Consider the following 121,621-nt stretch of genomic DNA (forward strand, 5'->3'; position numbering starts at 1 on the left):
CCCAAAATTTCAGAGCCAGACCCGGTGGAGCGCTCCGAGGAGGAGGAAGACGACAACCAGAGTTTTTGAGTTGAGAAGAACCAGTAGGGAGGAGGCCCAGAGGAGGAGGCATTGGATGTTGGAGGAGTTCTTCCTCTGCTTCACAATCGCCGGCGTCTCATTGAGGAAAAAGCCTGTGCCACTGGTCGCCAGATGTGACTCTCCAAAGAGGCATTGCAGGCGCAGTTAATTTCAGGAAGTTCGGAAGTGATGAGTGTGAAGGCAGGACTGCGTTGCCAGTTTCCTCTTTCTTCTGGGTGATCATCACGGGACTCTCCACTCGGTCTACAGCCTCTCATTTGGTTTCTTCCACATCTTTACGTGGACCACTATAGTTTGGCGGCGGGCCTCGTTGAAAGGGGCTAAAAATATGAAAGTGTTGACAGCATATTTGGGAAAACATGCCAGATCCCACTCAGTTTGGCATCCATGGAGATGGTTGGGAGACGGAGAATGTTGGAGGCAGCGGAACATCTCAGCTCGTCGGCGTGGCAGAGATGGGTCAGGGCTCAGTTGGAACAGCAGGAGCGCAGACCTGATGGCTGGAGTGCTGAACATACAGCCCAAAGAAAGGAGGAAAAGCACGCGGCAGAGCCTAGGTTTGGTGGGGATGTGTCTGAGGTGGTGGTAGGGACGCTCCAGCTCTAATTGCCAGTTGCCGTCAAGCAGTAAGAAAGGCCAGGTCAAAGTAATGATGATCCATGAATTGATGTTTAAATCAAATTGGAATGAATATGGCTCCATTACCTAAATCACGTCCCTGCTTAACTAATAGACCACTACAACATCTAGTATAGACCATTTTGCACCCAAGCATTGTTATTATAAACAGTTACAACCTGTAAAAGTAATTGATGGTCAAAACAATGCGTCTTTGTTTTACAAGGCTGGCTGCGAAAGAAGAGGGATCCGCGGAAATTGGAGACTACAAATCTGATTTTCAGAGCGGAAAGCGAGAGTGAGTGTGTTCATTTGGTTCATTGTTTCACTCCTCAGTGGTGGAGTTGATTAGTTAATTCTTTATCATTTAGACATTTTCTTGATGGCACTGAGGCATATCATCAAGTGTTTTTTTGCTGTCTTGCAAATAACCAGTGTCAGAAAATTTAAGTATGAAAAGAATGTCAGTAAGTAGGAGTGACTCTCTAAACTAACTAAATTCTATACCTTTTTTAACTTCTGCAGTTTTAATCTATCATATGTTCACACGGTATGTAAGTGTGTCGTGTTGTGTGAGGTGTGCCGTTCTGGCCATGGTGTCTGTGTCTGTTGTATCTACGACCTTGCAAGTGGTAGTATAAGTGTAGCAATCACGTAATTTGTCCACTAAAGATATACAATTTATTGTTGCAGTGTTTCAGGAAAGGACGGTGAGTAAGAAGGCAGCGACCACGACAACGCTGGCCCAAAGACGAAGCACCCCTCCAGAGCACGCGCGCGCGGTAGATGAGGACAACCAGGAAAAAAGCCACCGAAAGAAGAAAGAAGAGGACTCCATGGCAGAAGAGAAAGAGGAACCGCCAGAGTGCCTGTTTCATGCGCCAGCTTCTTCGTCCCCGGGCCTGGAAAGGTCTACAACCAAGACTAAAAGATTTGTCTGGTCAGATATTTAGTATCTTGATTGTCTATTAGCTTAAGCAATGTTAGAGAGCATAAATAAAGTTGCGTATATTACTGGTACAACTTCTATATTTCACAGGAACGTACTGGCCAGAACTTTACAACCTCGCTTTCTGGCACTTTTCTTGCCTTTTTGCCAAGCAACTTTTCTTCTGCTCTTCTACAAGGTAAGCTTCTTGTAGTAATACTCCTGTTATATAATGATACAGATTGTTGTAGGTGGCCTTTTTGATGACCACGTTGATGACCTGTCTTTCAGCGTAATCCTGCCGGATTATTACGTCGGGACGATGAAGACCACTGAATGGTCGAGGCGGTTAGAGGCTGGGCGGCAGAGAAGATGAAGGGAGCGCTGTGAGTACTTCGTCCTGCCAGTCGAGGAGGGGTGAGACACAGGCTACATGGCGCCCAACGCTTCGCTAGATTAATTGGGCGATATACACACTATTCATATCTTTCCTGTGGTGTAGTGGGATGACTATTTTACCTGAAGGTGCAGTAACACCCCTACTGACAAATAAAACATCAAGTTCGTCTGCTTTTTTTTAAATTTAGTATTGCAGCGCAAAAAAAAAATTAGGAATGTGTAAATTTACTTGTTTTGATCCTGTTTTCAAGATTTTTTATTTTTTTATTTTTTATTTTTTGAAACATCTCAAAATGCGTATATTAGCACTTAGGTTTATTTTTAACAAGTTACAGTTCTGTATTGTGATCAAATACATACCACATCCTGTACTATATGCAGCATATTGTGATACAACTGTACAAATTATATCCTTCACTGCCGAATTCGTGTGTGTCAAAGGTTGCCACCTGGTGGTGTTTAAACGGTGAGAAGGAGATAGCGAGGAAGTTAGAGTTTGCCGCGTCTCTAACATCACTGCAGCAGCCATCTGGATTGGATACATCAAAGCGGACATGGACAGACTGTAGTCTATCCCGAATACCCCGCTGAGTCACCTACAGGTGCAGTTATTATTTCTGAGTCATAATCTTGGGATTATAAACAAAAGGTTTAATGATCATTGTTTTTGTTTTTTTAAATCAGTCTTTCCCAAAACAACTACTGGATAAATTTGTCAAACGGCAAGGTAAGTGGCTTTTAATTAATTTTTTGTGTAATCTGTTATGCACATCAAAGCATACACAAATCTGGTGATATTCACTAGATGTTAGTTACACTGTCATCCTCTCCTCTGTTTCTGTTTCTGCTGCTGTTTTGTAGTGTGATCAAAAAAATATGGGAGAACCTGTATGAGCGGACGAGGATAGCGGGAGCTGCTGGGCCTGGGATAAGAGTTGCCCTGGATTTTTCAACCCTACAAGAGGAAAAACTGTCGCCAGGCAGGCTTCATGGTGTCATGTGTGAGAGATTGGACCTGATAAAGCGCAGACAGCCGGAAATCGCCTTGCTAATGATAGGTGCCTTGAAGCAAAAATAGACGGTCGGATAGAAAATATGGAACCTCTCTTTATCAACCTGTCTTCTGTTGCCAGCGTTGGAGCTCAATCGATACAACAGTACCACGTCTGGGGGAAAATTGGAGGTGAGTGTTTAACAGACAATGTAAGTTTTGAACACAAGCGCGGGTGATTAATCGCTCTATTTTGTGGTTTTAAGGATGGCTAGGGTGCAGGATTTGATGGGATGGATGGTCGCACCGAGCTGAGTGATGATGTTATGACTGCGAACAGATGGATTTCTGATAACATTCCCATGCTGTTTCTTACCAGTCTTTCCTGTACCTAGAATTGCGTACACCACCATGTCCATTCTGGGCCACTACAACAACTTCTTCTTCGCCGCCCTATTCTGCTGGGACATCGCCATGGGCTTCAAGACCCCTACACCGCACCATCCCTCTCCTCTTCTGTTCACACACAAACGCAAACAGACGGTGGGCAGGATGAGGAGAGAGAGCTGCAGGGTCTTCTTCTTGGCAGCAGGGTCACTGGTGCAGAGGTTAGTGGTTGACGGTGGGCTGTAACCACCGCCTCTATTTCCCCTGATAAAGGAATGTGCAAACCACAAGCCAGTTTTACCACAGCACCCACATGTTTCCGACCCCTACTGATTTGGATCTTCGGGTAATACTTAGTGACCACCAAGGCCTTTGAAGATAGCTTTTAGCTTTACCCTTTTACGAGTTAGTTATTAGAATAACATTTAGCAAACTGTCACCTCACTTTACACCAATTGGCGGCCAGATACAGAACGAGATTCACATCCTATATTGGATATGTGCATGTGCACCAATCCTTGGGAAAACTCTGTGTGGCTCCGCTGTCTCTACACTGTTGGCAGGTATCATTTACAACTGGCTTTGTGTGTGACCGTTCTGTGCAACATGCAAATGGATAATGGATGGTTAAAAGAATGCGTGGTTGTCATTCTTTAGTAAATGTTACTGCATGTGCTGCGCTCGCCATCCCCGCTGTCTTTGCCAAGTGGAGAGCATAGTGAAGGAAATCATCGACGATCGCGTTACAGGTGAAAAAAGCGGAACTTGTTAGACTTCACTCAGTATTCTTTTGACATTTGGAGGCTTCAAATTTGGTTTTTCAATATGCTTCATTTAAATTCCCACTGGTCAGTTCTTGCAGCCGATTCTCATGTCAATCTACCAGAGGCACAAATCAAAAGTTAATGTCACTGAATCTCCGAGGGTTTCGGAAATACATCCAAATGGGCCGAGGCCGCAAGGGAATCGCCTCCCACACCTCCCCACAAACTCAGCTGCCTGTGGGCAGATCGATGGAAGCTGTCAATCCAAATGCCAGCTTACTGCCTGCTTCCACTGTTGTTTGCTGTTTTAGAGTTCACGGGAGGAAAATCAATGTGGGAGGCTGTTGCAGATATGTAAAAGAAAAGGATACAGCTTTACATTATTTATCTATAAATAACTGAACTTTCCCATCATTCCGCCTCCATCTTTGAACTTTTCCCTTCCTCCCACAACCTGCTCTTCTCTCTCGCCCACCGGCAATCCGGACCGCCCCGTTAGTTGCCTCCATTGAGGGCGAGTTTTGACTGCTTTTTATAGGGGCACAAAGGCTCTTGCCTTCTGCTGTGTCCATGTGTGGTCTCTTCAAATAAAGTTTAAAATGAGGACCTCGACGGACTTGAAAAGTCTTGTGTTTTTTTTTTTCTCCCGAAAATAGTCTGCGTTTTGCTGCTACGGTCGGCCGTTTGCTGGCAAGTCGTGGTCTTATCTCTTTTACACTGTCGGGTGGCCTTCAACTTCTTCAGCCGAAGTTCTACAAACAAGAGCTGAGGATTATGAGATGAGTACCGGGGACAATTGAAGTGTGATGACATTGATGACGCGGTAAATATTAGTCACATCTTCCCAAGTGCTTGTGCTTATATTCATCCTCAAACTGATTTGTGTTTTTTCCTGACCCTCCCTCTGTGTTTGCACCAATGCTACTTATATCCACATGTACGTTGGGGTTGTGAGAGCAGGAGGGGCGGCATCGGGGATGAGATCTGGAGGACCGGCTTGATGGTGACCCGTATGAACTCTACCGCATCCTTTTTGACAGTTAACCTTCATTCTTCTTCTGTCATCGTCATCCTCCTTGGCCATCATTCCAGGGGTTTGAGCCCAGGCACGTTTTTTATGTTGCTGTTTCTACAAAACAAAGCGTCCTTCTCGGGATTACTGATTTTTTTTAAACTTTAAGATATATGAATATTGTAAATCTAATCTCTTTGAATACTCACTCATATTCACAGTAGTAATATCTCTTATTTACACTCCGTGCCATATTCTTAGGAAGTGAGGTGAAAGACTCTTGTGGCTGCATTGATTAACCACAGTTACTGTACATGTAGTATAATATGATACCGCTCACGGCAGTTTCCTTTGTGGTTGCCAGGTTTTTGATCATTTGATGCCTTTGGAGAGCTGAGAGACCAGCAGGAAACAAGTCAAAGAGGACCATGAGGACGGCGTCGAAGCGATAGCTCCCACGGGTTCGACACATAGGCTGAGAGGAGATCTCACATGCCTCACCTATACTTAGCCAACCTATGGTAGTACTGAAGGGGTTACCAGAGGAAGCAGGGGTGTGAAGAGCGGTGGCGGTTTAATGGGGGGTCGGGGTTCTTCTCCTTCTGAAGGAAATATTGTCGTAGTGGTGACCTTTTATGCATAACAACTAAAAAAAGTTACAGCACACACACATTCGTGTTATTTTGCCCAAAGATAATTAAACAAAACTGCCATTCATCTTATACCTATCATATCCACATCTATACAAGTCGATTTGTATATGCCACAGCGTACCGAACCCACATTATGTATATAAATGAGAAAGGAAGAAAAAGAAAATTTTGCTTTACCATAATTTTTTCAGGGGAGGGAATTTAAATTTCAATTTATGGGCCAAGGTTTCTTTTTTTTTCAATTTTTACAGCAAAACATACCTTAACTTTAACCCTTGTTTTGAAAAGTAAATTACCTTTCCTTCCGGGCATCTTGGTTTAGACATGTGATTTACTTTGTTTTGTGGTGCAGCTCTCGAGGCTCTTCTTCAGAGTACTCTTTTAAGCAACAGCCCTTCTAGGGCCAAAGGAAGGTCAGAGTTGGCAGTGTTGTGCCCAGTTTTTTTGATGATTTCAGTGGGACAGTGGGGGAAAAATAAATATTTAGTTTAAAATATTGAAGGTTGAAAGACGGCTTCTAAGTTTTGGAGAAATAAATAAACGAAAAGGGGAATGTAAAGTGATGATGCTCTGGGAAAAACAGGAGAGGAGGCAACGTGTCTGCTCTCCACTTAGCCTTACGGATTAACCCTGATGACATTCTAAAGGCGGTTTGATTTTTTCTCATACATTAGAAAGCTCAGGAGACATTACACACGGTTCACATGCTTGTAATACTGATCATTACTAGTCTTACTGAGCTTTATGTTGTTAAAATTTACAGTGGAGCGGCCCTTTGAAAATGATACAGGACTCTCTGTTGATTATTATATCTCATTACCACTGAAAGATGCCGGAAGGAAAAACAAAAGACTAGCATGTGCTATTAATCATTCTCTTAATTTCTGTCCTCCAGACAAATGTTTCATTGCGGATCTTGCCGGTAATTTGATTACTATCGACACAACCACTCACGGCTTGAAGACCCACACCTTACAAGAGCACAATTTGGCCAAACTACCTGTACAGTATCTCACTTTTTTTAAAATCATTTTACATAACCTTTTAACTACCCAAATATATTAATCCACTGACGGCCATCTTTTCCCCAAACATGTCTTTGCCTCCTCTCTGTAATTTAACCATCTGATCGTATGCTTCAGCACATTACCACAGCATTTTAGGGGCCAAAAGTTACTAATAGCGTTGCAGGTGATCCAAGAACACTACCATCCCTTCCAGGTACTCTTATCCATCTGTCTCAGGAGGTTTCCCCTGCTGTCTCTGCTTATTCAGTGTTTCTCTAAGAATGCCCTGCTGACAATTAGAAAGTTCTCAGTTCTCATTGCGCTCACAATCAGCTGGCCATGAGGATATTGAGAGCGACCTCATTATGTTGCTTCATTACTATTTAATGCCATGAAATTACTGGAAAATAGCGTTTGTGATAGCGCGTGCTTCTCATACAGTATTCATCAAGATTTTGGCATGCTGGGATGCCCACAAGAGAGTTACAGCGGGCCCGTTGCCATTTGCACTTGATGCGGAAACAACAGGCTGATTTTATGATGCAGATGGGGATTGTGTTACTTGGGTTTAGATTCAGAATTTATTGAGGCTCCTTGTATCACAGAATGTGACATTTCCTGTGCATATGGAGTTGTGTTAGAATATTAAGCTTTTCCCTCCATTCTGTGTTTTAACTGTGATAAGATGGAGAGTGTGATAAGACGGTTGAGAATGTGAAAGCTTGCGTGACAATTTTTGTTCTGTCTCCATTGGTCTGCCGCGTTTCGTCTAAAGGTTTTTCTTGATGCTAACCTTATCAACAAGGATGAGGACAGAGCACACTGGCCAGGTACAGTACAATGACCTTTCTCTGAGCCGAATCTTCAACAATCACAAACAATTATTATGCTGTCAGTTTATAACTGACGATATTGTGGTTTAATGTTAAATCTCACAATGTTTTCTTTTAGTTAATCTACAGGTTCTGTATTTGATGGGGTCTGCACAGTGTTAAATTAGGATATGTGAAATAATGCAAGTAACTTGCCTTAGTCCTTGACATTACTATTAATATACAAAGATATTTTCATGACTTTTTAAAAGTGCCGATGGCTATTTATTGATGACAATTGCATAGCTATCGGGAAGAATGACAAACAGCTGGTAAGAACATTTAGCCACAGTTTTTGATGTCACACTGATACATCTGATGTTGAACAGCTTTGCTTGCTAGCTGCACTAGCTAACGTTTTAGCTGGATAGACAGGAACAGGACGAGCTGTCTCAAAGCCCTGAATCCTGAAAGTCTCAATTCAGAGCTTTAAAACAACAATATGAAGTGTTAAAAAGGTTCACCACTACTCACCGTCAATGCTGTGAGGCTACCTGCTAGATACTGGTTTTGAAATCAATGTTAAAAAAAAAAAAAATTATGCCACACTGTGCGACTTATATACAGGAGGCAAAAACACTGCATCAAAAAAATAGGCTCACAAGTAATGTTTCTCTTCTGCTAAACAACATCTTGCTTTTGCACCAACTTTCTTTTTTTTTTGTCCTTGCCACCTCCCAAATTAACATTAATTAACCACAGCTAATTAAACTTGACATAAACTTTGTCTATCATGACAGTTGTCATATATTATCATTACACAGTATTTCCACCAAGCTTAAAACTTTCACATCTGCAAGCTTGTTAAGACACTTTTAATTATGTAAATATAATTAAACTTGGACTTCTTTCAATTTGAAAATTATACACTTTCCAAATTACAATTTGGAACTATAAATTTGTGCAGCCCCGGTCCCTTTCGTTTTGTATGCATGAGTTTATGTCCTAAAGTTTTAATAACTGTTTGCGTTTTTGAAGTAACACTGGTGTTTGTGTGTGTGTGTGTGTGTGTGGTGTGTGTTGTGTGTGTGTGTGTGTGTGTAGTGTGTGTGTGCACACCTGTGTGTGTGTGTGTGTAGTGTGTGTGTGTGTTCCAGGGAGCATATGTGTGGGAAGATGTACCAGGGAAGCGATTGCTGCGGGATTTCTTTCCCAGCTGGAGATTTGCTTCCGCAAAACAGTATGAGATCAGCTTGGACTAGAGCAGATGCATCCTCTTTACCTCTATTGATAATGAAGTGGGCTGCTGGCAATACGTATCCCACGTTGCAGCTGCTGGACATACAACACCACACAGTCATCCACCAATGCTTTGGACTAGCCTGAGGAGGAGACAAAGCAAAACTACTACTTTTGATCCAAAAACATAAGGAAACATCTTCCTACCCAGTCAGAATGTACCTTTTGGTTCACCCGTTGGGTACAGTCTGTACCCGCTTATGTTGAGGAAATTGACCTGTTAACTTCGCCCAGGACATTTTGAGTTTTTTTTTTAGTTTTAGGACTCTTTTTTGACAGCGTGTTTGCCTTTTACTCCACATAACCCCCAAATCATTTGCACAATTGTTTGTCTTTTTGAGAAAACACTTGGCGTTGTGGGGTTAGTGGGACAATGTGCTCGGTCACATTTTACTGCACAAAGGAACCCAACTTCAATATTTGCAAGGAATGTTGAACGGTTGAGACTTTAATGCCAAAGAAAAGCAGAGAAGTTCAGTACGATAAATTGTAGTGTGCAAAAATGTGATTATGGAAAAAGTGTTTTTTTTCAGATGTTGGTAACCTTGCATATTGAGATGAAGTTTTAGAATGAAATTGCAAAAGGTTTATTATGTAGGAGCGATTTAAAAACAATGCCTAAATTTTTTCATTGAAGTGCCCTTACTGTACTGGTATCACATACAATGAAGCTATGCAAAAACTTTTGTTTTTTTCTTTTATTGTATGTAAGTACAGTCATTTTTCCTTGGACAGTAACAAGTAAGCTGTCCAGATATGTAGTTTGGCTGAGAATTTTTCATATTGAAGATGGGAAAACAGCATTGGTTTGATTTATTTTGTTGTGAATGCAGAATAAACTGCAAACGTTTCAAGGTACGAAGTGTATAAATGACACGTCAGAATTTTTAAGCGAAAACACCTTCAAATCAAGAACAAAAAATTAAATTGCTATTGTATGGCCATTTGTATGTAGTAGGCCTTTGCTGAGCTGTGCATTTCTTTTGATGGGAAAAAATAAAGAAATCAATGCAAGAAATGTTAATATTTATGCTGTTCCTTTGGGCATCTGTATTATATTTCCAGAATATACTATAATACTATACAACTGAAATATTTCCTCAACCTGGTTCACTTTTTGATGTAATGTAACATAACAAGGTTAGTCGAAAGTTCTAAAAAAGCACTGAGAAAATGAGTAATTTCAGTCCCTAAATCAGAAAGATGCAACGTTTATCTGTGGCCTCATTTGAAATCTTATTCAAAATAAGATACCTACTGGGTATAAATAGCTTGGGCTTTAGTTTAAGTTTAATTTGACTTACCCAAAACCTCAACGCTTATCCACTTAACTGTGACCTTCCTGCCAGCTTTTTAATTACCAGTGTGGTAATGAAGCAGTGGCTGAAAGATTTTGAACTTCTAGCTGGTCAAAGAGGTGGGACATGGCCACAGCAGGCTGCCATGATGGGAGTTTTAGTCCTATTACGCCATTGGTGCCACCTGTCAGCTCGCATCATGTCACCACACCTCAGCACCACACAGGGGCTGCAGCCTCTGCTGAGAGCAAAACTCTGCCTCCTCAACTCCTCAACTTAACGCCTTGTAGCAGCTCTGGCATGTTGACTTGTTTTTATGGTCCTAGTGAATTAACTTTTTTAAAATGAAAAAGTGACTCATTGTTCATTTATTCCTCCACACAGCTGACTGCATGTGTTAAAAAGCCACATTTATCGATTAATTGCTTTAAAAAAGCTCTGACTGTCATTGTTAGTAAATATTCCGGAAATTATTGTTTGCATGTACTGGCGTAAAGCGAAGGCAATATCAGAGGAAACTTAATTTTTAAAGTTTTCAGGTATAATATTCTTTTCTCTAACAAATGGGCTTCCTGTATTATTTGGCATATATTATTGCTTGGCCACATTATGGCAACAGCAGGAAACAATAATGTTGTGGAAATCACTTGATATTGATCATTCTCAAGTAATTTACATTAATTAAACTTGTGGTACCCGCTCTCAACATGAAATAGCAACAATTAAGCCATCAAATAACTGCCAGGACATACGTATTATTTGCTATTAAATTCAAATTTCTATTGTTAGTTGGTGACAGCCAAAATTGAAAGTTAGCCTTTAATTTTTCATCTCAAATGGCTTGTTGAGGGAATTCATGCTAATGCATAATACCATGATTGGGACATATTAAAATATATATTTGTGGGGGGTCTCTTTTTTGGGGGGGGGGGGGAAAGGGTATTTTCCCCCCATTTGGTTACATTCTATAACAAACCAAATACGCTTAAATTATGCACAAAGAGGCAACACAATAATTTGGTAATGTGAATTTATTCCTGTGTGCGGCACGCTATAGGGGTAACCAAAGGGTAAGTTTTATCCATTTTATCCATTTTGCTTCACCAATTTTGAAAAAATACTGTATGTCTGCTTTTTCTTCAAGGAGAATTAGTTGAGAAAATGGATACAACTTCATGGGTGTCCAATAAATAATCCGCCTAGAGCCAGGAGTTGGTTAGGTGTTGGAAGGGGTTTTTCATTTTTACCTTTGGACAGAAACCAGCTAACGTGTTTCACCCTGTTGCTAACGTTAGCATCAAGGCGTCACCGCGCTCTACATAACTTTGTATATAACAAGTTAGAATTATAAAGGTGGTATCAATTTTCTTCATCTAACTTTTGCCAAATTTTCAAATGTCAACTTATCATGTTTTGTTTATTTATTTTATTTTCATTATCAACAATTTTATTTAACAGTGAAAAAAATGTTTTCCAATCGAATCCAAAAACCTGAACAGAGTATAAACTCCCCAGAGGAACTGGCATGTGTTAAGGTACCTTTAAACAGTTACTCCATTATGTTACCTGTTCAGAGAGAAAACGGGGACAAGGTAAGGAGAAGGTCATTTAGCGGGCAGGTTGTTGCTAAACGGTCTTCACACATCCGCGTACAGTTGTTTCTCAAGTGACTAGAGCTCCAACTAGAAGCCCTGACAAAACAGAGCACATGGCCAGGCTGAATGACACAAAACCCAGGGACATTGTTACACTTTCAAATTCCACCACTGTCCTCTTCAGAGTGGTAAGACTGACAGCTATGACTAAAACTTCAACTAACTATTTTTTGTTTTGGTAAATCATATGGTTTAAAAATGACTATTGGACTGAAATTGGAGGAGGGCTAATTTGTGTGATATTTGGCCCCCTATCTGTTGTTATATTCATGTATCCAATATTTTTTGTGCAATCTCACAACAAATGCCAAATTGATTTCGTTGCTGTAATGTCTGACTCTCTGTTTCCCCCTCATCTCTATGTCCCAGCACAGTGACCGATTGCTGATGCAAATGCTGCCTGAAAGTTGGAATCCGGTCTGTCATCCCGGGCCTGCATGGTGCACTGTGCTGTGAGTTTTGACAGATAAATCTGGAGAAGAAAGAAGAGCAGCTTGGAGTCACAGGTCCGTGCTTATCCCTCAAGCTTGGCGGACCCCCTCAGAGAACTCCACACTGGTGGACAAGACACTTGCATTATGGTTGCCATTGATGCATCTTGTCATGTTTTGAACCAATTTGTGGCAACATCAACACGACAAACAACGCCTTAATTGAGCCGTGTTGTATCGAGAGAAGAGGGGCTAATTAAACGCAGGCTTAATCGCTTCTGCATGGCACCATTAATGGACAACTAAATTTCACTATTGTCCCTGTAGCTTTGTAAAGAAAGCATGCACCTGGCCTTCAACGGGCAGTTTAATTGTCACTGAAATATTGATGACGCTGCTCCTGTGTCATTTTCAGAAATATAGGTGTGTCGTCTGCATGAATTGATGGCATAATGGTTTTCAATTAGCTCTCTGAAAGCATGAAAGAAAATCAGAGCTTGAAAAACATTAGTATTTGTTGACAAAAACATGCCAACTCAAGGGTCACTTGCTCTTTCCAGTGGCTTTCAACCATATGCACACATCAGTAGATATTTTTCTCAGTTGTCATGGAGATGGTTCCGTTGAATATGTGAAGTAGCATTTATAATTTTACGCCGAGATCTTTCTCTGTGTTTGCCGTTGAGGCTTGATTACTATACAGCTGAGGAAAACAAAAAAAAAGGCTTTTGTGTTGCATGTTCTGCAGTTGTTTCAACTCAGTATTTACTGCTTGTGGAGCTGCCTGGCCTGCGAGAAGTAGTAATAAGCACACCACTTACCTAATGTAATGTTTGCTTAGCGTAGATCATGAACTTTTAAGAGACTCAACATGTGTTTTTGTAATAAACCAGACAGCTTCCTTTGCATGCTGTTATTATTGCCACGGTAGGTTTTTTTCTTTCATTTGGTGTATATTTTTTTCAGAGGCTGCAAATTACAAAACAGTTACTGCTCATTTGACAGTGTCTTTTAAGATCCCTTGTGTTTGGAAGCGTACAGATACCTCAAGTAGACAAGTGTTTACTGATTCAGCATTATGCCAGGAAGTACAGTGCACACAGGGGGCTGAATCAGAGCGCATGGAAAGCAGCAACACAAAGCTGCAAAATTTACTTCTAAAGCACGATAAGCACTTGGTGCATTACAGGAAAGCAGTTTTAGCCTCAAATGTTAAAAATTAAGTGACTGTGGCTGTTTGTGTTTGTGTGTGTGTGTGTGTGTGTAGTGTTGTGTTGGCGCACTGGACCCCCAACGGGGGTTTGTGTGGTGTTGTGTGAATGCCAGGAGCGTAAGCAAAACACCTCTGTCCTCCATGTTTCACACACTGCAGTACTTGGCATCCACATCTTGACAGATGGTTCCTCCCTGAAGCACACTCTAACATCAATAACGTTTATTGTGCCGATTTTAAAGTGTTGGGTGTGTGTTGTGTGTGTTGTGTGTGTGTGTGTGCCTTGTGTGTGTGAGACAGAAGAGTACAAGAGTAAAGACGGAATGGAGATTGAGAACAAAGGCAAAAAGTGAAGCTAGCAGTGAGTGATTTAAAAAGAGAGTTAAAGGATTGGAAACCCTTAAAGTTGAATTTGGACCTCTTTTTTAAATTCTCGCAGACTGTCGTGACATCTGCAAAGTGAACTTAAGTTGTAAAGGTATAAATGAAGTGAATTGGCAGCCTCAGGTAGCTTTAAAAGAAGTCAGTGTTTGAATGGGGGTAAATCTTTTACTTGCATCTATTGGTGTCAACTGGACCCTTTTTTGGTGAGTTTGGCACACGGGTCTAATGTGGCCTTTTATTATGTGCAGGACGGTTTATGTGAGGACCACCGTTTCTTTTCAACAGCCCATTTTGAGATGACACACCATTTCTCTTATCTTCAAGCATCTAAGGCGTTCCTCTAGCTGTGAAAACTATTGGACTGATAGATCTGGTTGTTTAAACTGTTCCTGTTTTTTCTAGGACAACGCATGCTGACTGAGGCACTTTGCAGTTGTTTTGGGGGTATTACTTACATGGGAGGAATCCCTTCAACTCTGTTGTCTCAGAGGACAAAGAGCTTCTTCTGTCAAACTCCTATTTTAATTCATCTTCCTAAGACAGATTTAGACATACACCTAACAAGAACTAACATGTGTCTTTATGAGGTGTGCACTCACTTTGAAAGTTGTCTACTGCCAAAAAACAAATGTTCTACAGGAAAATGAAACCTCAAAACCTTGTTGTTTTGTTCTGAAATCCATTTTTTATATTTCCAGCACTCACAAGCACCTGAACATCATATCTGCTTTAAACGGACTGGGATGTCCTTTGATGTGTTGCAGAGAACGCAGGTCTAGGTGTCTTGTCCAGGGGATCTGTTACATGTCCGCAAGGTCAGCACGGTTGGGAGGTAACTGAATGCTGCTGGGCCAGCCAGAGCAGGACAAGACATTGAGCTTGGTGAAGCTGGCTGAGCGAGGTTGAAGTGAGTCTGAACAGGGCCTGGTTCGTACCGCACGGGTGTTCTATTGCGCTGATACGCAAAGGGGACAGGTCCAAGTACAGATCCAGTCTGACACTGGGCCAAAACATACCTGGAGAGGACGAAATGGGAAGTGAGAGAGGTGTGGCCAAAGTGACTTTTAGGCTTGTACAGAATATGATGTCTACAGTCGAACCTTTGATTAAATGAAAAGGTTGATCAATTTGGGAAATTACTTCTTTTTTTTTTTTACACCTATTTTTTGTGAGAGTACAATGAAAACACTGATAGCTCTTTCCATGTCTGTCCATTAACACTAAAATATGAAGCTATAGGCAAGTGGGCTAATCGTTTAGCATGATGATGCCAAATACAGCACCTCTAACTATGTGTTCAGACAGTAATATGAATTTTACTTTACTGGCATACAGAGTTAAATGGAAAGAATGCAATTATTAAATAATATATTACTATATATTGATATTATATATTCATAATAACATTCATTGGGGGCGATGCAATTGACACCCTATGCAAATTTAAAATGAGGGAAAAAAATTTGGGGCACATGGTTGGTGTCCATGTCAGCTAATTTCAGGTTATCCCACCAGAGCCAGGCTAGCTGTCACCCTATTTTCAGTATTTGTGCTGAGCTAAGCTAAACAGCTTGCTGGCCTTAGCTTTCATATCTTAACAGACAAATATGAGTAGGAGATGGTGTGGGAGTTGCATTTCTTCAAAATGTTAAACTATTCCTTTAATATATCTCATATTGAAAACTATACATGTTATACCTCAGATATTCTTGATCCTGATCCTGCACAGTTTTCTGCAGGCCACAAATCCTCTGATTATAGGTGGGCTTAAGCCCTGCAGATGAATTCTGAGAGCAGAGGAGAGGAACTGAGAACATAACACTGGTGGATCAGACACAACATGAGAAAGAATGAACATGTGTGTGAGGCTATGAAAGTGAACAGATGGCCTTAAAGCATGTCATGGGTATCACCACCTCACATTTAATCTCACCTCAACGACCAAACTCCATCGCTCTTTGCACCAAAGAAATCTTCTGCTGCACAGGGAACCATTGAAAAAAAAAAGAAAAAAAGTTTTGTTCCAGTTGAGTTCACAAAGCCTAAAGAAACATGTTGGGAGTTCTCATTCTCCAGCACAGAAACAAATGATGCTCAGATCAAGGTAATCGTGGCAGAGGTTTGAAGTCCGATGAGTGTAACATGTTGCTGTAATTAGCCATTTGCTTTCGATTCACCAGGTCGTCATCAAAGTTGCCGCAAGCTTCCTGAATGATATTTTTCAAAGCAAGGATGCAACCCCTTTACTGAAGATGGAATATAATTATGTTTCATCCACACATGTGATTCACACCTCAGAGAATAAGCAATGAAATACTGGGAGGAAAATTTGCAAAACATAAGCACAAAACGATGATTGATTGATGATGATCAAGAAGTAGAATTGTATTAATTTAATCGTGAATTTGCTCCTCCTATCTGATGAATAATACAATTTATCTACCAATGCAGTGTATTCAATTGTGGTTGACACTGACTGCTGACTATTTGAGTCAAGGAAGGACCAGGGACAGACGTAAGTCTCTCAGAAGCTTTTCAACATCTCCTTCTAAATTCTTTTCAAATTTCACTTTCATGCCCAATTAACTCTTCCATTGATGTTTGCCAGAATCATGCTTTGGTGTCATTTTGGGAGCTGTTGAAACTGGGAATATTGAAGCAGGGGAAAATGGGAAGTCCCAGCGGATGGCTTCTGGTCATAGGATGTAGCCCTGTGCATAGCCAGTGGATAAAAATGTCTGCCCTTTGACTGCTTTCTTTATAATGGTGGCCACAGGTCACAGCAGAAGCAGACAAAGTTGGTAGTTATGGACTAAGCACATAACTAATTTTCACACACACAAGAAAAGGGTCACTCCAGGGTGTTATATGAGGCTGTACTCAAGTGCTAATGTGGAGGGACTTGCTCTTATAGAAGCAGGTGAATACATTATACGTATAGTTCGTAGTGACTCAGCCTGGCCTGACTCCTCCCCAACCAATTCCCCCTAATCAGGGCAGGTCATATGAGGCCCCTGTGGTCTGATGGCTTAACTGCCACAACGTCAAGCCTTTTTACCACTGCATACTTAATGACTGCCTTCTGTTCGGCGGATCTGATTTGTTTGTTGGAGAATATTGTGTGTTGCTCGTCCATTTGTTGTCCTGCCCACCTTTTTCAGTCATCCTGTGTGTTAGGTTCATCTGCTGCTGCTTGCTCCTATGTTCTGTTTACCTAAAGTTTTGGTTTTGGTTGAGTTGTCATTCTTTTGCCTGTGTTGTTATTTGTTGTGAATCTGTCCTCTTTCAGTGAGCAATGTGCATTGCTTGTTGGGGGGCCAGGCACCCATGGTGTAAGGTCTACATTATGCCATGTGTACAAAAGCACTGGGACATGAATGTAGATTGCACCATTTTCTGTTGTATTGCCCCTGAATGGTAGTAAGTGGTAGCACCCCTGGCCACTTCATGCAGTCTGTCTCATCCACAAGAGGTGGAAGGGCTCAGTTTCCACAGTGTTTGAAAAATTGTTTCCAAATTTTTAGTCTCATTTGGATGCATTCACCCCTGTCACTGGGAGTTTAATGCACATTTCATCGACTTTGTCAAAGTCATATCCAAGGGTGTGGGGTTTGGTCTCAAATTTAGTAAGGAACCCAAACAACCCGCCACTGCCCAGAACAAGACAATGGCTTTTTAATGCCATCAAACAATAGGGTTATTACATATAAGCATCTGCATTTACATTCAGGAACTGGCCCATACACAAATGTAATAAAATGTACAGTGTTATATGTAAAATATGTGTAACACAGAAAGTTAATCATATGTTGTGTGTGTATATCATATATCTATATCTATATCTACGTATATCTCATACTATCTATCTATATATATCATATATATATAATTTATAAATAGATATGTTATATTAAATATGTAAATATAAAAAAGAATAGATCATTAGTATAATTTCATAAGAAATTTCATCATATAGAAAATATATAGATTTTTTATAAAGTAGTTGTTTGTTAGAGTTGCCACTTTATATGAGTATTTTCATATGTGTTATAAACTTATATCTTCATATACTCATGAGGATGGGATATGTATGTCATAATAATAAAAGCCTCTTATTGGTGACAACATTTATGGTAACATCATCTTGATATAGGCGAACATATATGTCATATTAATATGATCATAAGTTATAGTATATGAGGCCATAAAAACATCATAGTTATAGTAAGGGCACAAAAAACGTAATAGGTTTTAGTTAAGGCATAAAAAGTCATGAAGAACCATCATAGTGTAGTAAGCATTATAAACGTAAATAGTTTTAGTAAGGCATAAAAAGTCATTAAGAAATCAATTATGTATAAGTATAGTAAGGTTAAAAAATTTGTCATGGAAAACCGACAACTTTCTGACACGATGCTAGCTAGATATAGCCACTGCACAACCCTGTCATTCTGTAAATCAATCATTATAGGCAGGTTCATAAAAACATCATAACTTATAGTGAGGCAGCAAAAACGTCATAGTATAGCAAAGGCAAAAAAAATCATGAAAAACATTCAAACAGTAATTAAGGTAGAAAAGCGTCAGTTGTACAGTGGGGCATAAAAAATCAAAAATATCGAATGGTATAGTAAGGCATAAAAAGTCATAAAAAAAGTCAAAAGTACAGTAAGGCATAAAAATGTCATAGTAGTAAGGCATAAAAAGTCATAAAAATGTTTTTAATATAGTAAAGAAAAAATTCATAAAAACGTCATACTATAGTAAGGTATCAAAATTCCAAAAATGTGAACGTATTGTAAGGCATAAAATGTCATAGTTTAGTAAAGCATAAAACGTGCTGTTTTAAGGCATAAAAACGTCATAGTATAGTGAGCAGTAAAAGTCTTGAAAACGTCACAGTATAGTAAGGCATTAAAAACATCATAGTTAAGTAAGGCATAAATAGTCATAAAAATGTCATAGTATAGTAAGGCATACAAAGAAATAAAAAAAACCTCATAAGATAGTAAGATTAAAAAGTCAAAAATGTAAGAGTATAGAAAGGCATTAACACGTCATAGTATAGTAAGGCAAAAAAATAAATTAAAAAAAACGTCATAGGATGGTAAGGCAAAAAAAATTCATAAAAACATCATAGAGTAAGGCTAAAAAAGCCCATTAAAAAGGTTCATAGTATATACGTAGTATATGAGTAATAAAATAGTCATGTATAGTAAGGCATAAAAAACATCATAGTATAGTAAGGCATAAAAAGTCATAGAAACGTCATAGTATATAAGGCATAAAAAGGCATAAAAATCATAGTATAGTAAGGCATAAAAAAATCATAAAAATTTCATAGTATAGTAAGGCATAAAAAATCAATAAAATTTCATAGTATTAGTAAAGCAATACAAAGAAATAAAAAAAACTCATAGAATACTAAGGCATAAAGAGAAATAAAAAATGTGTCAGGATGGTAAAGCATAAAAAGTCATAAAAACGTCATAGTATAGTGAGGCATAAAAAAGTCTTGAAAACGTCACAGTATAGTAAAGGCATTAAAATGTCATAGTTTAGTAAGGCATAAATAGTCATAAAAATGTCATAGTTATAGTAAGGCATAAAAGTAATAGAAACGTCATAGTATAGTAAGGCATAAAAAAATCATAAAAATCATAGTATAGTAAGGCATAAAAATTCAAAAATTTCATAGTATAGTAAAGCAATACAAAGAAATATAAAAAACTCATAGAATACTAAGGCATAAAGTAAAATAAAAAATGTTGCAGGATGGAAAGCATAAAAAGTCATAAAAACGTCACAGTATAGTACGGCTTTAAAATGTCATAGTTTAGTAAGCATAAATAGTCATAAAAATGTCATAGTATAGTAAGGCATACAAAGAAATAAAAAAAACCTCATAAGATTAGTACGATATAAAAAGTCAAAAATGTAAGAGAATAGAAAGGCTATTAACCACGTCATAGTATGTAAGGCAAAAATAAATAAAAAAAAGTCATAGGATGGTAAGGCAAAAAAATCATAAAAACGTCATAGTATAGTAAGGCTTAAAAAGCCATAAAAAGGTCATAGTATATCGTAGTATATTGAGTAATAAAATAGTCATGTATAGTAAGGCATAAAAACAACATACTATACAAAGGCATAAAAAGTAATTAAAACGTCACAGTATAGTAAGGCATAAAAAGTCATAAAAATGTAATATTGTGGTAAGGCTATAAAGTTCATAAAAATGTTATAATATAGTAAAGAAAAAAATTCATAAAAATGTCATAGTATAGTAAGGTATAAGAAGTTCGAAAATGTAATATTGTGGTAAGGCATAAAAGTCATAAAAATGTTATAACATAGTAAAGAAAAAAATCTTAAAAATGTCATAGATAGTAAGTATAAAAGTTCAAAAATGTGAACGTATTTTAAGGCATAAAAATGTCATTAGTTAGTTTAAAGCATAAAAACGTGCTGGTTTAAGGCATAAAACGTCATAGTATAGTGAGGCATAAAAAGTCTGAAAACGTCACAGTATAGTAAGGCATTAAAACGTCATAGTATAGTATAGGCATAATAGTCATAAAATGTCATAGTATAGTAAGGCATAAAAGAAAATAAAAAAACCTCATAAGATAGTAAGATATAAAAAGTCAAAAATGTAAGGAGTATAGAAAAGCATTAACACGTCATAGTATAGTTAGAGGCATAGAAATAAATAAAAACCGTCATAGGTGTAAGGCAAACAAAATCATAAACATCATAGGATTAGTAAGGCTTAAAAAGCCATAAAAAGGTATAGTATATGTAGTATATTGAGTATAAATAGTCATGTATAGTAAGGCCATAAAAACATCATAGTATAGTAATGCATAAAAAGTCATAGTAACGTCATAGTATAGTAAGGCATAAAAAGTACATAGAAACGTCAAGTACAGTAAGCATAAAAATGTCATAGTATAGTAAGGCATAAAAAGTCATAAAAAATGTTTTAATATAGTAAAGAAAATAAATTTCATAAAAACGTCATACTATAGTAGGTATTAAAAAATTCAAAAATGTGAACGTATTGTAATAGGCATAAAAAATGTCATAGTTATAGTAAAGCACTAAAAAAACGTGCATGGTTTTAAGGCATAAAAATGTCATAGTATAGTTGGGCATAAAAAAGTCTTGAAAACGTCACACAATTAGTAAGGCATTAAAAGTCATAGTTTAGTAAGGATAAATAGTCATAAAAATGTCATAAGTATAGTAAGGCAATACAAAGAAATAAAAAAAACCTTCATAAGATAGTAAGATATTAAAGTCAAAATGAGCACGTATAGAAAGGGCATTAACACGTCCATAGTATAGTAAAGCGCATAAAAATAAATAAAAACAACGTCATAGATGTAAGGCAAAAAAAATTCATAAAAAACATCATAGGTATAGTACGGCTTTAAAAAGCCATAAAAAGGTCATTAGTATATCGTAGTATATTGAGTAATAAAATAGTCATGTATAGTAAGGCATAAAAACACATAGTATAGTAAGACATAAAAAGTCATAGAAACGTCATAAGTTATAGTAGGCATAAATAAGGGCATAGGAAACGTCAAAGGTACAGTAAGGCATAAAATTGTCATAGAAACGTCAATAGTTATAGATAAGGCATAAAAAATCATTAAAATTTCCTAGTATAGTATCAGGCATAAAAATAATCATAAAATTTCATAGTATAGATAAGGCATAAAAAATCTAAAAAATTTATATAGTATAGTAAGGCATAAAAATATTCAAAAATTTCAATAGTATAGTTTAAAAGCAATACAAATGCAATAAAAAAACCAATCATAGAATACTAAGGCATAAAGAGCAGAAATAAAAAAATGTTGCAGGATGCGTTAAGCATTAAAAAGTCATAAAAACGATCATAGTAATAGTGAGGCATTAAAACTATACATGACTATTTTATTACTCAATATACTACGATATACTATGACCTTTTTATGGCTTTTTAAGCCTTACTATACTATGACGTTTTTATGATTTTTTTTGCCTTACCATCCTATGACGTTTTTTTATTTATTTTTATGCCTTACTATACTATGACGTGTTAATGCCTTTCTATTCTCTTACATTTTTGACTTTTTATATCGTACTATCTTATGAGGTTTTTTTTATTTCTTTGTATGCCTTACTATACTATGACATTTTTATGACTATTTATGCCTTACTAAACTATGACGTTTTAATGCCTTACTATACTGTGACGTTTTTATGACTTTTTATGCTTTACCATCCTGCAACATTTTTTTATTTTACTTTATGCCTTAGTATTCTATGAGGTTTTTTTATTTCTTTGTATTGCTTTACTATACTATGAAATTTTTGAATTTTTATGCCTTACTATACTATGAAATTTTTATGATTTTTTTATGCCTTACTATACTATGACGTTTCTATTACTTTTTATGCCTTACTATACTATGACATTTTTATGACTATTTATGCCTTACTAAACTATGACATTTTAATGCCTTACTATACTGTGACGTTTTCAAGACTTTTTATGCCTCACTATACTATGACGTTTTTATGACTTTTTATGCTTTACCATCCTGCAACATTTTTTTATTTCTCTTTATGCCTTAGTATTCTATGAGGTTTTTTTATTTCTTTGTATTGCTTTACTATACTATGAAATTTTTATGATTTTTTTATGCCTTACTATACTATGAAATTTTTATGATTTTTTTATGCCTTACTATACTATGATGTTTTTATGCCTTTTTATGCCTTACTATACTATGACGTTTCTATGACTTTTTATGCCTTACTATACTATGATGTTTTTATGCCTTACTATACATGACTATTTTATTACTCAATATACTACGATATACTATGACCTTTTTATGGCTTTTTAAGCCTTACTATCCTATGATGTTTTTATGATTTTTTTTGCCTTACCATCCTATGACGTTTTTTAATTTATTTTTATGCCTTACTATACTATGACGTGTTAATGCCTTTCTATACTCTTACATTTTTGACTTTTTATATCTTACTATCTTATGAGGTTTTTTTTATTTCTTTGTATGCCTTACTATACTATGACATTTTTATGACTATTTATGCCTTACTAAACTATGATGTTTTAATGCCTTACTATACTGTGACGTTTTCAAGACTTTTTATGCCTCACTATACTATGACGTTTTTATGCCTTAAAACCAGCACGTTTTTATGCTTTACTAAACTATGACATTTTTATGCCTTACAATACGTTCACATTTTTGAATTTTTATACCTTACTATAGTATGACGTTTTTATGAATTTTTTTCTTTACTATATTAAAACATTTTTATGACTTTTATGCCTTACTACTATGACATTTTTATGCCTTACTGTACTTTGACTTTTTTATGACTTTTTATGCCTTACTATACCATGATATTTTTGATTTTTTATGCCTCACTGTACAATGACCTTTTCCTACCTTATTATACTGTGATGTTTTTATGATTTTTTTTGCCTTGCTATACTATGACGTTTTTGTGCCTCACTATATTATGATGTTTTTATGACCTGCCATATAATGATTGATTTACAGAATGACAGGGTTGTGCAGTGGCTATATCTGCTGCATCGTGATCAGAAGGTTGTCGGTTTCCATGACAAATTTTTTAACCTTACTATACTATACTATAATATGATTTCTTATGACTTTTTATGCCTTACTAAACTATTACGTTTTAATGCCTTACTACACTATGATGTTCTTATGACTTTTTATGCCTTACTAAACTATTACGTTTTTGTGCCTTACTATACTATGATGTTTTTATGCCTCACTATACTATAACTTATGACATATATATGACATATATGTCCCTATATCAAGAGTGATGTTACCATATGTGTCACCAATAAGAGGCTTTATTATTATGACATACATATCCATCCTCATGATATATGAAGATATAAGTTTATAACACATATGAAATACTCATAGTAAAGTGCAACTGTAACAAAACAACATACTTATAAAAATTCTATATATTTCTATATGATGAAATTTCTTATGAAATTTATACATACATGTCTATCTTTTATATTTACATATTTAATATTAACATATATATGTATAAATATATATATATATATATATAGATAGATAGATATAGATATACGTAGATATAGATATAGATATAGATATACACACACACATATGATTATACTTCATGTGTACACATATTTTACATATAACACATGTACATTTATTACATTTGTGTATGGGCATTCCTGAATGTAAATTCAGATCTTATATGTAATAAACCCTTTGTTTGATGGCATTAAAAAGCCATTGTCTTTGTTCTGGAGCAGTGGCGGGGTTGTTGGGTCCTTACTAATTTTGAGACCAAACCCACACCCTTGATATGACTTGACAATAGTGATGAATGTGCATTAAACTCCCATGACAGGGGTGATGCATCCAAATGAGACCTAAAAATTTGGGAAAACATTTTCAAAACTGTGGAAACTGAGCTTCCGCCTCTTGTGGAGAGACAGACTGCAATGAAGTGCCCAGGGGTGCTACCACTTACTCACTTCAGGGGCAATACAACAGAAAATGGTGCAATCTACATTCATGTCCCAGTGCTTTTGTACACATGCATAAAGTGTAGGGGACCTAACCATGGGTGCCTGGCCCCCCAACAACAATGCACATTGCTTCACTGAAAGAGGACAGATTCACAAACAAATAAACAACACAGGCAAAAGAATGACAACTCAACCAAAACAAAACTTTAGGCTAAACAGAACAATAAGGAGCAAGCAGCAGCAGATGAACCTAACACACAGGATGACTGAAAAAGGTGGGCAGGACAACAATGGACAGAACAACACACAATATTCTCAACCAACAAATCAGATCAACGCCAGAACAGAAGGCAGTCATTAAGTATGCAGTGTAAAAAGGCTGACTTGTGCATGTTAAGCCATCAGACCACAGGGGCCTCATATGACCTGGCCCTGATTAGGGAATTGGTTGGGGAAGGAGTCAGGCCAGGGGCTGAGTTCACTAGAACTATACGTGATAATGTATTCACCTGCTCTATAAGAGCAGTCCCCTCCACATTAGCACTGAGTACAGCCTCATATAACCCCTGGAGTGACCCCTTTTCTTGTGTGTGTGAATTAGTTATGTGCTTAGTCCATAACTACCAAACTTTGTCTGCTCTCTCTGTGACCTGTGCCACCATTATAAGAAAGCAGTCAAAGGGCAGACATTTTTATCCACTGCTATGCACAGGGCTACATCCTATGACAGAAGATCCGCTGGGACTCCCATTTCCCCTCTTCAATATTCCCAGGTTTCAACGCTCCAAATGACACAAGCTGATTCTGGCAAACATCCAAGGAAGAGTTAATGGGCCATGAAGTGGAAATTGAAAAGAATAGAAGGAGATGTTGAAAAGCTTCTGAGAGACTTACCTCTGTCCTGTGTCCTTCCTTGACTCAAATTAGTCAGCATCAGTGTCAACCACATTGAATACACTGCATTGGTAGAAAATTGTATTATTCATAGATAGGAGGAGCAATTCAAGATTAAATTATACAATCACTGTCTTGATCATCATCATCAATCATCTGTTTTTGCTTATGTTTTGCAAATTTTCCTCCCAGTATTTCATTGCTATTCTCTGAGTGTGAATCACATGGTGTGATGAAACATAATTATATTCATCTTCATAAAGAGGGTTGCATCCTGCTTTGAAAAACTATATTCAGGAAGCTTGCGGCACTTTGATGACGACCTGGTGATCGGAAACAAATGGCTAATTACAGCACATGTTTACACTCATCGACTTCAACCTCCTGCACGATTACCTTGATTGGAGCCATCCATTTGTTTCTGTGCCTGGAAGAATAGAACTCCAACATGTTTCTTTATGCTTTGTGAACTAACTGGAACAAAACTTTTTTTTCTTTTTTTTTTTCATGGTTCCCTGTGCAGCAGAAATTGTCTTTGGTGGCAAAGAGCAGATGGAGTTTGCGTGAGGTGAGATTAAATGTGAGGTGGTGATACCCATGACATGCTTTAAGCCATCTGTCACTTTCTCAGCCTCACACACATGTTCATTCTTTCTCATGTTGTGTCTGATCCACCGTGTTATGTTCTCAGCTTCCTCTCCTCTGCTCTCCAATTCATCTGCAGGCTTAAGCCCACCTATATCAGAGGATTTGTGGCCTGCAGAAAACTGTGGCAGGATCAGGATCAAGATTCTAGAGTATAAATGTATATTTTCAATATGAGATATATTAAAGGAATAGTTTAACATTTTGAGAAATGCACTCTCCACACCACTCTCCCTACTCATATTTGTCTGTTAAATATGAAGCTAAGGCCAGCAGCTGTTTAGCTTAGCTCAGCACAAATACTGGAAATAGGGTGACAGCTAGCCTGGCTCTGGTGGATAACCTGAAATTAGCTGGCAATGGACACCAACCATGTGCCCCAAATTTTTTTCGCTCATTTTAAATTTGCATAGGGTGTCCAATTGCATCGCCCCCAATGAATGTATTATAATATATAATATCATATATATATATATATTATTATAATAATTGCATCTTTCCATTAACTCTGTATGCAGTAAGTAAAATTCATATTCTGTCTGAACACATAGTTAGAGGTGCTGTATTTGGATCATCATGCTAAACCGATTAGCCACTTGCTATAGCTTCATATTTAGTGTTAATGGACAGACATGAAAGAGCTATCAGTGTTTTCATTGTACTCTCAACAAAAAAAGGTGTAAAAAAAAAAAAAAAAGTAAATTTCCCAAATTGACAACCTTTTCATTTAATCAAAAGTTCAGCTGTAGACATCATATTCTGTACAAGCCTGAAAAGTCACTTTTGCACACCTCTCTCACTTCCCATTCGTCCTCTCCAGGTATGTTTGGCCTAGTGTCAGAGCTGGATCTGTACTTGACCTGTCCCCTGCCGTATCAGCGCAATAGAACACCCGTGGAGTACGAACCAGCCTGTTCAGCTCACTTCAACCCTCGCTCAGCAGCGTTCACCTCACATGTCTGTCTGCTCTGCTGGCCCAGCAGCATTCAGTTACTCAACAGTCTGACCTTGGACATGTAACAGATCCCCTGGACAAGAACCTAAGACCTGGTTCTCTGCAACACATCCAAGGACATCCCAGTCCGTTAAAGCAGATATGATGTTCAGGTGCTTGTGAGGTGCTGGAAATATAAATGGATTTCAGAACAACAACAAGGTTTGAGGTTTCATTTTCCTGTAGAACATTGTTTTTGCAGTAGACACTTTCAAAGTGATGTGCACACTCATAAGACACATGTTAGTTCTTGTAGGGTGTATGTCTAAATCTGTCTTAGGAAGATGAATTAAATAGGAGTTGACAGAAGAAGCTCTTTTGTCTCTGAGACAACAGAGTGAAGGGATTCCCTCCCATGAAGTATATACCAAAACACTGCAAAGTGCCTCAGTCCAGCATGCGTGTCCTAGAAAAACAGACAGTTTAAACAACCCAGATCTATCAGTCCAATAGTTTCACAGCTAGAGGAACGCCTTAGATGCTGAAGATAAGAAAATGGTGTGTCATTCAAATGGGCTGTGAAAAGAAACGTGGTCCTCACATAACCGTCCTCACATAATAAAGGCCACATTAGACCCGGTGCCAAACTCACCAAAAAGGGTCAGTGACACCAATAGATGCAGTAAAAGGATTTACCCCATTCACACTGACTTCTTATTAAAGCTACCCTGAGGCTCCAATTCACTTCATTTATACCTTACAACTTAAGTTCACTTGCAGATGTCACGACAGTCTGCGAGAATTAAAAAAGAGGTCACGAAATTCAACTTTAAGGGTTTCATCCTTTAACTCTCTTTTTAAATCCACTCACTGCTAGCTCACTTTTTGCCTTTGTTCTCAATCTCCATCCGTCTTACTCTGTCTCTCTGTCTCACACACACAGGCACACACACACACACACACACACACACACACACACTTAAAATCGCACATAAACGTTATTGATGTAGAGTGTGCTTCAGGGAGGAACACATCTGTCAAAGATGTGGATGCCAGTACTGCAGTGTGTGAACTGAGGACAGAGGGTTTTGCTTTAGCTCCTGCATTCACACACACACACACACACGTGCGCACACACACACACACACACACACACACACACACACAAACAGCCACACACTAATTTTTAACATTTTGAGGTAAAACTGCTTTCCTATTTAATGCACAAGTGCTTATCGTGCTTTAGAGTAAATTTCAGCTTTGTGTTGCTGTTTCCATCGCTCTGATTCAGCCCCCTGTGTGCACTGTACTTCTGGCATAATGCTGAATCAGTAAACACTTGTCTACTTTGAGGTATCTGTACCTTCCAAACACAAGGGATCTTAAAAGACAATGTCCTAAATGAGCAGTAACTGTTTGTAATTTGCAGCCTCTGAAAAAAATCTACACCAAATGAAGAAAAAAACTACCTTGGCAAAATAACAGCATGCAAAGGAAGCTGTCTGGTTTATTACAAAAACACTGTTTGAGTCTCTTAAAAGTCATGATCTACTGCTAGCAACATTAACATTGTAGGTAAAGTGGTGTTGCTTAGTACTCCGCAGCCAGGAGCTCCACAGCAGTAAATACTGAGTTGAACAATGCAGAACATGCAACACAAAGCCTTTTTTTTTGTTTCTCAGCTGTATAGTAATAAGCCTCAACGCAACACAGAGAAGATCTCGGCGTAAAATTATAATGCTACTCACATATCAACGGAACCATCTCCATGACAACTGAGAAAACTATCTACTGATGTGTGATATGGTTGAAAGCACTGGAAAGAGCAAGTTGACCTTGAGTTGGCACTGTTTTGTCACAATACTGTTTTCAAGCTCTGTATTTTCTTTCATGCTTTCTAGAGAGCTAATTGAAACCATTATGCAATCAATTCATGCAGACGACACACTATATTTCTGAAATGACACAGGAGCAGGTCATCAATTTCAGTGACAATTAAACTGCCCGTTGAAGGCAGGTGGCATGCTTTCTTACAAAGCTACAGGACAAAGTGAAATTTAGTTGTCCATTAATGGTGCCATCAGAAGCGATTAAGCCTGCTTTATTAGCCCCTCTTCTCTCGACACACCTGGCTCAGCTATTAAGGCGTTGTTTGTCGTGTGATGTTGCACAAATGGTTCAAACACTGACAAGATGCATCAATGGCACCATATGCAGTGTCTTGTCACCAGTTGGAGATTCTCTGCAGGTCGCCAGCTTGCAGGTGATAGCACGGACTGTGACTCAAGCTGCTCTCTTTCTTCTCCAGATTTATCTGTCACTCCACAGCACAGTGCACCATGCAGGGCCCGGGATGACAGACCGGATCCAACTTTCAGCAGCATTGCATCAGCAATCGGTCATGTGCGGGAGTCATAGAGTGAGGGGAAACAGAGGTCAGACATTACAGCAACGCAAATCATTTGGCATTTGTTGTGAGATTGCACAAAAAATATTGGATACTGAATATAACACAGATAGGGGGCCAATATCACCAAATTAGCCCTCCTCCAATTTCAGTCCAATAGTCATTTTAAACCATATGTTTACCAAAACAAAAAAATAGTTAGTTGAAGTTTTAGTCATAGCTGTCAGGTCTTCCATCTGAAGAGGACAGTGGTGGAATGAAGTGTAAAATGTCCCCTGGGTTTGTGTCATTCACTGGCCATGTGCTCTGTTTTGTCAGGGCTCTATGTTGGAGCTCTAGTCACTTGAGAACACCGGATGTGTGAAGAGCCGTTAGCAACAACCTGCCCGCTAAATGACCCTTCTCCTTACCTTGTCCCGTTTTCTCTCTGAACAGGTAACATAATGGAGTAACTGTTTAAAGGTACCTTAACACATGCCAGTTCTCTGGGGAGTTTATACTCTGTTCAGGTTTTGATCGATTGGAAAACATTTTTTTCACTGTTAAATAAAAGTTGTTGATATGAAAATAAAATAAATAAACAAAAACATATAGTTTGACAATTTGAAAATTTGCAAAGTTAGATGAGAAAATTGATACCACCTTTATATTCGTCTGTTATATACAAAGTTATGTAGAGCCGTGACGCACTGATGCTACGTTAGCAACAGGGTGAAACAGCTAGCCTGGTTCTGTCCAAAGGTAAAAATGAAAAACCTTCCAACACCTAACCACCTCCTGGCTCTAGCGGATTATTTATTGGACACCCATGAAAGTTGTATCCATTTTCTCAACTAATTCTCTTGAAGAAAAAGCAGACATACAGTATTTTTCAAAATTTGTGAGCAAAATGGATAAAATGGATAAAACTTACCTTTGGTTACCCCCTATAGCGTGCCCACACAGGATAAATTCCACATTACCAAATTATGTGTTGCCTCTTTGTGCATAATATTAACGTATTTGGTTTGTTATAGAATGTAACCATGATACTTCAAAGCAAAAAATATATATTTCTAATATTTCCCAAATCATGATTATGCATTAGCATGAATTCCCTCAACAAGCCATTTGAGATGAAAATTAAAGGCCTAACTTCATTTTGCTGTCACCAAACCTAACAATAGAAATTTGAATTTAATAGGCATAATACTGTATGTCTGCAGTTATTTGATGGCTTAATTGTTGCTATTTCATGTTGAGAGCGGGTACCACAAGTTTAATTATGTCAAATTACTGAGAATGATCATATCAGTGATTTCACACATTATTGTTTCCTGCTGTTGCCATAATGGCCACATAATATGCCAAATAATACAGGAGCCCATTTGTTAGAGAAAAGAATATTATACCTGAAACTTTAAATTAAGTTTCCTCTGATATTGCCTTCGCTTTACCCAGTACATGCAAAACAATATTTACGGAATATTTACTTAACAATGACAGTCAGAGCTTTTTAAAGCAATTAATGATAAATGTGGCTTTTTAAACATGCAGTCACTGTGTGGAGGAATAATGACAATGAGTCACTTTTTCATTTTAAAAAAGTAATTTCACTCAGGACCATAAAAACAAGTCAACATGCCAGAGCTGCTACAGGCGTAAGTTGAGGAGTTGAGGAGGCAGAGTTGCTCTCAGCAGCAGGCTGCAGCACTGTGTGGTGCCTGAGGTGTGGTGACATGATGCGAGCTGACAGGTGGCACCATGGGTAATAGGACTAAAACTCCCATCATGCAGCCTGCTGTGGCCATGTCCCACCTCTTTGACCAGCTAGAAGTTCAAATCTCAGCCACTGCTTCTTACCACACTGTAATTAAAAGCTGCAGGAAGGTCACAGTTATGGTATAGCGTTGAGGTTTTGGGTAAGTCAAATTAACTTAAAACTAAAGCCCAAGGCTATTTATACACAGTAGGTATCTTATTTTGAAAAGATTTCAATGAGCCACAGATAAACGTTGCATCTTTCTGATTTAGGGACTGAAATTACTCAATTTCTCAGTGCTTTTAGACTTCGACTACCTTGTTATGTTACATTACAAAAAAGTGAACAGGTTGAGGAAATATTTCAGTGTATAGTATATAGTATATCTGGAATATGAAATACAGATCCCAAGGAACAGCATAAATATTAACATTTCTTGCATTGATTTCTTTATTTTTTCCATCAAAAGAAATGCACAGATCAGCAAAGCTACTACATACAAATGGCCATACAATAGCAATTTAATTTTTGTTCTTGTTTGAAGGTGTTTCGCTAAATTCTGACGTGTCATTTATACACTTCGTACCTTGAACGTTTGCAGTTATTCTGCATTCAGCAAAAAAATAAATCAAACCAATGCTGTTCTTCCATCTTCAAATGAAAAATCTCAGCCACAAACTACATATCTGGACAGCTACTTGTTACTGCTCCAGGAAAATGACTGTACTTACATACAATAAAGAAAAAACAAAAGTTTTGCATAGCTTCATTGTAATGTAGATACAGTACAGTAAGGCACTTCATGAAAAAATTTAGGCATTTTTTTTAATCCTACATAATAAACCTTTTGCCATTTCATTCTAAAACTTCATCTCAATATGCAAGGTTACAACATCTGAAAAAAAAACTTTTCCATATCACATTTTTGCACACTACATTTATCTACTGAACTTCTCTGCTTTTCTTTTGGCATTAAGTCTCAAGTTCAACATTCTCAAAATATTGAAGTTGGGTTCTTGTGCATAATGTGACCGACACATTGTCCCATAACCCCACACAACCCAGTGTTTCTCAAAAAGACAAAAAAAATTGTGCAATGATTTGGGGTTATGTGGAGTAAAAGGCAACACGCTGTCAAAAAACGAGTCCTAAAACTAAAAAAAAAAATCAAAATGTCTGGGCGAGTTACAGGTCATTTCCTCACATACGGGTACAGACTGTACCAACGGTGACAAAGGTACATCTGACATGGGTAGGAGATGTTTCCTTATTTTGGATAAAAAGTAGTAGTTTTGCTTTGTCTCTCCTCAGGCTAGTCCAAAGCATTGGTGGGATGACTGTGTGGTGTTGTAGTCCAGCAGCTGCACGTGGGACTACGTATTCCAGCAGCCCACTTCATATCAATAGAGGTAAAGAGGATGCATCTGCTCTATCCAAGCTGATCTTCATACTGTTTGCGGAAGCAATCTCCAGCTGGGAAGAAATCCCAGCATCGCTCCTGGTACATCTTCCACACATATGACTCCTGGACACACACACACACACACACACACACACACACACACACACACACACACACACACACACACACACACACACACACACACACACACACACAAACACCAGTGTTACTCAAAAAAAGTTATTAAACTTTAGGACATAAACTCATGCATACAAAACGAAGGGACCGGGGCTGCACAAATTTATATCCAAATTGTAATTTGAAAGTGTAATTTTCAAATTGAAAGAGTCCCAAGTTTAATTATAATTTACATAATTAAAAGTGTCTTAACAAGCTGCAGGATGTGAAAGTTTAAGCTGGTGGAAATACTGTGTATGATAATATAATGACAACTGTCATGATAGACAAGTTTATGTCAAGTTTAATTAGCTGTGGTTAATTAATGTTAATTTGGGAGGTGGCAAGACAAAAAAAAAAGAAAGTTGGTCAAAGATGGTTTAGCAGAAGAGGAAACATTACTATGTACCTATTTTTTGATGCAGTGTTTTTGCTCCTGATATAAGTCGAACAGTGTGGCAAGATTTTTTTTTTTTTTAACATTGATTTCAAACATGTATCTAGCAGGTAGCTCAGCAATTGACTGGTGAGTAGTGGTGAACTTTTTAACACTTCATATTGTTGTTTTAAGCTCTGAATTGAGACTTCAGGATTCAGGGCTTTGAGACAGCTCGTCCTGTCAGTCTATCCAGCAAACGTTAGCTAGTGCAGCTACAAAGCAAAGCTGTCAACATCAGATGTCATCAGTGTGACATCAAAACTGTGCTAAATGTGTCTTACCAGCTGTTTGTCATTCTTACCATAGCTATGCAATTGTCATCAATAAATACAATGGCACTTTTAAAAGTCATGAATATATTTGTATATTATAGTAATGTCAAGGACTAAAGAGCAAGTTACTGCATTATTTCACATATCCTATTTAACACTGTGCAGACCCACAAATACAGACCTGTAGATTAACTAAAAGAAAACATTGAAGATTTAAATTAAACCACAATATCGGTCAGTATAACTGACAGCATAATAATTGTTTGTGATTGGTTGAAGATTCCTCAGAGAAAGGTCATTGTACTGTACCTGGCCAGTGTGCTCTGTCTCATCCTTGTTGATAAGGTACATCAAGAAAAACCTTTAGAAGAAACGCAAACCAATGAGACAGAACAAAAATGTCACAGCAAGCTTTCACATTCTCACCGTCTTATCACACTCTCCATCTTATCACAGTTAAAACACAGAATGGAGGGAAAAGCTTTACTGAGGCACATTTTATATCTACAACTCCATATGCACAGGAAATGTCACATTCTGTGATACAAGGAGGCCTCATAAATTCTGAATCTAAACAAAGTAACACCATCCCATCTGCATCATAAAATCACCTGTTGTTTCCGAAATCAAGTGCAAATGGCAACGGGCCGCTGTATCTCTGTGGGCATCCCAGCATGCCAAATCTTGATGAATACTGTATGAGAGCACGCTATCACAAACCTATTTTCCAGTAAAGTTCATGGCATTAAATAGTAATGAAGCAACATAATGAGGTCGCTCTCATATCCTCTGGCCAGCTGACTGTGAGCGCAAATGGACTGAGACTTTCTATTGTCACAGGCATTCTAGAGAAACACTGGATAAGCAGAGACAGCAGGGGAAACTCTGAGACAGATGGAAAGAGTACCTGAAGGGATGTAGTGTTCTGGATCACTGCAGCTATTAGTAACTTTGGCCCTAATGCTGTGGTAATGTGCTGAAGCCATCGATCAGATGGTTAAATTACAGAGAGGAGGCAAGACATGTTTGGGAAAGATGCGTCAGTGATTAATATATTTGTAGTTAAAGGTTATGTAAAATGATTTAAAGTGAGATACTTACAGGTAGTTGGCCAAATTGTGCTCTTGTAAGGTGTGGGTCTCAAAGCCGTGAGGTGTTGTGTCGAAGTAATCATTACCGATCCCGCAAATGAAACATTTGGTCTGGAGGACAGAAAATTAAGAGATGATTATAGCACATGCTATCTTTTGTTTTTCTTCCGGCACTTCAGTGTATGAGATATAATAATCAACAGAGAGTCCTGTATCATTTTCAAAGGGCCGCTCCACTGTATTTTACACATAAAGCTCAGTAAGACTAGTAATGATCAGTATTACTAAGCATGTGAACCGTTGTGTAATGTCTCCTGAGCTTTCTAATGTCTGAGAAAATCACCCTTATGATGTCATCAGGGTTATCTAGGCTAAGTGAGAGCAGCACACTTGCCTCCTCTCCTGTTTTTTTCCCAGGAGCATCATAACTTTACATTCCTTTCGTTTATTTATTTCTCCAAAATTAGACGTCTTTCACTTCATATTTTAAACTAAATATTTATTTTCCCCTGTCACTGAAATCTCAAAAAACTGGCCAACACTGCACTCTGACCTTCATTTGGACTGAAGGGCTGTTGCTTAAAAGACTCTGAAGAGAGCTCGAGAGCTCACAAAACAAAAGTAAATCACATGTCTAAACCCAAGATGCCCGGGAAGGAAAGGAATTTACTTTTCAAACAGGGTTAAAGTTAAGGGGTATGTTTTCTGTAAAATATGAAAGACTGCATATGATATTCCTGAAAAATATGTAACAATTCCTTTCCTTTCTCATTGTTATATACATATATGGTGGGTTCGGTCACCTTTGCATATACAAATGAACTTGTATAATGTGATATGATAGGTATATGATGGCAGTTTTGTTTAATATCTTTGGGCAAAATAACACGATTGTGTGTGCTGTATTTTTTAGTTGTATGCATAAAAGGTCACCATAAGACAATATTTCCTTCAGAGGAGAAGACCCCACCCCCCACCCCCACCCCTCTTCACACCCCTGCTTCCTCTGGTAACCCCTTCAGTACTCCATAGGTTGGCAAGTATAGGTGAGCATGAGATCTCCTCTCACCTCCATGTCCTCTTTGACTTGTTCCTGCTGGTCTCTCAGCTCTCCAAAGGCATCAATGATCAAACCTGCAACCACAAAGGAACTGCCGTGAGCGTATCATATATAATGTACAGTAACTGTGTAATCAATGCAGCCACAGTCTTACACCCCTCACTTCCTAAGAATATGGCACGGAGTGTAATAGAGATATACTACTGTGATATGAGTGAGTATTTCAAAGAGATTAGATTTAAATATTCATATATCTTAAAGTTTAAAAAAATCAAGTAATCCGAGAAGGACCTTTGTTTTGTAGAAACAGCACTAAAAAAGTGCCTGGGCTCACCCTGGATGATGGCCAGGAGGATGACGATGACAAAGAAGAAGAAGGTAATGTCAAAAAGGATGCGGTAGAGTTCATACGGGTCACCAGCCGGGTCCTCGATCTCATCCCCGATGCCCCCTCCTGCTCTCACCCCAACGTACATGTGGAATAAGTAGCACTGTGCAAACACAGAGGGAGGGTCAGGAAAAAACCTCAGTTTGAGGATGAATATAAGCCACAAGCACTTGAATATGTGACTAATATTTACCGTCATCATGTCATCACACTTCATGTCCGGCTCATCCTCATCCTCGCTCTTGTTGTAGAACTTCCTGAAGAAGTTGAAGGCCACCACAGTGTAGAGATAGACCACGACTGCCAGCAGGCCGACCGTCAGCACCAGCTACGGAGAAAAACACAGACATCAGTCAGTCGAGTCTCATTTAAACTTTATGAAGAGACACACTGGACACAGCAGAGGCAGAGCTGCCCCTATAAAAAGCGGCAAAACTCTCATGAGGAACACGTCGGGATTGCCGGTGGCGAGAGAAGAGCAGGTTGTGAGGAGGGAAAAGTTCAAATGAGCGGATGATGGGAAAGTTCAGTTATTTATAATAAATAATGGTAAACTGTATCCTTTTCTTTTACATCTGCAACAGCTCCCACATTGATTTTCTCGTGAACCTAAACAGCAACAACAGTGGAAGCAGCAGTAAGCTGCATTTGGATTGACAGCTCCATTGATCTGCCCACAGGCAGCTGAGTGTGGGAGGTGTGGGAGGCGATTCCTTGCGGCCTCGCCATTTGGATGTATTTCCACCCTCGGAGATTCAAGTGACATTAAATTTTGATTTGTGCCTCTGGTCAGTTGACATGAGAATCGCTGCAAAGAACTGAAGTGGGATTTAAATGAAGCATTTGAACCATTTGAACTCAAATGTCAAAGAATACTGAGTGAATCTAAAGTCCCCTTTTGTTCACTGTACGCATCGTCGATTCCTTCACATGCATCTCCACTGGCAAAGACGCGGGGATCGACGCAGCACATGCAGTATTTACTAGATGACAACCACGCATCTTTTTAACATCCATTATCCATTTGACATGTTGCACAGACGGTCACACAAGCCAGTTGTATGATACCTGCCAACAGTGTAGAGAAAGCGGAGACACACAGAGTTTTCCCAGGAGTTGGTGCACACACATATCCAATAGGATGTGAATGTCGTTCTGTATCTGGCCAATGTGTAAATAGGTGACAGTTTGCTAAAATGTTATCTATAACTACTCGTAAAAGCTAAAAGCATATCAAGGCTTGGTTGGCACTAGTATTACCCGAAGATGCCATCAGTGGGGTCGGAACATGTGGTGCTGTGGTAAAACTGGCTTGTGGTTGCACATCAGGGAATAAAGAGGCGGTGGTTACAGCCCAACCTCAACCACTAACTCTGCAGTGACCCCTGCTGCCAAGAAGAAGACCTGCACTCTCCTCCTCATCCTCCTCACCTGTTTGCCGTTGTGTGTGACAGAGGAGAGGATGGTGCGGAGGGTCTTGAAGCCCATGGCGATGTCCAGCAGATGGGCGGCGAAGAAGAAGTTGTTGTAGTGGCCCAGAATGGACATGGTGGTGTACCACACTAGGTACAGGAAAGACTGGTAAAGAAACACAATGGGAAATGTATCAGAATCCATCTGTCCAGTCATAACATCATCAATCAGCTCGTGCGACCATCCATCCATCAAATCATGCACCCAGCCATCCTTAAAACCACAAAACAGAGCGATTAATCACCCGCGCTTGTGTTCAAACTTACATTGTCTGTAAACACCACTCCCATTTTCCAGACGTGGTACTTTGTATCGATTGAGCTCAACCTGGCAACAGAGACAGGTTGATAAGAGAGGTTCATATTTTCTATCCGACCTCTATTTTTGCTTCAGGCACTTCCAGGCTGTCTGCGCTTTATCAGTCCAATCTCTCACCATGACACCAATGAAGCCTCCTTGGCGACAGTTTCCTCTGTAGGGTTGAAATCCAGGGCACTCTTATCCAGGCCCAGCAGCTCCGCTATCCTCTCCGCTCCATACAGGTCTCCATATTTTTTGATCACCTACAAAACAGCAGCAGAAACAGAAACAGAGGAGAGGATGACAGTGTAACTAACATCTAGTGAAATATCACCAGATTTGGTGTATGCTTTGTGTGCATAACAGATTACACAAAAATTAATTAAAAGCCACTTACCTTGCGTTTGACAAATTTATCCCAGTAGTTGTTTGGGAAAGAACTGATTAAAAAAACAAAAAACAAATGATCATTAAACCTTTGTTTATACAAGATTATGACTCAGAATTTAATAACTGCACTGTAGGTGACTCACGGGGTATTGATGACCAGTCTGTCCCACTGTCCTTTGATGTCATCATCAGATGGCTGCTCAGTGATGTAGAGACCGGCAAACTCTAACTTCCTCGCTATCTCCTTCTCACGTTTAAACACCACCAGTGGCACCTTTGACACACACAGAATTCGGCCAGTGAAGGATATAATGTACAGTTGTATCACAATATGCTGCATATAGTACAGGACTGTGTATGTATTGATCACAAATACAGAACTGTACTTGTTAAAAATAAAACCAAGTGCTATAAAGCATTATTGAGATGTTTCAAAAATAAAAAAATAAAAAAATAAAAAATCTTGGAAAACAGGTCAAATACAGTAAATTTACACATTCCTATTTTTTTTGCTCCAATACTAAATTTAAAGCATAACTTGATGTTTTATTTGTCAGTGGGTGTTACTGCACCTTCAGGTAATAGTATCCCACTACACACAGGAAAGATATGATAGTGTGTAGTATCGCCAGACAGCGAAGCGTTGGCGCCATGTAGCCTGTGCTCTCCTGCAGGACGAAGTACTCAAGCGCCCCTTCATCTTCCTCCTCCCCAGCTCTACCTCGACCATTCCAGGGGTCTTCATCGTCCGAGTAATCCCCGGTTACCTGAAAGACAGGTCATCAACTGGTCATCAAAGCACCTACAACAATCTGTAATCATTATATACAGAGTATTACTACAAGCTTACCTTGTAGAAGAGCAGAATGAAGTTGATGGCAAAGGCAACGAAAAGTGCCAGAAAGCGGAGGTTGTAAAAGTTTCTGGCCAGGTAGTTCTGTGAAAATATAGAAGTTGTACAGTATATACGCAACTTATTTATGCTCTCTTAACATGCTTAAGCTAATACATCAAATACTAAATATCTGACCAGCATCTTAGTCTGGTAGACTTCCAGGCCGGCGAAGAAGCTGGCCATGAACGCCTCTGGCGGTTCTTTCTTCTGGCCGAGCCTCTTCTTCGGGGCTTTTTTCTCCTCCGCCGCGTGCTCTGGAGGGGCTTCGTCTTTGGCCTTGTCGTGGTCCTTCTTCTCACCGTCTTCTGAACTGCAACAATAAATTGTCTTTTAGTGACACACTTATACTACCACTGCAAGGTCGTAGATACACACACACACACACTCACACACACACACACTTACATACGTGTGACATATGAATAGAATTAAACTGCAGAAGTTAAAAGGTATAGATAGTTAGTTTAGAGAGTCTACTCTTACTTACTGACATTCTTCATACTTAAATTTTCTGACACTGGTATTGCAGACAGCAAAACACGATGATATGCTCAGTGCCATCAGAAAATGTCTAATGATAAAGAATTATATCAACTCCACTGAGGATGAACAATGAACAAATGAACAACACTCACTCTCCTTTCTCTGAATCAGATTTGTAGTCTCCATTCGCAGCCCTCTTCTTCGCAGCCAGCTGTAACAAACGCATTGTTTGACCATCAATTACTTTTACAGGTTGTACTGTTATAATAACAAATGGGCTTTGTGCAAATGGTCTATACTGATGTTGTAGTGTCTATTAGTTAAGGCGTGATTAGGAATGGAGCCATCATCATTCCATTTGATTTAACATCATTCATCATCATTACTGACCTGTGCCTTCTTCTGCTTGACGGCACTGGCAATAGACGGAGCGTCCCCCACCACCACCTCAGACACATCCCCCAAACCAGGCTCTGCCGCGTGCTTTCCCTCCTTCTTGGGCTGTATGTTCAGCAACTCAGCCATCAGGTCTGCCTCTGCTGCTTCCCCCTGAGCCATCTGACCCATCTCTGCCAACGCCGACGCTTCGCTCGCCTCCAACTTCTCCGTCTCCAACACATCTCCATGGATGCCAAACTGAGTGGGATCTGGCATGTTTCCCAAAATATCTGTCACTTTCATATTTTTAGCCCCTTCAACGAGGCCGCCGCCAAACATAGTGGTCCACAAGATGTGGAAGAAACCCCAAATGAGGCTGTAGACGAAGTGGAAGAGTCCCGTGATGATCACCCAGAAGAAAGAGAAGAAACCTCGCACCATCTCCTTCACACTCATCTTCCTGAACTTCCTGTACTGCCGCCTCATGCTCTTGAGAGTCAGCATCTGGCGGAAGTGGCACAGGCTTTTTCTCAATGAGACGCAGGCGATTGTGAAAGCAGAGGAAGACTCCAACATCATGCTTTCCTCCTCTGCCTCCTCCTGGTTCTCCACCACACTCTGGTTGTCGTCTTCCTCCTCCTCCGGGCGCTCCACCGGGTCTGGCTCTGAAATTTGGGAAGCCAGCTGCATCTCAAAGATGGTGTCCTCACAGAAGTTGACAAACAGTTCCATCTTCTCGCTCTCTCCGCCTTCATTGACAACATCGAAGATGAACTGCCGCTTCGACTCCTTCACCTGAGGCTTTTCCCACTGGGTACGACTCGACTCGCTGATCTCGAAGTAGACTCTCTCGATGCGCTTGGCTCCACCCATGATCTCAATACGACCCAAAAAGGGCTCAAAGTAGCTGAGAACGCTCTCAGCCAGGTCGAGGAAGGTTGAGAGGCGAGCATCATGGGGCATATGCTCGGAGAGATTGGTTAGCAGCACGGCTACGTTAAAGCCGATGTCCTTGGCGGGTTCGTGGAATCTCTCCACAAACTGCTCGTAGTTGAACATGTCGTTCTCATCCGCCTCAGCACAAGAGAGAAGAAACTCAATCTCAGACTGGGAGTACTGTTTCTGGTTCTCCATGGACTTCTGGAAATCCTTCTTCGAAATGATCCCTTTGCTCTCAGAGTCATATTCCCTGAAGCTGTCTGAGGTCGTTAAATCCTTCAACTTGAGGAACATGTCAAAGAATTTTAGGATCATCTCCACGTTGCTTGAAGATTCCACCAAAGTGTCCACCATTTGTTTGCCAATGGTGCCATTGACAACATTACCTGTGAAGTGTCAACAACAAAGTGTCAGTAAAGACGAACAACAGTCTGCATACAGATTAGGCAAAGCTGCTGCTGTAAATATCTGATTACATCCCAAGCAAACAAATGTTTAATGAAAGTCATAAAACATCCTTGTAATTAATCCTGCTGGTACAGGCGTCATATGGCGCCAGTGAGTCATCAAAAAGTCAACCTTCGAGAAGAGAGAGCATCATAACGATCATGTCCTTCTGTAGGTCCAGCAGCTCCTTCAGTAATTCAATCTGACTGGAGTCCTGTTAGGAGATGACAGAAAAGAGGAAACCTTGTGAATCACACAACACTATATCACACAGATTACTGATGGCCTCCCTTTAAGGGCACCGCCGCCCTGGCTAATATCCCCGAGCCGCATTCGCAGAGATCAAGGCTGCTTCAGATTGTGGGGACCCAAAATGGCGCTGCTGGTGCCCAGAAGGCCATTGTAGGAGAAATCCATCCATCAGCACCAGGGTTAATGCTATTTCACTGTCTAGGAGCAGATGGCATGGTCAGTCTGACTCATTTAGGGTCTCTATAGAGCCTGTATTTAGCATACCATAAATCTGATGCATTCAATTCAGACCCCTCCACCTGCGCTCTCCTTCATCCTGGTTTCTACTGTCAGACCAAGATAAGGTTAGGTGGTTGGATTTCATCCCACTCCTCCCTTATTGGACATGGAGGAAATATCGTAGATGAACTCATATATCATATGGCTGAGTGGAATCATATGTAATTGTGCTGCAGTAGCCTCGGGTTATTCTCTAGCCTGGAGAGACCTCTAGTGGCAACAGATATTTTAAGGGAGACTCAGGCTGACAAAGACAAATACCAGTGGTGGGTGAAGTATTCTGATTGTTGCTTTTAGTAAAAGTAGCACTACATTCACATAAACATTTTTGACTGAACAAGTACAGTGCAGAAGTACTGTCAGGAATATGTACATCTTTATCAGGTATAAGAGCTCATCATGCAAAATGGCCTCTTTCAGAATGTTCATTCTTATTATAAATGTTTTATATGACTGCATTATTATACCTGAAGCATAAATGTATAAAATGGAATTAAAATATTAAAGCATTTATATAGAATATGTCGTAACCACTTGGCAACAGACATCTCCAAGTAAAGTGACGCAAATGTTTTATACTGTTGGGAACTTCAATCTGTTATATTGCTTCATATTATATCGGATGATTACATGTTTTGTTTGGAAAATCTGTGAAGTAAATACCAACTATTCAGGCAGGTAGTAGTAAATACTATAATAATATTTCCCTATATTAATATAGTGAAGAAGAAGTATAAACTGGTAAGAAACATTAAATACTAAAGTAAAGTACCTAAAAAAAACAGTAATTGAGAAAAGAAAAGATATTTAATTACTATCCACCACTGAAGAAACACACAGCAACTCCATTGCTTTAAATGTAGGCAAACAGTAGATACCTGGGATAACTTCATCTGCATGTTGGCAAAAACATGCAGGAATCCCACCACAGCATCCCACAGCCTGCTGTGAGCCAGACTCTGCTGATTCCCAATGCATGGACCCTGGAGCAAACGGCAAAGTTTGCACATTGAAGTTTATTATTCATATACTGTAGTTAAGATTTGAATCAGTTCTCGTGTTGTCGTGTTGCAGTGCACTGCGAGATCGTACCTGTATATACTCAGTTAAAGAGTTGAAGACCTGCTTGGCCACTGCCAGTGCTTTGGAGAAGTTCCTTTGACCGGCCTCATCAATGATGTCCTTACCAGAGTAGTACCAGTAAAAATCACTGATGGATTCCTGATAGAAGAAAAATGTATATGTTTGACACGTTAAAGAAGATCAATGAATATATGAATATATATTTCTATAAATCTTTAATATCATACCTGGAGTCTTAGTAGGTAGTCTACAGTACTAATGATGATGTTGACCGTAGTTGTGTTCCCTGTTTGAGTCCTCAAGAAGTTCTGAAAATCTAAAACAATAGTTGGTTGCAGAGGAGCACATTCACACCTGTGTTGTTCAGAGACACAATGCAGCTTAGGGTAACTGCTGTACTGAGAAGCGTCCACCTACCATTGTTGTGGCCCTCACAGAGAAGCTGCAGGAACCTAAAGAGATCCTTAGTGAATTCATCATTCTGCAGTACCTTGGAACCTGAGGACAGGAAATGAGATTAAGTGTCTCTTTCAGTGTTGACAAAGGTCAGAGACCCATCATTTTAATGTCAGTACAGGCATCGGAGCTTGCATAGCTTTCACTTCTCATAAAGCTGCTGTCTAGTTGTCAAACAGCAGCAAATTATATGCACTATACTGAGAGCTCAGAACACACAAACAAGGTATAGTGCATCATTTCACAAATGAAAATAAGGTTTAGAACAGGAATGAAACTGAGCTTTGTCGTTTAACACCAGCAAAGCTTTGTTGTTTCTTACAAACAAAGCTTTGGGATATTTATTTCTTAATACACGCTGGTTAGTATCGTTAAAATTAAGAAACATAAAAGGTCCCACACAAATGACAAGCACTGACTTTTTATAAAAGAAGAAGTGGAGAGGTTTGAGTCAGTTTGAGGCACCTGACCATGGACTGAACAATCTATCCAGATGTCATAGGAGCATGCATGCGTTCCTTCAGTCCAAGGTACAAAGAAGGTGGTTGTTTTGCATTCAGGGCAAGGGAGGAGGAGGAGTGGGAGGAGTGGGAGGAGGAGGAGGAAGGAGGAAGAGGAGGGAGGGAGGTCGGGGTTAGGAGGGAATGAGGAGAGGGAGGAAGGAGCTGAACGGAGAGCAATCAAGATGTCAGCATTGCATAGAATGAGTAGAATCTAAACCATGTATTTACCCCGCTCACTCACGTTGACTGCGACCGATGAGATTAAAAACATGATCAGAAGGAAACAAACAAACAAACAAAACAAAAGCAGACATAAGCAAAGGAGAAGACATTGAGATTCAATCAGAAGGAGTAGGAACAGGAGAGAGTGATAGCGCTATAGATATATATTTACATACTCACACTGATTTGCGACATTGACATGCGGTTACAATTAAACAAAGTCTTAAAGGGAAGTCTGCTCACTGGGCAGGTGTTTAGACTACAGGTTAGACAGAGTACCAGACTAACAGTTACCATCACTTATGCCTGAGCTTATGAGGTGAGAATGAGTTGGAATATGCATGAGAAAAATATATTTTTGTACTGTATGCAACCCATCGGATTATTAAATAGAGACCTCTGATTATAAGTGGACTTTAATGCAGATGCGGTTGTGAGTGTGAGCTTTTAAGTGGCAGACAAGGCCCAGACAGGACTTAAACATACAGTAACACAGGTTTACCTGCGTGACGATGACGCACAAGGTGACACACAAGAGACAAGACATGACATGGAGATGGGCTCGTGTATGTCAACAAATCAAAGAGCAAATGTTTCATCAAGCTAATGCTGCGCCATTTGTCCTGAGGCCAATTACAAGCCTGACTAAAGAACATTAACGCCATGAACCTGAACGAGACGCACCATGTCACAGCAAGAGCTCTACACGGTCTACTCGGAGACGCCGTACAAGTATGGCGAAGTACAGAAAGCAGCGGAGGTTTGGACCCCATGCTGTAACACTGAGTGGCTGTGGCTCAGGGAAAAGATCATAAGCTCTGTTTCATTGTCAGACACTCAGTATTGAGGTTCTGTCTAAGGCAAGGCGTTCTGTAAAATGATACTAATGCGCAGATATTGACTTGTAGGTTTTTTTTTTCCATTCGGCTCCACAGATACACTGTGTATTGCTCTTTGTATCAGCATGATTAAAAGTCTCCTGGTAGAGGACAAATCAATCACGCATATTGTTGGTAAATCAACAATTGGGACAGATAGTCTCAGACTGTTTACCGTGTTAATTATCCTCACTTACTTGATCCCTCTTCAGTAACCATCCCCAGACCTTCAGCTTTGTTTTGCCTTTCAAACGCGTTCAAGTCCAGGACACTGACGGAGATGAAAGACAAAGACTGAACTATGATATGTTTATTTCTATATTCTGCTTTTCAGCAGTTTGTGTTTTTAAGAGGTGCCCCAGCACTTCCACCAAACTGCAGAACTCACAGGAGAAAATATAATGGTCAGAACATGTCAGCGATATTTTGACCTCTACTCTTTAGTGTGGGTTGATGGGTTAATGGCTCCATTACCTGCAGGACATCATCAGTCCAGATAAACTTTTGAAAAAGCCAACATCTCTTTTCTCCTTCAGATAGTCCAGCATTTTCTGCATTAAAACAGAAGAACAATGAATAAAGTGTTGATGCTGCTCACTGTACATTTTCTGAATGAAGACGGCTGCGTACCTGCTGGACCAGTGTGTTTCCCCCGTTCAGAATGGAGATACCCAGTTTGAGGGTGAATGTCACCATAGCAGCGAGTCGACCTGACAATCATAAATCAGACACCACAGTTAGACCAAAGAAGGCGGCCGTGGGAAGGCAGACATACGGGTGTGTGTTCTCCTGCCTTTGCTGGCGCTGATCATCTGGAGCACCATCTCTGCAGCCCCTCGGTCATGAAGCCTGGCTTGCTGATACAGCATCTTTTGCTTCTCCATTTCCTTTTCCTGCAGGAAATGATAATACAGTTGGCACCACTGCTGAATGTGATTCAAAAACCAAAAAAAGCAGGACAATATTCCCGAGAAATCAATAGCACCTCAAATGTTTTCTCTTTCCCTTCCTCGTCTTCCTCTTCTTCACCTTCAGCACAACTCTGAAAGAGCAAACAACATCAAACCTGCAACAATCTGCTGAACACTGAGCATCTTGGTAAAAAGCAATTTAGAGAGTGTAATACTTTTGCCATCATATCTGCATATGCGATGTACAGGGGATCCTCTTCCAAAGAACTAACAAAAAAAAGGAAGATGAATATCCAGAGGTTAAACCTTACATAGCTCACAGTCACATTTCATCTTTAAATAAGAAGCAAGTGGAAGTGATTGTATTTATAGCCACTGCAATGTATGCATAGTAAGCAGCAAAAAAAATGCTGTGTTTCTCTCTTAGCATAAAATATATGGCAATAATTTAGCTTAATGCAGCTCTTTATTAGCTCAGAGGCAAGCCAAAACTATTATGTAGCACAGATGGGAGTAAAGCGTGCTGGTGCCAGGAGGCCAGGTGTGTAACAGTGAGTGTTTATTTACCTGCACTCAGTCAGAGCGTTGTGGCTGAAATGCAGAATGAGCTGGTGAAGCGGGTCCGGTTGTTTTCTGACCTCCTCCTCCTCCTCTTCCTCCACTTTGGGCTGCGTCTTCTGGACAAAGCCGCACAACACCGGAGCTTAGGCATGTGCTCTCAACAGCAATGATATAAGCCACTGAAGTGAGAAATCTGTGCTGTAACACTGTGTACAAACAGTAGTCACCTAACTGTACACTGCTTACCTTAAGAGAGTCAGGTTGTGTCAGAATAAAAAAAAAGACAGTGTTTGGATCCACTGACAGCATGCACATGCACGGACACAGTCGCAGGCACGTGCACACACATGCATACAGAGGGTGACTCTCTAGGTTTATTCTCTATCATAGATTTCCTGTCATTTTATCCCGGAGCAGACAACTCATGATATCAGACACATTGGAACAATTTTTCTTGGGGGGGGGGGGGTTTACTTCAAATGTGTGTTTGGATGGCTGGATCATAAAGTTCTTCATCTGTTACACCATTAACTTCTTTTGTGACGCCCCGTGGCTCTAATTTCAAATAATGTGACAAAGACATGACTATTAAAAGGGCTAAAGGAAGATTAGATTTTCAAAAGTTGTATTAATTCAAATTTTATGGTCATTTCTTTATTGCAAAAAAAAAACCAAAAAAAACAAAAAGAAAAAAAAACACCCACTGGCACAGTAGGGTTTGTCGCATTCCAACGAGCCTTCATGATAGCCTCTTATTTTAGATGAGATTTCAATCTGAATTCAACTTTATTTCTTAAAGTCTGTAAGCATTGTGAACCAATCTATGTACAGTAAATCATAGATTCTCATGGGCTACAAAGTGTAAAATAAACAGGAAGCAGCTATGGTACGTGCTGTATTTCTTCTGCTTTCACTACAACTAATTCAAGACATGATTGTGACATTTCATGACTGAAAATTTAGGAAAGGCTGCACAACTTTCATAAATTTCATCCGTAAGTCAAAGCATCGTGACCAGATGCTCTCTTACTGCTCTCAGAGCTGGCTCTGACATCAGCGGTGATGTCATGCTTGCCAAAAATGGGCATCTGACGAACATGTGAAAAACACTGTATGGATGACTGAGTATGACTCAGTGGTGCACGGTGGGATTGGCAATTTTGACAATGACACGAGTAAAGGGGGAGTGGTGGGGGCATCCGCTCAGCTCCCCAGCCAAGAAGACGGCACTGGGGATAACACGGGTACTTACTGCAAGATCCTGCACTAGCTTCTCCTCAAAAGAGTACTCCTCTGTTTCTATCCATATTCTCTGATAGGCCAGGAGGAAGAGGTTAATAGAGCGATGCCTAAGGAAGGGTGAGAGGAGATTAGCCTGGGTTAGATAGCAACAGATGGGAAAAGTCCCTTCAGGAGAGTTAATACTGGTTAGTTTAGGGCACTGGCACATCCAGCTGGTCATGTTAGAGGAAACTATCACTTTGATTATACATACAGAGCTGTGATGTATTTGCTCTCTGCCACACTGTCAATCTACTCACTAATTTTTAAAAACAAACTAGTCCCCAACTCATCAGCAGGAAGCAGAAATCCAAGGCTGGATAAAGGAGCCATGTATCTGCACGTCAGCAACAGTTAGAGGAGTAGCTTTGCATTTTGGCAAATATGCTAATCCACATTCTTGGGAAGATTAATACCCCTCTCGTGTGTGTATGCTAGAGCCAGGAGACAGTTAGCTTAGCTTAGTATGCAGAGGAGAAACAGCTCCTGGAGTCTGCACTGTTTGCCCGGCAACCTCACAGTGAGGACATGTCTGAAAGTCACTGCACATAAACCAATACTTACTGTTTTTACACTTTGGTTTTTGTACAGTATAATAATATAACATGTTCATTTGTGAGCCTTGGAAATACTGATTTTTTTAGGACAAATCCAGGCTAGCTGTTTCCCCCAGCTTCCACTCCTTATGCTAAGCTAAGCTAATCGACTCCTGGCTGTAGCTTGATGTTCAGTGTAAAGACACAAGGGATGTATCGATCTTCTCATCTAACTCTGGGCGAGAAAGTAAACTGGCAGACTGTCAAACTATTCCTTTAGAGCAATCGTTCTACATTCAGCTTGATGCATTACTGTACAGATATGGACCAGTGGAAATACCAGCAAAAATATCTGAATGGGAGTTAAATTTTGTAGCATAAAACCGTGCCTGGAGGAAAGCAAGCAGAAGTTAAAGAGAGGTATGCGAGGTCAAACAGTAGTAACATTGGATCAGCACTACGTTACCGTCAGCATGGAGAGCAGACTGTCATAGTCTGCGTTCTCATGCATAATCTCCAGCCAAATATGTCGGTAGGCATTCAGGAAGTAATTATTATTTGTGTGCCTGAGGGGATGAGGTACAATAGAGTGTGACACTGAGGAGAGAACAAAAGGCTGAATAGAGAGACAAAAGAGAAAAGATGACATCTGAATGCATGAAAACTCAGGAGGAGTCGACATCACCCGGAAGCTTCACATCCGTCCCTCAAACACAAATCTACTGCTCCAAATAAAAACAATCAATTGTGGCTGCATTGTAAATACTGTCTGATAATTAGTAGCTACGCTGGGTCATATTTCACTGTCAACAACTCTGAATAAATGAGTCATGCTGTCAGGCAGGCGGGCGGCATCGTCTGAGCACATACTGAAGATGACCACCCCCAGGTTGGGCTTCATAATTGTTTTCCACCCTACTGTAGCTCTCTGCCTGGCTTCCAGTGATTGAGTTACAGAGCAGCAGGGCATGAAATTGCTAGTGTCCCTTTTATTTATTTTTCTACTCCTTGATAACAGCTGCGGGCCAGACATTCGTCCTACAAACGGCGAGAGGAAGGCAGTGCATTAATGCAAGGGGTCAGAACCAAGGAAGAGAGAAGTGAGAGTCGTGAGTCGGACACAAGAAGAAGAGCGCGTGGTTGGTATTTGGCCAGCGAACATAGAGGTGATGCCACAGCGCCTTGCTACACAATTTCACATCTGCTAGAAGTACCGCAGGGAGCCCTCTGCTACCGTCAAACATAAAGTGTCATCCTGGATTCATGATTATGAGGCTGTTTAGCATCATTAGAGACCTTAAAAAGAAGAGGTGATGTGTAAACACTAGATGTAAGGATATACAGTTATACCTGGGTAGATTATAGAGTGGAGCCATGCGGAAGCAGGCAACAACCGCTCTCTTCCTCTGCTTGGACAGTAACTTCTGCCAAACACATTTTTTGGATCTCAGTGGCTGCTCCACCTATTGGGAGCAAAAGAAGAAGAAGAAGTATAAATCAGTGCACTGGGTGTCATTCTCTACCAGGCAAACCAGTGATTAAAAAAAAAAAAAAGAAAAGAAAAATCACTGCTGGGAACTGAAAACGGGCATTTTCATCAGCACTAGTGTTTTGTATTTCGGTGAGTCATTCTGTATGTGTGGTGATCATGTTCCTTCACATTCACGATGAGTCTTTCAGTACGCTCTGAATGATGCATAAATGTTTCATTAAAATAGCACCCTGAGTTTCATTTGCTGCTCATAATGTGCTTAGGAATCTATAAATGTCTAAGTCTGACCTGCTCCAGGTTGAAGACAGCAGCAGAGATCCTCTGGATACGGTCCACCACCCTGTCAGGGTCTGGAGGCCACTCGCTCCTCATCACTATGTCCTTGTACAGGTTTAGCTGCCACCTCACTGCAGGGTCCTCTGACTGGGAGTGTGTGACAAAGAGGGATTGTCAAATACCAGCCTATAGACTATGGAAGCTGGTAAACACTTACTGAAATACTGGTGTAAACTTGCTCACCTTTTCTCTAAGATGCAGATTCTGCCGAATGTGATCTTTGACCTCATCATCTGTGTCTTTCTGTTGAACAACAGGACGCAAAATAAAACAATTTGCAATAACCGACACAAATGTAGAGCTTTCTCATTTTGATATACAGCTGGTTACATGTGTCAGTGTGGCCAGTTCAAGGTCACATTAAAGTTGTCTCACCAGGAGGTAGCGAGTCTTGGATAGAGATATGAGCTCCTGATCTCCTGGCGTACACATGTTGAGGCCAATCGGCAGCATCTTCTTCAGAGCGGCCACAATCAGTGAGGTCTGGATGGAGTAGAACTCACCACGCCTTTTCTTGTGTTTCCTCTCCTGGTCTTGTCCTCCAGACTGAAAAAAGAAATTGTGATATTAACCTCAAACAACTCACAATGGTGAATAAAAAAAAGCTATAAAGGTTTAATAAGCTGGTGTTTTAAGGTAATACATCAGTTTTTTCTGTTTTTGCTGAGATTAATGTTGCACTAATGCGTGTCTTCTCAATGTTTAAACTGATACCTTAAGAGTATTTTATTTCACAGTGGGAGCACTCACACTGTATTTGAACAAAAGCCAGAGGCTCCTGAGGCATTTATTTTTCAACCCAGGCAAAATCTGTGACCAGACTAAATCTGTGCCACTGAAGCATTAAGAAGTCTCACACCTCAGCTGAAAAGCAGAACTAGCAGGCTGCCTCTGCTACAACAGCGAGATGTTACCACTGAGGAAGAAAAAAAAATGCACTTTTGAGCCAAACTGAAGTAGCTGCCTCAGTGAAAACACTAATTTCCATATTAATATATATGTAGACACTGCGACACACACGCACACACACACGGCCTTATCACACATCAACTACAACATAATATAATTAGCTTGAGGTAACTATTGGCCAAACACACCAGGGTACCACAATCCATCAACGGCAAACACACTGCTGGCATGTGATCACATGATTTGCTACAAAAGGGCTGAGCTTCATTACTCCAAATGAGATGTTTTCCGCCCCTGAGGCGATGAGGAATGACCAAAGTTACCATGCCACACATGGTGATGAATAGATGCCACAAATAATCAGGTGATATAATATATAAGTACACTATAGAATACTGTACAGCACAGCGGCACAAGCTATTGGCTTTTCTGCTTAGTAACTGGAGCATATAAGCCAATAAGCTGGCAGGTAAACAGCTCATGCACTGCATCACTCTACCTCTTCCTTAGAGGACTGTTTGAGATAGAGAGATAGAGATAGAGAGAGAGAGAGAGAGAGAGGAAGATAGAAAAGAAGGAATGAGAGGGCAATTAATGGAGGCTCACGGTCCTCACATGGACGTGCACTGCAATGAAAACCATTTGTTTGCCTTTCAAACAGTTAAACCAGGCAGACAAGAAAAGAAGTAGTAACGCTGTTATGCTGACAGGGGCTGAAGGTGAAGCTGGAGGAAGGTTTGTTACAAACATGCATGTACGCACACGCACACAAGCGCACACGCACGCACACACACACACACACACACACACACACACACACACACACACACACACACACACACACACACACACACACGCACACAGAGCCAAAAGCAAAAAAAAAAAAAAAAGTCAAAATCCATTCTATTATAGTCACGCTGCTTCAATAAAATAGTCTTGTTTGTCACGTGTGTGTGTATACGTAGCTCCTCTGAGATGGGCGTTTTACATGTTAACATATTAGCACATGTACGCAAAAATCAATGTGTTAACATGGGAGAGGAAATGTTAACACGTATCATGTATCTCTACAAAGGTGATAATCTGCTGCCTGATGCAGCTCTGCAAAAGCTTCATAATAAGGAAATAAAGTCGACAGTGGTGCGACGTAATGTGAAGACATTAAACCTACCTTAGACATCTTGGTTTTATTATCTCCAGTCAAGAAGGAAAGGTTGTTAATTTCATTTTGAACCACAAAGTTCTGTTCCTCTCGTTTGAAATTCTGAAGAAAGACAAATGGCAAAGACAGACGCTGTAACTGTGGTGGATCAGAAGTCTAATTGTTTTTTGTAGTTTAATATGTATGAATTGGAGATGAGGGAACTAACATGTGACTTGCACCAGAGGATAAAAATCTCAGCGACCATTCTGAAGAGATCATTGGAGTCAGCATCTGGTTCTTTCAGCCACCTGGACCTGCAGCGACGGGAAGAGATTCATACATCCTTTACACTTTTTCTGCAAACAATAACTATCTTCCCCATCTTCCCCAAAATAGACCTTTTAAAAGAATTTCATCCTCTGCAACTCAGCAAGCTGACCTGTTGTTGTCCACGTAGCGGATAAGCATGGGGTAAAAGGCGTACAGGTCCCTGCAGAGTACAGCAAACTCGTCCAGGATGAGCAGCTCGGCCTCCTGGGTGTCTCCCTTACTGTCCGCCTTCAACAGCTCCTCCTCAGCCACCACCTTCACTGTCTTCTTCTTTAGCTTCTCCAGCGTGGGCAGGAAGTGGCTCTTCAGCAGGTCAGCGCGAGCCTTGCTGATAATGGGTTGCACGTACACTGAAGAGTGAAAGAGAGAGAGAAAGTCACTCTATTACAGCTGTTCAATTATGTTTAAAAATCTGTCGGTGTATCAGAAAGTTGCCAGTATTTCAGTAATATTTTCAAGAGTGCCTACTTTTCAGCTTTTTCTAGACAACAGTATACCACATTAGCAATTCAACCATGTAAGCTTTTATATTTGCTATTTTTTATTTTGTTAAAACTAAAGTTTTTAACTGAAAGATGCAGCTCTTTTGCTTGTGTTTTCTGGTGCATATAACATTTCTAGTGCAGCAACATTATAAATAAAAGAAAACAGGGTCATCAGCATGAGCAGTGATAGCCCTCATCTGCCAATACAGGCTGACCTTGGTTCACGCAGGACTCCTGCGAGATGGCACAACTATAAAAAATTTTGAAAAATACAAACATGAAAAAGATTGTATCTTTTAGATACAGTGAGGAAACGAGGCAGGGTGTGGTGTTGATTTAAAACTGTTGTGGCCACAGGAAATGAATTCTCCACCACATTCATTCTTCCTTATGATCATGAGCTGTTATAGGAATCAGTGCCCACCTGCAATCCTCTTCATCCAGGACGCCTCATCGATGCCCAGGTTGTTGTTGAGGATCTTGAGGATGTTGCCAAGAATGAGGCTGAGGTGCTCTGAGGTGACGGTGGTGCAGCAGACGCTGCCCCCGCTGGCTGGCTGGTTCTCAGGCCCCCTCTCCCACCAGTAGGACAGATAGTTGCACAGCATAGGCAACACCACCTCTATAACGTGCGGCATCTCTGTGTACCGCGCTCCAGACTCAGCCATGTCATTGATGTCCTTCATCAGGCCATCCAGCCGCGGCATCCCGGGACACACCTCCTCCACTGAGTCTGGTATGCCGAGGACTGAAAACACCACAGAGAGTTTTTATGACATTACAACAATGTTTGTGTCATCAAAGTTTATGTTTCTTATTACATATTTTATGATTTTACGAAGGGGATGAATCTTTTGCAGACTGAATAGCACTAAAGCAAAGACAGGGTGAAGAGAGAAATATTCATTCTCCATAATAATAACTGTTTGATTTGCCATCTTGGACCACTTCTTAATATGAACTCTTATTTCAGAATAATTACATATGACTCACTGGCTCGTTCTCGGGCACTCTTGGTATTAAAAACCGAGCAGGGGTTGTACGTGTTGAGCAATGGCTCCAAGAAGGCCACAGGCATGGCCCCGGCAAGGGTGGCCAGACACTGGCCCAGAGCTGGCAGCTGTCTGAGGGACACAGAGAGGGAGAGAGTTGGTGAGGGCTGTGCTAGAACATCAGTGGGTGTCTTCACTGAGGTTTTAATGAATCAGAATGAACATATTAATGTTGAAGCGAGGATACCTTTCTACGTAGATGTTTTTTCCAGTGCCCAGTGCATAGAGGCTGGTCAGGATTCGATAGCAGGACACTTGGACATCATCCACTGCAAAAAAAAAGCAAAAAACCTAAGCTTTATTGTGTACTACCAAAACCACCACGATGTATTAAAAATAAGTTTTAAAGCAATAAAAAATGTTTTAAAAAACATAGATACCCAATTCCCAGTGCTAACATGGTAACTGATGAAGCAGATACGTGTTTTAGTTACCTAATATTGTCATGCAGGTTTTCCTCTAACACAATATTGTAAAATACAATACAGCACAAGTTAAATAAATAGGCTGAATGGATATTAACTTAGCATTGTGGAAATCCCTCACTATTATGCTAATGTATACTTATAAGCGGATCCTGTGATGTACATTTGTGTAAATAAGTGTGTGACATAATGACATGATGTTCCATGGCGTCGGGATGTAGAAAGCATATAATCACCGCATTATAATAAACTGAACATTGACACTTGACTCTAGTTTTTTTTTATCAGCCTTTCAAACAACATGTTTGATCATTCCTCGGCGGTCGGGACTCACGCAGCAGGTCGACTCCAAAGTGGTGCTGAGTGATGTGTTCAAACAGAGCGGTTAAGATGGGGAGCAGAGCTACAGTGGTGTAGTTGATATTCTGCGACACCCCTTTCATCTGCGAGCGGGAGTGAGTGAACTTCCCCAGCTTCAGGTTCTCGAACGTCTTCTCCAGGTCCTCTGCGGCGTTCTCGAAGAACGTCCGCAGCCCCACCCGCACCATCTCTGAGCCCGACTTCATCACCGTCCTGTTGGGAGTGAAAGAGAGCATGATAAACGACTGAAACCAAATGAGGAGATATGCAAGGACGGGGCTATAATAAACCACTGGATACCCCTTGGTATGCAAAGGACAACGCTGTTTACCAACAGTAGGACACGCTCACATATGCAATTACTTCACTCGCTCAGTCTGTGAAGGTTTCAGTCATGAAATATGAGACGTGGGTATCAACCTGACCGCCCTTACACCGCAACAGCAATGATTTATTTAACGAACTAGGTGCATATTTAAAAAGTGAGTTTGCCAACACTGGAGCCTAGAAATACTGTATGACACGCTGAAATAGCCCAACGCATTAATATGATTAGTCTGGCCATTTTCAGCATTTCACAGTTCATAACATTGCTGGATGAATTAGCCATTGTTCTGCCTTGATGTGTCCCAGTAGGAGGGAGAAATGAAAGACAGAGTCTGTGGGCATCAGCTGCAGCTCTCCCGCACAAACAAGACACAATAATATGTTGCTGATTTAGCCTCATTAGGTGTGAGCTGCATTAACAAACAGTACATTGTCTCTAAAGAACACCATAAGCCTTGGGCAACATGTGCCGCATGAAATTTGTTTTGCTTATTCAAATGCCAGAGGATGCTCTTTGTTAATGCCAGCGCCTCCCATAAGACACTGGAGTAATAACAGTCTAAAGGAAGAAGTTCATGACAAATATGCTGCTCTTGAGAACCCAACAGATTCTAAGTCGTAGCTTTACACTGGGAAAGCATAACTGGCTTCTCCAACAATTAACAGTCATTATCAAACAGCTCTTTCTTTTTTTTTTTTTTAAACTTTTCATTTCAAGTAAAAAAAAAAAAAAAAAAAAACTCAAAAGGTTGCCAGGTTCCTTGTCTGCCAAATTTGCACCCACCTGGTGTCCAGAGTGTGCGCCAGGATGTGCAGACAGCTCACCATGGTGGTGGAGTCACTCCCTACAACACACCACGAAACACAAAAGCAATCAGTGTAATGTGAACCTACATACTGTCACCCACTGTTAAGGACTTTCTTGATCTGAACTGAGCCTTTCATGGCGGCGCTGACTTCATTGCTACTTATAACCCTCAGTCAAATAGTTATGTTGAGGGTTTGATTAGAAAAAAAAATCAAATAATCAATCATCATTTCAGTGGCTCAGGCTGCTGTTGTTAAAGGGGTTTTACAGTTTTACAGAAAAAATGCTCAGGTATCAAAATATCTAATGTTTGTTGTTCGTACATATGAAAAAACTTCAGACACGATAAAATGACATTCACATTCACACACATAATAGTACATTCCTGACCAATCAGTAGTAATCAGCTTACCAAAGAGTGAAATCCTATGTCTGACAAGAGCTGCCAGTTTACAAAACAGGCTGGAGCAGTGAAGGTTAGAAAAGGGGAGGAAACCAGAAAAAACCACAATGAGTAAATTCTCAGAGAGAGAGATTAGGAATGAAGAATGTTAAAGATTAAGATTTTAAGTCAAGAGTGGTAAAGATTTTATTGTCATGCTGCTGTTGCTGCGTGTCATTTCGTGAATGGGTACCTGGTGACCATCTCCTTCTCCTTGTTGGAGGCGTAACCGCTGCTGCTCAGGTTCTTGTTGGGGGAGGAGAGGAAGTAGAGAGAGTGGTTCTTGAAGTACTGGTCGATGAGAGGGAGAAGAACCTGAAAGGAGGACAATGATAATGATAAGACCAAATTAGGTTGATGGTAATAATGTTTAAAAAGTTAATTATATGTGTGCAGCAGATGAATTTGTATTACATCCTTACTTTGGCGAAAAACTTGATTTCTTGCTCATGAGGGGACCGGTCTGTTTTTCCACTGGCGGCCATGGCCTCTGGATTGAAAACATGAATGTATGTTTAATATTGAGAAACAACACAACTACATGTATGTGTTTTGTAGTCATGACTTATGTAATATATCATACCCAGGTGGGTGATGAACTCCTGAGCTGAGTCCACATACTTGAGCAGCTTCTTGAGAAACTTATAGGCAAACCTCTTCTCCATGGAAGAAGAATCCTGCTCCAAGTCCTTCAAACCTCTGCAGCACAGTAAGATATTGACTGTAAATAACATTTATAACACGTATATCATTTGATAAAAGACTGACCACTGACACCGACATCTATTAAATGGCAAAGTTAGGAGGTCGAGTGAAGTTTCTGCAACAAATAAACATAATAACATATTCAGTGACAGCGTGTATGTGTGTGTGTGTGTGTGTGTGTGTGTGTGTGTGTGTTGACCTTGTGATGCTGTAGCCATTGATTTGCAGGAAGCGAAAAAGGTCCTGGGCCTTCTCTCGATCACGGGCCTTCTCCTTGGCTGTCAGCGTGTCGTAGGGAACCAGCAGTGGGTGTGTTCCCCCCCCTGAAAACACAATACAACACAGCGTTCAGGAAGACTTGATCAGTCACAGGTCTCTAGTGAGTGTATGTGTGAAGGCAGATGGTGAAATGGAGTGGATGGACCACTGAGCTGAACCTATTAATTCAAGACCAGCAATGTGGACACACACATATGCTAAACAGGCTCGTATATACACTGCAACAACGGGGTGGCACTTCACATCCACCCACCCACCCACAAACACACACAGTCTCTTCCTCTCTATGATTGTCTATGATTGACTTAATTAGCAAATCACCTCTGCTTCCAAGGTCACTTTTTTTCTTCTTGGCCCAGATGTTATGGTAATTTTCCGCCACCACCTCCACCATCCCCTTAGACCAAAGACAAAAGAGACAAACAGTACATCTCAGCGAGGAATGCGTCCCGCCCACATTACTCATCCAGATTCAGGATATATTGCTCTCCATCTCGTATTCAGACGGAGAGATCATTTGATGTAAAAAAAAAAAGAAAAAAAAAAAAAAACAGAAAAAAAAGTACAACAGAACAACTGTGGGGTCACTCACCTGCAGCTCCCTGGATAGAACCACGTTGCTCATATCTATCGGGCTCGGATTGAACCCATTTGCCTGGAAATGTTGAAGAAGATGCAGATTTACAGTGAGATACTCTGTGTTGTTGCTAGTTAACACAAGATTTCTACTTTAATGACATTTGTTAAAGGATTATTGTGTCTTTAGGCCTTCAGTCAAACCAAGTGTAAAGAGATTAGCAACAAAATCAACTTTCCTCAGTAAATAACTGTCTGATGTGCATGTTTAAAACTGTATATAGTAACTGCTGACAAGAAGTAATGTCGTAAAGGAAAGAAAATACAAACTGATAGCAGCAATTTCCAAGCACAACTAAAAATTGAAATGATGATATGTTACACATTTGTGTTAAGGAGGAAAACAAACAGCCAAAATGGTGTCATGGTGAACTTACTTATATTTACAATGGCCAGTAACCTATCTATCATACTGAGTCAGTTGTAACACATAACACCACATGTTGCTATGAAAACTAACCTACCTTAGTTATAAGCTAGTTAGCAGAGAAGTTAAACTAGTAATAGATAAACAGTTGAAATAGTTCACATTAGCTAAAACCAAATAAACAGTTGCAACAGTTAGCTAAATGTAAGGGATAAATAGTTGATTTAGTTGAGGTTAGCTAACAGTAAATAGCTTAAAAGTAGAAATAGCTAGAACTAAGGAACAAACTGTTGTGGTTCGTAGTTAACAGCAGTGTAGTAATTAATTGGTTGAAACATCCAGCTTCTGCCACTTCAAGAGGAAGATCTTTGAATGAAAAGCTGACCAAAGCAACCTAAACATTGATAATTTAATCATGTACACAATATCCACTTTTAGATCATTGATTGTGTTAAATCCAGTTTTTAATCCCTAATATCCTAAATTATGATATTTTATAAATGAATAAACCTGCTTGTTTAAGAGGTTGGCAAAAGAGACAAAAATGTCTCATGAAAGACTCAGATTTTGTTTTCAAGCACTAAAAATATTGGATAGTGAGTATATCATCGAATCATACTGGGCAGTTTTAAGGAGAAATACACTTGATTTTATGACCTTTTATGGCATTTTAGAACATAATATTAAATGTCTGGCGTGGTGGTATATTGGTATTTGTCTGAAACATATTATTTGTGCTGTACCTGTGAGGTCTGAGATATCTTTCTCATTTTCTCATTCTCCCTCTGTTGAGACATGCTCTCTCCATCCTTGGTCCTATCGATGCTCCACCCCATTGCCAGCATGCTCTTCAGGGACTCTCTTATTGGCCATCTGTAAATCTCCTTCTCCTGAAGCACGGAGACAGAAATGGGGAACGAGGACTAAGCCCAGAAGCTCAAATCTTTAGGTTATCCCTTCACAAATCTCACATTCGACATACTGCACCTTCTCTGTTAGGGCTTTGTAGGTCCTGAGCTGAGGGTGAGTCTTGGCCTTCTCATCCACACAGTCTCCGTATTTCCATCCCAGCAGCACCTGAGGCACAAGCACAGAGGAATGGACGAGAGTGAAAGCAATCCTCATTGCCTTCAGAGTCCCCAAGGACATGATTTATTATTTGAAAGACTGGGTAAGAGATTAATTACGCATAACACATTAAGGAGTCGTGGTACATTCAGTTCTTGCTGTTCTCAGCTCTTGTGAATTTTTTTTTGACAGACGCAACAAAGCAGGATAAGCAGTTGGCACAAAGGAGAGCAGGGGCCTTCTACACAGAGGCTAGCACAATTGTTGTCAGCATGCCCAGAGTATCTCTTTCAATTATAACAAAAAGGAGGCATCATCAAATGGAACAGTGCTATGATAATGGAAAAAAAGAACAATATCAACATATTGATCTGAATTGATTGTTTTCACTTTCATGCAGCGAAAATGCTTTTCAGCAGATTACGGTGTGTGCTGTATTTCTTCAAGGCGAGACATTTTTACTGTCCTCTCTTTTTCTTATGACACTCATGACTTGCTCCAACTCTAATACTGCACCATTTAATACCCATTTTCCCAGGTGAAGACTCTTATCTTTGGCCTTACCTTCTCTGCAGACCATTTCTCATGGGAATGTTCGGCATATTTGTTGGCAAAGTGCTCAAGCTTCTCTGGGAGGGCAATGCTGGGGAAAGAGTGAGACAGTGTGTCAGCGTATGCAAATGCATGATACTGGAGTCATGTACAGTCATGTACTGTGTATTTCATCACAGGTATGATACAATAAGTAAGCTGCACATAATTATCTCATTGACATCTGACTCCAACATGGCTTACTTAGCAGTATTGATGGGTTTTGGGTCAAAGTTGCCCTGAGCATCTACAGAAACAGGCTTTTCCACAGCGGTACTAATAGAGGCGTCCACATAGTCAGGTGGCAAAGCTCCAGCTATAGCACTGAGGCAAGGCATGGCCATCTTGAATAGCTCTGCATCATATTTCTGCATGAGGAAAGAAAGAAGAGTTAAATGCACAATTTATTTCCTGAAGTTTTGTTATAGTACGCTTCTGCGAATAGTGTTTTTATTTAACAAACACAAGTAATGTGTAAGTTGTTCATTTAAGCTAGGAGTTAAATAAAGCTACACAGCCACTCTAGTCTGAGAGTAACAGGGGCCAGTGGAAGGGACGTTAATAAAGAATTACTCTAAAAGCTGAAAAATCTGTGTGCTAGAGGCTTTGGATCAATGATGGCTGTCCAGATATTGACGTTTTCCGGCTGGCCCTTTGCACAGCCTCCTTTCATCAGTGTGCATTTAGAGAGATGTGCTGAGTCCAGCCATCGGCATCACGAAACACACCTCAAGATTTTTGTGCCAATGACTTCTTTGAGTACATGCATGTTAATCAAGACATTGACAAATTAGGTGACTTTTATTTAAGGTTCACTGGGCTCTGACTGATATTTGATAATATCGAATATCGTGATATTTCTTGCAATATGCAATATTTTTCATAATTTTAAAATATAATATAAATATAATCTTTTTTTTCCAGTTTTGCATAGTCTGCCCTGTTGCTGAGTCCGACCCTCATTTCACTGCTTTCTCTACTGTACATTGTACTTTAGCATATGACAAATAAAGCTTTGAACTGATGTTTAGTGGCAGCATTGCTTATACCTGAAATATAAAATACCATAATATAATTATATATTATAAAATAAAACTGAAAATGTATATATATAATATCATATATATTCAAATATTTGGGCAAGACTGTATCGAGATATTACATTTTGGATATCATTCAAGCCAACTGTTTATCAACCTCTGCAGAGCATTAGTGGTATTCTCTTAGAAAATGTTTCTAACAACAAGTAGATATGTGTTAATGCCTATTGCTCTGGGAATGATGAAGACAACAAAGGTGCAAAGAAGATAAGATAAAAAACTTTGTGCAACTCGAGCGACTCCTCACCCTCTGGGACAGAGAATCAAACACTCCCCAGAAGATTTTCTTGGTGAGCAGTAGTTCATCCTCAGATGCTGTGCCGTAGCTGCCCCAGCCCGACGGGAGGCAGTAGAACTTCCAGTTCTGCTCATAGTGGTTGGTTAGCAGCTGAAGGACACACAGAGGGCAAACAGCAAGACACAGTGAGTGATAAAAAATACAAAATTTAGTGGACGGGACAGGTATGCGTGTTTTCAGTACCAGGCAACAAGCATGCAGCCTGTGTATGTTCTAACAACACACTGGCACTTTTTCTTGTTTTGTTTTTATTTGTTATTTGAGAAGAACTTGGTGATGTCTGTTCTGGAAAAGTGCTATATAAATAAAATTTAGTTACTAAGACTTACTAGGGCATGCATGCATATTAAACAGCACCTCAAAGGAAGTCTGTTCTCCCACACTCAGCACAAATGAGATCCACACGTGTACATGAAAATCAAGAACAAGTGTGTCCACCATTTCACAGGCCAGTCACAATCTATTACAACTCCAGTATTTCTCTCCTGTGGCCAGACGGATGGAATGGAGCAGTGGAGCCAACAAGCCTGTAATCACATAGTCCAATACTTCATCCCCTTGTTTTGATCAACACCACGGGTGTGCTACAACTGTGCACCTGTGAGAGAGAGTTTGTGTGTGTGCGTGTGTCTCTGAGAGAAAGAGAGAGAGGTGAACACCAGTAATATTACATTGAAGGTACACCTGCACTACAGTCGGTGGAAATAAGCTGCTGTTAGCTCCCCACCAAGCTGACAATCTAATAAACTGAGGTCCAAGCAGCGACCACACAGACAAAACAAAGGTTAAGTTATGTAGAAAAGAAAAAGGAAAAGCAACTGATAATGAGGCAGACAGGGAAGAACAAAAAAGTGAGTCATGCAGGCACCACAACAAGGAATATGAGATAAAGGCAAGATAAGGGATGGCAAATGGGATTTAAAAAAGGTAAGAAAAAGTGAGGGAATTGTTGCCCACCCTGAGAGGCATCTTGCAGTATTCAGTCAGCAAGGGCACATCAAAGACAAGGCGGCGCAGGAGCTGCTGCAGCATGGAGGGACGAAGGTGTCTGCAGAATAAGGTGAGAGAGATAAGAGCGCTGCTACCCAGGGCTGCTTTTAACCGTGACGTCTTCAGGCTCGGACCACTTTTGTCACACTGTCTTAGAGGGGTATTTAAGGACACCAGGCTCTGACCTACAGTAGAATTTTGCAAGAAAGCTGATAAAATGCACTGTTGATTGTTTGCTATTCCTGCCAGGTGAGATACCACAGCTGTTTGACGCATTATCACTGGCTAGAGAAACTTTTAACTCTGCTAATGGGGAGTTTTTCCCCATGCTCCTCACTTGCAGACAGACAGCAGACACTCCTCTATGGCATCTCTCTGGGCCTTGGTGAGGGACCGGCCCTTGGAAAGGCGGTAGATGGTGTGAAGAGTGGAGTCGATGAGGCTGGCGTAGTGCTCGGTGCCCGCAAAGAGAGGGGCGCAGCGGGTGAGGAGGGGGAGCATGGCTGAGCCGATGTAGCGGTTCATGGCCAGGGCTGTCTCTGTCGTACACAGACCCTCCTGTAGAAAGAAAAGGGTCACAGGTCGTATTAGACGTGACAGTTGTGACTTTCTTTAGAAGTTTTCTTTTGTCACGTACTACATAGATTAAACTAGCATATCTTTCAGCATAAACAGCGCTGTCTTTTGCCTCATGTCCAACACAATAGCTGGTGGTCGAGTGACATTCTTAGCTGCTGCCACATTAACACTGACAACCTCGGCAGACAGCAGCCTTAGGAACAAAAAACAAAGTCACAGATATTCCAGCCTTTGCTATGCATTTTCTTTCCTGTCTAGGGAGTCACCAGAGGTTAACACTGTACACAACATACACACACACACACAGACTAGCTCACAGCATGGCTGACTTCATGGCAGTCCTGGTGCTGAAAAGGAGTATTTTTTCCTGTGTACTGCTGTGCTTTAAATAAATGTTTAAAAATCTTTTAAAAAACTTTTAGTTCAGTGAAAAACTTCTTTTTTGATAAATAAGAATAACGAACAATTAAATGAATCACCTGAACATAAACTTAAACCAGTGGTGATGAGGAGCTCCTCATTAGTATAAAAGGATGCCCAATATTATTGATCGTGAAATGCCATGATGAAGTTCATGTGACAGAGGCCATTCATTAGCTTCTCCCCTGTGTTGCTGTCGGCTTCACCTACCGTATCCAGAGAGGTGGCAGCCCTCAGATCAGGCAGAAAGCCCACTTCCAGCAGGTGAAGCAGAAAGCTCTGGTCCTCAATACCGTACACCCTGTCCAGAAACAGCACCATGGGGGCCTTGTGGTCTGGACAAAAGCTGGCTGACATGTCCGGCTCTGTCATTGACCCATCTGAGAGAGATTGAGACAGAGAAGGGAAGGCACAACATTTTTAACCAGGTAATTGATGCAGGTGTGAATCGGTGAAATACCCAGAGAACAGCCCACGGTACATTATGGCAAGTCTTTTCTGATTAGGGGAGTCATGCGTATTCATTAGGCAGCGTGCAGCGACGCGTGGATAAGAGTTTTCTGGTGCTGGAGCCACGGCTCGCTGTCTTCCCTCTTGGCCCGCTGACAGAGCCTGCATGGCGGTGCTCACAGCAGCAAATTTAAGAGGCGAGTTTCGCCATGCTTATGCAGATCAATCAATAGAGCAAGACAGCTCGCTATAGAAATGATCTGGCTTACTCAGAGCTATGGGAGTGTGCAGTAAAGTGTTGTGCTGATTAAAAGGGCATGAGCGGTGAAATGAAATCAATAACCTTCCGCCTTGCACTGAATGTGCAGAGTTTCATAACCATCGTATCTGCACGTGAGGTCGACGTTCTGCTGTAATATGCAAATGAATACGATGTGTCCTCTGATGGAAGAGTGCAGGCGTGCCGTATCGTGAGTTATTACAGTGAACATCCTGACCAGTACCTTTGTTGATGATGGGCATTTTGAGTGGTATGCTGATTATTCCCACAAGGTCCTCAGTCGGCACCAGAGAGCGCAAGATGGCACGAATACGCAGAGCTTCACCTTTCCCCTTGTTGATGATCTAAAGAAGAAAAAAAAAACAAACCTTGAAAATAAGGAAAATCTGTCCAATAAAAGCAATTTTAAAAACTCACAAATTCAAACGTACATGCATCTCTGGGGCACAACGTCCCAAAAGGTCAATGAGCGCAGAATAGAAGGACATAATGGCATTGCCCATGTGAACCACCTCCTCTTCGTCATCACCATCACCAGACCTGACAGAAACAAAAAGGAGAGTGTAAGGGAAGAAACAGAAACAGGAAAGAGGAAGAAACTTTTTTTGAAGGGCATCATAGCAGATATGCAAGGGAAGGGGGATGAAGACCTAATCTCGAGGGAAAGCGCATTGATTTGATAAGCTTTGCCTGATCTTTGTGGCTTACACGTCGGAGTAGACTCCCTGGACGGAGCCCGGCAGGTCCAAAGCAGGTGTCTCGGAGATTTTAATGGCTTCCTTCATGGCAGCCAGCAGGCCGTTCCCTCCCTCTCCCCTCAGGGCCGGTCCGAAACACTCCGGGCGACGGATGAGCAGCTTCACCACAACGCTGGAGTTCTCTTCCACACTCTCACCTAGAGCGCAAATAACACAGGTGGATGTGAGTAAATACAGACCAAGCAAGGGAATACATAATTAATGTCAGCAGAAAAACACAGCACATACACATTCTTTAGCTGTAATACACAGCCTCGAGGCAAAACTCCAGGCGAACTTTGCCTTAAGCAACTGAATCCAGGTGTCCGTTGGGACTTTGCTAGGTTTTTTCTACATGTTTAGAGAGAGGTATAGAAAAAGAGGAAGCAGAAAGAGAGAGTAAGCGAGGGAAAGAAAAGATGGGGGATGCAGTCCTACCATTGACGAAGACGGCAAACCGCAAGAAGGAAAGGTATCGTTCCCCTTCGATGGGGTTCCAGCCAATGTCTGGATAACCTTTAGCCAGAAGCATTGGACAGCTCTGGAGACCACATCCTGCCAGGTAGGTGACCACCTGCAGATGCAGCACATACAAAACATCACATACAGCCCAACATATATGCAGCTTTCAACTATTGATCCTAGCTACTCTGTACGTCTGTGGTGGTTTTTATCTTTGGCATCTCCTCCTTTAGAAACAGCTTTGCTTGTGTATCCCACCATTTCAATTGACTTTGTACAGTAACTCAAACTCACAACAACAAAAAAATAAATAAAAAAGCCATACCTTGTCCAGATCAGGTTCTTCCAGTGCCAGAGCCAGGCCGTTGTTGTCCATCACTGAGGAAGCAGCCACATCTAGAGGAGTAGAGCCCCTCATAGCCGGTGAAGCTGCAATACAAAGCACCTGCTCACTGTCTGTTCTCTACTTATCTAATATCTCTACACACCCAGCTTGTGTCTGTGTTTCTGTACAAACAGCAGGGGGTGCTGTTTCCACTCCTTCCAAATATCACTAGCAGCTAATCTGCCAACAGCCGGTTATTACAGACTGGTTAATGTGCTTGAGGAAAGTTTCCTCTTCCAATTTTCACTGGAAACTGTAGTCACATTTGGTTTCAGAGGGGTTATGGGAACCAGTTTATGTAGCACTGTGTCTATACACATTGTCTATAATATTATAGTCATCATTAAGCTTTTTAATAAAGATTTTATTCTTAGATTTCATTTTTATTTTGTTTATACTGTCACATAACTTCTTGTCACCCTGTTAATGAGCAATCTGTGAAGTGCGTGTGTGTGTGTGTGTGTGTGTGTGTGTGTGTGTGTGTGTGTGTGTGTGTGTGTGTGTGTGTGTGTATGTGTGTATGTGTGTGTGTTTGCCTTTATGACTGGGAGCATGTGTGTGTGCATCCAAGGGAGACACTCTCTCGCACCAGCGGGGTGCTCACTGAGACTGTGGCATCGCCATCTTCTAACAGAATGGGAGATGAGTCGCGCTCTTTGCCGACAGATTCTCAGTGCTCAGACTCACAATCACACCCACACCCACACACACACACACACACACACAAAAACACACACACACACACACACAAACACTGGTGTGAGCCTAATGTATGTGTGAGCTCAGAGGTGCTATGACGGCAAAATGGCAAAAGGATGCGACCCATTTTAAAGAGAGTGCTGACTGTTTTTAGAATTTGTCTCTCATACATATATGAGGTGTTTCGCCCCTTCATTTCACAGCCTCATTTTCAAGTTCATCCCCCAGACTTTTGTAGGTTTCGCTTTATTCCTGATTAGGTTGTGTGTTCTTCATCCAGGGAAATGATGTAGTAGCTCAGCATCAGTAGTCATCGGGCTAATCGCCACGCAGCATGGCTGATACCAAGACAAAGAACGCCGTACCCACCTAGACCCACGCTGCTGTTCTCCAGCAGGTAACTGAGGTGGTCGAACATGGCTTTCTGGTTCTGACGGCTGATCCGGCAGAAGTAGCACAGGAAGCGACAGCAGCTGGCCACCATCTTGGGGAAGGCGATTTCCTGTAGGGTGGCACACACAGACTAAGTAGGGTCAAACATCTGACCTGGTTGTATTTTAAAACAAGAGAATTGTAGTAAGATCACAACCGGGACAGACAGTCTCATGTATTTACCAACAGTGGACAGACATAGTAAATTATCTTCAGGTCCACATGTTGCTAACAAACAGTGATTTGATGACAGGCGGTTTTGGAGAGGTCGCTGCTTTCTTCAGGTGTACCGAGTTTACTGTAATGACTTCCTCCAGGCTTGTTACTATAAACTCCCCCACGTGTCTTGGTTCCTAATTAATGTCTAGAAGGCCTGACACCTTCACACGCTGCCAACCAGCCACTTTCTGCCCTTTCTGCCCTCACTCCCAGACTCCCAGCCTGAGGAGAAAGCCCACCTACTGGGACCACATCTTCATTAATGCACATTCACCCTGCAATCACACTTCACACACAAAATGATCACACACAAAACGGGGCCGAAAGCACAAGCTCCTATTAGCGAGCGGCATCATTTCTGGGCGAGGGGGTGCGGTGAGCGCTGTGGGTGCCTCCGGAAGCAGAGATAAATATAAAGATAGATGTTGTTAAACCTGGGATTTGTCTCCTCCAAGCACATTCACCATGACCTCCATGACAGTCTCATGCATGCCCAGTATCCTCATTAGGTTTGGGTGCTGGTAGAAAACCTTGTTGTTCATGATATCGCTGGAGAAAAAAAAAAAACAGAGAAAAGGGAAATATTGGACGTTAACTTCTTACTCCAAATTGGCATAAAACTAAGGATCAATACAAGACGATATATATGCATTGTTTCAATTTTTTCAAACCATGTATCTTTTGGGCGAATGAGGAAAAGTTGACCCACCCAAGTCCATCAATCATGAGCTTCTCTTCCTCTTTCCCCATGCGGACAGACAGCAGAGATCTGATCTGACCCAGGGAGGCCAGGAGGTTGATGGTGTCCTGCACCGAGGCGGCACTGATGGTGTAAGTCTTCCTCATGGCCCGGAGCAGCTCCCCGATGCTGTCATACTGCCTCCTCAGCAGGCTGAACATCTTACGGACCAGCTCTGGGTCCTGGATGTGACACTCCTGGGCCCAGCTGACCATGGTCTGAGAGATCAGCTCCTTCAGATTGGCTGGAAAGAAAGTCATTATTATCATCGTGCATCTTATCGGAATTATCATTTAACATATTTAAAGCAGCAACATTTGTCTCGGTGGATGATGCGTATGATGGCCTCATAAAGTTGCTGTGGTGAATGAGTTAGCAAACACTTTTTAAACATTCAGCACACATGGAAGAAACACAAGAATTCCTTCAGTGTCATGTCTCTGGTCACCTGACAAAAATCCTCTGTTCTGGTAAATGCCCCACTGTGCTCACCAGCTAGTCGCTAACTTTGTCTTCCTGTTGTTCGGTGGTGGTAGGGCAACTTCAGGGGAGATTTGGTTTGTACCGGACTCAATCCTCGTACAACCTTGACAAATTATACATTGTGTGAAAGCTATAAGTCTCCTGATTCAAACTGTTCAAAGCATTTCAGGATCCCCATATCACTGCAACCACTGCTGATGCCAAAAAAGGTGAGGGCAAAAAAAACTGTAACTTTGGTTCAGTATCTCTTGTACTCATTTTGACTTTTCGGTTGTAAGAGTGACCTTTCAAAGAGGACCAGGGTTATGACTGTAATCAAAGGCTTGAAGAAAACATAACCCTCTTATTTTGGGTATATCATTGTCAGGCTTGTGCACAAAAATGGTGGGAGGGGGGTCTGTTATGGGGTTAATATTATATTAAAGTCTCCTCCTACACAGGGCCGCTTTCAGAGATCCTCAAAACTACATTATTACCCTAAATTTATCATGCAGATTAAAATAAAGAAAGCGCTGCTGTGTGTGGATATAGGATTACTAATCACGAAGGGGATTGGTTAACATAATGCAGGCTTTTCTAATTTTAAACAATAAGATAAGATTTCCTTTTCAATTGGCAGAGAAAGACTCGGTCTGGCAGTGAAGTGCTCGCCGCATTGTCTTGTAATCCTCGCTGCATATCATTGAAACCTCCCTTCCATTAACTGAGGTCACACCAAGACACAGCAATCCTCCTTAAGGCACTTCTTCCTTAAGCATACACACCCAATCACAAAGCTCTATTAAAAGGGCCTCCACTCGACTGGGTGGTCCCATTTTCACACAACCAATGCTTAAGCACTTAAGAAAAAAAAAAAAGAAAAGACGCAATTCAAAGGCTGCATTCCCAAACTGGCTCAGTGATGCAAATAAGACCTTGAGTACAGAACAAAACAAACAAACAAAAAAAAAGAAAAAGACACAGCTCATTCAAAGTGTTTCACGTAGCTTCAGTCGAGGCAAACAGGACTGTAGGCGTGTGTCAGCCGCCTCTACCTCCTAAAGGAGAGGTAAGCATCTGTGTTTCAGCAATGTCGGAGTTATTTTGTTCTATTCTGCGGAAAAGAAAACACAGTTTGCGAGCTCATTCATGACATTTTTTCCACCGGAGCGGGAAGGAAGCCCTGTTACGTAAAGAACAAGGGAAGGGAAGTGGACGGTGAATTAATAGTTTCGTGCAGTGAGATATTCTGCTTCTGTGGTTGGACGTGGAGACATTTGTTTGGACAGCTCGTATGTGGGTTAGCCTTAAGGCTTCATTAAAACTGGATCAATAGGGTGTGTGGGTGAGGGTGTGCGAGCATATTTGTGTCTGCTCATGGGGGGCGGGGGTAAGCGTACACCAAGGACAGAAAGGCATCAATTAAACAACTCAGAACCATAAAAGATGAAGCAATTTACACACAATTGATTTCCTTAAAAGTATTGCAATTAGGTGATTGTGTTTTTAAGGCCCCTGTGTCTGATGGGCTGATTGGATCTGCAGGTTTTCCAAAGACTATTTGACACCAGGTTGTCAATCAATGTAAGGGTGGGTGGGTGTATGTTTTGTGTGATGGGTGGGGAGCAAGCAGAATGTCACCGTCAGCGGTAACCGATCCTGCCGCTGAGAGTCGCGTGGGTGTCAGAGAAAGGGCAGAAGCACCAGCTTGTTCCAAAAATGAGAAGCGACATTTCTTCCCTTCAGCCAACATGCTTCACAACACCTGACTCTCATTCTGTCACACTATCAAACACGCTCTCCCGTTCCCCCCTCTGTCTGTTTCTGTTTCTGTCTCTGTCGGTCTGTTTTGCTCTTGAATAGACCCCTCCACCCCCACCCCCACCTTCCCTCCGCCCTACATCCCCAACAAACAAATCTGACCTGTCTAGAGTTACACTGAAAGAAACCAGCGGTTTCTATGGTTTGAGTGTACATACACAATCCCTTTGCTCTCTCGCCCTCTCTCTCTCTCTCTCTCTCTCTCACCCACACACACACACACACACACACACACACATATCAAGGGGAGTCATCATGTCTGAGCATTAAATGCTTCTGGTGGATAAACCATTCATCAGATGAGGAAAATGACTCTGGCGCTCCTTTTACTTCATCCCCGTAAAATAATGGCAAAGACGACGGCGCCTTCTGTATCTTCAGGGTCTCGCAGGGCAGCGTGATGTGACGGGAGGAGGAGAAGTTATAGCTGGAGCAACAGCTCAGAATATATCACGTCGTCTTCACTCCAGCCGTCCTCCTGGCTCCTGGCAGATCCTCTTCTTATATAAGATTTTTATTTCGGTTTTCAAAATACATACCCGCTGTCACATACACTTCTGACATATTGCACCTGAGAGACGGAAAATACAACCAATTCCAAACAAAGTACAACAACAACAAAAAAAACTCCATCAGATATATCAGGTGGAGTTTTCTTATAAAGAATCAAAGCTTGACTTGACTTTAAAGCTGAATAGTGTTTTAGATCATTCATGTTCAGTCATTCATGTTTGCTTGTTAGCTGTCTTCTTCTACCCACTCGTTTGCTAACAGGGGTGGGGGGTGGGGGTCCAGTGAACTAAGGGTTAAGGTGCGTACCACATGGGGGCGCCTCGGCCGGCTCACCTGGTGGAGCGCGTACCATTAGGACTCTGTCCTTACCACAGCGGCCTGGGTTCGAGTCCGACCTACGGCTCTATGCTGCGTGTCATCCCCTCTCTCCCCTCCCCCCAACCTTCCCGTCTCTCTCTCACTGCTACTCTAATAAAGGCATGAAAAAGCCCCCCAAAAAAAGTTGTGTACTACATGACTGCAATGTCCATGGTTTGATTCCCACCTGTGGGACCCTTGTTGCCTGCCTTACCCCTCTCTCTATATATATCTGCCTTTGTTTCCTGCCTCTCTCATCAAATACAGGCACAATGCCAAAAAAAGAGATAGAGTGGGGTCCAAAAATCTGAGTCAACAATCAGAAAATTATGCAAAGATTCATTTAAGCGAACGAGAAAATTTGCCTGCATGTGATTTTATTCTCTCACTCTATTCCTCCATTCCTTTCCCTCGCTTTCTGACGCCTCCAGCTTGTGACAGAAGTAGAAGTGATGCTCGTGAACTGCAGCTGCCACCACAAACCAGTCCTCTGATCAATCAGCCCTTACACAACACCCTGCAGGGGCGACCGACGCCACCACCCAAAGCACTCTTTTAAGAATAAAACACACACTCCTCTATTTTCATCCCGCCTTGCTCCTCGGAGATCGGTGCAGCAGTCTTGTACGCTCCACATCAGGGTCACAACCAAATCCCAGCGGAGAGATCGCCTTTCAAGCGTCTGCAGTCTGCAACACATATTTCAGCCCCGATTTATCCGTCTGCAATTTGGCCACTTCTCGTTTCCTGCGTCGCTTTTCGAGAATAGACGGTGATGGCATGGCGGTGGCGAGATTTCTCAGCAGGGTTTACAGAAGCAATAAAACACCCTGTTTCACATTGGTTAGTCTCTATCTAAGCAATAAAAGGCAGACACACATGTCTTGTTTTATTGCCTGGACAGTGTAATTTTCAGGAAAGGTCATATATAAAGGGAAAAATTCCTGCCATAAATGGAGACATACGCTAATAAATAAAACTGGAAACATTTTAAGTAGCAGTTTCAAATTAAAACACTGCTTTCTACTTTGAAGGCCAACAGAACAAGGTGGAGTGTCTTTTTTAGCTGGTAAGTAATAATTTGCAGTCAGCGACTTGATTGGTAGTCCCTTACATACAGTGGTACTTGAGATGGAAAATTAGATACAACTTGTTCTGCATTTATACCTTTGTGGCGCCGCGGTTATTGTGCGCTGTGATTGAAACGGTTCTTGTTCCCGTGTGTGTGTGTGTGTGTAGTTTTTCCTGTGCATGTACATCCGTGTCTATGGACTTAATCAGGTGAAAGATTTGGTTTTATCACCCATGTTTTTTTGTTTTTTTTTCTCTCATCTCTCCTCTCTCGTCTCCCAGAGCAGCTGACGGGAGATCTTCACTCTGGAGCCTCTTCTCCACCCGGCTCCATATTACCATAATGAAATTGAAAAGAAATTGAAATGGAAATGACTGCCACCCGGTGACTCGGTCCACATGACACCGGCAGACAGATTGAGGTAAGACTGAGGTTTGCTATTCTCCCCTTCAGGGCTCTCAGGAAAAGGAGGTGAGAGACAGTAAACAAGCGGAATGGACTGGGTTTTAAATGGATAAAGCAAGTTCAGAGCTTGTGCTTTCGTGGGAGGGAAAGAAAACAAATGCTGTAAAAGCAGTTACAGTAACAGAACTAAACAACTTCAATGTCTTGCTCAAGGAGACGTTTTTCTGGGCAAGTGTGTGAGTGAGTGTAAAGTAAAAGCTTATGAAGAGACAGCGCTTGCCGTTCCCAAAGATTTACAGCTTGCTGCTGTTTCAGTGTGTTGTCATGGTCACAAGGCCACGGTGATTGGTTTGATGTTTTCTGACTAGAATATAAATTTAGAGTAGCGATTAAATGTAAGTCATTTCAGGCCAATCGCAAAGGAGATTTTCACCCATGTTCAGGGATAATGACACAGAGGGCATTTTGGGATAATTGAAGTACTATAATAAAAAACAGATTTGCTCACATGGTGCGGCCTGCTCCTTCTCTGTGGGCTCCTCTGCTTTGTGAGACTGGCCTTTGATCTTGCTCACCAGCATTAGGAGGCGACCTTTGATAGATGTGTCTTGCTCGTCTTCGTCTTCCTCCATAGGGATTCCTACGCAGCACAAACAGATAGACACACCATATACATGGAGCATATTAAAGCAATATCTCTGCCGAGCTCAGCTTCCTGTGGGGTTAGTCATGTCATGTGTGTGATGCATCGTATGGGATTTACAGAATCTCCTATTTCGTGGCAATTTCAAGTTGGTTTTTTTTTTTATTTTATTTTATTTTTTTATTGTTCTCCGTGTGGAGGGTGCCTGACAGGTCGGTGCTATGCGGCACAGCTGAAACTGCCATTAGATTGGTAGTACCATGGAGGGTTGGGCGGTTCAATTATTTATCAAAACATTGAGAGGCACTGAACTATAACTCCTCTGCCAGGAGACAGAGAGACGTGGAGAGGGAAAAAGAAAGCATTTCTGAGTGCAAGCGCTGGCACAGTTCAGCTGATGTTGACACAACAGCAGCAAAAAATGCACAACTGCTGTATAAATATGTTCCATATTTTTCTGTCTTTAAATGTTTGCGAGAAATTCTGAAATCAATCGGAGCGATGTAAGAATAATGTATCATGAGGAATACAAAAATGCATGTTTCATGATAAAGATAACCAATAAAGCAGCTCATAAAGACTTTGCAAGCTCGGCATCTCACCACAGTGGAGCTGCAGCTGGTTGTGAAAAATGTAGAGTTCCTCCTGGATGTCCGTCGGACACGGACAATCCTCGCCCATACTGAAGGTCAGCAGCATGTTGATCTAAAAAAAAAAATAAAATGAACACGTGTGTATTCGGACAACTGTATGAACATCAACCTGAACATGATGTGATCTCACTGTAGGATTCACAGGAAGAAGAAGAAAAAACAAAAAACAGCTTAAGCAGCTGGTTCTCCCTCAGTGAAGGACAAGTCATTAAAGTGGCTGTGAAGCTACTCTATCCCCAGCTGTGAGCCTAAAGGGATACTGTACTTTATGTGAGCGTGTGCATGCAGTTGAGTGTGCACCCTCACTGGAGCGATGACACTACAGACAAGAACGATGAATTCGCCTTGAGGCTTTCTTCAATGCACACACATGCACACACGCACATGCACGTACACACACACACACACACACACACACACACACACACACACACACACACACACACACACACAGGGAGAGTGTTTTCAGGAACATTTGGGGCAAGTACCAGCTCTCATTCTTGAGGCAGAATTATGTAGCTCAGCACACAAAAACCAAAATGTAATCTAAGGATGTGGGAAGAAATTAACCATGTATGTGGAAAATTACAGAAGTGATGTAATGAATTATCTAGTTACATGCATCATTTGAAGCAGTGAGCCCAGAGGCTTTTCTTTGTGGTTAGTTATTTTAGATTCATGTGGACTTCACTGTAAGATTCATGGGTTGACGATGTCGCACAGCTCCTGGTTCCATTTACCTTCTGTGGCCGATTTGCACCTTCGTATCACATGGGTGTCGACAAGGTCTCATGTCAGATGTGAGAGTTGTGAGAATCACATGAACGCAGGTGCCACTTTAACTTTACCATGGTAAAGATGTCACAATGGAGCAGTGAGTGGGTGAAAAGTGGTGTTACCTCACACACACACACACACACACACACACACACACACACACACACACACACACACACACATACACACACACACACACACAACCTCCCCCCCAGTCAGGAGCAGCAGATATTATTATTACACACAGGAGAGTGAATGATGAGGGTTTCTTCACAGAGTACAGATGCCATGACGCTTGTGACGTTTGTGCAGTGTTGTCAGCTTAGAATAGATCAGTGGTTTGTAAACAGTGATTTTGATTACGAACCCCTCCATGTGATGTATTCAAGGCCAAAGGACACACATGGCATCATCATGCACTGATTTGCTTTGCTTTACTTATATGGAGGCTTTTATGTTTATTTCTTATTTCTTCCCTTTTTTATACGTTGCATGCATGTATGAAAACAGATTATATAATACAGTAGGGGTCCATAAATCTGAGACCCCTTTCCGAAATGGGAAAATGTAGTTAATGTAAATGTCGGCTGGATTTTTGATGTGGGGAAAAATTCATAGTAAATGTACAGTGAAAAAAATTTTATCAAATCTTGCATTTCCCACTCTGGGAACCACAGAGCAGATGGTGACCTGAAACTCACGTACATCACTGTTTCCAACCATCTTTGCATCCTTCAAAGCGGTGACTCTCATCTCACCTGTTCTTGAGGAGGCGATCTGAACTCTTTGGTCTTCTTTGCCGTTACAGCGGCAGACATGTTGAGGGCCAGCATCAACTCATTGTAGCGGAACTTCTGGTTGTACTGCAGCTTGGAGACGAAGTTGTCGGAGAACGACACGATGGCCTCGATGCGGTGCTTCAGCTCACAGTCGCAGAAATAGTGGAGCAGCTCGCACATCTGGAGAGCAGACAAGGGGAGGAGACAAACACAGTTGCAAACGCTGTTGCATCACTGTTGCACGCCTAGCTGCAGCTGTTACGGGCAAGTCTGTTAGGGAATACATACAAACAGCCTTATGGCTTCACATTATGTCATTTATTAAAGAGACATTTTTACCCAAGAGATCATTTGTTCAACACGAAGACGAAGCCGTTTCATGTGTGACTGACTTCTGAATGGGTCTATTACAGTGGAGCTGTTATGGAGCATGTGATTGAGAGCACAGCTGTGTTAGTCTTTAGTGAGTGAATTGCCACTTGTAGATGAAGATGTTCATTTATTTTACATGCTTTGGTGATTTGCCCTGAGTGGTTTATATTAAGGTTTAACACATTTAAGGTAATGCGGGATCTGCTCATGTGTGTTCATTATTACCTGTCGTTTCACAGGCTCCGGCAGCCTCTTCTCCAGCAGTCCTTTCATTGGCTGTTTAGCCTCTTTCGCTGCCTCCTCTTCTCCAGCTTCCACTGCCTTCTCCTCTGTCCCTGTGAGTCCTTCTTTGTCTGTGGCCCCTGCAGCCCCCTCCTCGTGTGTTTCTCTGAACACATTCGGGTCGATGAGCAGTAGGATCTTGTGAACATCCTCACTCCCTAATACACCCATAGTCAGCAAGGTGCTGATGAGCTTCAGGATCGGCACAAACTGGTACTCCACACCTCCTCCCACAGGATCTCGGATGTGGTGCCCTCCACCTTGAACGGCTTCCGTCAACATCAAAATCGCTTTCTCCTTCAGTGAATCCAGCGGGATTTGGGGACTGTACAGATATTGCTCCCGTTTGTTGCTGATGAAACAGAGCGGAGCAAAGTTGAGGCGTGGTTTGAGGGAGGTGCTGAGCCCCACCCCTGGCGGGAGGTGCTTTTTGGAAGCGTCGTTAAAGAGACGGATGGAGCGTGTCTCGGCCGTGACGGGGATGATGAACTCGTCTTTCATCATGAGCCGTGCCTCCTTGGCAGTCTCCAGGTGGATGCTGATCAGAACGTTGTAGAAGCCCTCGCGTAACATGCCCGACAGGTACTGATTGTCGATGGTGTATAAGAGCTGGGATTGGTCGAGGTGGCTGCAGAGGGCGTGGGCCACACGGGTGTTGCCCAGAGCGCAGAGGGCGCAGTAGAGCTTCAGGGTGTGGTAATGGAACTTCCTCATGTCCTCCTGTTCAGACAGCTCCATGATGTCGACACATCTTTGGAAGGAAGGAAGACAGTCAGCCTGTGCATATTCTCATTTGTCCAGGTCATAGTATCCTAAAAAACCAACTGGACTTGATTATATAAATAATCAAGTCCAGTTGGTTTTTTCGACAGTGTTTAAAAGACAGTGTTTCAAAATACATTTTAATGGTTATGATGGAGCCTACTGAGGCCTGACATGATAGTTACACATGCTGCAACAAGCATTTTCAATTTTTCAACAGCCCAAACCACAGAAAACCATTTTAAGTATGTTTAGTTTTGTGTATGACAATGTATCTCACATTGCAAGCACAATAGACCAAACCATACTGGTGTGTCATTATTTTTTTCAGTCCTTTATAATCTCTTTAGTGTCTTTTGATTAATCAATGAATCATATATTTAATATTTAATATCAGGAAATAGTCCACTTTCCAAAATATTCACTTTACAATGATGTAAAACAGAAAAAAAAAAGACTTCACCCTCCACCAGTTTTTATGTAATGAATAACAGCTGTTGATGTGGCTCAGCTAATGGACCCATCATTTCAGCTGTATGTGTGCTCTTGTTCATACCTGTTCTCCTCAGGTATGTGTACAGCCAACATCTGCAGGGGCTCCACGCACTGCACCACCCAGCCGTGTCTGTCATTGACCCTGGCTGTTTCCACCTTCAGAAAGGTGTTGGGCATGCGGCTCCACAGCACTGCATTGATGGTCTGGACGTCTAGACGCGGCGGACACTGTGGCACCGGGTTCTTATGTTCACTCTTAAAGATGGCTGACGACAGTGGCATGGCGTTCTGGAGAGGGCAAGCAAACATGGGCGAGTGGAGTGATGAAAAAGCTCTGAGTATTCATACTCACAGACACGCTTCTTTTCTAATCTGGAAAAGTCATTTTGAGCTGTACAAAGACATTTTTCAGTCAGTCAGACAGTGCTAGAGACATCATGTATGCAACAAGGCTGCTGTAATGGAACCGTTAGGGGACTACCTTTATTTTAGCCAGCTCAAACTGGAAGAGGTTCGGGCTGGTGGGTCGCACAAACACAGCAGGGAAGAGCTTGGTGTTCGGTTCCACCTGGATCAGGGAAAAAAAAAAGAGCAGCAAGTTGATAAAAAGTCCAAACAGGAAGCACAACACATCAAAAGCTTGAGCAGGAGCGAGCGAGCATGACTTGTGGAAAGCAGCTTAATGGTGCATCATGAAACCCCACTACTTAGAGAGAGAGCGAGAGAGAGAGAGAGAGAGAGAGAGAGAGAGAGAGAGAGAGAGAGAGAGAGAGAGAGAGAGAGAGAGAGAGAGAGAGAGAGAGAGAGAGAGAGAGAGAGAGAGAGAGAGAGAGAGAGAGAGAGAGTGTGTGTGTGTGTGTGTGCTTGCGTGCCCATGATCTTTCAAGGCGAGATGACTCAGCACTGGGTGAAGACTCACAGTATTTCAGTGAGGGGGAACATAAGAAGATTATACCCTCCGAAAGGTTCTTTAAGATTTAGTTCACAGAGTACATCTGAACAGGCAAATTCAAAGTCTGGAATTCAACAATACAGACGTCACTGCTCTGTTTGGGAAAAGACGGAAGATGACTTGTTCTCAAGGTCAACAGAATAAACTGCAGATGAACTGATACACAGCAGAGCGGATGGGCAGTTAGACAGGTACTGGTTGTGATATGACTTATGGGCAGATGGAAGTGTACAGTAAATGAACAGATGGTAGGAGGTACTAAAGAACGGCGAAGTGGCAAAATCACAAGCAAGCTTAAAAGTACATCTGCATATTCTACAAGTCCTTACAACGTGATTATTACTGTTACAAACTAAAAACTCCCTGAAATTAATTCAAGATATGAAAAAGTATTTAAACATCTAATTTGAAGTCTACTACATGTTCATTCGTAGAGTTTTACAGAGTTACTGACATAAATATGCACTGAACTGTTAACTAAACATAATTGGGCTTTATGACTACAGTATTTCCCATTAGTGCAATGTTGTCTTCTAAAACATGTGAACCTTCATATGAACTAGGGCTGCACTATTAATCAAAATATATTTGAAATCGCAATATGGCCAAGTGCAATATCCATATTGCAGGAGGTCCGATTTTTTGATAAAGGTAAAATGTGTCACAACGTACCATAAATGAAGCATTGGAGTGCTATAGAGACGTCCCGGCCTACAAATTATATTCTCCAGATGGAAAGGAACATGCTTGTTTGGTATACACCCCAGCCAAAATCACAACTTCATCATCATTTTTATTTTTTTCTGTGAAAATTTGATGAAAAAATTCCCATTCCCACTGTAATCATGACTCCTATCGCAATATCTGTCAAAATAGTTGCAATATAATTTCTTTTGCATATCGTTCAGCCCTAACGTGAGCTATATTTAGCTACACATAGTCAGATTTTGCCTGGTTTATTCCTTTACTTGGTACAATATGTGAATTCATTACCTGGTAAGAGGTGGATATCTCTTTGCCATTGACAGTGAATGTCACCAGGCCGGTGGCCAGGTCTATCAGACAGCCAATCTCCAAGTCCACGTTGCTGCGACTGGAGGTGTGAGCAGCGTTGGTCACGTCACCACCCCACACCATGTAGCAGTTACTCCTCTTCACACTACCAGAATGTAAATATAAGTCATCAATCACGTCTTTCTCATATGTTATGGTTGAGCAGACACAAGATGAACACACAATACTGGATTTCCTTCAAACAAAAAGTTTTCCCAGACACAGTCTCACCTCTCGTGGACTCGTCCTCGCTCATCGCCCAGGGTTACAGTCACCGTTCTGTTTTTGCTGAGGTTGAAATTGTTGCTATGGTAATGGTAGTCGGGGGTAACCCATCCAACCCACACGCCGGCAGGGTCCTGACCCGCGAAAACCCTCACTGAATGATAGTACTGTAATGACACATAGCAGAGTTAGCCAACACAGTGAGTAACCACAATGAACTCTAGCAACAACAACAAGAAAAATGAGTCAGTACCGAAGTGATGCTGCTGTAGTCCACCCGTCTGCTTTCATCACTGTGCCTCACAGATCTCAATGGGTACCTTTTAAGAACATTATAAATGGCATCAGAAACCAGAATTAGCAAGTGATTGTTATAAACAATACTTTTCAACTGCATCTACATGATGGATATTACAAAATATACATTGTAAAACACACGCAAAAAAAAAGCAGCTCAGAGTTGCTTGCAGTGTGGCTTCACTTCATGATTCTGGGGAGGTGAGCACCTGTGTTTGACTTTAAGGGTGTCTTCCTCATGCACTCCGTTCATGTCCACAACTGGACAGGACTTGAAGAAGGAGTGGAACTCCACAGGCATGCTGAGACGGCAAAACACCATGTCGGCGTTACTGTTCTGGGTGCCAAACGTCTTATGGGTCACTTTAAGACACGGGGGGCTGTCGATGGTGCCGTCAATCCTGGTCACCTGAAAAGAGTTGAGAAAGTCTTCGTGTTCATCCAAGCACCAATTTCGCCACTGTAAGGAATGAGTATTTCTCCGCTGCTGTTCTTACTGCGATGTGGTTGTGGTCCTTCGGCACGTTGACAAAAGTAGGCAGACGCTTGCTGAACCACATGGTGACCTCTCTGTTCATGTTGACAGCGAAGGGCTCAAACCCTTCCTGAAGGCCGCACATGGTGTAGTACTTGAAGGTGCTCGCATCTTTCCCCAGATTCATCCGACCCACCTGAGACAGGCCGAGACTGCACACTGGGATGAATCCTGAAGGACAGCCAGAGGTAATAAAGGAGGGAAGAGGAGAGGGAGAGAGAAAAGAGAGAGCAAAAAGCCTCTAAGAACACAGACAGCAGGAGGGGAGGGAAAATCAATCCAGCTTTTGCAAAAAGGCAATTTACAAGTGTCACATTAAATAAGGGTGATTTCGTTACAGGGAGCCACTTATTTTTCACTTATATGCCCAGCATGGTCATTCCAGGTTAATGCCCTCTGCTCTGCATGTGAGGGCTTTATTAAAAGATGAGTGGACGAGGTCGAGGACATACAACCAACAACTCTTTCTCCAATCACCTTATCAGTCAGACATTCCCTGACCTTCAGCTTCTGTATCTGGCTCTGTAACCACACGCATCATATCCACATTCACACACACACACACACACACTTTCTCACCATCCTCAGTTTCAAAGTCGGTGAAGCAGAGTTCCGAGCCCTTGGTGGTGATGAGGATCTCTCCATTAAGGGTGAAGATCATGGACTTGTCTTCCATGTTGATCATACAGCCCACCACGTCCCCAGCATGCCAGCACCGCCCGAACAAACGGCTGCCCATGTTCAGACAATGGCCCTATGTACATAACAGACACACGGAAAACACTCAGAAATAGATTATAGCATATGGACTACAAAAACTGGCCGACATAACACGTCATTATATCTAAATTTTTTACTCTCAACTCCAGTTACTTTCCTTGAAGCCACTCATTTCAGTTTCATCTGTTACATGAAGTGATTTAAATATTTAAATAAAGGAATAAGACAAGTCAGTTTGATAGTATAAAGAAAATGACACTTGATTCAACAACCCTGCAAACCCCCCCCCCCCCTTACCCTGTATCCATCGAAGACGAAAGCCAGCTCATCTGTGCCAAGTTCCACATCTGGCTTACATCCAGGCCTGGCCCAGCCCACTCTCATGTCTCCTCCCGTCACAGACTCAAATTCAAAGTACCATTTCCCGGTCTTCACCGAGTACGTCCTCTCTACTCTGAAGAAGCGGATCTTGTCGATGCTGAGCCGCTCAGCCACTTGTCCTGCAGGGCGGTGGGGAGAATGGCCACGGAGTCAGATTGTAGATTGCTGCTTCTGGAAGCATCAGGACCCAACAAATAAGGAAACGGATAATGGATGAGTTAAACTCACCGCCTTCTTGGTCCGAGGGCTCAATGTTGTATCCATAGCCAATCAGGGTGCGGATAGCCTCCCGGAGGCTGTCCCTGTTCGACTTCTTGGTGCGCTCATCCAGCAGAACATAAGGAACCAGGCGAGGGTTGCGCTTACTCTTCAGATCCTGCAGGGAGAGGATGCAGTTTCGAGACGATTTTACGCACCAAGCCCCAACCCCCTCAACTATCGCTGTGTAGTTCATCAATTGTGACTCAAGAGAGCCAGCTCAGTAGTACAACTGTGTTTGCTATGACAGTGCAGTCAATCCCAGTGATTGAGACATTAATTGGCCATTTATTGCCAAAGGGCTACTGCTGCTCATTACATTCCTCTATGTTTCCTGTGTCATTTCCCGTTTCACAGAACTCCCACTGGGGGCCAGGGTGAAAACATGGAGGTATTATATAAATACTACTAGCAGTTCATTTGAAATCCCGCTTTGCTTATTAAGATCGCAGGCTGTTTGTTTTATCTGGCATAACAGCTTTCCCATTACTAAAGGGTTTAACTGAAAACCATGTGACATTGTTTCCAAAGCGCTGGTCAGTTGTTTGGTCTTGTGTTGTCAACCATGACCCTGGATCTACAAACTGTAAAGAGGACACGGACAAAAAGTCAATTAAGTTTAATTAGCAAACTATACTGAGAGTTAAAAGGTCAAACCAAGTGTTAACATAAACTATAATGTAGGTGCGTTGTCTTAAGAAATCTGGATATTGAGTTAAACTGTGCAAACTGAAGTGGATATCAGTGGGTGTAACCTACTGGTTTCACAGAACGTACAAATGGAAAAATGAGCTTTCTCTTGCTCTCAGGGACCAGCATTCAAATAGACAGTCTCTTTTTTTCCCACATTATTTCTAAAATGGGGCAAAATGAATGAGACTTTACTCACTACATGTAGAAAGAGTGATTGTACTTGGTGATATTGTGCAATATTCATTTCTTTATCTATGTAGATGTAAATGAAGGCTTTTAAGTAAACAACCCCCCAACAACCCCCAACAACAACTACAGTAGGAACTGCTTTCAAAAATGGTGCCATAAACTTGTTTAGTTTTTAAAACATCTATTTCATACTGAAATGAAAAATTAATGGGGGTGAAGCAGTGGAATATTTATCATTCCAGGAAAATCTGTCATATCCAATTTCATGGGCGACAGTAGCAAAAATACACCCAATACCGGGGTGACTAGCTATACACAGTTTATACAGTTTTAGCTTTTGTTTGGTCAACAGATGAGAGGGGACACGCTGTATCCAATATGTTCTGCATAATATGTTTTGGGGCTTGTTGCCCTTTACTGTAGAGTATCTCACTGTGACTTGAATGATGACTTATAGCTTTGGAAATGTCAGACTAAACAAACTGACATGTGCACTGGTATAGACCGCGTGGGAGGTAAATTAATGAATCATGAGGGAGAAACTGAGTACATTATAAAGATAGACGAAAGAATAAAAACTTTGCCCCTTTGTCTTTAATTATTATATTAAGAAAATAGACTTGTTTTCTTGATTATATTTTTTTAGGGTGAGATTTTTTTCACCAAAATGATAGTTTTGGTCTCAACATACTGTACATGAACACACCAGCGTACCTGCTGGATGCCGTAGGTCCATCCCTGTTTGATACGGTCCTTGGCCCACACATTGTGCGCATTCTCTGCCAGTTTGTCCACCAGCAGCTCCTGACCCGGAGTCAGTTTTATGTCAGACAGGTCCAGCGGAGATGGCTTATAGCCATTGGACATCATGTAGCTATAGGAAAGAAAAAGATAATTTTCCCTCAGTTATGGCTGTAATACAGGGTAAATCCACCAGGACAAGTTTACCCACATTTATAGCCTGATATAAATGTGTAAAGCAGAACATATAGTATGTTAACAGTCATTTTTTTAAAACTCTTTTCTCATATTTCTGGACATTTTCAGATGATCATTAACTGGGTTTACACACCTTTTGATTTGTAGATCGCTTGGTGTATTATATATTTCAACTGATGGTTAAAATATAAATCTACAACTACTGTTTCTTTTAAATATTTTGTAAAATTATAATGCCTCACTATATCTCTAACAGTCTGAACTGGGTTACGTTTAGATAAGAAATATGCATTCTGATGAAATGTATACAGTAAATAAAAAAATGCACTCTTACTTCTTAGGGAGTTTTATCTTCTTGAGGGAGTCCTCAGCATTTGGATTCACGTGAACTACACGACAGCCCAATGCCAGCAGGGTCCTGCGGAGGGAAAAACAACATACAGTTCAGAACTTACTTACTTTTGATATGACAGCACATGTGGATCCAACAGTAGCAATAGAGTGGTTGGGAGTGTTCAGACGGAGCAGTGATAGGTGAAATTGTGCATGTCCTAATCTGTCAGGAGAGAAAGGGCCAAAGAACACCCAGAGGAAATGTGCTGGGTGAGGAGCGCTTTTGACAAATTTTCCTCACACCTTGTGAGAGGACAAAGTGACAGTAAAAATGAGTTTGATGTCACTCAGAAACCCATCATCAGATGCATCTTCCACTGCTGCAGATCAAGATTAATTGCAGCAAACCTCAACGTTCTCCTTTACCATTTAAAGAGCATTTATGTAGAGCGCTTATAATAGGTCTCACTGGGACTGTTATGGGCAGAACCAAATGTTGTGTAGAGCGCTGACAAGCGGAAAAGGATCACACACTATGAGTAAGACTTTGTTTAGTGGTGCAACAGTGAAAATGGGAATATCCTAAACTTCAAGTAAGGAACCTACATTATATTGTTGTCTTAAAGAAAATATAATCTAACCCCTCCAAAAGTGTTTTCTTTGTCAATCAATTTGTCCATGACTCTTCCAGTTGGTCAAAATAAAAAGGATGCTCTATACTGTGCTCTACACCTACAGGTGCGTCTTGATACAATCATTACAAGGTTTTTGTGAGTAATGAGAGATACATACTCCCAAACGGGGGGAGGAGAACATCCACATCACATCAAAATCATCTTGTGCGGTGTGTGGTATATTATAATTAGTACACACTGAATAATAATAATGACCAAGCAGACACGAAGTATATACATGTGGAGGCATAAATGTTAAATAATAATTACTCTATTGGCTCAGCAACAACCTCAGCTGCCCATTAACGACTCCTCTGGTGAATTTCACAGCAAATAGTCTCTATGTTCGACTGGGGTATACTGTCACACTGAAATTAGATAAGCTACTTAATTTATTTCAATATTACTGTATTAAACAAACAGTGGTTACACATAATAATGTTTACTCATGTGTAAATAAAAAATGAACCTGTAAGCTACATCAGGCAGCAAAATTAAGTCTGCTGCTACACTCATGTGACGCGCTCCCCTCACTGCAACATACAGTATATCCAACGCACCCTTTTAATCATGGCAGTGGAGTTAGAGAGACGCTCTGCTCACACTGTGCTGCATATCTGCTGCCACACTGAAAGCAACCGTAAGCTGTCACTGCCGCTACCGCTGTTGGACATCAAACATCAACACTGTATATATTCTACACTGACATAATAATATATTCCATAAGAGCTGACTGACCTATTTTCAACTAAGGTTTATATCTACCTCTAGTCATGTATATGATGCTTCTAAACAATGCTCATCAATAACAGTTTAAATCAAACAAAACAACTTGTCTGTAATTAATCTGTCTGCCTCTGTATTTGACTCCTTCCCACACTCTCTTTCTTCTTCTCTTCAAACACAACAGTAAGGAGCGAGGAGAAAATCAATCCATAAAGCTCAACATACTTCAGAGTTTCTGTTGACATCTGCAGATTGTAGTTCTTTTCTGTTTCTGGCAGCTTGGAGAAATCCACCAGGCATGGATGCTGCCGCTTATTATCATCCCTTATCTGTGAGAAAAAGAAAAAACACAGAAATAATATTTCAACTTTCCTCTGTAGCCTTCAGCATTGCATCTTCAATAGCTCCATATGTATGTACACCATGTGGGAAAGTTTACTAAATATATGCATATGAAACTCACAGCCTTGTAAGTCACTGTGTCACTGTGAACTAACAAGGGAACGGGAATACAGGGTGCTACTGGTTGCAGTGATAAGACAGTCTACTCTAGTGAACATGTTATGAAAGAGGAACGAGGGAGCATGTTTTCTTGGAGCAGATAGAAAGGTGCACAACTGGAATACCAAGTGAGAGGTGTAATGCCTCTCTCGAGGCTGCACTTTATGCCAAATAATCCCTTGGCAATGCTGCGCAGAGGAGGCGGCATGGCAATGGTGGATGTTTACCAAGAAAACATGCAGGGCTATGTACAGATATGCAGCTGTGTGTGTGGGTCCAATGAACACCAGCCAGCTCTTTTGTGAATAGTACAAGAACTCAATGGGAAATCTCTTCTCTGGCAGTTCTTCCTCTTGCAGAATTATATTTGTGGAACAAACAACAAATGAAAAAGGTATTTATATGCAACCAGGACTAAATAACAGACAATACTTTGTTTGTTCCCTCTACCGTAGGACATCTTCTGTGAATGCTGCTGTAATTAAACACAATACACGACAGCTACAGAGCACCCGAATGAGCTGCAGAGGAACCACATCCACTTTAAATCTATTACTATGTGCATCTTGGCGAGCTCTTGACAAGTTTTACAACTGTTTGACACATTGTTAGTGCTCTGACCCCTCGGCTTCAGTATAGAAAACGTCTTGACAATAAAAGTTAATATTCAGATTTCAATTTATTAAACAGGTCTAACACTTTACAGATATCTTCATTCTAAATTAAGGATCCTGCTGTTGTGCTGGCCAAAGAGAAGGCCTGTATAAAAGCTGGCAGTATTAGTTATAGAGGGAGGATTCTCATATATATGTTTGTATTATAGACATAAGAGCTGTGTTCCTTGTTCTTGTTTGTGTTGATATCTGTTCGTTTATGGGCAAAACAGGTCACTTGGCTTTATCCTTTAGCTAATAAACAATAAACCAAGAAAGTCATCGCTGAGTACTTTGACGACGAAAAGGACAAATTATTCTTATTTTTCCCTTTATAAATTGCACGTAAGACAATATAAGATTATATCGGGAAATACACTACTAGCTGGATGAGAAAATGAACACCACCCTCACGTCTGTCAGCTGGAGCCAGGAGACGATTAGCGTAACTTAGCATAAAGACTGAAAGTGGGAGAAGCAGCTAGCCTGGCTCTGTCCAAAGTAAAAAAAAAAAAATAAAAAAAAAAAAACAACAAACACCTCTGAGGCTTACTAGTTTACATACTTTGATCTCTAAACAAACTGAAACTTCCTGGGGTTTTGGTTTCTTGCAGCCTTTTGAACATTGGACAGAGCCATGCTAGCTGTTTCCCTCTGCTAAGCTAAGCTAAGCTAACCATCTGCTGCCTGTAGCTCTGTAGTTTGTGCACAGAGTGATAGTTACTGAGCCCAGCCAAGAAATCAATCCGTTCCAGAGTGACAGCAGACTCTTGTCCTGTGTTTTGAATTTCGATGGTGGCGTAACCTTTGGGTTTACAGTTTGATGGTGGATTACGTCTTTAAAGAATCAGTTAGACACCCCATTGACTTCTCAATGGGAGAGGAAAAACTAGAGACACACACTTAAAACACAGGCTTTCCTCTTGGTTTATTGCTGCACTGAAATTGCCAAAACATCCTGTTCTGCCCTTGGGTGAAACAATACTTTGTAATTCATGACTTACTGTATTCTAAAACACAAACACAATGACTCTGCTACCTACAAACAAACTGGAATGAGGTATCTAAATGAGTGGTATGAAAAGCATCGAACATGGAAAATGAGTGTTCTTTCCACTTACCCTCTTTTTGGTGTGAACCGCAAATTATAAAAGAGAAAGCAAGATGACGTACAGGCTTTTTTGATGGTTAAATTCTAACACTAGCAACGACTAATGCATTTCAAGCTGGTTTTTAACTTAAATTTGTTTAGAAATGTGTAATTGTGATGTCTATTACTCCACAAACATGGTAAAAAACGCATGGATTATGCTTTTTTTTTTTTTTTTATATTTTGCTCCAGAGTGATGATCTTGTTGTAAGAGAATTATAAAAGTAAAGGGACAATCTGCATATTTCTCACCTTGCCGTACGACCAGCCCAGCTCAATCTTATTCATGCCCCACAGTTCATGAATGTTCTCAGCCAGCTTGTCCCGAACCTTCTCCAAATGAGGTGGCATCACAATCTGAGGAAACGGGAAAAATTATGAATCTGAATCTAAAAGTTAAACAGTAATCACCACCCTGGTCTACTCCTGATAGCTTACCTGGCTGGTTTCCACAGGTGTGGGGATGAAGGAGGCCTGTGACATGAACTGGGTGGTGCCCAGCAGATCTCTGACTCCCTCCATATCCCTCTTGTACTCTTTCACCGGCTCGACCTTCATCTTCTCTTTCGGCAGCAGAGCCTCATAACATGGAGCGTAGCTTGACGGAGGCAGGAACTTAAAGTCGCCGTGTCGACCACCCAAAAGGAATCGCACCCTTAAAAGATAAAATGTAGGTCACGTGTTGCCTTATTCTGTTACTGTACACACACAAAACATGCAAGAGGAAAAAAGTTAATTAATGGGTAGGAATGCGTGTGTAAATATAAATTTTATTTTTAATCATGTATTTATCAGATTATATTAATGAAAGAAGCAGGCAGTGAAAAGAAAACCAGCCATGCAGCTAAACATAACTACTTTTCCTCTTCTTAATCCACTTCAATCAATTCCAGCCTCTGCTCTAACAGGGACAGGTTTAGCTCTGGGACTGAAAAAACGTCTCAGGCCATCACAGTGAAGAGACTCTCCTGAGACCACCCAAAATAGCTACTCAAGTAGTAGTGGTGACGCAACCAGGCCCATTCTCACTGCAGCCCCTCAATTATTGAGTGGTGAAGATGTGCGGCTGTCATTTTCTGGCACATTCATCTCCACAGAGATGTTCACCCTGTTCACTGGGTCAGGTTCGAGTACGAGCTCAGAGGTGTCGCAAACCACCCAAAAGTGGTCATGAGGTCGAGCTGTCCATGTGAGATAATGAGCGTTGACTCTGAAAATCCTCAATACCAAGACACAGGTGAAATACAGGCAGATAGGAGGAGGGCACTGAGATCAGCTGTGTTTGGTGAAGTAAACAAAGTGCAGTGTATAATAATGTGAATAACCATGTTCTATGTACTATAAATCTAAGAATGGACATGCTACAGAGAGAAACTTATCTAACAAATGTAATTAAGATATTTTAATACTTGTTAATATCTTAAGTTAATTTTAAGGTGTTTTTAGACACTTTAAGGACAAAAATATGTTAAGTATTAAATATGTAAAATGTTAAGCTTGATCTTGCTTTAGTCATTTATGTTGTGTAATTGAGCTTTATAAATTACATATGTCTAGTTGGGATTTTTCCACAATGTTATTTTGGATTGTGGCAGATTTTGCAGTTTAGCATTATTACTTCCAGTTATTATTTAATTATTTACAGAATAATTAATGTGGTGTTGTTGTGTAATATTCAAGTTGCCTATTCATGTCCCCTTGCCTCAGGGTAATTTTAGTTAGCTGTTCGGCTGTTGTTTTATGGGAACAGTTGAGGGTGTTAACAGTTAACATGAGTAGAGTCAGGAGTGTGATGTGAACCCTGAGAGAGTAAAGCTGGGTGACTTACTGTCATGTCGGAATCGGTTAAATAATATTATTATGCCACTCATCAAGAATTCAGGGTTACAGAAAGTTTTGGTTTCTTGACATGAGAAAAAATAAGCATCTGGTGACTCCATGGGGATTGTGTTAACAATGTTAACATTGGAGTTAGAAGCAACAAGGACTGCAGTAAAGGGGAGTTGGAAATACCAAGGTAGGAGTAAAAAGGGTGAGCAGAAAAGAAGAGCAGAATGACACTTGAGCACCATCTTTCACTCCAAATTGAAAAACCTATAGTTGGAGAGAGCTTGGACACACTTTTTAAGGAGACTCAAGAACTCCTGAAGCTTTGGCTACAGCGGATGCTTAAAAAAATCAATTCTGTAAATCATATATACTGTGGGAGAACAATGAGGCTATTAAATGTGACGTAGTTTGTAGAGGAGAAGATGTGGAAGTGATGTCACCAAAGACTGGAAAGTAATACACAGCTGTAATCCCTTTTCTTTCCTTATATAAATGAAAACAAAGCACAAACAGGCAAAGATGAAATAACTGAGAGCACTCTCCAGCATGTTTGGGAGGGGGGATGACATGTTACTATACACCTCAGAGGAAACTTATCTTTCCACTGCACATACTCTATCAGGTATGGTATTACTTGTTGAGAATTCATTTTCAGGCAGTAAGAAATGAATTCACTCTTTGAGCCCTTGCATGACCAAATGAAATCACACTAGTCTCTTGGTGTCAAGTGTCTCTGGGTTTCAGAGAGTGAAAGCTGTAAATGCAAAATGCTGCTTTGCTCTACAAAGTAAGAGTCAATCATGGAATCAAGGGAAAACTGCTGGAGCCTGAAATTCCATTTTAAAGTCTTGTCAATCACACTATCTGTGGTCACCATGGCAACAGAGAGGAATATGAAGCCAGCATATTTTACCTGTGCCCAATCTGAAGGCCCTGAGGATTAATGCATTTGGATCGGAATGAGTGGGTAGAATACATGGATTTCAAGGCAGATTTTGTTTCAGTGTGTACATATACAGTGTGTATACATATATACACACTGTATATGATATATATATTGATATATTTATTCCATGTGTATCTCATTCATTATCAAGGAATTTCAGAATTTTAGGGAGTCTGCTCGTCTCGGTCACCACACAGGAATGACAAATAAACACTCACTTGACCCCTGCAGAGAAGCTGACAACAGGGAAGAAGAGGCCGTCTGTGTTGAAATTTTCGAACATGCCCTGGACAGGCTGTCCATTGATCCTGAAAGAGATGCTGGGTGCTCCCAGGTCCAGACAACAGCTCACTACATCCTCTGAGGTCAGGATGTGCTGGTTCATGGACGCAACCGCCCGCGGGATACGACCTGTTCATGACACACACACATGCACACACAGAGTTATGTGAAATATGGCCCAGTGAGTGATGCTGGCACGTATCACGTCTTTCTCACACACACACACACACACACACAAACACAGAAATACACACAGGACACATATTTGTACACACAGTTACTCACAATCTGGGCAAGGAGATCGCCCCTGCAGGGTACTGACTCTGTCTAGACACAACCCTGGCTACAGCCAGGGTTACCACTCCTTTTTAATGCTTGAGCTTATTATGATCTCAGCTACACACACAAAAACACAGAATTTTCCTCCTCACACTGACCTGACCAGAGGTGGAGTCCATCAAAACCATAAGAGTAGAGGTCATCTCCAACTCCATTGCCCCCCCAGCCCTCTCCTCCTCCAGGGTAGGGAGCGTATCCTTTAGCGTTGGCCCAGCCCACTCTCAGGTGGGAGGGCTCGCTGGTCACAAAATGGTCCACCTGGTCGATCATCAGCTCATAGTACCACTTCTTATACTGAGCTGAGCCCTCGCTCACCCCAAGGAAGATATTCGGTCTCATACTGGCAATGAAGTGAAACACAAAATTGTTAGACGTCCCTCAGAGGAATTTAAGATCTTCTCGTATTTAATTGTAATACCTTATTTTTTCGTAAAACTAATGAAAAAGTCTGCCCTTAGGATAAGATCATTCAATTTGCTTGAAATGAATTTGGTCCAGGAAGTTCCTAAAAAGTGATATCTTGAAACAAGGCAGAGCAAAGCAGATTACTTTGCTAGTGTCAAGAAAACGATCCAATTAGATCTGAGATAAAATCAGAGTTAAAATTATCTCACCCTCAACAAAATACCTCTTCTCGCTGTTGAAAGGTTGAAAGTTAATAGGGAATAATATGAGATTCAAAGGCCCAAAGGCCGTTCCAAGTTGCAGACCATGTTGTTTAGTGTACTCGACCACACTTGTAGTAGTTTGTTGTTGTAGTTTTAGACGTGTACCTTGTACACTCAATTACACAGTCCAAAGGCAGGAATGGTGAATGAACAGAACTTAATGGTCTCTACTAAGACATTCCTAAGGTTTTAATGTCACTTGGTAACACAGTTATTTTCTTCAAATGAGACCCAACTTCCTCAGTTTAAGGTTTTTTTTTTTAAGCGTAATTTTGACGAAAAAAAATCAAAATTAAAATCAATATATCAGAGGAACATAATGTTGAAAGAAAGAATAGTGCGTTTATGGCTTTCTAACCTCTGCACATCATTGACCAGCTGGGTCTGCAGCAGCAGATCTCTCTTGGGCAGCAAGTGATCACAGATAAGGTTCTGATTGGTTCGCACAGCTACACCATTACACACACACAGCGAGCAAAGCACATCCAGAATCTGAAAAAGGAAGTGGAAGCACCAAGGGAGGAAAATGAGCAACAATAACACGAGGAAGAGCACAATTAACAACCCCCTTCCACCCACCCCCCACCCACCTAAATAACTGATTACACACTGACCCATTTTCCCCAATTAAACCCTGGATATGAATCCATACCTTTCAAGAAATGACTAATTATCTTTTTCTCTAATCACTGTCCAAGTTGCTGCTCTAGGGTCAGCTCCTTTTCATGCAACCCTTGCATAATTACTCTGAGATGCTTATTGGGGGCAAAAACATGTCCAATAATATCCCTTTGATGTTAGGTTAACAAAGCCGTAGAATTAAATGGGCCGGGAAGCTCAGCCAACGGTGACAGGCCAGAACACCTTCGCTTTATCATTGGCCCTTTTCTCCTGCTTCTATGGCAAAATGATACATTTAGGCTGATTTATGACCCAGGCCGGCTAACTGCCTGCTCCTGATCTCATTTCACTGTTAAGGTGATTGATTCATGATGGGGATGCACAGCAACCAAACCTCCAGGAAGCCTCTGTCAAAGATAGAAGTTTGTATGCTGGGGGTAAAGGTAAGTTCAATGAATTAGTAGCTAAAGAGAAGAATCAGTGACAAAGAGGCCCAAAGGGAACTGTTATGGAAATTAATGTGCATCCAGTGAACTGCTTTGGCCTAATGAGGAAAGGAACTGGAGATGACTGGATACAAGACAAACAGGCAGAAGGCACTTTCACTGCATTTCGTCTGCTTTCTTGCTTGAGTAAACATTTCTGACAACATCTCACTTTTTTTCCCCTACACATCATAAAGGAACAGTTTGACCTTTCGGGAAATACATTTATTTCATTTCTTACTCAGAGTTGGATGACGAGATTAATACCAGTCTCACCTTCAGGTAGAAGTGAAGCTGGGGCCAGCAGCAGGTTAGCTTAGTTTAAAGACTGGAAACAAGAGGAAACAGCTAGCCTGGTTCTGTCGAAGTTATGTAACAAAGTCCACTCACCAGCTCCTCTCAAGCTCTACGCACAAAAACTACAGTGTATAAATGACAATTTTCCATTAAACTGTAGGTTATGTACCGGATTATTTTTCTTGGCTAGGAGCAGCTTCCAGGCAACTGGCTGAGACACGTGGAAGTTACTGGCCCTGACCAAGATATAGGCGCTGGTTGGTAGATATTATTATGTTTGGACAGCCAGGTTAGCTGTCTCCCCCTGTTTCCAGTCCTTATGTCTTTATGCTAAGCTAAGCTAACTGGCTGCGGGCTCCAGCTACATATTTACCTTACAGATGTGCGTGCGTGGCATCTTCTTGTCTGACTCTCAGCTAGGAAGTGAATCGCCCATATTTTTAATTATTTTATTCTTAACTGCAATTCTGTATTTTCAGTATGTGGTTTCTTTCCACCAACACCACAAACTTATTCTCACCCTAATTTACAACTTGGGATCAACGTGCAACATTCTCCATGTAGCGCAACCACATTATACACAAAGATGGAGCCCAGATGTGTCATTAATTCATATCACAGCAGAGATAGTACCCTACATCAACACTTGACTGTAGTAGCACTACTTGCTGCTCACCTTGTGGTTGCGTCCGTGCTTGTAGAGCAGGGATATGATGGACTTAATGTGTCCTCTCTGGATGATGTTGAGGGCCTCGGGGCTCTCAATTAGAATGCAGTGCAGAACTTCCAGGATGCCTGCGCAACCGCAAATTCATCAATTAGTTAACACCAGCAGAGGAGAAAGACACAAAAGAGGACACTCGTCAAAGAGACATCCACATAGATCAACAGGGAACACTCAGTGCTGCTAGTACATTCCTAACTATACATTTAAAAAGCAGAGGCACCTATATCATTTCTCAAGGAAGCAGTGTCATTTTTTTTTTTTTTTTACATCTTTTAAGACTTCGTGTCCCTGTTGAGGAGAGCTGGATTGTCACCAAAGGAATTTGATAGTTTTGTGATGTCTCAGTCAGAAAAAACGCAGAGTATCTCACAATGCTGTCTAACTGAAGCCTCAGTGTGTGTGAGAATAATAATGAGGATACCTGAAGAAGACTCCAGTCTCTCCAGCTTGCTCACCAGCCAGTCCAAGTTGTTGGAGAACTGCGTGCAGTTGTTCCTGTTCCCTCGGATTAACGCCGCTGCAGGGTAGAAGGGAATAGTGTGCGTGACTCAAAATTGACAGTGTTGTTCCAAGTGGTTCTATGGATCCCCTTCAGTGCACTGCCAAATCGCACTTCTTACACATCAGCAAAAACAATGTCACCCAAAGGTGGACACCATAAATGCACACCCAAAGCCAAGGAAGGCGAGAGGTTCTGACACCCTTATACATATTAATTTGGAAGATGCCTCAGATAGAGAGAAGGGAACGAAACAAGGAGAGAAAAGACATAAACACATGCGGACAAACACACCCACATATGTCCTAGCAAAAAAGAAAAAAAAAAGAAAAAAAAAAGACAGGGTCACCTAACACAGACAGTCGGGGAAGAAAGGAGGGAGGCATCCCAAATCCACTTAGCGTTGTGCCGGAGCAGATGTGCGTGGAGGAGGGAACAGGAGAAGAGAGGAACGTGGCTGGAACTCTAATATGAGCCAGGAGGTGAAATCAGTGTAAATAAGAGTGTGAAGGACACACTTGGTGGGCAGAGGGGCTTCAGCGTTGCTGGATGAAAGATTAACTTTACATAAAGGCTATCCAGAATGTGAGATATCCAAAACATGACAAGAAGAAAATCACACCTGCTCAATATTTTTCTGCCCACAAATGCATCTTTTATGCCATAACAAATGAAGTGAAGTGGAAATATTCAAGCCTAACATTGTATTCATCAGATACAACACGGCAGGATTTTCAGACAGAGAAGGACAGGAAAAAAAAATTAAATATATATATATATATATATATATATTGTTTTCCCTGCCATGTCATTTTAGTGAGCTACGTCTATATTTGACAGAGCATATGCTAGCAGTGCAAGACGTTAAAGCGAGTTTGGAAAGTCAGGACTGATGACATTGGTCTATAGGAACATTAAGAGCACAGCAAGAGCTAGTAAACAAAACAGAAAACAGCATAGGCAGTGATGAGAATTGACATACAATGACCAAACAGCCAAAATGTTTGTGCGTATGTGTGTGTCGGGGTGTGTGACGACTGATCTTATTGGGCTGGTGCCCTGGAAGCACATCATATAAACTGGAAAGCTCTTTTGTACAGAGCGGGCCACGTGCCGCCAAGTCTTTTCCCCGACAATGAGAGAACGTGAGTATTAGAGATGGGAGTATCTATGGTGTGTGCGCATGTGTGTTGTGTGTCTGTGTGTATTTGTTGGGCTGTTTGAATTCTGGCACCCTCGGAATTCAATCCTCCAGACTGAAGCGTCTGTAAATGGCCGGTTAAATACCAGGTCAGCACAGTTCTTCATCACCACTGAGCCGCCGCGTTCGCAGCTACTTTATCCTCAAACGACGACTCTCGTCTCTGTGATTGATTACAGTGGGGAATCAGTTTAAGTGTGTGTGCGTGTTTGTACATACATATGTCTGTGTGTGTGTGTGTGTGTGTGTGTGTGTGTGTGTGTGTGTGTGTATGGTAGAGGGGCTTCTTACCCAGCAGCTCGTACAGCAGATTGAGAATATCTTTCCAGGCTGCTCCGGCTTCAGACCCGGCACACTCTCCAAAGTGGGCCGCACTGTTGTACACGTTCAGACGGTCGATACAGTTGGAAACCAGAGTCAGCATGCCCTTGGAAATACACAGTGATCCACCATTGATTGATTGATTGATTAATATATCCACATACATATACATGAAAAAAACATAAATATGGAATATATGCATTTTAAACATTGAAATACTGTACATCTGATAGCAAAGACAAGCTGTTTTTTATTAATAGAATAGTGTAATTTGGCCAAATCTTTTCCTGCAGTATTAAATTAGTTGACCATCCTGAACGCAGCCCTATGGCTCTCTCCTGTCTCATTTGGTGGCCGTGTCATGGTGATTTATATTACAGAGAAATATCTATAGTGATCAGATATGCTAAATGGGGGGCATTAAAAAGACAAAATGGAAATTTCAGATGATTTATAATGTCAGGAAAAATCACGAGTCAGCCGTCTGCAGTGACAAATTGACCTTCTTAATGCAATATATTAGGGGTGGGACAGAGATGTGCTATTTTGGTGTATTAGCACGGAAAGACAGGTAAATAAGATGAAAGCTGAACTGCTGAAATGTGCATAATTTGCAATGTGTTTTATGCTAATATTTGTAAAAAAAAAATAAATAAAAAAAAAGTACATGTATTCCATTTAGCTAATATACATTCATGTTGGCTTGAGGCTACGGTGACACATTGTTGTAGCCTATTAGAGTTAGGAAGAGTTTGGATAGTTGACATCATAGAGCCCCCCTCCAGTAAGGCAGCTGACATTCCGTAATTGATGAAAGCAATTTAGGTCTTAGAGGCTTAGCAGAAAGCTTCAGTGCACTTGTGCCAGCCTCAGGAAAACTTATAACACCAAAGCTGCTGACACCTTCAAATGCAGTGCCTCCAAATACAAGATGGCATTGAAACACACCTCAAAGAATCAATTGCTTCAGCCTTTCACATACTTTTTTTTCCTTTTTGCAGCTTCGCCGCTGCTCTCGGCTCACTCCTATGTGCAGTCGCTTACTAGAATTACCTCAATCACAGCCCTTCACTCTGGGTTTGTAATATTTTTTGCTGCACTGCAGAACAGCACACGGTATTACTAATTGATATTTCATGGACTATTAGTTTGCTACGCCTTCCTCCATGGTGAAACTCACTTCCTGTTTGAATAGATTCTGTCGGTTCTTGAGCGAGCGCAGTTTGATCTGCCTCTCTTCGTGCTCCAGCTCAGCGTCAGGGAGCTGGAAATAGGTGATGAGGTCATTGAGAGTTTGGAGCACCTCCTCGACAGGCAGGGCGACCAGTGCCCTGTTCTTAAGACCCAGACAGTCTAGGTCTCTGGGAGGGGGAGACAGGAGGAGCATAAAATCATCAATATACACAAGAAAAACCCCTAATTCAAACACGACAGCCGTCCCCTACTGACGTTTGTGACCATGTGTGGTTTTAAAAATACTCCCATTCATCACAAATGCATTTAACCTCAGGTAAATACACTCTGACTGGGAGGCTGAGCCGACTTGAGCTGAAGCTGTGATGACTAACACAATGTTTGGCCCACAGGTTCATTCATGCTGAAATGCTGATTTCCGCTGGCCTGCTAAAAATAGCTCCTGTTGTACGCGTGGGAGGGGTGCGGGGAGATGTATGTGTCACAGCCGCAGGGGGCGGGGGCGAGGGGAGGGGGTTGGGGCTGACAGACTCTCTCACATGTTGCCGCCATGAGTGCCCCTGAGCCCAACCCCGGGGGGACAGCGGGCCATTTGATAACAAATAAGGGTACTGGAGGCATCCACTTACGTGCTCCACGGCTGCCTTTTTCCAGACCTGGCCGTGCATAGCCGTGACGCCGCTTCAGTGTTTGCCGTTTGGAAACGCATGACTGGACCACTGAGTGAGCTGTCTGGGGCTCTGGCACTCCACTCAGTCAAAACTCACAGGCCCAGAGTTGAACTCTCCGGCGGGTACATTGACAATCAGCAGGGACGTTACATCAGGACTGTGTGAGAGTCTGTGGGGCTTTCAGATGTCTGGTTTTCCTCAGACTCAGCTATAATTTGGTGATGAAGTGATGTTGGGGAGTTTTTGTTTGATCACTTGTACTAACTATGCTCTACCATCATCAGTGTGGTGCTTACGTAACTTGTACCACTGACAGGACACTTCATTACCATAATAAAGTGGCTCAGGACAAATGTGGACTGTAATTTGGTTTAATTGGGCAATTTGTGCGATCACGTCACTGACTGACACCAGTGAGGAATTTAGCAGCGTTTTCTTTTTTCTCGACCTACCTGATGAATCTGTTGAAGAGCAGGGTGGTGTTGCGGATAATGCGTGCTGCGCGGGACTCTTCGTGTTGACAGCGCTGCAGGGTCAACCCGTCATCCATGTGACCTTCAGAATGTAGACACGCCTTGTGAAGGCGTCACAGAGAGAAAAAGAGTGTGAGACACTGCTATGAGACGATAATGGGAAACAGGGAGAAGGAACAAAAAAAAAAAAAAAAAAAGGAAAGAGGAAAGACATTTAAAGGAGAAAAAGCCTCCAGTCGTCCTCAGCCAGCAATGAGCCACAATGTCTGGAACACAGGTGCTGACACTACAGGCTATCTGGCTGTGTTTACATGGAGGACACATCGTCATACACATTATCGCGCGCACACCTCTATCACTTCTGCCACAGTAGCCAAGGGACAAGGTTTATATTTAGTCGAGGTAGAGATACAAACTAATAGACAATCACCTTAACTCAATCAGCTCATTACCCCAAAAATAATTATCTGCTCCAAGGAATCTCATTTATTAATTTTGTTTGTTTTTGTGCACGCTTTGCATTCTAAGTCGAAGACAGAACGGTGTGTGCTTGTGTTTGTCTCGGCTCACTCGTCTCTTGAGGGGACCCAGACGGGCAGATTTGACATCAGGTGCCTGATAGGAGAGCCAGAGTCCCGTGGCCACGTGCGTGATGAAGCAGAGTGAGTCCCCGTATTTAATCTCCGCCACCCCCATGCCCTCGATGTCCCGCTTGGGGCTCTGCTCCAGCTTCTCCTGCACAGGGGACGAGAAAAAGAACACGTCAAAGCTGTCAGTGTGAGACGCACAATACATGTGCACATAGAGAGATACCACATGCAGATTTGTTTTTAATCAAACCACCACCCAAATGTCAACAGCATCTGCCGTTTATGGTTCTATCCATCACAGTGATTGTATTTGTTCCGCTATTAGGATCACTGCAACCCATGATCGACATGAAAAGTCCTATGATAAATGACTTCACTTACATTCTATAATACCTGCTTTAAATCCACATTGGAGGGGTCACTAATAGGCTCACAATCACCGGCCATATCTAGAAACTCCATTACAGAGTACGGCTAAATGGTCGGTTCAGTCAGAGTCGGCAAGATCAGCTAAATTAACCTCTGTGGCGCAGCTTTCATTGGTCCAATAATTCTTGTAATTTTCATTGTCCTTGAAAAAAATGGTGATTTTCCAGTCCAAGGAGAGTGGGCGGTTCATTTGTGAAGGTTTTCGAGGAGGTCCTTTGTAACGCCTTCGCGGTGGCACTTAATGAGGAAGTGTGCGGTTGATCCTGTATGAAACAGGTCACCTTGAGGAACAGCGGGGAGTCGAGCGCGTGCATCTTCATGTGTGTTCGTGCCCTTGTGTCTGTGTGTCCTTGCCTTAGAGACTCTGAAGCAGAAGGCTGTGGCGACGGTGTCGGACTTCTCTCGGTCCTGCAGCACCAACCCCCGGTCCTCGGTCAGGGCCAGGTAGTGACCAGTGGTCAGGTGGCGCAGTCGGAAAGGCTGGCCCCAGCGGATGTGGCTCCCACTCCAGCTGTCAAGGTCAAACCCACATATTAAAATGAAGCACACATGCAAACATACAAGAAGAAAAAGGTTGTATTTCATAAGCCCTGAAGCCTAATATCTGCTAATTAGTTGATCTAAACATTGCTGCAAGCTGTTAATTATCTGTCGCACCCTGTGGTAGAATAATTAGCAAATAACTTAAATCATTTCTCTCATCATTTCTCTTTGATTCTATTCAGGAAATTCAAAACAAAACAGGGTCAAAAAGCACGATAAATGTGACAAACATCATATTTGACACAAGACGTGGAATAGAAAAAGGAAAGGCTGCATCCCTGTAAGACTGTAAAAAAAAAAAAAGAGATAGGATCAAAGACTTGAAAGAGACAAGGAGAGGGACAGAATGAAAGAAGAAAGAGGGAGGGAGGGAAAAAGAGACAGAGAGGCCACAGTGCAGCATTAAATCATAGGTGGTGAGAGAGTGGAAAGGACAAATGGGTGTAGGGAGAAAAAATAGAAAGCGGAGACAGCAGACAGCAAGAAAAAGGTGAGATGGGAAAAAAAGGAGAATGATGGAAAATGAAAGAAATAAAGTACGAAGTGAGAGGCAGAAAGGAAGGGAATATATAACAGATCACGTGAAACACAACCCACCTGATTCTGAGTGGCTCCAGCCTCCACAAGGACCTGGCCTTGGCGCCGGCATTACCCGTCTCATAGTTGACTATCCTGGGGATGCCAGAGAAGCGTGAGTGGGTGGGTGGTCTGTCTGTGGATGCTTTAAACGTCTAGCCACCACTGATACTGTCAAGGTCATTCATCCTGGCTTAGAAGAACACCACTTGTTTACTCTCATTTGTCACACTGATATTCACTGGGAGGATGTTCAATTCAGACACGTAGTCACACACACTCACACACACACACACACGCTGAAGCATGGGCTGTATTTACTCTGCAGACTACAGCGTCACATCCTTCAAACAGAGACATGTGCGCCCTGATAACTCACAGCTACACTGTCTATCAGTGATATGGGTGACTGGGTCCAAAGATAAAAGAAATCGCTCATCATCCCTCCTGCTGACAGCTTGGAGTGTGTGTGATCTGCCCCAGAAAAACATAAGACCTCTAAAAAAACATGTTCCTGTTGAATTTCAAGGACAACACTAGGAGAAAAGCCAAAGCTGGAAATTTATATCAAATCCCGCCCCCATGTTTGCCATGCCCTGTTCTAAAAATAGACCGTGTGTGTGTGTGTGTGTGTGTGTGTGTGTGTGTGTGTGTGTGTGTGTGTGTGTGTGCACTCATGTAGATGTACTCATCTCCTGGCACCTGGCTGAATGTGTATGGACCTTGCCCACTGTTTTGACCCACTTCAAGCCCAGTGTGCCATTTTTCTGCAGCCTACCCTATCTGTGTTAGCACTAAGCAGCAATACTGGAGATAAAAATAACACAGCAGCCATCTCGGCTCCCTGGAGAGCCGAGGGTTACGCCGGCCACGGGCATTTTTATGAAGCGAGGTGGAAGCTGAGGAACCATGGGTAACTCACAGGTCAGTTAGCTTCTCATATGCTATGCAACAGCTTCACTTTCACTAAAGGGTGAACCCCCCAACACTTCAGTGTAATCTTGTTTGTTCAACGTTTGCTGTGTTTCACACCTCTGCTGCTCTTCACTCTGGTCTGATCCCGGGATGGTCACTACCTCATCGTGTCCATGGAACAGCCGCATCACATGACCGCCCAGCAGGTAGCCTATAGGAAGAGGAAGGACAGAGGATTAAGACATGGGTGGCTCTAGGTATTTAATTTCCTGTTTTAGCTGCTGCTTTTGCCTCCACTGTGAATACTGGTCATCTCAGAGATGCAATCTGGAAAGTAGGACTATCTAGATCACAAAAGTGGGTTACAAATTTAGGGAGCACTTTTGTATTTTAGGTGGGTTTCTGAAAGACTCAAGAAATAAATCCAGATCCAATTATGACAAAGTGTTTCCCATATATCCACCGATAAGTATTAATGCTGGGCATGGTCAAAGCCACAAAAATGTCTACTTTTAGACTGGAATCATCAGATCCACAATTCAAAAAACTAAACTACTAACTAAACTAAACTAAAAAATTTTTTTTTATTACATAATAATTGATTCCGAGGGTGTTAAATGAATTTAAGAGAAGTGTTTTGTGTCTTTTGTTGCTTTTCCTTGACTACTTAGTAGAAACTTGAAACCATCTTAAACTATTTGTAAGTTTTCTCTGCCGCAAAACGTGGTTTGGAGTGAGCGCTGGTGATTGGCGCTTGTTTCGTTTACAAGACAAGAGGTTATAATTCCCCCTCTGAACAGCGCTACATCTGGAGGCTACAGTGAGTCGCTATCAGAAAGTGACGAGATGGCCCGGGGCTCGCTGGTTAGCGTGCTAACTTCAGTAGAAGAAAAAACGTGATTGAGACCACAGGTAACGCTAGTGCTGTTTTCCACCGCCGGAGACAGCTCTTGGCGAGTAAAGGAATGAAGTTTGATGCTGAATTGGCGATGTTTCTTCTAGACTGGTAAGTAAACAGCTGTTAACGCTAACGCTAGCTTTGTAGCCATAGCAAAACTTACAAATAGCTCCTATAAGACATGTTTTCTAATTCACGTGTGTCTGACAGCCTTTTTTCCTTTCCTTTTTCAATTTATAAAATTTGAAAACTTGCAAAAACAATGAGGAATTTTAGAGAAAATTGTGAAGACACTGTGGAGTCTGTTATTTTGTGCGAAGTCTCTACCTTCCTCTATGTTGCTACCAGAGCAGATGGGATGGACATTCCACAGGGTTTGCATGAAGGAAGCATCCACCTGGATATTGCCATTGGAGATGGATAAGTGCTGCAGTACACAAGGAGAGATTGCATGCACCATTTATTTATTTGTGTACATTCATACAAGTGACATTACATGGACTTGGCTTTCAAAAACTGTTACCAGGCAAAAATGGATTATTAAAAAGGATTTTATAAGAAATTTTACCTGCATTGTTTTACTTTTGATTAGTAAAGTTGTTGATTGAATAAAAGGATTTACCACCATGAACCTGATAAGACTGTACAATAAGACTATATTAATCATGTTTGTGAGCTGAATCTCTTGACAATAACGTAACAGCTAAATCTAAGTTAAGTTTCTATGGACAGATCGACAGAGTTGATTCAACATGAAAAGCGACTAAAGTTTGAAACAACCTGTGATCACTGATCCAGCAGAGAACTCAAGTTTATCATTGAGAGTTGAGGGAACCATAAAATTGACTGACAGATGCCTTGAGAGTTTAGGGATTCATACCATCTGGGGGGCTGTTATGCTGTGCGTGTGTGTGTGCGCATCGGTGTGTTTTCCCCACAGTGTTTGTGTGTCAAATTCTGTCCAAAAAAGAAACCAAACAAATTTCGGGGCAGCTGTGTCCTGATCATCCTCCTTCCCCAGAGTCCCTCTGCAACCCTTAGGTGCTGCCTGTCCCCATATACCACTGTGAGGGTGACAGCAGACTACCAGATTGACATTGGTAACTGTAAGGCACTAGTGGTCATCTGGCTGTGCCCCTCCCGCCATCACAGGGTGAACACCGCCTGGTTGCTGACTCCAACTTCATGAATCACATGGAACATGTTTCCTGGGGTTTACATAGGGCAGTACTATGATGCTAAAGCTCAGAGGGCTGAATGGTCTAATAGTAAAAAAAAAAGCCAATTGCTGAGAAGGTCAGCTCAGACGTGTAATAGGTACATAATTATTATGATGTGGGAAAGTGACGAGCATGATAACCGGAGAAACTGGCACTGGCAGCAGTCTAAAGGAATCATAATCCAAACCAGACATTTCCAGTGCAGATCAATTTTTTTTTAATGTTACTGTTCGCAGTCTCATAGTCACCCAGAAGGAAAAAGTTGTTGCTTTTGACGTTAAGACTCCTGCAGGAGAGAGGTCATAGGGAGAGTGCAGTATGTGCTAACAGGATTTGGATAATCTGAAATTTTGTCACATCAGGCGAAGCAGAGTTGATGCTCTTCTAGTAAGACCTCTACATTATGCAAACACATGCCCACACACACAGACACACACACTAGCTGCAGCGTCAAGGATCAAATGGCAAACAATACACTTACAAGGTATCGCTCTGAGGACACACTGACGAGGATGAGGTCATCACCGATGCGCACTTTCTCTCCTTCCGATCTCTGTTTGGAGGCAGGGTGGATGGTCCACCAACAGGCCTCACCTAATGGCACACAGAAACACATAGGCGCACACATGCCGCCTCCATCTTTTAGTCTAAACACACTGATTGTGATAACACCCCACTGTCACTGTCCAAATGTCCTCTGTAATTACTAATAATGTAAAACGGCCAGAGCCGGCTGAAATGCACCATGGCAGCAATGCTTTCAAGACATATTGAGGTGACTGCTCATCCACTGCAAGGCATGAAATAAATAACATTGCTAATAAGAAGTGGATTCAGGTATCGGGACACCCAACAAGACTATCAAATGAGCTGCAGAGATGTAATCAGCACTGACAAAAGAAGCACACTGTATGTCTACAGTGCTCCACAGGGAATATTAACTGAGACGCTGGAAAGACACACAGCGAAATTCTATCGTGAACAAATAAGGAGCAGGGAGAGAGATAAAGAGAGAGAGAGAGAGAGACAGAGTGAAAGACGCAGACGGAGAGACAAAGTAACAAAGACGGAGACGGACAAAAAAAGAGACAGAGGCGGCAAGAGTGAAAGAGAAGAAAGAGGACGATAAAAGCAAACTGTACCAGAGGTTCTCTTTTACCTGTTGAGTCCTCCTGCAGGCCGACATCAAAGGACAGCTTATCTGTCTGTGACCTTGATGTCTTCAAACAGGCCAGGTACTGTGGTCAACACACACATCAAACCACATGAGACAGAGATGTCACACACACACACACACACACGCACAGGCACACACACACTCACATGCTGCTGCTCATGTGACTTAAATTACTAATGATATTTAAATCCAGCTACTGTGATACTCGTGATACTTTTTTATGATGATGACATTGATGTGTGGAATCTCTTACCATAGAGCTGAAGGAATGCCGCAGGAGGATGGCGTGTCCGTACAGAAGAGTCTTGTGTCCGCCGCTCTGCGCTGCCTAGAGAGATCATTTGCATGTGCAAAAACACACAGACACACACACACACACACACACACACACACACACACACAGACACACACACACACACACAGACACACACACACACAAATACGTATTTATATGTCAGCTCAGGCTCCTGACAGAACCGCCCCAGTGGTCTCCCTCCAACTGCTTCAAGCTACACCCAACCTCTGGCACTGAATGTTGACCTCAGCGAGGACCTCCTCGCCGACGGATGATGACCTCAAGCTGGGGGCACATATCTCCTGGGGAGGGTTTGAGACCCCATCTCGCCAATGAAGACATGCAATCTGACTTGCCACAGGAGATGGTGTTTCTGGCTCCTGTATCCCTGAGCAAAACAGGATACGGGGTCATCTTTCCAGCACTCCGACTACAGGAATGTGGGAAGGATGCACAACTACTGTCAGTCTCCGATGCAATGTGAAACATTAGCAGGGAATGACTCCACCGCTTATGGGGTTGGGTTAAGATGCAGGAGGGGATTAAATGATATCTCTACTGGTAGAGATGCAAAGGGAATAAAGGGGGAAGTTTTTGTTGTTTTTCTTCGGCAAGCAACTCCAATGTTACTCACCTTCCTTATGAGCCTCTAGGAAGCATTAAGGTAAGAAAGAGTGTCATTATTCAGAAAGAACTATTGTTCTCCTGAGCCTCTCTGCCTGCCACTACTTTATTGTAATCTTTGGTACAAATTATTAAACTCCTAAGGGCACACATGATTGTCAAAAAGTCATTTTTTGACAGGGATAAAGGAAAACAAGCTGACGACCATTTTTTTTTTAAGGCATTTCATAAAGCAACACTACTGGCACAAGATCCAGAAATAATACCTGAAACAATGCAACAAACAGCCAAGCTTAACCATAAAAATGTCACATGAAACTGAAACCACAGGCACAGCAGGACACTAATGATACGTATCTGTAGATTTTTACAAAATTATAGTCATATATCTTCTTAGAGATACATGAATCATGGCAGTGTTTCAAGAGAACATCCCACCATGCACAGCCTTTCTTTCATTCTGTCTCTCTTTTCTCTCTCTCTCTCTCTCTCTCTATCCCCCTCTTGATTGGCTACTGGGACAATGGCCCGGCCTGTGATTTGATGCAGTTGTGTCGTGCAGACTGCAGCATCGGCTTCCAGGCTTCTTCTGTGCTGCTGGCTACCGCTATATGCTGGCTGAGGTACTGAGCTTAATGCGGCGAGGCACATCCAGCTGCAATCACCACAACCAATAAACCGAAGTCTCCCGCTCACTTCCTTATCCTGTGGCTGGGCAGTGTGTTGTACAGATGGCTCATATCGGGGAGAAAAAGAATCTTCTACATGCGGAGACACATTGCAGCAAAAAATTCAATACACCTTGAGCTGTACTGTAAACAGTATTACCCTTGGCTCATTGAACCATAAAGGAAAAGACTTGGATCAAACAGGCATCAGAGAAGAAACAGGCTAAGAGCTGTATCTCTGGTCCGGCTGTTGACCGCAAGTGACTTCTTCATAACAATTTAAAGACGTGACATTTAAGCAGGATGCAGCCTCCTGGTGTGTGAGGCCCTGCAGCAGATGACATGAGTATGTGGCCACAGTGTTGTGGTTTCTCTCAGTGACAGTGGCAAGCTATAAGAAAAAGAGGCGGCAGTGACAGGAGAGAAACACGAGCACTGCCCGGTGGGGGTCATCGGAGCAGCTCTGTCTCTTTGATTGACTCATTTGACCAATAACCCCCGAATCAAACGGGTCAGCGCATTTTGGATGAGACGGCGACAAATTTGCACAGAGCAGACGATATGGATATTGAGCTAAATAGGGATTGGCATTTACACTAGTTGTTAGTGTGGTGTCTCTACAGGTCCCTCTCTGTGTATCTGTGCCTTCCGGCTAAAACAGCCTGGACTACCGATTTGCTCCAGCCACTGTCTATTGATAAGCCCATCTGTTCAAAGACGTATTGATCTCAGAGACTCAGCCGGGACATATTCAACCTCCATTTCCCCTTTAATGGTGCTTCCTCCAGTGACATTTCAGTGCAGGCGAAGAATGATGAATAGGTAGACAATATCGAAAACAGATAAACGTGAGTGGTGAGAATGCACTGAAGTAACACAGTTAAAATGGCCAATCCGAGCCATCTTAAAGTGTCTGGGGTATTTGCTGCAAAGGCAGAAAAGGACTGAAAGGTTAAGAAAAAAAGTATGTGATATGAGTAAATCTTCCAATGATACAAAGTAGGAAACCCAACAATATTAAAAGTGCAACCACAATCACATTTGCGGGTTTTTTTTTTATTGATGTAAATAGTTCTTTTTCTCTCGGCCGCTGGAGAGGCATGTCTGTGTTTGATTGACAGCAGCTGGCAGGCTGAGCTTTGGCAGGGGAACCCAAGACAGAGTAAACAAACCTGCGCTGTAGCTCATAAGTCATGGGTAGACAGTGTGTTGTTAGGTGGCACTGAAGAGTAAGGGCCGTACAAATGTCTAAACGGACCAATGAAACGACCAAGGATGTGAACCTGAAGTGCTTTTTTTTTTTTCAACCACCACCTCCCTGCAACAAAATCCAGCCAGCGATTATGTTGGTGTCCTCAGTGTAACTGGGAAAACAATTCAGTAATATGTACATGTAATTTCTAGGGGAAAAAAAGGGTGGACAGAGCAGATTTGTACGCTGCAGTAGAAAAAAAACATCACGGCCATTAATTTCATTTGGATTTTAAATGTGATGTTCTGGCCTTAAAGAAGTGCTGATGCAAGAGGGACGAGGCTGTACTAACAGTTAAATATGTCCATTTGAGCTTTAATTTAGCGTTTAATATTTTGATCACCCCTTTTCTTTGCTGCGGCTCAGAATTCCCTGCCTGCTAACTCCCCGCAACGGCAGTGGAACCAATGGTCTTGACTTCCGTCTTTCTGCTGCACAGATAGTCTGCTGTGGCCACAAAGCTCCAGCTCTGACACATCCATTTATCTCCAACGTCAAGTCAATGAATATGATCCTGAGCAATTGAGGATTTATGGAAATTTTCACCATCATTATCCATGTGGCATTAAAGGGTGAACTGGCTAAAGCGGGAGTCATGCTGGGAGATTTTTTTTTTTGTACTAAATCAGAAAATCATGATCAATTTCATTGCTTCACTGCAGAAATCTTGGTCTCAGCTGTTTGCATCATCTCTATGCATCTTATAGCATATCCTACGTGGGGGGTTGCACAAAACAAATGATGCTGCAATGAACATCCATCTGAATCCCCCGAGGACAAGACTAATGTTAATCTGACGCTAATCCACCATTGGTGCCGCTCTAGTTCTCCAGCGGTGGAAGGTGAGTTGTGCGAGAGCTGATGTTTGTGGGAAACCTTATTGGGAAGTCTATACCAAACTCTATTTGCCTCTGTCGGCTCAGACACAATCTACTCACACGAGTGTTCACAATAAATCCACACGATCATCCGTTATTTCAAAGCGCGGGCTCTGGTGTTTGCATAAAATCACGATTTCTAACACTTTCCCGATGTAAAGACAAATGTCGGATGGTGATGTGTTATAGGAGACATAGAGGGCCAATGAGGGGAGAACAGGAGAACTAACTGAGGAGAGGTATTGTGACTAATCTACTGCGTCATGCATTAGGGATGAGTGGGGGAATGGTATGAGGGATGAACATACCCATCGATCCGGGCCGCGTGTCTATCATGCGGAAGATGGAGATTATACACAGAAAATAGAAGATAAAGATGGGAGAGTTACACATCTGTCACAGCAATGAGAAAGAGTAGGAAACACACTTGCAAGAAGACAATTGAAACAACATCAGGAGCAGAGAATACAGAGATGAATGAGTGTTGATTACAAACTCCGCCACATAGTATTGATTACATATTCAGATTCCCTGCACCGGACACTCCTCTTCAGTTTTATTATATTAGAGTGTTCTTTAAAAAAAAAAAAAAAAAGCCAAATCTACTGGCAGCTAGTCTCTTTGCTGGTGGAGTTTACAGAGGCAAATATGTTGCTAAATGATGCTGATTTCCTTCCAGGCTTGGTGTTAATCAAATGGGCAAAAGTGCCCGCTGCGCTTGAGGAACGGCTGCATTAATGCCAGAGTATCCCCTTCATCCTCATTGATATTCATGGGGGCTTGGACCTTTCTGCAACTGGGGTCCCCAGGCCACTGTAACTGGCCTATTTTTCCAATTAATCTCTTTATAGTGACTGAACAATACACAATAAACTCTTTTACAACCTCCTCTTTTGAATCTCTAAACACAGTGGAGACATAAAGTACATGACTCAGGGATAGCTTATGAAGAGTTGTATGGCTTGTGTATCTCTCTTGTGTGTTAGTGTGTGTGTGTGTCTGTTAGTATTGGTGTGTACCATCACTCACCCCTTCACTGTTCTGTCCGCTCTTAGCCAGCATCTCCTGCAGGGCCCGTACCGACAGAGACTGCTCCAGCACAAAGGTGCAGATGCACAGGTCTGGAGGAACATACTGCAACAACACAAAAGTGGGTCTCGGGTTAAAAATCAACACAGCCGAAAGTTCTCACAAAGGAGTTTCTAAGGCTACTTTTATTTACTTTATGTACAGTATTCCTCTGTGTTTTCATTGTAATAGCTTCAAGCTGTCTTCTCAGGCTAAACCAGAAGCTGAGGCTACAGAAGACGAGATCAGAACACAAGTACTTTCTCTCTCAGCGGGCGAGATTCCACAAAAAAATTCTTCTCCTTCTCCTTTAACTCACAAGATTCTGTACACAATTTGTATTAATTTAACAATTATGTAACCAATACATTAAGTCCAAGAAAAGTGTAGTTTATCCATTTCCTGATAGCAAAAATCTTTGAAACTGTCATCTCACGCTGTCCTTCAGGCAACCAAAATGCAAAATAACCTAGTGTAGCTTTAAAGGGATGTTGCTACCATATCTGTTACCTGTAAGGTAAACAGGAAGCTACAGCCAGCCTTTCAGCTAAGCTTAGCGTTAACATTGGAAGCAGGGGGACACAGCTAGGTTGGCATAACACATACTATGTCGCTTGTTTAATCTGCAACAAAGTCCAAAAACAACATTTTGTTGGTTTATGGGGCACTATATGCCTGGGTGCACAGAGCCAGGCTGGATGATTCACCCTTTTTCCAGCCGCTAAGCTAAAATAAGCTAAGCTCACCACACAAGAGTGGTATCTTCTCATTTGGCTTTTGGTGAGAAAGGGAATATACATAAATAATTATAGCCTATATATAAATAATACAAGACTGACTGGATCTGGTATATGGTCTTGCTGTGCAAAGAATACAGAGTGAATACATGTGAAGCACCATCTACAGTGCAGTATCTGCTGCAGAGCATTGAAATGCTGAAGTCAAATGATGTCTGAATCAAAACTCCCAGACTACCATCATGACAGGAGGTGCCTCACAAAACATCCCCAACCTGCACTGATCCACTATGTCTCTTCCCTTAGCAAAGCTCCATCAGTGTAAAGATCAGCACAGTAACTTGTCCATGGACATTTTGATTTAATGGCTTAAGAACTTTTTGCTATATGAGCAAAAATGTCCACATATAGCCAGAAAAATGAAAACTCCTCCCTAAATCTACAGGGATATTCTGATTATAGATGCTGAATCAAAAATTCTGTGCTGACCGCTGCATTTTTAACTACACTTGAACCAAGTGTGTCTTAATCGAGCAGGCGATATTCATTAAAAGGTACTTTATAAACAGATTAAGTGCTCTCAGGTCAGTCTGCGCTCAGATAAGCCATGTCCTGGGAAGAATGCACTTAGAAAGACGAAGAAGATGCCAAATTGCATCCCAAACCAGGGCAGTGATGGAGAGGACAAAAGAGAATAAGGGAAGTTCACTGACAGAATGAGGGAATCAGGGACTGTGGGGTACAGCTATAAGATAAATGATATCAACCTAAACACCTGCCCTGGCCTCCTTACTGAGTATCTCAACTTCTCCCTAACTGGATCATTCACACTGCTAAATCTAACCTCATTTGCAAATTTCACACAACAAGGTTTCAGTTTGAAGGAACAACAGATTCACATTTAATACACGAATACTATAATTAAAATGAAGATGGCAACACATGCCAGTGTGTTGAAATCTAACGACCCTGTTCCCAGATAGTCTCATTGGCACTGCTGACTACAGACACACTCCCAGATGTCACAATCGCTTAATTTAGACCTCAACTTGAGTGACTTGTCTTATTTTGAGAGATTGTATGAATTTATATGAACCCTAAACCTCTCCCAAATTCATGCTTTTGTAGTCCAAAAAAAAAAAGACACTCCCACAAATGCACTTACAGAAGTAGTTTGACATTTTGGAGATGAATTTTCGCTTCATATTTGCTTTCTTGCCAAGAGTTAAATGAGAGTTAAATTTGGTTTTCTGGCTGCACTCAGGTATTTTCAGGTAATGTCATCTGTTTCAAGCTAAGCTAAGCTTAATGTGCCCTGCCTAGCTTCACATTAATGGACTGATATGAGAGTGGTATTGACCATCTCACCTAAATCTAGGCAAGAATCAAATTATTTACCAAAATGTGAAACTATTCACACTTGTACATCCTTGTCTCTCAGTATGTATAACCTAGCAGTGTCACTGCAGAGAAATCATAGTAAAAGTCTCTGGTGGGAAGCAATCCACCCCCGCCAGCCCTCATCTCTCTGGGTGACTAACGGCTGACCTTTGCTCTCTCCAGGCGCAGGATTGTAACATTTGGTGGGGAGGGGAGCTGCCTTGACTAAGCAGGGAAGTGAAATGAAGGTCCAGAAGAGCTGGAGGGGATGATGAGTGTCCAGCCCTGTCAGGATGTCCACTCACAAGGCAGAGCAGGGAGACAGCTTTACAACAGCTTGTCCATGCCCTGACGATCGGTTTATGACCAATCGTGTGTTGAGGGAGAGAGCGTAGCTCGATTATGGGCAAAGATAGATCACGTCTTTATTTCTGTCTCCAGAGACAGGGTCAAAAAGGGTTAAAGCCGACCGCCCCGAGAAGGTGACCTCATACTGCAGTTCCTTTTCAGCTTAATTAGAAGAGCGGCTAAAACAGTTACCTGAAGAGATGAAGAAAGGAACTAAAACAAACAATTTGCAAATATCAATTGGCTACTGCTAGTTTCTTGATTCCACACACTGTACACACAACAGTGTGTGCCATTATCGCATGTGGGCATCTACCCTCCAGTGGTCATAATATTGAGTCGCTGACAGGCCAGAGTTGCTGGTCGTATATCACAATCAACCAGCTTCTCACAGGCTGATTGATGTTGCCATTTAAACTGTGCACACTTTAAATCAACCTCATCCTGTAGTCCTGGCTCTGTGCCCCATTACTAGTCTAGTTCACCAAGGTAAGGAGGCATCCTGTTCAGTTGTCCGGGCCCACTTCTAAATTGCCATCTTGGGTTTTCTCAGGCTCTCTGTCAGTGATCCCAAAGGTGGGGTGATGCCTTTTCATAAAAACACCAGGCAATGAAGACAAAGTGCCAGATCGGGAGAACATCCATCACACCTGTCAGGTATAATTACCATCCAATATGGGGTGAAAGCCTCACCTCCCTCTTTGCACCCCCCTCCCCTTCCCTCCTCCACCACAGACACACATACAGTACTGTTTGTGAGAGCAGTCGGAGGGCAGGAGGGGGAAGCTGAAAGGGGAGAAAGCCAGGAATGAACAGATCTTTGCTCACATGCACAAACAACTTCTGATGTACAACATTCGCTCTTACTCTTTGAGCCTCCTCATGTTGCCCTTTTGTCCCTGAAAAGCGTCTTTTTATACACAGTGCACCTGCCTGGTGTTCTATCTTGAGATGGTTATGATTCTCTCCTACAGCCAATCATTATTCAGACAATTGTGCCTAATAGCTTGATCACTTGCCGCAGAAACAAAGGTTGAGGATGTGCTTCAGAATCTGGATAAGTTGCTCAAAAATGCATTAGAGAGGCAGCCCACTGATTACAATGTAAAACAATTAAATTAAAGTCATTAGAACTTCGCACTTATTTGCAAAAACCAGCAAATGGTGTCCACTGCTACGACAGTGCTGCTCAGATGCAATAAAGCTGTAGGCAATTACAGTCAACGACAGCACTGTTTATGAAACAATCCATCAAGCGCGTGTAGGGGCGTGATTTGAGGGAATTATCATCTGACGGCGGGCCCGCTGAGTTGTGCCTGAACCCTCGGAAGAGAAACTCATCAAGGAGACCGAGGTGGATGTGAGCAGTTGTTCCTGTTTTTATGACGTGCTGAGCCGCCTTTCTGTGCGTCTCCGCTTGGCTTCACTGATCGTTGGCTGGACCTAAGCAAGGATGAACTGAATGGATGTTTGGTTTCCATGGAGCTCTCGCCCCGCGTGAATGCACCCTTTCATCCGCTTCATTTTCCCGCAAACTGCTTCATGTGACATTTGTTGGGTATATTAGTGTCTGAATGTGCGTGTGTGAAAATAAAAGTTGATGATATAACTGCAGTGAAAACAAACTCCCATCAAATGAAGCAGATGATTTTTCATCAAGGATCTGAGCAGATACATCCCACCGCCGACAACATGCGTTTCTGTGTTGAGCTGAATGTTTTTTGTGTTTGTTTTTTTTTTTTTTTTCAGATCAGAGAGAATCAAACAGCGCAACAGTGGAGTCAGTGTGCCTACCTTCGCCTCAGATGTGGGCTCCAGGTAACACAGCCGGTTCCCCAGACCCTCAGCAGCCAGGCAGAACTTGCGATTCTCCTTCTGGATGCAGGCCACGCACTGGAGCACCACTTCATCATCCTGTCAAGACAAAACAGACTTCAGCCTTTGTGTCTGTGCATGCTTGAGTGCAGACACCCGTGAGTGTGCGCGTCAATGTCCTGAGAGAACCTCAATTCACCCACACGCTCACGCCCATCCAAGTACTACTTCAAATACCATCATTATACCACTGAAGAAACCGCTGTGTGGTCCCTACAGCAGCGTCGCTCCCACTTTTTTTAAATAAGGTATTTTCAAAATAAGAGAAAAGGAACTGCAACCACAAATGAAGAGATGTGTAAATTGCTACATAAGTTATACATGTTTTAAATCTAGGAGTCTTTGGTATAACTGCACCGATGATCAGCTTCTTCATTTTAAACATTTTAAATAATGTAGTTTAAAATGTTTAAAGTGACACTGAATCCTGAGAAGATGAAAATCTCCCATATATCTAAATATCACATGTAATATACCATTCTGTACTCAAACGTCAGGTACACCACAAAGAGTTAATTCTAATAACTAACATACACTTGCCTTCCTACACAAGTTATCCTCTTTTCTCTGCCTCTGCCCAGCTAATTGGGGGGGGGGGGATTACACACTAAATGCGACATCAAACGGAAAGTACCCATGGCTGATCCTCTAGGCTGTTTACTCTTTATATGGTACAAAATGAGGTTGAGGCAATTGATTGAAGTATTTCACGTTTTAAAAGGGAAATAATGGTGTAAGTAAATGAATACGTTTATGTATGTAAAAGAGAGGAATTACATGGCTTTGATGCTGCATTAGTAAACGTGTGAGATTGTATCTGCATATATTTGATCATGTTATATGCATTGTATTTCAGGACGTATTTATCTTAAGAACTGTCTTGTTGGATGTCTGGCATCCAAGCTCGCTAAGTAAATGGCTATGAGACAAGCGTTTTTAATACAAAATCAGCATGAGCAGCATATTGACATATTACTGAAAGTATTTGTAAAGGAAGCATTTTATCAGTGATTTACGTCAGCATTTTCCAGGGCTTTTCAAAACTGTGTTTATGTAAAAAAAAAACATAAATAGGTTGCATTAATAAATAAATGGTTTAAATGTTTGATGCCGATGAGCCAGGAGCATTAAGGCTGCTTTCTGTCTTTTGTGAAACTGTAGCAATTACACACGTCAGCAAAGACAGGTGCATTCTTCTGGGGGCACAGCAGCTGAAAACAAACATCTGATGCTGCTCTTGTGTAAATGTGTTGATTGTGTTTATGGTGCTGGCCCTGTAAACGCTGAATTGGACAGTTACGTGTAGCGATAGCAGAGCAAGCGGAAATCTGCTGATATGGGCTGCTATGGGACGGGAGGGGAAGGGGGGGGGGGGGGGGCTTTGTGCACAATGGCCAGCTGCATTATTTAATGTGAGAGGGATTGTGCTTAGAGCAGAGTGCAGCAGTAGTAGTAGTAACACTAAAGCACTCCATTACAGCGCAGCATGATGCAAAGGGAGACGTCACATGTGCGTGGATGTGCATATACAGTTTTTTTGTTTTAAACGTTTGTGAGTGTTAAAAGCAGTGCATGAAAATCTACATGACGATCCTCAGGGCCCTCCAAAAGCACGCATGATTTACACAGTTTATTTTGTGTTGATGCACAGTGTGCCTCGGAAGTGGTACAGGGACAGATCCTAATTTTGGAGCACATTGTGAGCCTAAGTCTGTGAAGACTTTCCCCTTCCAATGAAAAGAAAAAGACAAATTAGTGTGTGCAGGTGCGTCTTTCACAGTATTACAGGTATATTTATATATTTAATGAGATCAAATTTTGTCACATCATGGTACTACCTGGAAATAGCAGTTTGAAAAAAATTGCTAAGCAGAAAATTCTAAGCACAGGAAATGAGCGCCAGAAAAATGTGGCTGAAAGCTCTGGAAATTTTTCAATAAGTGGACATGGATTTATTTATTTTTTCTAACAAGCACTAGCATTGCAGAATCATTGACAAGTTGTTTTACAAATTGAGTAAACGAATTATAGAATCAATCATAAAGTATTTTCCAGTATTTAATCATATCTTCATGAATATTGTTCATGAAAAATAGCCTGCAATATCATAATGTTATTTTTTGGCAGTATCACCCACCCCTTTGGTATATTTACATTGATAAATATAGTCTGTCATTACAATATACAGTATGGCATACAGGTGTAGTCTAAGCACAGGCACTCGAGACAATACTGACTGCTGGAACTGATTCATTCCCTTCATGGGACTGCTTTAGAAAAGACTTTGGATAATGCTAACAGTCTTGGATCAATATGAAAATGCTATTCAACACAGATGCAGACTGAAATGAATAGCCCTCTATGGCAAATCAACACTCGACTGGGTTGGAACATGCAATCAGTCTGTGTGCTAGAGGAGCGGGCATATGGTTGATTTGGGCCCTATAAGGATAGTATCGATCCACGCATCACATTCCTGCCTGTCTCAGTGCTGAGACACGCACACGCACGTGCACACATAAAAACACACACACACACACACACACACACACACACACACACACACACAAAAGCATCTCTTTAATCAGACTGGATAACTCTCGTGTCTCTGCCTCAGTCTAGCCCACAACTGGCCCCTTTCCCCCTTTTCACCCTCACACTCAAGTACAATTAAGTATCTGACATTGTCCCTCTCTCTCTCTCTCTCTCTCTCTCTCTTCTTTCCTCTGCATCAACCTCTTATTCTCGCTCAACCTCCCGACTGCTGAGGCGGAGGGCCAATCATTCATAAAGTGAAGCATTAAGCGATGTCAGTTGGGAAGGTAGGGAGGAAAGATGCTCTCCTCAATTTAGGATGGGTCAGTTTACAAAATCTGAGGAAAAACATCAGATACCAGGGGAGTCTCCTGCCTTTGTATATCTGTATAGAAATAGCTCTGTATTGTATCTCTGTAGCAAATATTGGTCGAGCCAAGTCAGGAGAGAGCGCATGTCATATAGTTGACTTTTTTAAGTAGGCAGAAATTGTAAGTTTAATATCTCTATTTCTAGTAGCCAACAAGTACCATTTCCCACAGGACAATAGATGCCATGCCTAAAGCCACACCACTAATAAAAAGGCTAAAAAAAAAAAAAACCCTCAGTGAGATTGTGTTGAGGTACAGAAGCTGGTGTAAAATAGTCAAAATGTGACATCAGGAGTTCAGGTCTCACGAAAGAAAACATAATTCCTTAAACTGTCTTGAAGAATGTGAAGTGAACAGAGTCTCCAAGGGCACCTTGAGATTGAATTTGACTGTATCATAATACTGCCTCTCTCACACTCTCTCACTCTTGTGGCTTTGTTCTGTGTAAATCCGTGTATTTGTCATCTCCACTGTGTATAAGTGCGTGTATGCCCTACAACAATAGCGAAAAACTCTACCTTGCTCCTTTGGGACTTCTGTGAGTAACACTATAGCATATCAATGAGCGGGCTTTGGCGACAACTACGCTTCTTTTCTTGGTTTTAACCAATCATGCTCTCCTCAAGCACAAGTGGGGGGAGGGGGGGTAATGACATTGTAGGAGATTTTTGCATAGTGACAGGTGGGCATGCCAAAGGTCTCTTTAACGGAGCTGCAGTAAGCCAATTACTGTTTAAAGCGTACACAAATTCAGGCTGAGATCAGAAACACTTTGTCCTGTAAAACACCAAAGTCCTGAGGGTGCAACACTGCCAGTGCTGCCCTACAGGCCAGACCTTGTAGTGTTGCTGGCAGTACAAGGGCCTGCACTTATTCACATGAACACAATACTGCTTCTAAATAAATTATCATTATTGATGATAGCAAAGAGTGATTACAGACTTTAGAAGCATGTAATGGGTTGTTATGGCTCTTGGAACAATAATCCTGGCATTAGAGAGTGTTTTTTTTTTATGTACACTGCTGCATAGTTTTGAATCCAGCCCTCCAGACAACAAAGATGAGAAGCCCTGGGTTTGTGGAGTGTAACCTGATGTTATTCTGCTCCTCTTAAGCAGTGGAATAAGCAGCAGCAAAACGCTCTCAGGGGGGAGGTCTGGAGTATCTAAGCCACTGGTCTGAAGAGACGTCTACAGCATTTCAGCAGGTAGTAGTGCAGTGCAGTGCAGTGCCATCAGCTCATGGAAACAGACTCTTACCACCTTATCATGCACTGCGCAGGGCTGCAAAGCTTTGGCAATGTATTCTCCAGTACATCCTGGAGGCTCTACAGTAACTACTTTAGAAGCTGGAGTCACAAAACATCTTAGAGTCACAAACAAGCTGGAGCAAGAGAGGAAAAGAGCAAACTACCTCTCCAAAGTAAAGCAGAATGTTTCCTGTTTTCGAGCACCAATGAGCCCGGGCGTGATGGCAACTGAATTGCTCCGGTATTTCATGGGTTGCTCCAATGCCTCCCGTGAGGCTTGTATTGCCACTGCTTGCACTATGTTACACCCAGCCCTCTATACTCATGATATTAGTGTCTTCTTTCACATGAAATACTCTACCTCAAGTTTAAATCATCAGTGCTGCAGAAGAAAATACACTGTAACAAATTGCTGTTTATTACGGGAAAATTTCAACAGTCTAATCCTGTTATCTTTAAATGCAGTATATTACTGCAAAATGAAATTGTTTATAACGGTATTTTACAGTATTACTGCTTGGAGGAAAGAAAACAGCATTTTTTGCAATGCATTTTGGGAAACTGAGAGTGGGACACCTTTGACTGAACAATGCAGTTTGATTTTTTTTCACCCATCTTCATCCTTCAAATGAATAGGTGCCTTTGCTAACAAACAGTGCCTTTGTGCCCTGTTTGTTAGCATAGGCAAAATACATCACATTTCCAATGAAGTTGTATTGATTATCTAGTAGAATGGCATTAAAAAAGACGAAGTTATTTTACCTGTAATGTTAGTCTTTAAGCCAGAGATCTCCTCTTGATTTGTCTTCATGTTTAGGATTAATTCGCTGAAATAAACTGTATTCAGAGTGAATGTAAAGAGCACTGGACTTGAATTAAGTTTAGAGTCATTTGAGATCAGAGTCTGAGCTGACACAAACACAAGCTAACAGTGTGTACTTTCAGCTAACGTTAGCTACTTCGATGTATAGCTGTACAGTTGCTAAGCGGGGAAAAACCCTTCTGTTGTGATCTGAAAACGTCGGTAACACTGTAATGGTTTCTTTCTATCATCCGTTTCACTCGCAGTTTCATCGTGTGACAGAGAGAGGAGCTGAACTCTGATCCTGATCCTCCAAACTACAGGGTGAGTTGCATCTTAACTTCACTTTGTGTTAGCATCTGCTAAGTGCACGTCTCCAAAGGACGCTGCTGATTTTATTTAGATAACGCTACTTCACTGTCGGGACTGAATTGACCGGGAACTTGTTTGCTAATGTTAGCCAGCTAGCTAAACTGTCATCAGTTGATACTCCCACTATTATTTCAACGAACAGAGCAAACATAATGTGGCTGTACAACACGGTTCAGCTCTATGTCACAACATCTTATAATGTATATAGCAAACAGAAAAGTACTCATCTGTGAATGGGTAGAAGGATTTCAGTTTCCCTGGTACGCCTCATTTGCAATGTGACAATGTCAATGCTCTTTTCTCTTTGTCAAATTTCAGGTGAAACACCAGGAAGCTGTATTCACCACTTCATGATCAGCATTGAGGGGCACGTCATTTTGAGGTCACCCAGCCAGCTGACCACACGCTGCAGTCTTTTCTACTCACTATAGCTTCAATCTTCAGTCCCAAGATGAGGCTGCATGCACAATGGAATTAATTCAAAGGCTAGATGCTTACATCCTTCAAGTGGTACTGTGTGTACACAGCAGCTTTGATCATGTTGACCTTGTGTTTGTTGAGTTTCGTCTCACGTTACATACAAGCTGCCTTACACATCTGATTACTGGAGCATGTTAAGGAAGCTTTTCTGACACTAATCAAGGCGAAACAAACTATTACTTAATCTGTACCATGAAAGTACACTTTCCTACTTCCCCACCAACCCTGAATACACACTCTTGTTTTTCAGGCCATTCATCGGGATAAATCCTGACAGAGGCACCAAGGCTGGACGGGTCATAGTCTTGGAAAATGGGGAAGGTCACTCAGAAAAAAGATGGCATCAGTCAACCTTTGTGTGTCCAGTCTACTAAAGAAATTAAGGACTTTTAGTGGACTTTGAGTATATAAGTCAGTTCACACACTCACTCACACACACTGTTAGTCTCTTGCCACACTCTTTTTTCAGTTCACTTTGCCACTCATTCGCTCCTTAAGCTGTTCCCTCATACAATCCTTATAAATATACACATACACTACAACAGCTTATGTTAGAGAACCGCTTGATTATTTTTGATAATATTTCTTGTGTTTATTTGCGTTCAGTGTTTAATGTCCATGCAGACTAAAACACTTGTTAGAGATCTTTTATAAATGACTGAAATTTTGGTTTATTTGTGTGTGGTGTATTCACAAGCTTAATAAAGAGAGACATGGTTTGAAAAGACACTTTGAAGCTGTATTATTTGTCTTAAACATTTTAAGTTGCAATTTCAAAGATGTTTATTCAATGTGTTAAAATATAGTTTTATAGCAAGACTGCCAAGGGATAATTTATCAACTCATAAAGTTTAGGGAAAAACATAAATCACTGTAGTCCTTTTTGTTAGCAATTAATTTATAAATAGCTTATACTGCAGCATGTTTTATATATGTACTACAGTTTAAGGTAAAAATCTGCAAAATATAGCTCCTGTGAAAAAAGTTTAAATAAACAGTAATAAATTGCTAATTCTTCATCAGTACTCTACTGTAACAGTAGAAAATAACATCTTTTTGCTGTATTTACCAGCAACGTGCTGTTGCTGGTACCGTTAATTTTACAGTAAAATAATGGCAACCCTGCCTCCAGTAACGGCGAAACATTTAACAGTGTGGGCCAGAAGAAAACAAGCATGTGGCCCAAGTATGGGCCAGATTTATTTAACTATGGGGTGTCTTTGGAGCTTCAACATTTATGACACCCTCAACACTATTGGAGTACGTTTTAGAGGTGCTTTTACAGTGGCTGAAGCAGTTTACATTTGTTTTTTGGAAATCAACACTCACACACTGCTTGTTCTAGAAGCAGAATCTGATGCAACACAAGAACTTATGTCGTCACCACGGATGGAACCGTCTCAGGGCTCCACCATTGTCCTTATACTACAGCTCTCCTGTCTGCTGGTGTCAGTCTACCAAAAACCTTTGACAGACACACACACAGACACACAAAGCAAATCCATCTGCACAAGTGACCGAGAGCAACATGTTGGTATACGAGAGTCAACTCCTCACTGAAATGGAGGTTCTGACGAACGTCAGGAAAATGACTTCTGAGGAGAGAAGGAAACATTTCAGAGAAGAAATGTACAGAGAGCTGAGGGAGGTGGAGGAGGAGAGAAGAGCAAGAGTTGCTCTGGAAGAGCTGGAGAGACGCAGGAGAGAGAAAGAGAAAGAAACTGAGAGAGTGAACAGTCTGAGAGAACAAGTTGAGGAGGGGAAGAGGAGGCAAAAGAGGAGGAGGAGAAATGTGTTGATGGCAGAGGAGCCCATCACGAGACCCAGATTCACACTGAGCGATCTGAAGGAGGTGCACCAGAGGAGGCGCGAGGAGGCCGAGGCAGCTCAACGCAGCTTAAAGAGCCCGACCTCTGAGGTGAGGAGTCAGGAGCAGAGTGGAAGAAAACCTCTGATCAACAACTGGGTCGGAGAGCAGACTCCTGAAGAGGAGCTCCACCCAACCAACTCCACCCACCACCGCCCCGCCGCTGAAGGAACACGCCTCAAGTCTGAAAGTACGTAACTCATGTCTATCCATTAGTTTCAAACTGCATCGTTCTACTTATTTAACGCTGCATCTTTTAATGTGCTCATCACCTTCTTGTTCCCCTGAAGAAGCAGCGAGGCCGATGTCGTCCAGGGCCCTGCACTGGCTGCAGAAGAGGCTGCAGAAGTCTGGACTGTTTGTAAAGAAACAGGAAGAGGTGGAGAAGAACGGAAAGGAGGCGTGCAGACTTCAAAGACCTGTACCCAAGAAGCAGTCTGTGGTGAGCCAGGTCACAGTTACGTTG

The 121,621-nt window shown here is 41.6% G+C and overlaps 1 protein-coding gene across 1 annotated transcript; it reads right to left on the reverse strand.

The window, feature by feature from the left end:
• Positions 1 to 32,319: 32,319 nt before the first annotated feature.
• On the reverse strand, positions 32,320 to 113,636 carry LOC111225977 (ryanodine receptor 3-like). The gene is made up of 102 exons (XM_022751046.1): positions 113,619 to 113,636; positions 113,399 to 113,518; positions 109,101 to 109,205; positions 104,608 to 104,682; positions 104,337 to 104,415; positions 103,659 to 103,771; positions 102,285 to 102,384; positions 101,177 to 101,270; positions 100,166 to 100,240; positions 99,380 to 99,536; positions 98,577 to 98,741; positions 97,986 to 98,107; positions 96,849 to 97,029; positions 95,639 to 95,774; positions 94,069 to 94,164; positions 93,597 to 93,715; positions 91,876 to 92,009; positions 90,948 to 91,189; positions 90,447 to 90,639; positions 87,891 to 88,107; positions 87,705 to 87,809; positions 85,374 to 85,477; positions 83,750 to 83,833; positions 83,191 to 83,350; positions 81,565 to 81,712; positions 81,253 to 81,455; positions 80,815 to 80,989; positions 80,198 to 80,406; positions 79,885 to 80,109; positions 79,410 to 79,570; positions 79,119 to 79,284; positions 77,655 to 77,741; positions 77,235 to 77,461; positions 75,860 to 76,667; positions 75,242 to 75,442; positions 73,656 to 73,758; positions 72,919 to 73,050; positions 67,751 to 68,024; positions 67,476 to 67,590; positions 66,760 to 66,892; positions 65,632 to 65,735; positions 65,283 to 65,418; positions 64,816 to 65,002; positions 64,539 to 64,647; positions 64,331 to 64,451; positions 63,588 to 63,757; positions 62,716 to 62,936; positions 62,346 to 62,436; positions 61,338 to 61,478; positions 60,195 to 60,358; positions 59,964 to 60,042; positions 59,319 to 59,408; positions 59,075 to 59,221; positions 57,921 to 57,983; positions 57,650 to 57,725; positions 57,249 to 57,372; positions 56,928 to 57,043; positions 56,767 to 56,834; positions 56,538 to 56,659; positions 56,315 to 56,364; positions 55,879 to 55,939; positions 54,742 to 54,980; positions 54,170 to 54,251; positions 53,924 to 54,054; positions 53,355 to 53,678; positions 52,555 to 52,795; positions 52,342 to 52,429; positions 52,143 to 52,235; positions 50,438 to 50,608; positions 50,246 to 50,305; positions 50,015 to 50,149; positions 49,585 to 49,697; positions 47,670 to 47,766; positions 46,424 to 46,530; positions 46,072 to 46,123; positions 45,931 to 45,987; positions 45,739 to 45,838; positions 45,576 to 45,655; positions 45,420 to 45,496; positions 45,143 to 45,216; positions 44,074 to 44,091; positions 43,304 to 43,384; positions 43,114 to 43,202; positions 42,896 to 43,024; positions 42,682 to 42,786; positions 41,405 to 41,486; positions 39,899 to 41,211; positions 39,661 to 39,719; positions 39,161 to 39,335; positions 38,981 to 39,067; positions 38,703 to 38,897; positions 38,274 to 38,404; positions 38,138 to 38,180; positions 37,876 to 38,003; positions 37,707 to 37,767; positions 37,399 to 37,545; positions 36,161 to 36,295; positions 35,914 to 36,070; positions 35,589 to 35,653; positions 34,530 to 34,630; positions 33,738 to 33,789; positions 32,320 to 32,663 (listed from the first exon to the last, which is right to left on the reverse strand). Exons 1-102 carry the CDS (start codon positions 113,634 to 113,636, stop codon positions 32,568 to 32,570), a joined length of 14,571 nt encoding a protein of 4,856 aa, XP_022606767.1. The 3' UTR covers positions 32,320 to 32,567.
• Between the last annotated feature and the right edge of the window lie 7,985 nt (positions 113,637 to 121,621).

Source organism: Seriola dumerili, unplaced genomic scaffold (genome assembly GCF_002260705.1).
Source record: "Seriola dumerili isolate Sdu_G_001 unplaced genomic scaffold, Sdu_1.0 BDQW01000149.1, whole genome shotgun sequence".
NCBI classification, from domain to species: Eukaryota; Metazoa; Chordata; class Actinopteri; order Carangiformes; family Carangidae; genus Seriola; species Seriola dumerili.

Coding starts and splice junctions, on each gene's coding strand:
- LOC111225977 (XM_022751046.1), bottom strand. Junction 83,834..85,373: donor ATGTCAACAGAAACTCTGAA/GTATGTTGAGCT, acceptor TTCCCTCCGCAG/GACCCTGCTGGCATTGGGCT. Junction 54,055..54,169: donor AAAAACATCTACGTAGAAAG/GTATCCTCGCTT, acceptor TGTGTCCCTCAG/ACAGCTGCCAGCTCTGGGCC.